General features: G+C 40.6%; 1 protein-coding gene and 2 long non-coding RNA genes across 16 annotated transcripts; 1 reads left to right on the top strand and 2 right to left on the bottom strand.

Annotated features, from left to right (window-relative positions):
* Positions 1-11,548: 11,548 nt before the first annotated feature.
* Positions 11,549-18,146, bottom strand: LOC108500300. The gene is made up of 3 exons (XR_001875817.1): positions 14,240-18,146; positions 12,846-12,975; positions 11,549-11,955 (listed from the first exon to the last, which is right to left on the bottom strand). It is a non-coding gene; the product is annotated as an uncharacterized LOC108500300 (long non-coding RNA).
* A 489-nt stretch (positions 18,147-18,635) lies between these two features.
* MBNL2 (muscleblind like splicing regulator 2) lies at positions 18,636-128,009 on the bottom strand. Of its 14 annotated transcripts, none has more exons than XM_017821045.1 (10): positions 127,908-128,009; positions 89,107-89,939; positions 53,198-53,362; positions 50,042-50,242; positions 48,585-48,848; positions 42,241-42,294; positions 41,404-41,557; positions 38,135-38,170; positions 36,638-36,732; positions 18,636-21,572 (listed from the first exon to the last, which is right to left on the bottom strand). In XM_017821045.1, the coding sequence occupies exons 2-10, from the start codon at positions 89,278-89,280 to the stop codon at positions 21,558-21,560; spliced, it is 1,158 nt and encodes a 385-aa protein (XP_017676534.1). In that variant the 5' UTR covers positions 89,281-89,939; positions 127,908-128,009; the 3' UTR covers positions 18,636-21,557. The 14 variants fall into 14 exon arrangements, with proteins under 14 accessions (XP_017676534.1, XP_017676531.1, XP_017676527.1 ...); XM_017821042.1 differs by lacking the exons at positions 36,638-36,732; positions 127,908-128,009 and adding exons at positions 94,909-94,996; positions 97,656-97,812; XM_017821038.1 differs by lacking the exon at positions 36,638-36,732.
* LOC108500301 lies at positions 103,111-114,885 on the top strand. Its single transcript, XR_001875818.1, has 3 exons — positions 103,111-105,375; positions 110,639-110,782; positions 113,355-114,885. It is a non-coding gene; the product is annotated as an uncharacterized LOC108500301 (long non-coding RNA).
* Positions 128,010-132,981: the final 4,972 nt, after the last annotated feature.

The raw sequence follows: 132,981 nt of genomic DNA, 5'->3' as shown, positions 1-132,981 counted from the left end.
TATTTTTTTCTTAACTGCAAAGCTTTAAAACAAATATATGTTAGTAGGATGCCCCTAGCTTAGGTCTGTCTAGAAGAAAGAAGATTATTTGCTGGCTTCTTGCAATGCCCGTGCAGTTAAAAACCACCAAAGCAAACTGGAAAGCACACACATCTGAGTGATTTAAGTATATTCAGTACCAAGGAGGTACACAGAATTTGTACAAGACCGTCAGAAACCCTTTGTAAACGCTGCAGAGCCTGGCCAGTCTAGTCAGAACTGAGTAATAGTTTCAATGAATAATCTAATTTCTGTTGGTGACTTGAGACCTTCAAGTAATAGAAATGAGCCTACAAGAACATGTAATAGCACAAAATGCAAGATACTGCATGTATGGATTAATAACTATTTGTAGTGTAAGTCCAGGAACCCTCCATCAGAGTAATGGGAAAATACCTGGGTTTATTAGTCAACAGTGAAAGGAAGCTGCCAGTTTAATGTGGTTGTGAAAAACAAATGTAACTGTGGTATCCATACAGTCAAGCTTCTGGATTACTGGTGAGACATTACTGTGTCCAATAATGATAAATCATGTCCAAGAAAGAGGAACTTGTACAGAAATACATCTGGGAGGGTTACTGGAAATGAACAAAGCTTATCTACAAGAGTATGCTGGGAGTATGTGTCTGATTAACCTGGGAAAAGCAAATGCAAGAGAGGGTTATGAGCAACCAGTAAGGCAGGGTGGAGTCAAGCTCAAGCGAGTAGGCATTTAAGTTAATGAACAACGTTGATAGAAGAGCACGGATCTAAACTGATTATAACCTAGACAGAAAATTAAGCCCTATCTCAGTGCAGTGAAGGTTTCGATGTTGTGAAGAACAGTGAAAGATGAACATATCTATCAGGCTTTAAAATGTATTGCATATCAGAATAGGAAGATTATGTACAATCACGCAAAATAGATTTAAGTGATCAATGCTGAAGGTAGGAGATTTGGGCTTACCTTCTTATTCATCCTAAGACTGGAACCTTCTGATATTTGGAGATTCTCAGAAAAAAAGCTGTCGGCTGCTGACTCATGATGAGGAGTGTAATTAGTGAGAAGGCAACAGTTCAGACAGAGGTAACAGGAATGCTACCACTGGAAAGTTTTACGCCAGGTGTTCAGTCTCATTGGTTTGATGGGCAGCAAAATGTTATTTCACTTAATAGGGTGTGCCGGGACCTCAGAAATTTACAAATTGGAAATACAGAGGAACGGTGTATATAGCATGGAGGATATAAAAGAAAAGGCAAGATGGTCAACTGGAGGAGGTTCTGGATGCCTTGAATGGATGGCTGTTACCAAGGATCTCACCATTCAGTTGTTAGGCTGAACATCTTGCTGTTGCTCTGTTTTTCTAGCCTTCATTTTTGGTTTTGAATCATCTGACGAGAACAACAACATTGAAAATTCAGCTAATAAATGTTGGAGGCTCAGCCTCAGCCCTAAGAACAAATACAGCATCAGTTATGTAGTTATTTATAGCGAGCTGGAGAATAGGGGGCCACTTAGGTGTTGCCAGTGATTCTTTTGTGCATGTTGCTTATACTTTTGCTATTCTTTACTGCAGAGTAGGAGAAAAAAAAAGTAGTAAATTTCAGGGAAAGAGAAACTTCCTGCCGTAAAAGATTGAATTGGGCAAAGCTTGGCAGGCAAGTATCTCAGCCCACAGCATGCTTTCCCAGCATGACTTCCTTTGTAGCTTCTCATAGGAGACTCAAGAGTCATCTAGTCCCTTTGTGCTGGACAGCTGGGTTTTTGCTGGCTTCCTAGGATTTAGGAACTACAGTTTTATTGCTCACTTTCTCAAGTCTTTTTATGTCTTATATTGAACTGTCTTATTTCAAACTTCAGCAGCCTGTGGCTAACCACACCATCTTATGATAGCCTGGAGTTTCTCAGTAAATATTAAATTTTTATCTTATGCAGCAACAAACACAATATTTCATATTTTTTTTGCTAGCTATTGTAGCCTCTGACTATACATTAGGGAAAGAGGAAAAAGGCCTTTAACACCTGTTTTCATTCCAAAGCCAGGGTTTGCTAATTCTTCACTACTAACAGTATCAGTCTCAAGATGTAAAGTGTAGCAATATGAAAAATGAGGGAATCCATAGCCCCCTTGCCCTGAGAACTGAAGCACAAGAGAATGTGTGAAATAAAGCTTGTCTGTTCTACAAACTGCTCTGGTGTATATTTTGTTTTCCATTGTCAAGTTTTCTTTTAAGTGCGTATTAGTAGAACAACATGATTTCCTGTCCTTGCTTACCATCGTGTCTTTACATTCAGACTGTCAGTGCAGTTCTGTCATCACATTGACTCCTAACCATGTGTCATTACAGTATTTAGGAAGCATCAAGGGTTGAGATTTTGCTTAGTCTTTAATATTTCTTGCTAACTTAATTATTTTATTAGTACTGTCCATGAAGTTGTTATCAAATTCAGGACACAACTAGCTGTAGTGAAATGTAGCTGACTTTGCTTACCCTAGCCTTAGCATTTTCAGGTGATCACACTGTTAATTTCCCTTTCATACTGGCAGTAATGTTGTCCCTTTTTTTTACCAACTGCAAAATTTGACGTGTTTAACATCTTTGTTCATGCTTTCTAAATCAGAGCAGAAAAAACCTGAGTGTACTTGTAAAGGGAAAGGAGGTTGGACCTCCTCCATCCTGTTTGGCAGCAGTCAGGTGACAACTCTGATCACCCAATAGCCCAACCAGGGGCAGTCAGTACCGTCACCAGCCTGGTGGAGGGTGCATGGTTTGGGATTTAACTTACCACGTTCAAAGTGCATGTTACAGAAGTAAGGTTTCATTAACTTCACTACTTGCAGGCCAGTTTGGGTTTGCTGGATTTTTTTGTTTTGTTCTTGAAGAAATCTAAGCACTTGTTTTTGAAGGTATAGTAGGTGTGCTTTAGTTTTGTGGTGATGAAGCCTTGTGTGAGCTCTGAGTGAGATGACTTCTGTGTCTGTGTCAAGCCTTACTGAAGTCAGAGGTGCTCTGTGAAAGATGAGGTAGCAGCTCTCCATAGATCTCGTTGTAAGATCAGAGTCAAAACTTGCAGTGATGAACTACAGTCATCAGCATTGGTTGGGGTTAACAGTTCCCTTTGTGCAGGGAGTTCCCATGTAGCTCAGCGCCCTAAGATGGTAAACTAGGGTGCACAGAGGCTGAGGCTCAGATCATCTATGAAGTGAAGCAAGCGTGATGGTCATCAGCGTTGTCATGCTTTAGTTCTGGTTTTGGGAAGTCAATTCACAAAGCTGAGGTAAATCTTGGCAAAATTGAGACTTTAGCACTTACATTTCCAGCAATCAAGCATACTGAGTGGGAATATCTTAAAACAGCTGATTGGAAATGTTCTGTGGGCAGCTTTTTTCTCCTCACTTTGTATTCCTTGTAGCCTTCACTTAAGCATATTGAGAGTCGGGGAGCCAAAATCTGAAGTGGTCTCTTGCACTTCCTGTGACTACATAGGGGAACCTTGCAAGGTTGCTGTGTTAGCTCCCCCAGTTGGCCCAGACCCACACCACTTTTCTCTCTCTTAAAGGTCTGCTGGGGTATTTCAGCTCACTGAATTTGTAGAAAGTGAATCCAGACTACAAATACAAATTGTTATATAATTGCTAGCTGCTGGGGGCTCAGCCATGAAAGAGGAATAGAGTTAACACCATCCTCAATCTGAAACAGTTTAACCTCCCACCTATTGATTTCCAAGAGACTGTTTTGTGTTGTGAAGGAAAACAAACTAGAATACATTCCAGCAGAATGAGATTCAATGAATGCGTTTTACCTTACAACTAGAGAGGACAACAAGTGTGAACACAATTACTGTGGCTCTACCAATAGATACTTATTAAATTGCTGTACCTGCCACTTTCAATTGTGTGCTCCAGTCCCCAGGGTTTGGGTTCTTCTGATTTTTACACTTTGAAAGAGACAGAGACAATAGGAATAGGCATACCAAAGTCTTCTCTCAGTCATAATTTAATTTTCTAACCAGAAAGGAGCATTAAGGTGGCTTCAGTCCCATGGGTTAATTTCAGAGGAGGGCCAGTTTGATAGGTCTGCAGATCCCCACAGCTTTCTCATTATTGATCTTTCCTGTCATTGCAGGTTAACTGTTCAAAGGAAGGGGATCACTTGTTAACGGGGAGGGCTGATGTTTTTATAACTATTTTATGCAGTCATATAGCCATCCCTGTTATGTAATAAGGTGGTTGTATTTACTTGAAGATGGTGGTTAAATTTAAAAAGAATAATTGCTCCTGGCCCCTCTTTTTATTAATAGTGAAAATTTGATTGAACCGTTCCCCAAAATGCCAAGAAATCTAAGTGAAAATAGTATGATTTAGCTTGTCACCTGATTTTTACTGTTTTCAGTGGAATTTTGGTGGACTTCTGCTGATGTATTATGGCATTTCACAACAAAGTTTTCCTTGCCTCCTGTAAAGCAAATAAGAAACCTTGATGGTGCTATAATTTTAAGGAAAACTTCCATTGCATATTTAAGTTTTGTAAGAAATAATCACCTGCCAGTAAAGTTAAGTTAAATAGCTGTTGTTCAGATGTAGGTTCAAAACAGGGGAAGTCAATTTCAGGATATAAAAAAAGCACAGCAAAATAAACTAAACCCAGGTAATTTATTATTCCATTTGACTCTTTCATTCTTTCTCCTTATGATGTTCAAAAATAGATCAATCTCAAGACTTAAGAGAAAGTGAAGACGATGATAACCTGTCTTGATTAAGGTACAAAAGTCTTGCAATATCTGTCACAAGTCTCGTAGCCATTTTTTTCTGAGTCAGACTTGAAATAAGTTTAAGTCATTTGTTTTAATAATCAGTGTATGAGTATCGGGGACTTGTATTTCGTAAGCATTAGATTTTGTAAGCATCAATAAAAAAATAATATTACAGTTACAATAATATTTTCTTTTTACATGGTTATTTTTAGCAAAATATTCAGAACTGAAATTCAAGATGCCTTAATTGCTGTGTTACACTGTAAAGTAAAATAAGATTTCCAATATGCTTTTTACATAAAGAGGGGCAGCTTTTAATCTTCATCTCATGTAATCAAATCATAACTTAGATGAGTTCAATTCACTACATGCACTGATAACTGAGTAGGTCATTTTGGTGCATGTCTGAACACATGGATTTGTCCTGATTGTTTGCATTTACATCATCTGTTGTAGGCAGTGAAGCTGGTTGCTCTGCCAAGTATCCAGATCAAAGGGTGAAAGACCCCTGAAGGGTCCCTGAAGAGAAGCAGGTGTTAAGGGAGTTGGCCACTACCTGGGGGATGTGAGAGCCCCCGAAAAAGACTCAGCAACCAGTTTGCCAGCAAATGCTGACCCTGTCTCCATACACAAAGAGGTGGATAACTGCACCCAGCTCAAGCATGGGCCCTCCCTCCCTCAGTGATTGCACAGAGAGGAGGTAATTTGGGGATGACATGGGTGTGGGGAGGCAGGTCTCACCTGTAGAGTAACTTGTCTCTTTCTACCTGAAGGTCTTTTGGAGTTTCCACTTCTAGGAGCTTATTGAGCCCAGCTTCTAGTTAGGGGAACAGGAAGTTTTAACTAAATGCTTAAGAACCATGAGTTTTATATATGATCTTTATCAACACAGAAGTTACTAACTGCTGGCCTTCAGAGATAAACATTAAAGGTCTGAAAGTCATTGTGTCCCAACACTGACTATTGGATTTGCCTTTTGGTCTTTAGATAGGGTTGCTTCTTTTTGCTGCTTCCTTACAGATTAAGTGTTTGGGTTTTTTGACAGAAGCCAGGAATCTCATGTTCTTGATTCCAGTATCTAGTGCTTTAAAATGACCCAATATCATAAATTTATGATAAAATCAGAAGTTTGGGCAACAGTGACTATGGATGGACTAAAAATAACTAATCATTCTAAAGGCTGAAGGAAAACTTCATGAAAGGGAAAACCAAAAGGAACTGAATCTGTGAGGTATATAAAGCTCTCATACTCTTCTTTAGGTCTTCAGTGCTGTACATGTGAGTACTGTGTTCCAGCAAACTTTCAGAGCTGTGTTATAGTGGGAGGCCTGTGCAAGCACGAGATATGCATATGCTGCTTTAAGAAACACAGCTCATTTGCTTGAGGAAAATAATAAAAAGAATTAGCTCCAGCCCCTCTTGGCATTTCCTCTTGGGGTTTCAGTGAGGGCTGATACAATCACAGATAGATGCTTGCAAAATAATTTGGGAGTAATCCATAACACACCAAACAAATCCATAATATTAGATTTTTCCAGAATTATTTTGGAACTTACACTGCACAGAGATGAACTTTATCAGGATAGCTTTTCTGGGACAGATTCCAACAAGATTTCCTCATGGATTTGGGATGAACATAGTGGGCATATTAGATGACTGATGAAAATGCTAGAACTACTGCATGACAATCTTCTCAAGACAGTGTCTGTGATTTTTTGTCTTTATTCTGGTTCTTCTGTCATCTTCCAAGTCAATTTTCTTTTCTCACACTTGAATCTCTTTTCCAGTTACTCAGCAATGGGGGAAAAATACACATTTTTTTTTTTATTTTTACTTAAAGAACGAGTTTGATGCAGCAGTGCAAGGGTGTTACCTCTTCATGGGTTTTGTTTGTTTGTTTGTTTTTCTTTCCATGGAATCACAGATTCATAGAATGGTTTTTGTTGGAAAGGACCTTAAAAATCATCTAGATTCAATCCCTCTGCCATGGGCAGGGATGCCACTCACTCGATCAGGTTGCTCAGGGTCTGTCCAGCCTGGCCTTGAATGCTTCCAGGGATGGGGCATCCGCAACTTCTGGGCAACACATTCCACTGCCTCACTATCCTCACAATAAAGAACTTCTTCCTAATATCTAACCAAAAATCTCTCCTCTTTTAGTTTAAAGCTGTTCCCCCTTATCCTATCACTGTAAGAGTGAGAAAAACCCCAACCTTTAGGTAAAAATTATGATGACTCAGCTTTTTCATGAGCTGGGACGTAATTCACCCCAACAACTACATCCCATCCTGGCAGCTGTTAGTAAAATATAATTGTTTAATAAAAAAGCCTAATAATATGTGTTGCAATATAACTTCCTTATATTTACTTCTACTTCCTAAAATTTGCATTGCTGTTTCATCAAATCCGCTCTTGTATCAAACCTAAAGATTGCTTACAAGTGAAAGTCTTGATTTGCATCCATGCAAAGGAGAGATCTTGAAAAAATCCCGGGTTGTGTTTACTGCTGTCTTTGGATGAGGATACAAGCATCCAAAGTAAATACAGAGGCCACAGAGACCTATGTTATCTCTGTGGGAGACTACCCAGAGTCTAATGACCTGGGGCCACAGGATCCAGACTCCCTGTGCTTGCTGCAAATATTCTGTTTTGGGACCTGAAGCAATGCAGTGGTGCTTGCACCATACTAAGGGAGTAAGCAGCTTTGTGGAGGTCGGTGCCATGTGGTCACAGTGCTCTTTGGTCAGGCTTCCTGCTGATCCTGGCCCCCATCAATGCTTCTCACACCAATTGGATGCAAGGACATCTGAAGGCAGGGGCAGTGTCTGCTGGAGGCTGCTCAGCTGATCCCTTGCTTTATGCCAGTCATTCATTTAAGTTAAAAACATTTTAATGAGCCATTCTCAGTAGTTTCAGCTGGGAGGGCATCAGATCATATGCAGGCAGCAGATAATCTGGACACCACATAAGTACCCATGGAGGAATCATGGAAATTGGTGGTCCAAAAGGAAATAAGACCTGCTTGGTGGATGACAGCTGGCAATAAATCACTGCAAATTTGAGCTGGGAGAGCATGGGGTAAGGGATATTTCTGCACAGTCCTGGTGTGGAGGGGTCTCCTGCAGTACCGTTCTGTGGCTCTTGGTCTTTGGTATCTAAATCATCTGTGAAGGTTGTTCAAGAGCTCCTAAGTCATTCAGATGTTTGAGAAATGTTATCCTGTATAGCTTTCTGGATGCAGTCTCTAATGGGCTACAGTAGGGCATCTGTGTCCCTCAAGGATTTTAAAAGTTGGAACAAAACCCAGAAAATAATCATTTAGGGCTCCAAAATAATTCTTCACAAGAAAAAATAGCTGCAGGTTAATGTGGGAGAAAGAGAAACCAAGCCAGTGGTAGGTCCAGATCAGCCATGAACAAAAGTGCTACGTATCAGGTGGTGATATATCCAGAACAGTGCTATACCTATTCATCTCCACTTTGGTGTAGGTATGGCTGCAGCTCATATTAGGGCTAACTGCACGTGTGGGGAGTGTGGCGATGCACCCTGGTGTGTCTGTGTTGTGTCCAGAGGGAATAAATGTGTGTCCCCCTGCTTTCTAGGGGGCTGTAGTCTGGGTAGTGGAGCTCCATCTCATATGAAGGTGGGGTGGGTGTGTGTGTGTGTTAGCTGTGGTTATTTGTGTAGCTATTGTGCTGGCATGCATCACGCCGGTTTAGAGAAAATACATTTCTATCAGGTAACATGTTTTTCCTTACACAGAGGGAGATATGAGCAGCAGAATTACCGGTCGCTGTGGCCCTGTAATGTCCTCTTAACCATACAAATCATCCACCACCTATCTAGTTAAGGACTGGCTTTTCATAAAGTACTCTTACAAGCAAAGTTTTGAAATTATTAAAAGTGTGCTGGTGTAGTATTTTAAAAAGTGATAATTTAATTTGCATATATTGTCTAAGTACTGTGTGTGTATATGTGTGTGTGTGTGTCTGTATTTAAGAACATATAAATGAAATTAAAAAACAAGAACAATCTTTGCTGCAACGTTTTCCACAGACTTGAAAGCCTTCAGCCAGTGTCTCAGCCCCTATAAATTGGCACGAACTCCAGTATCTTAAAGCTGTGCTAGTTTATGTGACCCAAGGAGATGACTTCCAGGATTTGTGGGACCACTGTGTAAATACCAGAGTCTTTAACCTGCCAGGGTCAAAATAAATAATGCTTTTGGTACAGTCCTGGCTCCATGCTTATATGTCACTGCTTGATTTAAGCAGCATCGTGTGAAGCAGCAGCAGTGGAGGGGGAGCCTTCAGCAGCTCTGCACTTCTCCCTAGCAAACCCGCCACCTGGGTTTTGCCATTTTTGTCTTGCAGATGAAGAAACTGATAAAGAGAGAAGCTGTCTCCTCACTGCATGCTAAAAAATGCACTTATTTTTTTGGTGGACAAAAGAGGCAGTGGCAGGGGCTTTTCAGTACTCAGTAGGGGGGCAAACACTTCTGGGGAATCTCTAGCATGACAAGAAAACTTTGTTTCTCCAAGCCCCTCACTTGCCTTTGGAGTGACACAGAAGGAGGCGGAGAAACACAGAACGGCAGCAACAATACAATGTTCATGTATTGTCTAAGTCCTCCAGAGGCTAAGCGTGAAGGGGTGAGGTGCTGCTCTTGCAGTGCTGCAGCCCGCCCGCTGTGCCCACACAGATGTTTCCTTAGGGTCAGGACAAACAAATAATCCCCACCAGCTCTACCTGTGCAATTGTGCCCATCTGCAATGGGTGGGTGGATGGACACACAGGGACAGAACTGAGCAGGCTAAATTGTTAGGAATGTAAATGCCTGAAGAATGGGCTTTATGTTTTCACCTGAGATAAAAGAGGCACTGATGAATCCAAACCTTGAGAGCTGAGAATTGGCAAAAGGTGCCAATCTGAGCTTTATCCAGAGGAAAACAGGCAGCAATCTGAGGTGCCTGGGATGTTCCTGGCAGCAGTAGCAGAGGCACAGAGCCGTTCCTCCCCGCAGCAGGTTTGCTGTACCAGCAGGCATATCTGCAGGCTGCTATCATTGTAAACCTCCAGCTATTTTCATTTCATCAAAACAAATATGAAGTTTGCTTCTAAACAGACTCTAAAAGAGTTTTGGGCTTTCTTTAACACGGGAAAGATGCAGTGAGCCAAGCCCTGTGTCCTGTGCCTGTGTAGGTAAGGCGTGTGGAGAGACACTGGGAAAGGCTGAGGAGCAATTGCTAGGGAGCTGGGTTGAAGCTGAGCGAACAGCTGGACGTGAGCCTGTGTCACCAGCATTAAGTTAGCAGGATGGCTGCAAGAATGAGGGCCTAAGGCACACAAATCCAGCCAGGTCTCTCTTCTGAAGGGGATGGAGCTTCGACAGCACTTTGGCTGTCAGTGACAGTAGCAGAGCAGGTGCCGTCAACAGCCAAGGAGAGCAGAAACAGGCAGGTGTGTTGCAGGCAAGCTTTGTCTAACCTCAGCTGCCTCCAAGATCTGTAAATGCCCTGTGGGAGCTAATCAGCCTCCCAAGCCCCCAGTCTTCTTAATTTTACTGATTCAAAAGAAGCCTCAGGCTCCTTAAGGAGCTGCAGCTGAGGAGACTCCCATGTAACTCAGCTGGCTGAACGGGCCCCGTAAAACCTACTCACTCCCCCAGGTACCCCCAAAGGATGTTTTCCAAGTGTGGTAGAAATAGACATTTCTATATTTCTGTCTTTGCATTTGCTCCAATTCCCCCATATTTTTAAAGGAGGAAACATGGCAGAAGGGGATGGCTACAGGGCAGTCAGCGCTCTCCACCAGAGATTTGGCAGCAGAAATCCCAACAAGGAGAAGCCAACAGAACTTACAGTAGAGACAACAGACTTTCCTTCTAGCTTCCCAGAGGGGCCCTGCTACTTCTGATGCCAAAGGTTAGGGGACTTCAGGTTTTATTTATTTACAGTGATCCTAATTTGCATGTGCAGGAACAGGATAGCTGGTGAGGCTGTTAAGTTTCTGCCACAGGGATGTGTTGGACTGCTCAGGATAAAGACACATCCCCCCAGCTGTGCCTCTGAGTCTTCTCCTCTGGGCCTTCCCATTGCCTGCAGCTCTGCCAGGAGGCTGTAGGATGTTCCTGTAGTAAATCTAGAAATCTGTCTGGTGGACAAAGCACCAGGCACCTGAGAAGACCTTCTATGGCTTGTTCACAGCCGACCTGTGGTGATTGCCACAGACAGGCAGACACCTTGGGATCCTGAAAAAAAAACTGTTTAAAAAGATGAGATGCTTTCATTTCTGACAACCAGAACACTTTTCACTGCAGAGCAGCTACCCACAGCTCCTGCAGAGCTCAGGCAGTCTCCATAAATCCACACACTAGCTTATCCTAATACCCTGCTCAAGTAACTCAGCCCGAGTCTACTCCTTGCAGCTGCGCATCCAGCTCCAGTAATAAATTTCTAATCCCAGTGAAATCCAGCTGATGCAGGTCTTGCTGCAGAGAGGCCCCACTACAAAGTCTGGGTGTTTCAATGGGCATCAGCCCCATTAATGTGAGCTTCTGACACCATAACGCTGCAACATGCATTTCTAGATAAAATTCACCTTGGGACGTATTTGCATTGCTGAGCAAGCTAAATCCAAGTTCTACAAATACCACATCTTATCAGGGCCATTTTCTTTATCAATCTTATTGCAAATTAACTTGATTCTATGGACTCCTGGAGCATGAAGCCACATCCAGCTAAGTCTTAGAAGCTGAAAACTAAAGGAGAGGCAGCTGTTTCTCTCTGCAGTATTCATGAGGTAATAATAGTAACAATAAGGGGAAGGACAATAGAGCAGTTTCATTGTGATATTTTTTAGAAAGTAAGGATTCCATTGAACATAAAATGATAATTGATTTTAGGCACTTTGATGGACTAATGTTTGATTCTAATGGAGTCATTTTCTGAGAAGAACAGAAAAAGCTGTGTCAAGAGGAAACAACCCTCACTTTGTATAGAGACATGTTGCTGAGTAGCACTGCTGGAGTCCTTTATTTAAACAGGAATGATTATATTGCACAGGAAACTTGGATTTGAAAGTGGTTCCTCTGATACATTCCTCTTCAGGAGTAATTATCTGCTGCATTCACCAAAGCCTGAAGGCTGGTCTCGTATGGCAGCAGATCATCTGCTTTATGGCTAAAATTAAAACAAAGGGAGAGGAAACAAACAAGAAAGGATGTAAAACTCCAAAGTGCCAGGTCTAAAAGAAAGTCCTTTCCACCAAGAAGTGGTGAATCACCTTTTAGAATGAACATCTGATGTAAATGGAGGTGAGAGGCAAATAAGAGGATAATTATACTGCACTTAGTTTCCACCAGCTGGCTCCTCACTGCATGATGTCCCCTTGCTGCTCTACACCTTCTGCTTTCCATTGGGTTTCCACCATACCCATGAGCTCTCATCAAAACCTTTCCTGTGGACAGCATTTACTGGGAGAGACTGGAAAATTTCTCTGGCCAAATAATTATAATCAGGGAGCTGCTTCTGCTGCTGAAGTGGGGATTTGTTTGCAGCCAGCCTGGATTGCAGCCAGCTCCGTCTCTCTTCTCCCTGACCATAAAATGTTGGACAGAGCAGGTGAGACATTGCTTGCATGAGAGTCAGATACTCTCCATGAAGGTTTAGACCACTCTACCTTCCATGCAAAACAAATCCATAATTAAACAATGCTTTAAATTCTTAGACTGTTGTGGTTTCCTGCTTTAGCAATGAAGTCCATCTGGTCATTCCTACTTTAAGTGACTCACATAGGCTTTCATAACCTTGCAAGGAACTTCTCTGTGTACTCAAGTGCAGCATGGCTCTTAATTTGGATCTAAGGGTCTCCTAAGAAAGACCAGCAGAATCAGGCCTCTGTCCACAAATTAGGACAGGATTGGCTAATGCTTTACTCATAAGTAGCAAGAGGACATTTTCCCCCTGAAGTTTCTTTAAACAGTAAAGGATTCATATTAATGTACATATGTAGTGGTGGGGAAAGGTATTTGATTACTGTAAAAGAGGTCACTTACAAATCATCTCCTCACCTTTCAGGCAGTGTGCTCAGTCTGTGATGGCAAGATAAATCAATTCATTGCACCTGTTAAAGCGCTGCAATGGTGCAAGGACCACGACGTGCTCCTCAACCATATGATGGTATAAAAGCCTATGTCATTTCTAGAATGAAAGGAAGAAAAGGGGAACAAGATGCTTTAAAAAAAGCAACCACTCAGACAAAAATAAAGGCAGAGAAGCTGGCAGGTGGCATGGGGTTCCCATGATGCATATATGCTTAGAAGAGAAGCTCGGGGGAAAGACAGAGCAAGAAAGATCTGGAGGCAGGAATGTGAATGCATGGCACCTTGCTGTGTGCCCCAGCTTGATGGAGGGCTCACATTAGGCATTTCCATAGGGAGCAGGGCTGGAAAGGCTTCAGAAGAGGGAATCCTGCCTAGAAGTTGAATGTTGTTGTCCTCCAGCAAAGCCTCAGTCACGCTCTCTCTCCATTTGCTTATACAGGAAGCCTGCGGCTGAATGCAAAAGGCCTGAATTTTGTGTGGTAGTAGCATATTTCTGTTCTGCCTGCACACAGAAAAGGATGCTCAGAAGAAAACTACTGTCACTGTTCAGGCAATCCATACTGTGCTACATCTGACAGAGTGGCTGCAAGTAAGAAAGGCCAAGTTGGCTGACAATTGGATTTAATTTGGTTTCATTTGCTTTATAGGCTCTCTGTATAGAATCATAGAATGGCTTGGGCTGGAAGGGATCTTTAAAGGTCATGTAGTTCAAACCCCTTCCATGGGCAGGGACATCTTCAACTTGACTAGGTTGCTCAGAGCCCTGTTCAACCTGGCCTTGAATGTTTCCAGAGATGGGGCATCTACAACTTCTCTAGGCAACCTGTTCCAGTTTTTTGTTACCCTCACTGTAAAAACTTCTGTTTTATATCTAATATAAATCTACCCTCTTTTAGTTTAAGACCATTACACCTTGGTCTTTAGTTTAAGACCATTGGAAGAGGCCCTGCTAATATGTCTGTCCCCATCTTTCTTATGGGCCTCCTTTAGGTACTGAAAGGCTGCTAGGAGGTCTCCCTGGAGCCTTCTCTTCTCCAGCTGAACAGCCCCAACTCTCTTAGCCTGTCTTCACAGGAGAGGTGCTCCAGCCCTCTGATGATCTTCGTGGCCCTCCCTTGGACTCATTCCAACAGGTCCACATCCTTCTTTTGTTGGGGACCCCAGAGTGATCAATCCAACAAATAAGTTGGGGAGAAAAACAACAAACAAAAGGCGCCCTACATACCTGCAACTCCAAATAAAACTGGATTTGAGTAAGTCCAGCCTCTCCCATGATTGAGTTAAAAGGAAATAAAATAAAAAGTCCACGGGCCACAGCAGGATTTTCCAGCATGCTTCTACTGCTGCCCATAAGCACTTACCATGGATTCCGAGATGACAGATGAGGAACAGACAGTACCATCAACCCAGGGACTTACTCCAGTGATTGATCTTAGGAAGTTCAGACCCTTGAAGGACAGCACTGATTTTCTATGAGAAGAGTTCAACTTCATTTATTTCCTCTAGAACGAGTATAAAGTAATCACTTTTAAGGTCAATAGAAAGGCAAAATGCTTTCTATCCCATCCTGTAGTTAGAAAGTCTACTGAGATCTGCTTAAGGCTGACCACTTTTTTTCCATGTGAATCCTCATTTACTTGTACTTGCTTATGTAGCTTGTCCTTTGAGCACATTTGACTTAAGGACACAAAATGGGACTCTTGCCTTTCATCATTTATCTTAAACCTAGAAATGAACATGTAGGCTCTACCTAACGCCTGTTCAGGGACAGCTTGTTATCAAGACTCAGAGAAATTAAACCAACCTAGCTAAATTGAATAGACTAAGGTACAGTCATTTCACATGTTAAACAGAACAATTTATTTGCATACAGGGACAGTCTATCCCATTGCAACTGCATTCAACCTAAGTTATACTGACAACATCACACCTTCATTGGCATAATAATTGAATTAAGCCCATGTGAAGGTTAAGCCTGAAGAAATACTGCATGCTAAAGTGTTACCATATTTCTTCATTTCTCCCTACAACATGGTAACAGATAACAGTTTGAATTCCTGTTGTCAATTTGCACAAGTTTCTCAAGAATTCTATGAACTCTTTTAATTTTACTTCCATGAGCACAGGGGCACATTAGGTGACATGAAAAAAAATTCTGAGTATATGGTAGGAGAGAAAAAGCTTAAATATGCAAGCTGAACGTACTCCAAATATCTACAGAGAAAAGCAGGGTTTTTAACTACTAGATCATCTAAGCCAGTCTCATGATTCTATGATTTCTTGTGCATGACAGTGTTTTAAAATCTATCAGAACCATTGTTTTTTGTGAAAACAGGTGGGATTCGTTGACTGAACCCATCTAAAGTGTTGTAGAGTATCTGAGACACATGCATGGGGCTGGCAGTCTTGGGTTAACATACCCATACAGACCTGTGTTGCTCCATAGCAGCAGCTCTAGCCAAGTGGGTACTCTGCAGTGTCTGATTTGGGACTTGACACCTACAGAGAGAAAGCTGGATCCCACCCTAACAGCTTTCCAAGTGTGAAAAACTTGCTCGCTCGCAGTCCCGAGCTGTGCTGTCAGCTACCAACTTTAGTATCTCTGAATGTGCTCCACTGGCATTCAGTGGGATGGCTACAACCGTAAAATAAGGAAGTAAAAGCACTTCCTCCATTTTACCCCTGTATGAAAAAGAGAGGCAGTCATGGCAAATGCAAACACAGCTCCAGGCAAAGACATGCACCTGCACGACCAGCCCTTAGGGGCTTGTTCCTACAAGGTGAACCTCACACTGCTGTGGTCACCCTCGTCACCACCGCATCTATTTGGTCTGGTGACCCTCTGAGGAACCACCCACCATGCAGGCCACACCCTGACTGTTTTGTGACAATTAAGACTAAGGAGGACACTCACCAGAATTTGTTTTCCTTAAAAGTAGTATCCAAATCCAGCTCTTTGAAGATGAGAGGAGCAGGGCGTCTTTCCTGTAGTGATTTTCCTAAATCATAAAGCCAAGTGTCTTTTCCTCACATTGTAAGAAGCTGTGGTGGAAAATAATGCAACTGCAACCCAGCATTGTATAAGCAGCTCACACTGATATCTTCCTTTCACATTTCCTAGTGTTGAGTTTTTTCCCTGCTACAGCAGAAGGTATTTTCATGTAATGAAACGTGTCATTTATTTTGTACAATTTCTATGGTTTCTATAATTACAGAATTAGAAGAATAACAATTTATAAGACATTTCCATAATTTATTCATTCACAGATATATTCCGTACCTATTTGCTCAGTACATTACATACCAGCAATAGTAACTGCTTTAATGCAACAGCCGAGATGATTTTGCTCTCACATACTCCCACTCCAGCAATAAACATCATCTTGACCCATGAAAAAGCCTCCAGAACTGTAAATTACAGGACATTAAAAAGGCAGGCTACTGGACAATAGGCTTGGCTAGAGAACTGACTGCAGGCATAAAGAGCATGGTATGCTCAGATGACCATATGATCAGATGCCAAGGAAGATTTTTAGCAATTCCAGACAAGGTATTTTTTTGGGTCCCATGAATTCATGTAATAAATGTTACTAGCAGAAGATTCAATGCCCACACTGTTGAGCAGCCTTGCCCTCAAGCATTTTTTTCTGTCATCACCCACAGTATAGAAATGTTGGGTTGTTTCTGGGCTCTCTTCTGGAGTGAAGCAACTCTTTCTGAAACAAAACCCAGGTGCTGTTTCGGTAACTTGCTCAAGATTCACTCCCAAAATGAAGCATGAACAAGACTCAACCAGTTTGGCTTCCTTTGCTTCCTTCCTCCCAGCAGGCTCCGATCCCTCAAATGTCACATCCCCTTTTGTTTCATGCTATTAATTCCAGTGGACTGCAAAAACACCCCAGACATCAGATTACTTCAGACTCTTGAACTGACAACCAAGAAAAACAGAAAATAATGTCTTATGGTCATGGCTCCACCACATGGGGCCAGGGGAGATGCAGGGCCAAGTGCTGTGAGTGTGGACCTGTCCAGTCTGCTCCAGTGACAGCTGATGTTGAGCAATGTGACACTGCTGCAGCCCTCGGCCTGGAGTGAGGAACTGCTCCCTGCAAGGGAGCAGCTTTTGGCACCAAAGCTCTGGCCACAGACTGTCCATGAGGACATGTGTGGCAGGGGTACAACCAAAGGTTTCAGAAGGCTTTTCTCTAGAAATATCTTGCTGCATTTTGGAAACCCTGACGTTATCTGAAGGGGGTATGCTCTGCACACGGAGAGGTACAGACTTTGCGGGTTTGGTGTGGCTCCTGAAAGCTCGTGGCTCCCATGAGCACTTCTCCACTGCCAAAGAAGTGCCAAAGTTGACAAGAAACAAAACAGCTTTTAGACAAGAAAACTGACATATCCTGACCCTTCTTGGCAGCTGACAACTGTCCAGGGTGGGGTTTAACATAAGAAAGCATGAATAGACAGGCTTCCCGCTCCTGAGTCATTAGGAGTTGAATTTTAATCATTTGCTGCTTCTACTCTACAATGCCCTTGCAGCCCTCTAATGCTCCAGTCCTTCCTTGTCCCTGCAAGTCATCCTGTTTCTCCTCTCCATCCCACACGCTCGTTCTCAGCAGGCTTCTGGCTCAGTACGTCTGTGATACATCCAAATAAATGGGTTGACCTGGTGGTTTTCCACATCACTTGTGACCTTGGACTCCTTTCCAACCAGTCTCATGCTTATGAAATGTAGGTAACTTTATGACACAAACTCTTGTTGATTCTGTTGAATTGTATTTCCTTTCTCTAAAGCATTTAAAAAAATACACAAGAGAAGGCAGTGTAAAGAAATCACAGAGCTGCAAGCCAGAGGTTTTAATCCCTCCTCTGTCACTAGCTTGCCATGTGATCTCTGCCCTTGGGCACACAACTCCTCTGTGATGCTGCTCTCTCCTGAGGAACTAGCAGGTAACAGGGGATTATTTGTTGGTGTAATACTCTCCAAGATGTAGGAAAGAAGATGCAGAGGATGTGGCGCCAAAAAAATCCCCCAGTAGTGAGGCAAGTGTGAGCCACACCGGTGAGATAACCACTGCCTGCCTGCACCCCAGCACTAGCCCGTGGGCAGAAAGGGCACAAAACGACTGTCTGAGGCTGAAGCCGTGCAGCATGGCATCCTTGGCACACCATCTCTGGCAGGATAAGGGTATATGCTCCTTCATGCAGCATCTGCATGTGTCCTGAACCCAGGGACTACACTTAAGGATTTGTTACTTGAACACGCTATTAATAATATAATGGCCAGTCTTCGCGAGCAAAGATTTGGGAAAGGTCATTAACCCTTTGAGCCTGCGCAGTGGATTTTTTAGGTGAGACACAGCGTGCGCTGAACTGAGCCCACCCTTTAATCCTGAGGTTCATCTGCCGGGGCCGAGCAAGCTTGGACAGTGGCAGTGAGGGTCTCAGAACGTAGGTTTGTTTAGAGTGACCTTCTCTTAGATGGATTGCCTTACAAGGCTGACGAGGGCGAGCTCCATCTGCCCGGGGGGCTGGGAATCGAACCCGGGTCGCAGCGGTGAGAGTCCTGCACCCTAACCACTAGACCACCAGGGGCCCCTACACGCTATTAGGGAAAAACTAAAATACAATAGAATAAAATAAAAATTATATACTTTTGTAAAAACTCCTCCACTTTCTTTTGGCTGTTTTTTGTTACCCCAGGCGCCTCTTCCCAGAGCCGCACCACAAGAAAGGATTGCCCTGGGTCCGCTCTCATTTTAAAATGCTTCTTTTTATTTCAGTGGTTGTACATTGGGTGAATGAATTTAACGTCACAACAGAAATAAAATGGCTATTTAACAGACCACTAGTAATTATATATGCTGAAAAAGAGCGAATGAAGGGGTTTCTTTTAACTATTACCGAAATATTCATTGTACATGTCATCAATTATGCCGGATGAGAGAGGCAAACAAAAAGGTATTTTGGTGAGGTGTTGTATCCTTTGAAGAAAATAAACACTGAGACATCTCAAGTTACTTGAAACCATGTCTCAGCTACAGTATTCACTGTCTCCGTGTTGGCCCATCTCATGGTTCTTTTAGGGGGTTATATTTGTTGTATTTTTTTTAATTAAACAAAGCATTTAAAATTTAATAATTTTCATTAGACTTTTTTTTTAAAATATAAACAAAGTTTTGGCAAATAATATTTATACAGAAAAATAGTTTTAGATCTTCCCAAATTTTGAAATAGTCTATAAAATTACTTTATAAATAAATAAAATGCAGAATCTGTTGTACACGTATTTGCACATCTCTGTAATTGCCTCCTTACTGTTAGCATAGGTTTGTACTTGTACAGTTTTCAGGAATATTACAAAGTCATAAAGTCGGAAAGTGGATCTCTTATTAAAAATACATTTTCTCTTTTGTCTGTCAGTTTATCTGGATGAAAGACCTGATGTATCTGAAGCTTCGTCATCCATGGGCAAAAAATATTGGATTAATTGTAAAAAACATAGATTAACAGTTATTTTGAAACATAAAAAGTTCACACAAAATGATGTCTTGAAGAGTTATCTACATAAAATATTTAAACAACATGGATAATTTACCATTTAGTATTATACAATAAGCTACCCAAATGCCTAAATTAACTATTATAAAAAAATAAAAACAACTTTGACAGATATAGGCAAGTTGCAGTGTCAACTACCTAGTTATAAGGACTGAGAAAGTCTACAAATATTAGTGTTTTAATAGTATATAATGGTGATACCTTAACTGCTAAAGTAACAAGTTAAGATACATTATTTTTCCACAAATTAGAACTAACGCAACGTTACAAGCACTATGTTAATTTTACAACCGAATTATGATTATTTTTTTTCTTTCGGATGATCAAATCTCCAGCTTTATATATAAATAGATAGTAATTAAGATATCGGACAAACAAGATTTAGCCTGGAAAATAATTTCCTAGACAAATAATAATATGGTTAGTGCCTTCAGTCGTTCAGAACAGGCAGTGCTGCCAAAGTTTAAAATAGTTTACAATCAATCTGAAGAGGTTAAGTTAAAATACTGCAATCACTAATAATGTCCACATAGAAAACTTATGCTGCAAACAATTATACATAATATCCACTTATAACAGCTGTCTTGTTTTTTAAACAATAATTTAAAAACTATGTCATTTATGTGATACATGTGCAACATATAAAATGTGAAATATGAAATATTTGGTACAATAGTGCTTGAAACAAATCTCAAATCAAACAAATGAAAGTTTAATTATACATATATAATTACCTTGTAAATCAACAAAGTATTTAAAAAAGTAAACAACATTAAAATCTGCTTCATCCATATATATGTATGTATGTATATATAACATGTATATAATTGTATTAAAGATATCTTCATACTTTTGTGACATAAAATATGTTTTTAAAGAAAAACAATTAGAAGAACTATTTTTTCTCCACTCTAATCTGGTTACAATCTTATAATCCAATTAAAAAAATGCAAATACAGTAATGATTTATTAAACTGAATCTCATTCTACATTCTTAGTGTTCAGTTAATAGCCTAGATTAAAGTCACCTATGAAGTTTCAGTGACTCAACTGAAATGTAATTAAATTAGAGTATCATACAATCTCATCTACAGCCTTCTTTTTCACCTTTTCTTTTGTTAGTTTGGTCTTGTTTTGTTTTGCTTGATTTTACACTTCTAGAAGTTACTTCTTAACAGCTTGGATCTTTTTGGTAACCTGACTATGAGTTTCAAAGATTATTCATGTCCAGTGAGATTTGACTGTTGGCATCAGGCTCACTTTCATCAAGTCTGATGTGACAAAATTTAGGCACTTCTGCAAAGTCTCTTTTAAAAACATTATAAATATACTTGTAAAATAATATTCTCAAGACTTTGTTCTTTTGGGGATTGAAAGGGGTATGAAGGTTCATACTGTGCAAATTTTTTTAAATTTTCTTCTGCTATTCTGCTATGATTCAAATGCAACTTCTCCATACAAGTCAAACACCAACCATGTGCATCTAAAGAATTTGTGCTTTCCTTTGGACTTCTTGCTAAAAATATCAGATTGACAGGATGATGTGCAGGACACTGGGCTGCGTTTCACTTCCTCTGTCTTGGAATCAACTCACCAGGGGAGCAAAACCAAGATTTTTTTTTTAACTGAGAAGAAAATCCGCAATCATAGTTTGGGTGAAAATTAAACCTGCAACTGGGGTAAGTTTTTAGCCAATACAATGCAATTATTGCTGAGCTCGAAAGATTCATAAGCACTGAATCTCATGAGACAAACTTATCTGGACCATTTCCGTTAGTTGTAGTTATGGAGAAAAGACAATATTTGCAAGAATTAAACTATGCTTAGAAAACCTTTAAAACTAAATGTTACCCTTTATGTCTTGAAACATCACAGCTGGTATCAGGTAGTTAACTATTTTAGGTTGGAGTATAGTAAGCATACCATATTTAATATTCATATATGACATAGCAGCACTAGCTTTTTTGAGTTTTTGATTTGTCCATAAGAACAAATTCTTGACTTAGCATGCAGTTTGTGGCAACTCTAGAGAGGAGGAGACAGGGTAGTATGTACAGTAGCCGTGCTTGGCCGTCCGCAGGGAGGCTTCGTGACACTCTGTTCCGCTCCTGCTGGCTATTTCAGGATTATCTGTTAAGAGAAAGGAAAGCGTGATCGCGCTTTTAGGGGACACGGGGAGTGCAGTTTGCCCAGATGGCCAGTGTTGGACTAACTAAGCTCAGGTGCAGCTCACACAGGACAGCATCCTCTATTCTCATGCTGCCTGGGAGGCGCTTGCATTTCACAAACCTAGTCATCTTCCCCTGCACATTGGTCCGCACGTGCGTAAGAACATGCAGAGGGGGCATTTTATGTGTCAAAATACCGGAGGCAGTGCTGAAGCCACAAAAGAAGGGCCTGGCCATAGGCAGGGTATGCATCATCAGCACCCTGGCTATCAGTGGAGGTGGAAGCAGCCCTGTGCCTCCCAAAGAAGCTCAGAAGTGCACCATTGCCCGGGGCAATTCTCCAACTCCTACCATGCTCCCAGAAAGACAGAAAATGACTGGCAAAACAGTGGAGGCAGGGCCCCTCACCACTAACAAGCAAAAAGATCTCAGAATCATAGAATCAACCGGGTTGGAAAAGACCTCTGAGATCATAGAGTCCAACCCTTGATCCAACACCACCCTGTCAACTAGATCATGGCACTAAGTGCCACATCTCTTCTTAAATACGTCCACGGATGGTGACTCCACCACCTCCCTGGGCAGCCCATTCCAATGTCTAGATGTACTAGACTAGATGTTTTCACAAAGCTAAAGTGTCTTTTCAATGCATTTTTAGCAGTTGCTTATTTCCTAAAAAAATTATCTTCAGATCAGAGAACTTGAGAGGTTTTCTCACACTTCCTTATGCCAGAGAATCCAGGGGATGACCATAATGGTACTTCTATTTGCCTAACTAGTCACTAACCTTGCCGCTTTACCTCCATGGTGTCACAAACAGAGAGTGGAGCAACCATTTTACAGGTGTAAATTCTTGTGTTTCCAACATTGTGAAGGTTCAATGCATGATGGGCCCAGCAACCAACTCCACTTGCTCACAGTATTGGAAAATCATCCAGATTTCCATCACCTGCCTGGAATGTCTGTCAGTGAAAGTGATATCAAAAGCCAGCGGTGTGATATTTTATCACACCATTGCTAACTTGTGCTCCAGACTTAAGCACAAGTCAAGAAATTAAGAGTGTATTGCCTGCTCTTACTGTTTAATTTGGCACTCGATGCATTTTTAAGCTGTATTTGTAGGTGGTATGCAAAGCAGTCATGACAGTACTTTGACCTACTTGTGCATTACAAAGCTAGATCACTGCTTAATGCAATATTTATATTAAAAGGGGGGAAAATAAAAAGGTGTTTTGAAAGTAACTTCAGCAACATACTACCTCTGACATACAGACCTCCAAAAAGAAACAGGTTTGCCTCTGTGCAAGGCACTCGTTCTAGTCCCCTGCCCAGTCAACCTCCCTACACCTCACAACTCCACTGCCTTGCTCTCTGTACACAACTGCTGTCTCTCTGACCCTGCTGAACTTGCCAGCATGCCAAAAAGCCATCTTTGATTACCATCAGCACTGAAAATCTGGTGACACGCGAGGACCCATTGTAATGACACGGTACAAACACCTGCTGCTCCAAAGGGCTTAACATCTAAATACATCATTCACACAACAAGGACATATATTTTTAATGAACTTCCACCCATTGTAAGCTTGTTAGCTTATCGCCTATCTTCTGTTTCCTATTGAAATAACAAAGAAATACCTTCGCTCAAATAATAAAGCCCTGTCTGTGGTAACTCTTGTCCAGCTCCAGCACGGTGGTTTGACAGTACGTACAAGGAACGCAGCCGTGCTGAAAATAAGAAGTGACCAAGATTTTCAGGACTGATATTTTTAGCATGTTACAACCCAACATGTCAATGTAATTAATAAAGCAGCTTTAGCTATACTGGGTTAGCCATAATCACACAAGTGTATTTAAAGGTTCCTAAGGTCTCATTTAATGGGACATAACCTGAAACCTACTCAGTGTAAAAAGCCCCAGAATTTCAGACACTGCAGCTGACTACACTGTCTGCCAACTTTTGAGGGGATAAACTTGCATTTTCCTATAGCTTTTCTTCTCCCTATACAGGGAGACAGATAACTGCCCCTTATCCCAAGACTTCTTTGGTCAAATAGTCCCACAAGACTGATGTTCCCAATTCCCCCAAAATCTGTGACAGAGAATGCAGAGGGCCTAATCTCAAGCTGTTTCATGGGAAAATGGCAGGACTATTCCTGGCACTGTGATTAACCCAAGTGCCACTCACCCTGCTGTGTGCAAGGCAAGACAGAGGGGTCCTGGGCAGTGTGAAAGAGCAGGGATCCCTTCTCTTCCCTGCCCTGGTGAGTGGCAGTGGCAAAGCCCAGGATAGGGACTTCACTGCTTTGTCCCTATTTCTGCTGTTTCTCTCCTCCTGTCAAAACTCAGGAAACAGCAAAGATGATGTAAACACTTTCCTTTTGTGTGCGAGCATGTCCTGTTTATGGGTTGTAGGTGCCAGAGAAGCAGCTGGAGCCCTCACTGCCATGCTTCTCCCCCTGCCAGCGGCTACAGATCTGGCTTGTTCCCACCACATAGTCCTCGACAGGGGATGTAACTAGGGCATGTTGCACCCGACTATTTCTAGTACACGTAGGAGTCCTCCTAGGAAAAAAGCCTCAAGTCTCTCCTTCAGAACAAGCTTCTCCAGTGCAGTCACAGAACTGAGGAGCTACATTACTTTTTTAACCTTAGCCACAAAGTGTAAAACATCTCCCATAGTCTTTAATTATATGTTCACACCCTACTTCTTAAAAGATATCACAACTCTGCCATAGCTACATACACAGGCATCAGCTTCTGCAACTGTGTCTGACAGAGAAACATAAAATGCTAAACTACTTTACATGAAAACACATTGGAACCTCTTCTGTTTAATCTACAAACAAAGTAATAAACTGTGATGGAAGACAGAGGCTATCTAAGTCTGCATCGCTGCTAATTGCTGCATCACTTGCATGCTGAAAAAGAAGAAGCTGTAAAGAATTATACCAGTGAAGGAACATGCCTGCAAACACTTACTACAGAGTCTGCATTCCCTCGTTACTTGTAAGTAGGTTCAACCATCTTCATGTTCACTATGCTTTGAAGAATTACATCTCAAATGTATGTATGTCATATTTGCCATACTATTATATCATTATACTCCACAGCAACGGGATATAATGTATTGACACTTTTACCATAGTATATATAAGCATAAACCCCTAAAAAACAAGACTATACAATGAGTGTGCATTGTTCCACGTACAAAGGTCTACAGGTCAAGCATGGGAAAGCATTTTCTCATGCTCTGTAAGATCCACAGGTGTGGATACAGACGTGCCAGAAAACATACCTTCTGCTGCTGCACTGAGATCTCTAATAAGAACACTATTTCCAGCATAAGCAGAATGGCCTGGCTCTTACAGTCTGCAGCAGTAATGCACAGAAGATTTAATAACAGGAAATGGCATTTTTTGGAGGTAATCACAGATATAGGGTACCTTCTCTGTTGCCTTCTTGCTTGGTACCTGTTTAAAGTGGCAGAAAGCTGGCTACCCTTTAGACTAAAATTACTAAAATTGTGCCAGTGATAGTTACCAGACCTCACTGAAACTAGTAACACATAGAGTGAACCTAAATTTCTGCAAGCCACCAAGAAGCATTTGCTCTTCCAAGTTTTCCATCTCTTTAGAGGTGGCATTTTCAGCTCCTAAATGCCAAGACTTTCTTTTCTTGTCTACCAGAGCATGGCTCTTTTAAACCTTTACCTTCAGGACATCTGAGGGATCACACTGGTCATTAAGCCCCCTGTGCAACACAGAAAATCCCTAAATCCAGATAGGATTGCTCCTAAGGATGGTAACAATTCTGCAGTGTCATCCAGGGGAATGACAACCAAGAGAGATGTTACTGCCAATGGTTTCAGCTTCTCACTGACTACCAGCACATGGTAGTCAGCAGACAAATCTATGTCAGCTTGGGATTTCCTCAGATGCACCAAAGGTGGCTGTGATCAGTCATTGACTCAAGACTTAAAAAGTAAAATTGAGAGTCTGTTAAATTAAGGTGGAAATTCCACCTTTGTAAACTCTTTTTGATGCCCGGGTTACTGCTTTATTTTATAACAGTTCATTGAATTAACCAAATTACTGAGAATCATGACTAGGTACTAGGAATTTCAAGAACAGTGTTTGGCTTGAGATTTTCTGCTTTGAAGCTACAATTCACAAAGCTTTATTCTCTCTGAGTTAAATTCATTTTCCAGTTCCAGATTTATTATACAACGATGAATACAGAAAATTTACCATTCTGCATGAATCACTGTGCATGAACTCTTGTTCAACTAAAGACCTGTCACAGTGGATCAGCCAGAAAACATGACTTTGCATCTACCTCTGACACATTTCTCTTTCAGAAGTTTTGAAATTATTACTCTAAATCACACTGTGCTCTATAAGCCTTAATATATTTTAAGGGGCATTAAGATTGTATTTGACCTCTGCATTGCAAAGCACTTATCCCTCCAAAAATACATAGTAAACATTTTGGACTGCTCAGCCTTCCATTTTAAAAGCAGTGTAGTAGTAATAGGAGTTTCTTGTAGACAAGATTCATCTCAGATGATTTCAGACATGAATGCCTCAGCTGGTCACCCATTTTACATCTTCCTAGCCTACCTCAGCCAATTGATTTTAGCATGAGACAGATTATCAGCTCCTGGTGCCATTTTCCCCTCCACCGAATGTAAGAGTTTGTGGTGAACAGTTCACACTGAGGTATTTAACTTTTGGACACCTGCATCGGGACAGATGAATCCTTCCACAGTGACATTTTCTGTTCTCATGTTTTTCACACAAGTAGCAGACTGGTCAGATATATCTGGGGTATACATTAAAAACAACAGATATTTTCAGACAGCCGCCTCATATCAGGCTGCCTCATAACTTCTCCTGCTTTCTAAAAATAAATCTAACACCAAGTATTTCTTCCCTGTGACATGGAACCGAAGACTATTTATATTTCCCCATGCCTTTGGGAAATGCTTCCAGCTCTTTATTTTTCATTTACTCTTGGAATGTTCTTTTGTGGTATGTGCTCTGTTTCTTCAAAATAAATTAGGATGGCTTGGTTTTTTGTTTTGTTTTTTAAATTAGAAGTGAAAAAAGATGAGTAAATGTTCAGAGACTTACTGAGAGTAATCTCTATTGTATCGGTTATGCCTGGTCATACTTAATTTTTACTTAGCTTTACAGATGGCCTTTATCAGCTCCTTTTCCCATAGCTTCTGCAGCAGCATCTCCATGGAGCACCATCCCAAACGTTCCAATCCCTCACCTCAGGACTCCCACTGACACTCTCCCAAAGGATAGGTTTTGTCCCTGTCCTCGACTGGCTAACAGCTGAGCTGGCTCCAACTCTCACTCTCATTAAATGCAGTCTGGCTTCTTTCCTTTGCTCTTGATGGCCATAAACTTCATTCTCATTTCCAGTATATTATCATTTAATGTATATGTGCTTTGTTTCTCTCACTAACCATGGTCCTCTACCCATCCACGGGTGAAGGAGGTTTTATCTTATTGTTTCTCAATTAAACCAATGCAACCCCAATATATTGGTCTACTTTGCTCATCAATAAGGTGACCTCTGATTTGTATATAAAGGGCAAGATGCCTCGACCACAGATGACCTCTTTGGTTGCCTGCCCATACAGTGCCTAACATGGGGGGCATCAGGTGTTTCTTGAGGGTTGAAGGTCCTTTTTGCTTGGCTTTCTCATAGCCCATACCCTCACATGGTAATTCTGGTATCCTGCTCCATCCTCTCTTTTCTTCCCTAAATCTGAGAGTGCCCAGTTCTGCCTGTCCCATATGCTGATAATAAGCCTCTGGAAAAGGCTGGTGGTCAGATGTCCATGCTGAAGTGGACACATCTGCTAGCACATTTTCATTCCATCAGGTACAAGCTGTTGGCCATCAGGGTGTCATAAAGCTGACAAAGACCTTGTCTGAATCCCAACTCTTCATGATGATCTAAAAAAAAGATCAAGGCAATTATGGGGATTCCAAAGAGCTCAAGGGTTCAGCAGCATCATTCTTCTCATTTATTATTCACCAAGTCCTGAAAGAGAGTCTAAAGCCACTTGTGCTGCCAATCCCTTAGCTCACTTATGAGCTTCAGTAGGTATTTACTCAAGTAATAATGTATAATATTTAAGTTCAACTTAATACGTATTTACTTACTCTGGAGAAACAGGATTAGTTGTTTTAAAAATGAAAGCAATCTGGCTTTATTTATTCTTCTTTAAAGTAATAAATAATGCAGTGCTAAAAATTGATCATAACATACTCTAATATATTCTATCAAAATCTATTTTTAAATAATTGCACAGGCAGCAGATAGACTACATAGAAATGAGAAAACCACTGCTATATTATTCTGGGAGCACCCATACAGTGACTGTTTTGAACAGCTACTCAATTTTACCTTTCAACAGGTCCAAGCTACTGCAATCATCTGTGTTTTGCACTTCCTACTTTTAGGCCATTTTCCTTCTCTTCTTGAATTTTAGAAACTTCCAGAAAAGGCTTATGCAGAGGAACTAAGAGCACAAATGAGTGAAAGGCCAAGCACAAGTTGTGAAAGTGCCCATATTCCTCTTGGAGGGGTGAAAGTGCCCATATTCCTCTTGGAGGGGTGTTACTTCTCTGACCCTGCATTTTCCTAGGCATCCTCACCTAGCTTTTTTTTCCTTTTAACGAAACCTGCTTTGCATTTTCCTCTTACACACCGTGAATGCCCAAATCATGCAAGATGAGGCTTCCACTACAGTATCCCTTTTAGGCAAATGTACCACTGCACACAGAGCGTGGGTAGCACTTCTGCAGGTTCCATTGCAGTTACCACCATCCTGAAAGTTCTCCTCTCCCAAAACCTGGCATTCCAGTTCAGACTTCCTTCCAAGCAAGAAACAGACCACTGCAACATCTGGAACTTAACTCAAACACAGAAAGGTACCCAATTTATGTTCATCAAGGTTACTTATCAGACACCCTGCTTATAACACTTGTGTCAGTTTTATAAAACTCACTATATTTATAACTTCTCCAAGGAAATCTTAACCTTCATGACTTTTGACTACTTATCACTTCCTTAATTTTCTTCTATCTGAATGCTCTCACATAAACAGATATACATGTTAGTGTGTGTCATGGAAGATAATACTGCATAAAAAATGAAGTCAGGTAAGTTAACAAATTTCTGCCTTCAGCTGAAAGTCACGACAGATACAACCAACCAACCAACAAATAAATAAATATATAGATGTTTCTCCTGTGGTTACATGGGCAGCCTCCTGCACACTCAAAGCCAAAGACTGGCATTTCTGGTAGGAAATAAATCATACACTGAGATAAAAATATGATCTTTGTTTGATTCAAGGGAAAATAACTGGAGAAACTAGAGATGTGCAGATGCAATTATTTCAGTGAACAGAATCCCAAACAAGTACATCTGGAGCTTTGCACTGCTCTGTGTTGTTAAAATTTTATGATGGAAAAACACAGACTCACATGAGCTGTGTGTATGCACCATGAAACAAACTCAAATGCCTACAAAATTAGATGACCTTAGAAAAATTTTCCTATGTTTAAATAATAAATATATGCCCCAAAAGACTTCTACTCCACTTGTCAAATTATCATTTATTGAATAACTGAAAGCAAGAAAACAAAAGGAAGTTATCATATCAATCATCAACACTTTTTTTTTTAAATTTCAATGATATGAAAGCTAGAAGTCTAGAACAGGAAAGGGAAATCTGTTTTGAATTTTTTTTATATTAAACAAAGAAGTGTTTGCCTTTGCTTACTGCTGATGTTGTGTGACACTGCCATCTAGCAGGCCATCAGAAGAAGTTAGGTCTTAATCCTACACTAGGGAGAGAGGTATGATGGGAGAATTTCTAAAAACAAATCAGAGATTTTTTCCATTTCTTCCAACTGGCTTCTTGCATATAAGCACGTGATCTAAAATTCTGTATGCAAGCCCACAGAAGTCTGCAACATCTACAGAGAAACAACACAGTATCAGAGACCAAAAACTATTATTAAAAGTAAAGCAAAGACTTGGTTGAAGTTAGCATGAGACTAAAATACAGTTCCTTTGCATTTTCCAGGGTAATCTTTTGGCTTTGCTTCCTTTCTACCTTACAGTTTAAGAAAATAAAGTTTTCTTGTGGGCTTTAAGATTGGAAACTCTCTCTTGAGTCTGCAAACTGTTAATTCTGCAAGTTACAGCTACTTACCTGTAACTCGGTGTCAGACAAGATAACTTGATGGAATTGAGGCTTGTGATTCCTGGTTGTCTAGCATGAAAGAGGCAGCAAGCAGTTTAAGTTTGGTTTCTCCATCTTGGTACAGGTACAAGGTAAGATGTCCAGTACTGCATTCCACATGCCAAGGCACCATAGATGGGCTTCCTAGGCCCAATTCTGCCACAGGCTGGCTCCCTGCAAGCATTCCCTCAGAAAATGTGTCTCAGAAAGGAACCTGTTCCTCTGTCTCCTTTTTTGGACTTTTTAACGTCAGATTCAAATCATCCTTTCTGTTGTTTGAACAAAATTTTCTAAAGAAGTTCAAACCATGACAGAAATATTTATCTTGAGATTTTATGAAATTTTTAGACCAAAACTTTCAGTCATAAAAAGACAAAAATTCTTTAGATTCTTTAGTATTCTCAGCAGAAGCGCTTTCCTACCTGTTGCCCCATTCTCTCAGAAACTGCAATTAAAGATTTTCAAACCACTAATAAGAATTTTGTATAGGCTCTTATTTGTAAAGTTTTTACATTTGTTTTCCTTTCCCACCTTCCTTTTCAAAAGCTTGCTTTCAAAGGACAAAAAAAATCCATTTGCTACTATTTACCAGATTTTTCAATTTGTTTTCTCAGTATGTTGCTACTCTTCTCTCCATTTACAAGTACAGCAGGTTTCCATGAGAAACAAAGGGAACAGTGAGTAAAAGCCTGTCAGCAGTGCTATGGACAACCCTCTGCCCCGCCAGAAGGCCTCCCAGGGTTAGAGAGGTAGACTGGAGAGGAAGCCCTTTTGTGGAACACCAGGCAATATTTGCAAGAGGGAGCAACTGGTACTTCTGCTTTACACAGAAGGAGAGATCCACTTGAGTAGGGGCCAACATTTCAGCCCAAGAAGAATCTGCCTCCCTTGGGAGTGGTGCTGCCTTTGCAGGTACCTTGGCAAGGAGAGGTGTTCTGTTGCTGCACGTGCTGGCTCTGCTCCCTCCCGAGGGAGTCACCCACATACAGTACCTCAAATTGCAAAAATTTGGGATGTTGGTATTTTACAATATGTTAACTAGTTTTTGCTGGGGCAAATATTTTAATTTTCCTTTTCTCAAACATAACTATTTTTATTTTTGCTTCATTGTGTTCTAACAGATTTTGACAAAACTGAAGGCTACTGAATAATTTCATAATTAATATCTGCATAATTGCCACCTAATTCAGTGAGAATGCTGATGCATAATTTAAAACAGCTGTGCCAGATAATCACAAGCCTTAGCATGAGACAGCCTGTTGATCTTATATTTCTTTTCAGACACAGCTTATGAATGTTTCACTCTTCTATTGGATCTCTCCTTTAATTTTTCCTTCCTGGTAAAAGTTCATAATACCTGTTGTCACTAAATAACATCTTTCAGCAGCATTCTCTGTAATGCTATTTTAATGCTGTCAGTCTCTGGTCCATTTTCATTGCTACAGAATATAAAGCCACGTACTGTTCTGAACTGATGTAATGTGAGCAAGACTCACATCATTTGGAATCATTTGGAATTTTGTAATTGTCATCTAATAACCAGGAACTAAGCAAGCACCAACTGAGCTTGAGGACACAGATTAGGACACAGAAACACTGCTGTCTTAACCCCCTGTGACACTCAATGAGGTAATAAAACCTAGTCAGTAAGCCAACAAAGCCCGCAGATCCCTTCATGTGATCACCCAACGCACGCTCAGGTCATCTGCTCACCAGGGTTTTAGTACCATTTTGGCTAAGGTCTCCTGCCTGTCATCCAGCTGCCAGTTCAGAAGTAAGTGTGCATATTTGCCTGTAGGTCCTGTATTGCATCTGCCAAGCTTGTGAAAATGTCTTGGATAACCTAGACATCCCAGGTTATCTTAGGATAATCTTAAACGTCACTAGACACATGTTTAGGCAACTGAACCAAGCCCTGTGAGACTTCTGAAGGACAAGCCAGACTACTTTCTAGACTTCATCTGACTGGGCCAATAAACTTCACAGTCTACAATGAGTACTTAAACTTGTATCTTGCATGTAGACACCGACACTCAGACACCAACACTTAAGTGTCTTAATTCTGGGCTAAGTCCTAACGTTTTAATTCTTGCAGGACTCACCAAGGCATACATATAAATGAAACAGTAGTAAGGCTTTCTACTTAGAAATTTAAAGCCCTCCCAAGCAGGTGTTGCCATTATTTAAAATTGAACTTCAACCCCAAAATTCAGAATAACACCTCTCTCAAATAATGTTAGGATAAATCATCCTCTGTTAAACCATCTTTGGTGCGCAGGGTAGAGAAGTCACATCTTTCTGCATTTGCATTAACATGAACATCCCCTCCAAGTGGGCTCTACTTAATCTTTCCCTAAATTTCTAATCCTGTACTTGCTTACAAAGCAAATAGTAAAACAAGAAGAGAAACAAACTTCCAAATAATTTTCCTTAAGATCTATGTCTTTTCTATCATCCTGAAATTACAGCACTGTACATTCTTAGCCCAAAATCATCAATAAACACTACTCTTTCCCTCTACAACTACCTGAATGGAGGGTACAGCAAGGTGGAGGTTGGTCTCTTCTCCCAAGTAACAAGTGATAGGATGACAGAAAATGGCCTCAAGTTGCACCAGGGAAGGCTTAGACTCGATATTAGACAGTTTCTTCATGGAAAGGGTTGTCAAAATACTGGAACAGGCTGTCCAAAGCAATGGTGGATTCACCATTCCTGGAGGTATTTAAAAATGTGCTGCACTTTGGGACATGGTTTAGTGGTGGACTTGGCAGTCCTGGGTTAACTGTGGATTCTGCGATCTTAGAGGTCTTTTCCAACATAAATGATTCTGTGATTCTACCTGTGGGAGAAGCTGAGCAGGTAACAGTTTCTTTGCTTGCTGGAGTATTGCTAGTCCACTAGCTACAGAAGTAACAATTAAAAGCTTTGGTAAAGTTCTTTGTAGTATATATTTACACATAAAGACCATATTAATATTTAAATAAGACTTTCACATAACTCTGTCCACATGCATGCACTAGAGGGAGCTAGGACCAAACCCTCCATATACATGCCCTAACACTGCTTCTCATGATCATTTCACACTACTTGGAACTTTGCTCCTAGAAAATGCTGTCAGCATCCCAAAACACCTGAACATAAGGTCATTAAGGATCTACCTCTGAAGCGCATTTAAGCAGCTGAGGTTTCAAGCCCCATTCTGAAGGGAATGGCTGGAGCAACTGTGAAGGGGGGAAGAAGGAAAAGGGGAAGGGCCTCTCACCTCTGACCAGACATGCTCCTGGACTCCTCACGTACCTTTGGAAGCCCACCTGCCTTTCACTGAAGAGCTGAAGTCCACCCTCTCCATATCCTCTCACCACAGCCCGGCAGATAAAAGTAAGCGGGGACACTCCCTTAAGGGGTGTCCTCACACAGTGAACAGCATGACCACCAGCGCCTATATTAACATAGTCAGTTTTTAATCAGGCTTCGTAAAACAGGGTTTGCAGCATTTTTGCTGCATCCGGTTTCCACTGCACTGAGCCAAAGCGATGCTCTTCCCCTCTGAAGTACACTGCAAGAAAATTATTTTGGTTTTAAAACCTACCCTTTGTAAGTCAGGAAAAGCAAGGGATTCCTCCCAATTTTCCATGTATTCTTAACTGATGTCACTCTGTACTGATGTACTACAGTATAGCCTTTAATCCTACACAGTCTCCTCACGTGCCTTTTACCATACATTGAACACACAATGCCCAGAGCTGCTGGCCAAGCATGACTGACTGTGCATGTGTCAATGCAGATACATTTTGAGCTGCTACTTGTGTTATTTTCTGAAAGAAAGGACATACAGAAGACATGAGACAGAGTTCTTTTTTTTTTCAAAATACAAGCTGACAGCACATACTAAATAATTTACTGGACCAACAGAGTTTTTAGGCTTTTCCAGCCATTAGCTGACTCTAACTTTTGGGATGTCGACTTTTCCTTTCCACTGGTGCTTCAAGGACACCAGGATCATCACAATCCAAGGAAGACCAGACATTTTTCCCCATGTCAAAATACTAAGCCAAATTATACTAAGCTAAATGATTAAGCCCTGCTACAACCTTCTTTTCATGCCTAGCATTGTGAGTAGAAGTTGTGGGAGCTGAAATGGGACAGGCTGAAGTCTTCAGGTTCTAAAATGAAATACTTGGGAGTACCATACCAGAGGACACAAAGAACGTTATGATCATGAACAAAGTCATCTTAATTACCAAGTTAATAACCTGCTCCTGTTGTGCTTCTTGGGCTAAAAAAATACTGAGAGTTAGGACTACAGAGTTACTGTGGGACCTTTCCTAGTGTTGTAGGTTTGTCTCCAATCTTAGGAGGTTGTAAATAAACAGAAAACTTGGGAGTTTTGTCTCTTATAAAGCAGAAGTAACTACTAACTACTTACCCTAGTTTGAAATACATCGTTTTTCTACAGTAGCTTTTAAAGACTCGCAATGACTAACACAAAAACAAGACTGAGAAAAAAAGACAGCGACGGCACGTGCTACAGAAGCCAATGAGAACAGCTGCCAGAGTGGGACTCATCTCCTCCACAGGCAGCAGTGCAGAGCTTTGGTAACATACACACACTCCTTCCACAAGCAAGAGAAAGAGGCATGACCCTTCAGGGCAATTTTACCCTGCCCTCATATGGACTTCTAGAAAAGCAGAGGAACTGAATGCCAAACTTCCAAATGGCTGAAGTTAAACAAGTGAAAACCCATCCTCCTGTTAAACCATCCATTAATTTCAGCATGGAGTTGTATGTATACGCGCACACAAATATATACCACTAAATAAATAAAACCAGACAGTTTCTATATAGCTGCTGTTTAAAATGTTCGAATCCCCCAACGCAAACAAAATCTGCACTGGGAAAGGAGGGGCTCTGCCTGCCATCCTGCTAGATGAGAAATTCCATTAAGGCACACCTATGTCTTTGTGGCACTAGTTACTTGTATGAAAGTGTTCCTATTAACTAAAAAAAAAGACTGCTTACTGGTCCTTTTGTAGCCATACATACATTCTACCTTCAGCCACAGTTGGCCCCTCTGGCACTCAGGAGTGTGGGTGGTGGACCTGCCCCAGCTGCATTTCTGTGCTGGAGAGGGTCCCTAGCTGAAACCCTCCCCAAACCATCCCATTTTCTCATAGTCCCTTGGCATTTTCAAGCCCCTTTGTCACCACTTTGGGACCACAAAACTACACTGGATACCACCAAAAACTGTTCTGCTGCAGACACTGTTCTGGAAAGGACCATGAAATACACCATTTGCCTGCTGCACTTTCTAGCATTTTTTACAAGCTAGCTCTCAGAAAAGTACACACAAAACAACAACACTTTTGGTGAAAACGCTAGAAGCACAAATGCCACAATGTTGGCAAATGAACTTTAAAAAAAAAAAAAAAAGAGAAAACGTACTGGTTTGTGTTTCTTCAAGGAAGTAGGGTGTATTTCAGAGGTAGTATATTTTTCATAAATTATTATAAATAAACTCTTGCAGCAACTTCTATTTTTCCACAGGATACTCAAATAGTTTTGGGAATGACAGTAAAAAAAAATAAACCTGCTGGTATAACATTATTAAGCAAAACATTTTCACTGATTTCTTTCTAAGCCCTTGGCAAGTGGAGGGGAATGAATCAACAGGTGAGAATATCCACTGGGTCTGCAACAGCTTATTGGTCTGTCCAGGAGCAACACAAGGAAAGGTGATGGGGACACAGCCCTTTGCTTTCTCTTGGTGAGCAAATGTGCTTGCTTCCTCTTCAATCTGACCTCTCAGAACCTGAGGGAAAACACCTCTCAGGTGGAAGTGCTGGAGTATGGTTCCAAAGCAACGGAAAAGCCAGAGCGACCCAACAGCTGTGCAAATCCTTCCCCTGAGAGATGCCAGGTGCATTAGGGTGGAAATCTCTACAGCCCCAACAGAGGAGTCAAAGCTATGCACTATGGGCTCCAACAGACATGTCTTCCGTGGGAATCAGGTCATACAGGAGGAGGGGGAAACCGTACCAAAATGAAAACTTTCATTAACATAAACTGCAGAAGAAGAGGAGAAAGTATCATCTTTCCTAGCCTGCCTCAGCCAATAACCCTCAGGGTTCTTTCTAATAACATCCTTCCTTGGGGAAATATAATTACCAAGTTAAAGATACACTTTCAAACAGAAAGCAAGCATAGTCATAAATATCTTGAGTGCTGTTTAGATCACTAGCATTTATAGAAAACATTCAATTTTTTTCTTTTGATTTTTTTCCAGCTGCCTTGTCCTGGTTGTCATTTTTGACAGCTTCCATGCTTACAAATTAGTCACTTCCACACACCTCATGGAGAAGGCTACATGAACACACCTGAATGTTTGAAATCTGTGATGATCTTCCTTTTGAACTTAGGTGTTAATAATAAACTTTTGTAAGTAGTCCAGTACTACGGTGATTCTAACTCCAGCTGGGTTAATTACACAATAATTAGGTACAAACATCGCAACACAAAACACAGCTACATCATTATTTGCAACAAATGTTAACTCTAAATAAGTGCAACCTGTCCCACAAACACTTGCTATAAACGACTTAAAAATAAACGAAAATTTGATGGGGTAAACACAGAAATAAAAAAAAATTCTCCGGGAGAATTTTTTTTGTTAAAAAAAAATTAAAATAAAAATCTCAGCACTCATTTAGAGTTCAGGATCTTGTGAAAGAAAGCTTTAAAAGGAGCAAACCTGATTTGCTGTGGCTGTTGCGGCGAAGGGAACACTTGTTGCAGGAGTTGTTGCTGCAGAGACAGTGGCGGCCGTAGCGTTGTGCATCATGGGTACTTTCAGGAGGGGAACCATGGAAGCAATGAACAGGAGGGTGCAGCATTATGGTAAGAGAAGTGGTATTTTTGGCATGGTGAATATCAAGAGCGGCAAGCCATCGTCATGGGTTAAACCGGCAGATGGCATGCAATCACAGTGCAAAGCGAGAAAGCGTGGCGGAGAAATAAAAAAAAGGGGAAAATAGCTTATTACAAGTACAATTAAAGGAAGGTTGTCAACACAATCAGCGATTCCCAGAAAAAAAAGAGTAAGGACCACTGAAAATGTGACTGTTGTCTCTAAGAAGAAGATTACTTGCACAAATGAGGTCTTTACCAAAATAGCCCGTTACCTGCGTATTGTTACGTGGGTTATTTGTTTTACCCCAGTACAGATATAAATCACTTCAAAATAAAATTCTACTACAAAAAGGCACAGTGGTTTGAACTGGGAAGAAAACTGATCAATGTTTATCTTAATTTTTAAACACAATTAAAAATTAATTATTTTCATGTAACTTCATTTTGAAGTAAGCCAGATACTCGCTGTCTTCCTTTATAATCCAATTTACGCATTTTTTCCTACTAGCACTGCATAACTGTTTGACTTTATCAGAGTTAAATTACCATCTGCTTTGAGGCAAAAATCAGGAGAGGGATGATGATAATTTTCCTGATATAAATACTACTTTGTTTGATCTAAAAAAGCAAGATCGATTTTGTGAAAGTCACTGCTTTTGCTCATTTTAAGAATGAATTTTAATCAGCATCTTCATGGGGGAATTATTAACTTGATGTTTTAAGGCTTGATATTTTAACCATTTGATCTGAGTAGGCTCAAAAAAACCCCAAAGTAAAATCACTGGGATAGGGCTATAGCCTCTTAGAGGCTGTTGCATTGGACTTCACCCTTGCATGCCCAAAATGTTAATTTCAAGCTGCAAATATATTTAAAGGAGGAGTGAGATTCAGATCACGAGTTTCAACAGAACCTCTGTGGATCAAAGTAAGCATTTCTGGGAAACGCTGATAAAACTTTCTAACACACAGCAAAGGAGAAATAGGCACACCACTATGAAACTTTAAAACACTGATGAAAATTTGCTGGCTTTTTCCAGTATTTTATGATTTTATAGTACTAGCCAATATAAAATATAAAGAGAAATAAAACTTTGAAAACTGAAAAGCAGACTGGAATTCATGGTATTATGCTTTTGCAGTGTAGTTGTTATAGCAGGTGATATCACGTCTAAACTGCAGCTTTCATCTACAAATCTAAACACTCTGCGAAGTCAACCAGAAGGACAAGCGAACCTTTAATTCTAGTCAGTGGCTAAATCTTGCCTAGGATTTTTGAAACAAGTGAATATACATCATATACAGTATGAAAAAGAGATCAATAAAGAAATTTGGAACCTACCAATACTGGTAGCGGGTGTCATGCACAAAACTGACCCTGCGTGTCATGCAATGATAGGTGAAAAAAGTGGATAAAGGGAAGAAACAGGTTAGCCGTTTAGAGTTAACATTCAAACTGAGATTCAAGCATAACCACAGAGAAGTAAGTTAGTTAAATGAAACTGTAAGGTCATTCATAGGTTTGCTTTAACACAAAAAGGTGATTGTGTTCTTACTAAAATCCTAAATATACAGTGTGATTTTTGGCATATTTCTGTGCATATTCAGGATACTTCATAAACTTTTTTACTTATTAATTTTATCGTTTCACATAGTACTTCTGTAGCAACAAGTTTTTGTTTATAGAAACATCTTTGATTAAAGGTCACGGTATTTGGGAATTTTAGAACTCACTGCATAATTCAGACAGCTCAATATAGCACAGATCAGCATTCACCAACTTTCTGACACGCATCAGAGAAAGAAGTTAAAATGAAATTAAGACAATATTATTCTGCAGGGGCTTTGCCAAATTTGTGTTTGATGTTAATGTACCCATTCTTAACACAACTGGAGGTGGAGCGGTGCTTCTGAAGAAAATAAACACTACTTTGACAATTCCCCAAGCTAAACACCTCAAAGTGTGTAACGTTGCAGCAGAAGGCTCCCAGTACACCTCAGAGTGTGGAAGCACTGCTTGCCTGGAATGCTTAACCTTTCTGGAAAAGACCAAATGGAAAAAAACATCAGCATATTCAGTACAGTACATACAGCAAGCTGGTGAAGTTATGCAGGGAAGGAGACTGGTCCCAGATACGTGCATATTTGACACAAAGCCGAATATGCTTCCTGTATTCCTGCTTAATTACTACCACAGCACCTTCCGGGACTCTGCAGTACTTGTGTAACTATGAATGACCTTACCCAAGAACAGTTCCCAGAGAATACACAAAGTTCCTCCTCTAGAGGCTATAGAAACACTAACAAACAGCAATGGAAAGAGAGAAAAGATCTCTTGTTTTTAAGATCGTTCACCAAACAATAAGGAGAAGGTGACAAAGCAATCAAACTGATGTAAAACAAACAAAGTGCAGAACTTTGGAGGTAAGCCATGCTAAGTCAAGCCCCACACTTTTTGTTAGGGGAGCCAGTGGTTAAGAAAGCAGAGGAGTTATATAAAACAATTAAGTTTTATATATATTCCAGCAGCAAAACTTGTTTTAAAATTTAATACACATACACACACACACACACACACACAAGGAACACGTTTGAAAATTATACCAGTTTAGAAAATACCACATAATCATTTAAAATGCAACAGATAATGTCATGCATTGCTCCTTAGACCTGGGTGGCATGACAGTCCTTACACCCGCCAAATCCAACCTTCCCAGGAAATGTGGGAATATCAGTGCAGCATCTTTAATGGAAAACTCATGACACCCACTCATATAGAGGGGGTTTCCCTTTCCTAACCTTGTCCCATACCCCATTTCTCTATCTAATATCCTTTCTAGGTGCTGATGGTGTTTGAGAAGACCAGGAGGTTCATCACTTTTGAGAAAGGTTTTCTACTCTGGGGCTTGGGCTCCATCTGCTATGTTACACTTCTGATTCTTTTTTTTTTTTTTCATGCACTTGTTTTGGGGCTTGCCAACAACCTGGCCTGTAAGGTTTACTTCCAAGATCCACACTTCTTACCATCAGAAATTTGTCAGATAAAACTATAATTACAACCATTAGCTGGAAAGGGGGACACACAATAAAAGTACAAAAAGTGAGCTATTTAAGGAAGCATGAAAACTACAAAAGTCTGGAAAATATCCAAATGCTCTTTCACTGAAAAAGGTTTAAACTACTGTATTTTCCATAGTTAATTTGAAGTCCTTGGCAATTGCAAATAATAGCAATAAGCCCCAAAAGGGAGTGCTTAAGAAGGAAAAACACCTATTGTGCTGCAAATTCTCAGGGTTTCAATGTAAAATAAATTTGTGGAAATTTCGGCATGTTTGTAAGCACAGGGCAGTCTTCCATTCATGTCCAAATAGGCAGTCTCACGTTTTTTTTTTTTTTCCCCAAACACTCCCATAAATGTCAATGTGTTTTCTGCCACAGATATTCTAGTGCACCAATGTGCTAAAAATACAGCATGCTATAACTTACTATTACAAATACGGGGGCAGGCTCCAAGGTTGTTACTGAGGCCTTATAGAAAAATTCCATGAAGTCAAAGCCATCTGTGTTTGCTTTTTATCTTTAAAAACATATGGGAATGCTGATAGATTGGGAAATCATCATGTGTTGTGTTTCATTCCTTGTTTTACCGACATTCTTTCTATAAACTAAAATAACATTGCTGAAATGTCAAACGCATTTGTAAACACGTAGTTTTAAATCATTCTGGAAGTTCACACTGGATAACATTCTGATACTAAAATATATTATTAGTCAATTATGAATGAAATTGCAGAATTCCTTAGGCAGGATATTTACCTTTGGGAAGTTTGGAGTGGGGGTGACTGACATAATTTAAAGGGTTATGTTGTTACTGTTTACACAAGCACCTAGCACATTCCTTTTCTCACAGTGTTAAAGAGAAGCTCTGCCACCAGCCATGGTGCTCTGATTTTTACAGAGTTACGAGCACTGAAATGTAAATTGCATTCACTCATCTTCAGATCATCCTTATGAGGAAGTGTAACCCCAGCTATGAGCTGCAAATGCTAGGAAAAGTTCTGGTGGTGTTCCAAAATGAGAACCACAAAAATGCATCTGATGCCTCAAAGCCCTTTTAGTGCAGTTACAGGAAGCGATGTGTTTTGCCAGTATTGACTGGAAGGTTATGGCTGGTGTTCCCCTTCTCAGGGTGCTCGTGTGCAGCTGGGGCAATCCCCACGGCTGCACAACAGCAGCCAAGGGAGCAGGAGGATGCTGTGGCATCTCTGGAGTGTGATGCTTTCCCCAGCGTTTTGTTAGCAGAACTTTGCCCTCTTGTCATCTAGGTGAGTGCTGGCAGATACGAGTCAAAATCCAGCCAATTTAAGGTAGGCAAAAAAGGGGCAAACTCTGGACAATGATGAGCAAGGCTGTGAATGTGCAAAAATGCAGCTTAACGGCATGCTGAAGTTTCTCCTTGAATTGTCATCCTGTGCAAGAAGAATTAAAATTACATGTAATTTTAATCTGTGCAGACTTCACCTCAAGTGGGGCAGGGAGCAGTTAAGTGCAACTGCCTGACTTGGAGCTACCTAAGGAACACAATATTGGTTCAATGTGGGTACAACATACCTGTTGGGATAAACGCTGCATGTTGCTGCAACTGAGCATTGGCAAGAGCCTGTTGATAGTGCAAGACACTGGGATTGAAAACGGCACTGGCACCATTGCTTTTTTCAAGTGCTTGTCTCTTTGGTAAAGGGTGAAGAACACCAGGAGGAAAGGCCTGTAAATAAGAAAGTTAGTTAAAATGACGCCATTTTTAAGACGTTGTCTGTAACATATATACAAATATGAAAACTTAGTATTTTTTAAAGCGGCTAAAGATGCCTTGCCATGCATATTAACTCAAAGCACAGCAATGTAAAATGAGTGAAATTTTGTTATTGATAGCAAAAGCATGGTACTATTAACCTAAAACTGTAGCAGCACAACTACTGAAAAGAAACGTTTGCTTTAAAGCAACGAAAATGGCATTGCCTTTAAGTAGGTTTTCAAATATTACAGGGAGAAAAAACCACTTGTGTTTCATTGCCAAGTATTTTCTTTTTTTTTTTTAATTTAAATATCATTTCCTATTATTATACAGATTAATGGATTACGTTACACGTTTTTAATTACAAAAGCAGTTTTATCTCAATTCAACTTTTCATGAGAGATTTAAAAAAGATGAAACTGTGTTAGGAACCAAACTAAATAGTCTGCGGTTTATTACGTATGAGAATGAGATGGATAAATAGAGCTTCCGGTAAATTAACGAGTATGTGAAATCATTTCCGGTTGATGTTCGAAAAGTAAAGCGATACAAATTTCATTAGTTGCTTCTCTGAAGGAAAAAAAAAAACCAAAAACCAAAAACAAACAAAAAAAAAAGCTACATGCAAAGCAAAAGGTGAAAGGTCAAAGTACCAGGTCTACAGTTGCTTCGAGAGGTCGCTTCATTGCTTTGGCAGTCGACTGAGTCTTTTAATAACAGGCAGCGAGCACATGATGGCAGTGGGCCAATGGGAGTCAAGCGAATTAACATACAGGTAAACAGCAAGCAGAGGTGCATCATGGGAACGGCATTGCATTTGTGGATAGGTGAGAAGGAAAAAAATATTCTGAATGCAATATACAACATACAAAACACTAGGCATGCACAACAACAAAAATGTCTTCTAAAGAAATGAATATTACATTTTGAATTAGTACCGAAGCAAAAATGCATCTACTATACCTTAGTTAAAAGCATATAAGAGAGTAAAATATAGATGTTTGAAATTCAGGAAAGTTGAGTAAAACAGCAGCTTGCAGACACTATTAAGCATCATATAAACACTTCACAGAGATGCAAAAAGTTTTAAGGATATGCCTATAGGAATTCCTGATAAGTTAGTTAAGTCACATTTCAAAGTGGCAAAATTGATTTGGGAGGCTACATTTTCAAATGTAAAGCACTAGTGAAAGTTGTAACGCATTATGAATGCTATTAACATCAGTGCTTACAAGCCAAAGGTATTTTAATTTAGACAAGTGAATCATTGAATGGATTTGGGATTCAAAATGAGAGAGGCTCTCCTTTGCCAACGTCTAGTTACACTAACTTATCATTAATTCCTTTTTTTTCCTCCTATAGCTGGGTCATTTTTGTAGATTTTTTTCCTTGTAACTTACCACATTACATTGAGAGGGAAAAAAAGGCTTTCAGAATTGAAAACCTACTTGAAAACACACTTTCTAAATTTTGCTACAATCTTCAGTACTAGCTTCAGGTCAGGAGTAGGGAGTAAAAATAATGCTCCCAGTTCATAAGTGAACATTAACCTAAGAGTTACGATATTAGTCCAGCATTATTAATTTTTTAAAAGAAAGTATCTAGGCATAGTACATAGGCATATACATTTATGTATATTTTCATAATAAGATCAAACTTATGGCTGATATGATGGCATTCTGTAAAAATCTCATGTAAAATATTACTTTCAAGTTTTATAACTTAAACAATTCTTAAAAACATTTAGAAAGGAAAGAAAAATTTATTTAGAAATCAAAATTTTTGCTTTTGTTTTTTAAACACAGGCTGGTATTTAGCTCTTTTTAGAATATACGGATTATGTCAACCTTGAAATCAGTTATGTGGAAATAGGGAACAAAAGTGGGGGGGAAAAAAAAGGACAAGGCACAAAATGCCTGCATAGAGCTTGTGGTCACAAGGTTAGCTAGTGTCAACAGGGTATTTTGCAGAATAGTCCTCATTTTGCTTATTCCTTGTTCCTGTCTCTGTTGCACGAGTCTTCTCAACACCATCTGCATCTCTCCTTTGGCACTTTTCTGGATTACATACCCTGATCTGTAGGATCTGCTCATCTGTCTGTGTCCAAGACCCAGACATAACAAGAAACACCTGGTACAAAATTAGGATCTGGACAGACTTCTGTCTAAGCAGGGCACCGTGCAGCCAAGGTTTGATACCTGCCACAGGTACCACTGAGAGGGCATCACTCTGCCTGTATGGGGCACAGCCTCAGATCCACTCTGCCTTCAGCACAGACCCAAGCCTACACAGAGGTGAAGCAGTACAACTGAATTCAGCATTATGCAATTATGAAGTCCACAAATTCAAATCAACATCACTAAGAGTAAAGCATTTCAGTTAATTACATTTATTATCCAAACGCAGATTTTATCTAATCTCACTTGTGAACTTATTATCTGTTTATTATCGCCTTTCTCCAATTCTTCTCCATGCTCTTCTTAACCTCATCTCCCTACTTTGAAGTTTTTTGCTGGCTCTCCCCTCAACTTTCACAGCAAGTTCAGTCTCACAGTTTTCTCAACCCAAAGGCTTTAACTTGATCTGTTTCTAAGCCTACTCATCAACCTCGTTTCCATATAGTCTCCCACTCTTTTCAGGCTTTCAAACTGCTCATTTTTCTCCCCTACAGTCATATTTTCTTTTATTTCATCCTGATAGTAAAATTTCCTTTGCCTCTTTCTGTTCCATCAGGTTATCTCCTTCTTAACATTTGATCTCCTACATAACTAACAACCAAAAAAATCAATAGCTACAGGCTGGAGAGAAGAGAAAAAGGCTATGGAAAGGAAATAAAGATAATAATAAAAATTATCAAAGATCCAAGGCATAGTATTTGTCTGCCATATGTCACGTTGGCAAATTATAATGTCTCCTGGAATACAAGTAAGATCCACACAGCAGTGGCCTCCACGGATATGCAAGGAGCTCCTGACTAAATTCAAACACAAGAAAGAAAGCACACAAGAGGTAGGAGCAGGGACAGATGGCTCAGGAGGAACTGGGACACAGCCTGAACATGCAGGGATATGTCAGAAGAGTCAAAGATCACCTGGAGTTGAATCTGGCAAGAGATGTGAAAGCCAACAAGAAGGGCTTCTCCAAGTGCATAAGCAACAAAAGGAAGACTAGAGAAAATGTGTTTCCACTGCTGAATGGGGCAGGCAACCTGGTGACACAGGACATTGAGAAGGCTGAGGTTCTGACAATCCTTTCCATCTCCATCTTTACTGGCAAGACTTGTCTTCAGGACAGTGGGAGACCAGTAGGAAAGTCTGAAGTGAAGATTTATCCCTGGAGGAGGATGATCAGGCTAGAGCACATATAAACAAGCCGGATGTACACAAATCCATAGGAACTAACAGAATGCACTAACAGATGGGTGCTGAGGGAGTTGGCCAATGTCACTGCGAAGTTACTCTTAATTATCTTTGAAAGATCCCACTGACTGGGGGAAGTTCCTGAAGACTGCAAGAAAGTAAATGGTACTCCTATCTTCAAAAAGAGCAGGAAGGAAGGTCTGAGGATTCACAGGTTGGTCAACCTCACCTCAGTCTCTGGGAAAGCAATCGAGCAAATCCTCCTGAAAACCATCTGCAAACATATGAAAGCCAAGATGGTGATGGGAAGTAGTCAGCATATATTTGTGAAAGGGAAATTGTGCTTAAAAGCCTTCTATGATGAGACTGGCTTGGTGGGTGAAGTGAGATCAATGGATGTTCTTTCTCTTGACTTCGAAAAGGTTTTCAACACCACTTCATCCTCATAGACAGCCATATTTAGTATGGGCTAAATGGGAAACAGGTGGACTTCCAGTGCTCTAAAACTCGGAGGAGTGGTTGATACAGAAGATAGATGTGCTGCCACATAGAGGGACCTAGAAAGTCTGGAGAAACGGGCACAGAGGAACTTCACTACGTTCAACAAAGAGAAATACCAAGTCTCATACCTGGGGAGGAACAGCCCCAAGCACCAATACACACTGTCGGTCACCAAGGTTTGGTAGAAAAGACCCTCAAGACCTTGGTGGACACCAAGACAGCAATGTGCCCTCACAGCAAAGACAGCTGACAGCATGCTGGGCTGCATTAGGAAGAGCACCACCAACAGGTGCAGAGAGGTGATCCCTCCCCTCTACTCAGCACTAGTGAGGCCACATATGGAGTGCTATGTCCAAGTCTGGGCACCCCAGCACAAGAAAGGTACAGACACACTAGAAAACAGTCCCATAAAGAGCCCAAAAAATGATGAAGGGACCTGGAGCACCTCTTATCTGGGGAAAGGCTGACAGAATAGAGACTTTTTAGCCTGGAGAAGAGAAGATACAAGGGGAAACCTCATCAATGTATACAAATAGCTGACAGCAGGGTAAAGATGGGGCGGGGAACAAATGTCGATACAAGAAATTCCATTTAAATGTAAGATTTTATATAAAGGAAGTATTTCTTTTTACTGGTAGTATGGAGCAGGTTGTCAGGAGAAGTTGTGGAGTCTCCATCCTTGGAGGTATTATTAAGCCAAACAGACATGTACTGGGCAATCTACTCTAGCTCACCCTGCTTGAGCAGGGGAAATGAGCTAGGTGATCTCCAGAGGTCCCTTCCAATACCAACTATGAATTCACATTTTTATTTAGGCTGTACAGTCTTCAGCGATGTTTTATGCTCTCTGAAGCACCATATGAATATTTGGAGTTCCACAAGCACAGTGACAGGTAACACTCTCTTCTAATGCATTTTCGCATTTAACCTATATGTGTACCTCTTTTACGGTGGCTTCCCCCTTTCTTTTTACATGACTAGGTGATCTAGTATATCTGAGTACAAATTTCTAACCCTTAGTGCACAGAAACACAGATAGTGCACGTTCTGAAAAGTGGTAGAATGCAGAACTCATTGACCTCCAACAGTCTTACCAGCTTTGCCTACAGCGCTCCAGGCCTATGCACAACTCTCACCTATAGAAGTACCTTGGGCTCCCCTGCGAAGGAAAACCTCTTGGACACAATTTCAACCTGTGAGCAACCTGCAAGTGAACCCTATAGGCAAGCATATGTATTTTTCCCTTTTGCTCTCTAGATCCAGCTGAGCATTCTTAGTCATTCTTGGGTGGCCTTGCAGTCATGTAAGGCCATTTCTACCGCTTTTTTGTTGCTATTGGCATTCTGGTGATTTTTCATTCACTCTATCTGATTATTTCAAGTCTATATTAAGCAAAAAATAGTTGAATTGCAAAGAATCTTGTCTGCTAGCCTAAATGTGCCATTAGAATATTTTGTACAAATTTTTCTGCAAAAAGTTACTCTGTTCTACTGCCTTCTCCAGTGACATTAGACTGCTAATATTTCAATTCTGTGTTTCCAATTATGCTTCATCTTGCTTTGAGGCTAATGCAACTCCAGTTAAGGCTTATTTAAAATCACAGAATATATATACAACCATTACTGAAGTGCAAAAAAACCCCATAATCCACTCATCTCTCTCCATTCTTCTTTAGTGTAGTGCCTAGAAATTACACAATCTCTAAATGAACAATAAATATTGCACAACAGAAGCTAATCAGAATACAAACCCAACCTTCTTTGCTTTAATTTCCAGATGGTATTCAATTTCTGCAAGCACAGGAAACTTTAACTAAAAATCATCCAATTTGAAACAGAGACTGTTAGAGTATTAGAGAAAAAAATATTAAAACTTAAGAAATATTATTCTGTTTGGTGGTTTATGTTCTTGCATAACTTACCCTTTGTCCCTCAAAAAAGTCTGGTCTTTGCTATTGGCTAAATACAATAGCTTGGGGTAGTTATATACTGTACTGTATTGTGTTTCTGGTAAGCGTTTTACCCAGAGAATAACTGTATTGTCTATAACTACTGTATGCACTGCCCACAAGTCCACAAACCACATCTGCTTAATTATTCGTCCACTGCCAGCAATGAGGACAACGATTCTTCGATTTGCTGCCAGCATTTTTGTCTCCCAATTCAGATCTTGCATGCTTGATTTTTTTTTAACTTTATCAATACCACTCCAAATTTATCAACTTTCCTGGTAGCAACTGTAAGAGGGATCCAATACTGGTAAATGGATGGGTTGACTTGTCTGAACAGTTTTAAGTAAGAGGTTAAAATATCGGAAAATAAAAGCCCTCAATCTGTTTTCTTCTGAGTGTAGCTACAATGTTTTTTCTTAATGATTTCCCTTTTGCTTTACTACTTTTAAACCCCATGATTCAAGTAACTGGCCCATGACAGTGGGAGAAGCAAGAAGTCTCTAGCCATGAGATTCATCTAACCAAAGTTCAAAAAGATACAGGCAACACTTTTTCGTCTTTTGGGATAGTTTTGTATCTGCAGAGGGCAGTTCTTTCTCATCCTCAGACAGGCACTAATGGTAGAATAGAGCAGTGTGCTGGTTTTTCTCCTCTCCCAAACAGTGAGACCACGGTGGCCAGCTATTTAACTGTCTGACTGCTAAGGTGGAGTGTGTTGAATCTCAGTGGAGGTTTCTGTTCTATTACTGATCTCCAAAGCAAATGCTCTCTCTTTCCTTTTCTTCCAAATTTCCACATGTATATCCGTCATCAAAGAGCTAAAACAGCATATGTGTCCCTGTTCTCCTGGGAACACTGAACCTTATCAGTTTTGTTTCTGTTTGGAGATACTAGGGGCAAATTTATATATAATCAAGGCAGAGAACAGAAGTGGTATAGAGTGTCATTTGCTTCACTGTCTTGAATAGAAATACAGCATTAAATTAAGGGCATAAAGAAAAAAAAGTGCTTCCTCCCATCAAGCAATAATAATAGTTTTAAAAATTCGTATCTTTTACCAAAATAAAAAAAAAAAAAGAAAAATTTTACCAAAAGAGGCAAAAGAGAAAAGAAAGTATAAGCAAATAGCATCAAATTCAAGCAAAATAGGCATCAAAAAAAGGCAGCCATATATGCCAGCACTTACCATCACAGTCGCAGCTGCCGCAGCTGCCTGGGCTGCCACTGCAGCCTGGTTGGCTTGGTGTTGCGCCGCTTTGATTTTGGCCTGCAAATGTGCAGGAGGGTGAAAATACTTGCATTTCTCCCTCATGCAACGACCTTTTATGTAATCCATACACACGGTTACGGTGTTGTCGTTTGTGTCAATCATTGTGCTGTCTGCTGGATGCGCAAAGCGGCAATCAGTCTCTCCACGTGCACAGTTTCCCCGCTGGAACTCCCTGCACACCTACGTGCAAAACAACACATGTTGCAGGGGTAGAGCTCCGTGTAAGATGAAAGGGCAAGGAGAGCCCCGTGCCCCCAAAAGACAGATCTGCCGCTTCCCCCAGATAGTTCAAGTTTTACAGAAAATTCAATTTATTAAACCCTTCATCTTCTGGTGGGAGAGGGAAATGTATCTATTTTACCCTTACGTTCTTGGCTCCTCGGGTAGCTCTGCAGTACAGTGGCTAAATGAACTTGACATGCAACAGAAGAATTCACAAGTGCCTTTCCTTTTTCTGGTTTAGAAAACAGCTGGAAAAGATACTTACTGAAGTAACTACCCCTGCAAAACTAGCTGGGAATGACAAAATATTTCATCCCTTTCTAACTACACTTTGTATTCTTGCAGGGTGACAGGTAGGGAAGGAGTTCCTCTTGCTGAAACTCAGGGAAGATACATGTCAGATGCACTGTATTTTTTATGGAGTCTGCAAACAGAATTGAGAGCCTTCTTAAAAATAATTTTCAAATATGAGGAGAATGAACTTCTTTTCCTAGGAAGAAATTTGCTGTAGAGACTAGTGCTTAGGGCTTAGACTAGGGGATTGGATTTTGGGGCTATCTCAAACCATGACAGACATTCATTTCTGCAAGTCATTTGGCCTTCTTATGTCCTTGGATCTCACAGATTCCACTGAGTCCAGCCATGCAGAGATCCATCAACACCTGGGACGCTCTGCACATAACTGGGGGCTTGTCCCTTCCACCTGCTGCAAGGTTGGTAACATTCAACATGTCTATTTGCAGCTGAAGCATGAAGGGCTACACCACTCCCCTAATATTGATCCATAAGGCTACAAAATTCCCTTACTATCAGTGCGGAAAAATCAAGACAGAATTAATACTGAAATAAAAAATATGCTTGTTAGATATTTCATCAAGGCATGTATACCTGAGGTATTTTGGAGGTAATGAACTTTAAAAAAGATGAAAATTCACGTTGATGTCTATTAAATTTAAGCAAATGTACTACCTTAAAAATAACAGTGTTTAATTACCACTGGCTACAAGTGCAGAAATCCTGCCTGGTTACAAATTTTTTTACCTGTAGCAACTAAATTTAAGACTAGATTTAAACCAACAGCTTTTCCCTCCAGGATCTTTCACACAGCCTAACAGAGGATGTATTTCTAGTCACAGTGGTGTCTACAGTACCTCCAGTTTATCAGTCCTGAGGAGCTTCTGGGTAGCAGTTGAACTGGGGACTGAAACCGGTGGACTTCCAGGAACAATGACAGGCGGTGTGGGTAGGATCTCAGTCGGGACTAAGCCAACTCCCGGTGTTACTGGCGTTAGGTAAGGAGCAAAGCTAATAGCCGTGTTCGTTCCTATTGTGGGACCCACTGGAAATGTGGGCTGCAAAAGGAAAACACAGACCAAGATGAAAAAAAAGGCCCTTAATCAATAGCTTACTAGTTGTCTTTTGCTTGTTCTTTCTGGCACTGATTCATTTTCTTAATGAAAAAATTTCAAACAGCTGGCAAAACACACAGCATACTCTTCTTTTAATCATGTAACACACTGGAGCAGCACACGAAGAACTGCCTTTTTAACACTATTATTGGAAAAGAGTCTCCTGATGCAAAGGAAGCCATACTTTTAACATGAATTTCCATGGAGGTCCAGCTTACATTGCAGGCTTATTTACACATCTAAATGTAGAAATAACATAGACTTTATTGCTTTTTCTCAATACCTGTTTTCCTTGGGAAAACAGGCTATTTTTCAAAGTACCAGATTTCATAGGTGAAGCGTTATTAACTATATTAAAGTCATATTTCTAATAAGAGTATACACAATGAGGTCTTTGGCATGTAACTCCCATCTGTTTGCATACTGTATTTTGCCACCTCCTGCAATAAGTTACTGTGGCTCATACATTTAAAAAACTCACCTTTGCAAATGTTTGTGTGCTCAGCTGTCACCAGTGGCAGGCAGAATAAATACTATAATCTCAGCTGGACACAATATTTAGAAAGGGATTATTCAGGCTTTGCTAGAGTTCATCATATGAAAAACTTTGATTGGAGGAAATGATATGGGTCTAAAAATCTTGTTTCATGCCTTCCTACAGTGAGTCAGTGAAGTCACGACCAGAAGAAAGAACACTTGTGTGATGCTAAAACGCAGCCCTGATGAGGCAGAATAGTGGGTTTGTTACCACCAGCTCCACAGGGGGTGGAGGCAGAACATCACCATGGTCAGATCACACTCAGACCTGGAAAGCGCTTTAGTTCTGCAGAGCTGATGTTTACCCCAGAGAATGAAGCTATAATTATAAATGAGAAAAAACCATGCAGAAAAACAGGACACATCTCAGATTAGCTTTGTCAGGAATTAAGTTTCCAAATAAGCCAGCAGCTAGAAACATAACAGCAAAATACTAAGACTTCAAACCAGTTTTTAACAAGGGAGGAGTGCCTTCTCATTTAGGTGGCCTGCACCACATACAATATGTAAAAATATGCAAGAGACAGCAAAGGAGCTAGAAGGGTGGGTTTTTTTTCTGTTTTGTTTTGGGTTTCAGTTTGTTTGGGGTTTCTTTTTTCCTTTGGAACCAATTACTAAATTGTAAGTGAAGGTAACTTAGTACAAAGATGTTTTGAGCATGCAGATTAGCCAGGATAAACAACTGTATGGAAATGGCATCTACCAGCCCTAGAGAGTTAAAAATGTATGATGCTCTGGTTTTATCAGTGATCAAAACTGCTTGATATCAAGCAATCCAGTTTATATGTCAAATGTGAGCTAAATTCTTAAGAGCGTAATAATGAACATTTATATGAAACAATGGCTCGACTATGTTGAGGACAATACGTGTTATGTGAAATACAAATAACAGCTTTGTATCAGATATAATTTTATGAATAAATCCACATGTCAAATAACTTCTATAGAATTTTCTTTCACTTTTTATCCATTTGGTCAAGGCTGAGTCATCTTAATCTGGCAATTTATGCAAGACAGAGAAATAAAACCTGGCATTTTTATCACAGCAATCAGTACAGAAGACATTACGTCAATGAAATTGTAAAGTTCAAATGACGAAACGGGCAAGAAGAAAAAAGTATAATTTTCCACTTCAATTTTTCTCATAATACTAAGCAGTGGAATCTATTGCTTCATCAAAACTTTTTTGGATGAAAACTCAAGCAGTAAAAACCCACAAAATATCAAAACACATTAGGCAAACATAACCAAGATACAATTTGATGAACATGTGAAATTCAAGGAGTCCTGACACCCAATTCCCAATCACACCTGACAGCAGATGCTTCAAGTACAAAAACACATTTGAAAAAGACATCTGGGGTGAGCTTCCTGTGACCAAATACAGACATCTGTTTCTGAAAGGCTTACACTTGACTTCTGCAGTAGCCCATGGAAAGACAAAGGCACTTAGAAAACCAAATGCAGATGTTTGAAAAAAGCCAAGCAAATGGTAATTAGGAGTGCCTATGTCTTTTGATAAACTATAAATGGACCTTGCAAGTCCAACACAGAAGTTGATGCCAACACTCCAGATGCCTCAAATTGGAAAAGAAATCCCACTCCAGTGGGATGCCTTACACTAGCCATTTAGATTGAAAAAACATCAGCAGCAGCCATGTGTGCAAAGTTTAATTCAGATTACGTGCCAAACCATGCTTTGGAAGTCTGCTACAGTGAGAAGCCCAACTGCAAGGGCAGCCCAGAGCAACTGATGCTGCTCATGTATGCAAGACTCTAGTTCCATGCCACCTTCTGGATTAGAAGTGTCCCAGGCAACATGAGCATCATCTTGAGACAAAATCACTGAGTTTGTGATGTGCACACACCACCAGTTCTCTGTTTATCCTGGGACACTTCAGACTCCAACAGAGTAAGAAAATGCTATCCAGAATGACATTAACTTTGGTTCCTGGTATTGGTACTAAATAATATTTAAAGCCATTCAAACCCATAGACTCCTGAGAAACCTGGCATTTCTACTCAAATGACTTACTAGCAAATTTTTGTTGTTATTCAAATTTTCACCTCCAGAAAGATTATAGGGAAAAGCCTTGCAAGCCTGTCATGAACTGAATGAAGGCGGAAAAGAGGAAAAAATTGCAAATTGTTTTGGGATAAAAGAAATATAAATTAAATCTACAGCAACACTCCATTTTATCTTCAAATGCAAATATAAATGCACATATCTCTAGCATCTCGGCAATTCCTTAAGTCAACAGACAGGGACTATTTTTATTGCTACTAGTTTAGAGAACTTTTGCAGGTCAATATAGTCTTCAACTTTACTTACCATTAACACCATCAGAGAAATACACTTACCACTGGCTGTAGCGGTGTCCCTGGAAACATGAACTGCATTTGCTGGGCAAGCATTGCTGCTGCAGTTTTTTGCTGGATTAAGTTGTTCCTGCCATTGATTTCCAGTTGAGTTTTTAAATGTGTTGGTGGATGAAGGTACTTGCAGTTCTCCCTTGTACAACGACCCTGGAAAAAGAAGTCACATTAATCGGCCTGCTGCTTTTGATGATAGTTTAATGCCTGCGAGCAAAATATGATACTATAAACTAAGCAAGAACTAATGAAACGCAGGGTGTGTCCCGTGAACTGTCCTGTAGCAGACTGGGAGGAGCGGATGGCCTTGAGCTCTGCCTCAGCCCACCACCTCTGATTGATCATTTAGGCTATAGCCACAGGAAAAAAACCCAAACAAAACAGAAAGGCTTTGAATCAGCATTTTCATTGTTAAGTACAGATCACTGCCATACAATTAATGCTCTGAGAATTATCCAGACTACCTGAACTGCCTTTCATAGCATCTTTGTTAGAGTATCTGGTGTTATTGTAACATAAAAGTTTTTTTATAAATTACATTACATTATGAATAACAAATTGAAACCTTCTTTTAGAGTAATGCAGCTTTTAAGTACATCATATTAAAAATAATTGTGTGTGTTCATGGCAGTAAGGATCTAAAGTGGCCACTCTGCTTGTCTTCCCTCATATGTTCACCCTTATTCCAGTTCACTGCCTTCTAGCCTCCTGTTTTTATTACATCAGTACAAGTTTGAACTATTTCCATTCAAGTATAAAAGAGGTAAAGCTGGTACTTTTACAGACTAAATTTAGAAGCAGTGCATGGAGCTAAATCTGAAGGTACACAGCAAAAGGAAAGCTCCCAATCAACATGAAAGCAGGAATTTTTAGACAGTAATGAGGTAATAAGAGACAACAAAAATATAAGTGGGCTGTCATCTCTGAGGTGGCTTGTGTTGGAGGAGATGGACAGCTCTACAAGCTGTGTATGCTTGACCACAAATGCAGGTAGAGTGGCATAAGACGCACTGATACATTTTCCCTCAGAAAAGTAAATTGCAGGGTGCATCGGGAGGTTTTGCAGCTGCAGGGCAGGACCTGCTGAGATCAGAAGCTCCTTGATGACAAGGCTCACAAACAATCACAGAATTTTAAGAGCTGTAACCAGAGGACCTAGAGCGTTAGTCAAAATGCATTTGATACACTCAACTTGTATAAGGTAAGTTTCCAAATTGAGATGTTTTTAAAAAATGCTTTTTAGACTTTCGATTCATTGGTATTAGGGCTTTACTATCCATAGCAAAGCAGGAATATCCTCCTATAGCCAAAAAAGCATCAAGATCCCTATACAAGAACATCACACAGCACAGACATACACTGGCTCTGTGTATGCATGCCCACACACATACAGCTACAGACCTTTCAGTAGGCTTTGAATATCCCCAAACAACAGTGTCACATTTTTTACTTAGACACCAAAACACTGCTGATTCTGCCTCTAATCTGCTATAAGGATGTAATAACTAGCTATACAGGAATGAGTTAAACATGTTCAGGAAGGTTCTCCTGCATTGAGGCTAACAGGAATGCAAACAGCTATTTCCACGCTATTTAACTATTGAGAACAGCCCTTTCCTGAACTGCCCCTGGCCACTGCTTGGGAGTATACCAAACAGCAGAGGCCAGAAAACATCAAGAAAGCTAAAAATTTAAGAAAAAACAATGGTCTCAATGCTCAGGAACAATGGTCTCAGTGCTGTTTTAACCTGCTAGTATAGATGCAGCCACTTTCAGGACATCACGCCTTTCCTTCTGTTGAGTAAATCACTAATGCTACCTGGTTTAATGAAGTCCACAAAAGGAATGTTATTCTGTCAGCTGACATGAGTAGAACCAGAAATAGTCATGATTTGATGGACACAAAAGAAGGCTGGCTCTTTCATTTGGCAGGACAAGGCCTTTGCCTTCATAATGTTAAACTCGGGAAGGCTCAGCGCAGGCAATGGCCATACGCTTCTGTGTTGGCTGATGAGGCTAACTGATTTAGACATTTTTAACTGAGACCTATTCTACCTTAATCTATTTTGTATATGAATGGTTCATACAGCAAATCTAAAAATTAAAACAGTAAAATCACATCAAACTACTGTACCTGATGGAAATATCTACCTGTCGAAACTAAAATGCTCCTTAAATGAGGATTGAGAACAACTCTCCACCACAGTGGCTTCTGAAGTACCTCAAACCTGAAGAGTGCCTCCAGTCTTACCTCTGAAAGCACACAACTACTGTATACCACCACTTCAAGATCTGCAAAGCAACTCACAATGCACAAAAGATTGGTTATTTCTGAAAACTTTCTAAATAATCCGACCATACAAAACTGCAGTGTCCTCTCTAACCTTATTCAAGTCTGTGCCTCGTTTACTAGCTTTTTGAGCTCCCAGTTAGCAATGAACGTACGTACTATAAAAGAGCTGTGTGGTCCTGCTATGCTGCTATAGAAAGCCCTCTAAACAGATCAAGCCTTGTTGAAATTAAATGACCCAAAATAAACTGCAGTGGAATGAGCACTGAAAATAGTGAGGAGATTAATCCAGCCCTCACTATCAAAATTAAATAAATTCTGAGATCAGCTTTTACTTTTTGGACCTACAATGGTAGCAGGAAAATGCCTATAAGCGTTTTCATTCCTTTTTTCCCAAATGCTTCATGTCCCAACTACTAATCACTGCACAAACAAAAATTCAAACTTGTAGTATTATTTCAATCAAATGGGATCCTGATTTTTTTTTGTTTATTAGAAAGTCAAATATGAAGTCCAATGGACATGTCAGCACATATCAACCAAACAGCAGCACTGTACACAACACACAGGTATATTCAACACATTGGTTGGGTCAATATCAATAAGAGTCCACTTCGGATTATTGCAAAAAACTACTATGCTAGTAGGCCACATGATCACAGATACAGAGACAAAGCTGAGTACTTTAACTTTAGGGTGCATCAATATCAAGCCTCTGGAGAGAGGTTCATCCCAGCTCTTAAAACTACTGCAGTTTAAGAGCTGCTCCGCAGACATTGAGTCCCTCTGGCACACGATGGCACAAACTCAGCAGGACAGGGCAGGTGGCAGGGAAAAATAATTGCTTCTTACAACTTTTCACCTGCTCCCAGATACAAGTTAGAGTCCTGAAACTGAGGGCACAGACAGATTGGTTTGAAACTGGGTCCCTAGAAACTCCTGTCATCCATGAAGTGAAGGTTATCAACAAGCACATCATAAGTGGTTGTGCACTTCCCATAGGAGTTCATGCGAAAAATTCACTTTCAGTGAGCTGCCTCCTTACCTGCAATGGATAGTAACAATGAACAGACATCAGATTAAATTCCGAGCAGTCTGTTACTCCCCTCATCCTGGAAGGATGGAACCTAACTCTGATCTTTCATTTCTCTGCCTTTGTCCTCTACAGCTAGCCTAATGCACGGCACTACATTTCAGTTGGGTAATGGAAAGTTTTAGCAAAAAAATTACTTTTCTACTGCTAATTATCCAGACTGGAAACATGTTGTGGCTCGTGTTGGGCTGTGCCACAGGCTTCATTCCAGTGAAGCAGTGGGAAAGGGAAAGGGTGCATCAAGGATCTGGGGACTCAAAGGGCTTCAGTGCCCATTACCTGGGCATGGCAAGGAGAAGCTCTGCTTCTGCCAGGGCAATGGTCTTGGGAGCTGCTACCTGACTGGCTTAATTTCAAAAACACATCCCTTCACAAGCCATGTCACACCACTAACTTTTTTTTTTAAATCAATAAGTTTTTCTATTAAGAACAATAGATAGTTTGTCTAAGATCAATCGCACAAGACAGCCCACAGACTAGAGTATATTAAAAAGCTAGGTACGTGCTTTGAATTTTAAGATAAGCAAAATGAGGTAAGTTTAGAAGTAACACCCCATAACTTTGCATATTAACATACTACGAACCCATTTCCTGTCTACAAGTTGTACAGCCATGTCTCTGTCTTGAATATTTTATAAATACACAGCTTTCTTCAGTATTTTACTATTGCTCTAATAGTAACAACAATAATAATAATTCATCCAGGCCTGGGAATTCCTTATGCCTAATAATGAGTTAGCTTTTACTTACCAAAATTACCTTTATCTTTCATAAAAATGTTTGAATAGAAAAAAAAAAGGCAAAACAATGTTTCTTTCATTTCTTAAGCCACGAATCAATTAAAGCATTCATAATGATTTCACTCAGGTACTGATTTCAGGCAATATATTGATGCTATTAGCGGGCAATAATACAGCATGCCTCCCCTACCTCACAGCATGACCTAACATCTGACACAGGACATCCCATCACCTTTAAAAGACAGGTTATCTGATGAGAGGTAGAAACAGGAAGGCCTGCTGCCTTGCCGATGTTTGTCTCTTGTTCTGAACCTCGCTCCCCAGGGTGCTTCCAGCTCCCTCTACCCACCTCTGTTCTCCAAAAACTCCCAGCTTTCTACAGTACCCCAACTCCATCCTTCCTTCTCCCCCAGAACACCCTCCCACCCCTCCTAACTATAGACCAGGAAACAACTCATACGATAAATATAACTCACTTGAGACTTGCATGTCCTGAAGAGCCAGCCAAGATGTGAATGCGGCTGGCAGACCACACTTGGGTGTGGCTTAGTGCCCGCTCCAGCCTTTTCCTTAATAGGGTAGTACTTTGGATCTCTCTCTTGTACCCAGACACTGATTTTTGCATAACCAGTAAGAACCTTAAGATATGTCTTTGAGATGTCTGCTTCTAGCAACTTTGCTTGAAATTGGCTAGGATGTTCAAAAGTTATTAGGGTGAGAGGATGATGCTGGCAAAAATACAGATAGTGCAATTATGCAAAACCTGTTTCCTTAAGAAAACAAGCTAAAATTAACAAATGTAGATGAAATTGTATGATCTCTCAGGATTAAATATGCAGTCTAATGGGGGGGGAGGAAAGTATATGACTTCCAAGACATGAATGGTTTTAGAAGGCATCTGAGTAACCGGTTATACAAAGGAAAAAGGGTTTTCTGGTTTCCAGCTAGACATTCTAAGATCCAAACATTTGCTGGAATTAGAAAAGACACACGCATACACAAATTTTTAAAAAGTAAAAATCACCTGATGCCACAACTACCTCTCCTACTGGAAAAAAATATTGCAATTTTCTGCATTATGCTGCATCAGCAAACTTGCACATGCCTGTAAAGATCAGAACACATTTTAATAAACTTGCAACTGTGGGCATGCTGCTTAGCTAGACATCACCTGCTTGGTGTTGATATTAGATACCTGAACATATTACATACTGTTCAAACCTCGGCAGAGCAAGAGCTAGCACAGGCTGCTGTCCGGGGTGGTGGCGGCATATGGCAAGAATAGCCACAGAGACAGCAATGTCAGCAGCTGTGGAGGTACCTAAGCTGTAAATACTTCTCTGGAAGAGTTTCTGAAAAGAGCAAAAGCTGTTTCTTCTCCTTTGGGATTCATCCAGAGCAGTCCCTCAGCAAATGCTGGTTGGCAACGTGTGTGGCCTCACTCAATCTATTTAACAATTTCACCATTGCATAAATCAGGAACTTCTCAATTCCAATAATCCTGTGCTCCCTGAGGCTAAAAACAGACCCAGTCAATGGGATGGCAGGTATTTTGAGATACTTAAGCTTCTGTTCCTGTGCATTGACAGCCACACTAACTCTACCACCCCAAAACTTCCCGTTCAAAAGTTATTTTTCAAATGCAGAAATACCAAAAAGGGAAAAAAAAACAAACAAACAAACAAAAAAAACAAACTAAGGAAAACACTGACTGTGTATTCATATGCAGAGAGGGATGATTCCTCTTGTTCTACAGGACATGCATGTATACATTACCCTATATATTTTAGTACATGAGAGCTCAATCATTAGCAGCACTTTCATCATTCACGGAAAACCCTAAGACTTCAGTTTGGACTGAGTTAAAAAGTATTTTCCATCTAACATCACAACCCATGAATTCAATTTTCCTATGCAGGTCAATGTGCTTCCTAACTTCTCTCAGAAAGCAAAAAACCAGACATCACAGCTCCATTAAAGTATTGCCTTTGTACTTCCTGTGAATATGCGCCATCTCACACAATCTGTAGGACTACACATGCTTCTAGAGTTATGCATATGTGCAAAGACTTAGGGGATTTAGTTAAGCCTTAAGAATGACTAGTCATAGATTTAAAAAAATGTAACTTAGCACTTTATTTCTTCCTTAAGGCATAACAAAAACTTTCAAATTTTTTTAAAATTTTGCATAATTTCACATCTAGAGTATGCTGACTTGCAAATAGGCATGCTTATCAAAACATAATTCCTCTAGACTAAGCAGAATTGTATCTAATTTTATAGAAAGAAACATAGATCAGAGTAAGACCTCTTATCTTGAAAATGAGACATGTTTGAACTATTTGTGAAATCCAAAAATAATTTCAAAAGGACCAAACTGTACTAGTAATAGAAACATTGAGCTTTTGATGGAGAGTTCGAATACCTCAGAATTCACTATTTGCCATACATCTTATAAACACAAAGACCTGAAGGAAAAAATGTACTTCATAAAAACACAAGCATCTCTTATATTACATTTGAAATAGTTCAGCTCTTGGATCTGTTTTCCTGGAAAAAGACACAAACAAAAGTCACCAACAAAAACAACTTAAAAACTTTGCTGAGAATTTAGTTCTGTATTTCCAAGGCCACCTTGCAAGTCCACCCACTGAAGTTAGTGAGCTTGCATACATATTTATACGCACCTACACACTTCCGTTTCAAGAAAAGTAGAAGGCAAATTCACTTTCTAAAGCAGAAATGAAAAAGAAGGCAAAAAACTCTCAGGTGACTTCAGTCTGATTCTGTTTCCAGTAAGCTAAGAAAACCCATTAGCTACTCTTTTAATGACTTCAATTTTTTTTGCAAGAAACTGAAAGCTGGTAAAATAAAAATGAATCATTTTATTCATAAAGTTAGAGAACAAGAACTGCCTGTAACTGACAGAAAAAAATAGAAAAATATTGAACAAAAATGGAAGTATTACAAAAAGATGGAATGTCTAAATGATATAAGAGTCTTACCACTGAAGACTTAATAGAAGATATTTATTTAAATGGAAAAAGACAAAATGTTCTACTGAAGAGCACATTTGCAATGCACAAAGAGCTCTGAGTCTCTCAAGATGCTCTTTCAAACAAATGTTGAGCATAGCTATAGAGAATGGTTTAATAATTTGCCTTGGAATATCAAGGGGAGTGTACTCAATATTAAATTGCTCAGAAGAGAAAGAACTCAAGCAGATATTGCAGATGCCAAAAAAAAAAGACATTTATGAAATTGTAAGTCGTTTGACGAACATCCTTGAGATTATCCTAACAAATAAGAAAAGAAAATTCAGACAGAGAAAGAACAGTTTAAACTAATATCAATTTATTTTATTTCTGTGTTTACTGCCTTGAAAATAATTTGAGAATAATAGGGCAATAAAGATTATTTCTTCCTCAATTATGTAGCTCCTTTTATTTTTCTTTTCCCATTTTCCCCACATACTGGCACTCAAAATCAACCAGTTATTTTTATCTTAGCTTCAAGTTTGTCTACCAGCATTGATCAGTAGTACATCACAAGCAACTATGGACAACCCTTGAAACAAATCTTTACTCTAATGCACACAGACAATTTTCATGGAACAAGAGGCAGCCGACACGTAGTATAGGAGAAAAACCCTATGGAATGAACATAAATAAAGCAGAGGGAAACACGACTTTGTGTAGATAAAATTCCTGAAATGTCTGATTTCTATTACATGGGTGGTGAGACTCGTCACAGGGTGTAGGGCTCCAACAAACACACAGCTCCTCCTGTGGGAGGACTAGATGCAGCCAAGCATGGGACTCAAGATGGGTTTCAATAGCAGAACAGTGATCTAAGCCCTCCAACTCTGCCCAGTCAGAGAAGTCAATGCATTCACGGATTCCTGCATTACAGAAAAAATGTCTAAAACCTTTATAGAGTCTCACAATACAGCATTACACACAGTTAACTGACGGCTGGGCAGCTTTAATGCACCTGCTCATCTCAAGGATTGAGTGTTTTCGTGGAAGACAGATGACAGCTGTGTAAAATTGCAGGTGGGACCACACTGTAAGTCAAGGTGACACAGATTTCTGCTGGTAAACAACATACTCCACCATTAAATTTAACTGAAATATAAAAGAAGATAAGACCTTGGGAAGAGGCAATTTTCTTCAAATTTTCTCAATATCTCCAGAGCAGACAAAAATAACCATTCCAGAAGTAATGCCAGTAAAGTTGTTTGACTGCAGGTCAGCTGGCAAGAGAAAAGGCAACAGCAGTGCAGCATAATGGCAAAAGACTGAACAAGAAGATGGGCAGGGTGTGGCACCACTTCCTGACCTACCTCTTTCCTCATCTCCTTTACAAATCCCATAAAAAGCCATCAAGTATTCTGACTTTAATGCAAGCTTGCCCATATGAATAGGACTGAGATTAAACTCCTTTGGTTTGGAAACACCACTTTGCAGTGAAAAGGTAAGCAAAGATAACTTCAGAACTGACAGTCAAGCCCTGAGACACCTCTTGGTGGCCTGTAAAGGAAAATCACTGTGGCTCAGCACATAGAATATATGCTCTAATGTCCATATCACATGTTCTCTACCATAAGCAGGTTAGAAAAGAAAGAGTGAGTAATGAGAGGTCTTTGCTGCAGGGGTGTCCGTGAGCCCAAAGGGTGAACAGCCCAGCAAGGACCAGGCAACAGGGTGGTATGCTGGGAATGGTCCCCTCAATGACACACCAGAATGCTTCAGGAAAAGACATAACATCAGCTGTATGTCTTCAAAAAAGAGCAGGAGACATGCCTTAGCAGTGAGGAGCCTGGTTGACTGGATCAGAAAGAAAGCGAGAGGAGAGTGCTGCAAAACTGGCTACATAAGCTTCCTACTGAAATTCACCTGGCCAAGGGAGCCTTGAGAAGATGTTTCATTTGAGAGTTGCAGTGAATTAAAGGAGATTTGGAAAAGACCCATTATTTGGAAGAGTCCCATCATATGGAAAAGGTCATCAGCACGATGCAGCAAGTCCATTATGTACCATGGGACCCCACTGGTGTACTACAGAGAAGGGCAGACCTAACACACCTTGAACAAGTCACCTTGGACACCAGTGTGTCACAGCCCGCAGGTCTTGAGCTGGATGTCCAGCAGCTATGAACCACTATGGGGGTGACCTGATGTGCCACTCAGAGTTCCTCTGCCGCTTCTCATGGGGATGCTTTCATCCTGGCCAGGCCGCTCTGCACCCGTCTGTGTTCTGGGGCTCCCAGTCCAGCTGGGGCTTCCTGGGCCTCTTCCCTGTTGCAGATTTCACACTTTCTTGGTCAATCGTCTTGTCAACAAAAGGAAAAAGGAAGGGCCAAGTTAAATACATAAATCATCGAGGACACCTTACATAACTGCAGAGGTGAAAAGTACACAATCTTGTCCCTCTGCAGAGGAGGAGTGTTTATCCACTCTCAGCAGCAGCGCTGGAACCGCAGCTGCGTTATTAATAAATCATCGGCTTTGCTCCCGGGACTAGCCAGCAAGGGCTGGAGTTTGACACCAGCTCTCAGCTGACTGGAAAGTTGCTGAAAACAAACAGAAACTTCTCGGTGTTTTAGAAACACCATGTATTTGGAATTGCACTAAAAAGCAGGAATTACAGAAAAAACTCCTAAAAATTAATAGATATGCATTTTCAAGGAAGAATCACACATAAAATCCCCCTTACTTTATATAACTCCTGAGAAGCAGCAAACAAATTATTGAGATGAAAAGATGCCATATCACTATGGGGCTGCTTACAGAGAACAACCAACTGTGCCTGACCTGAAAACCAAAGGGTAAACAGGTCATCTTTCCCCACCTTTTCTGTATCCAGAGCATGCTCTTCCTCTTCTGGGAATTGGTTTCTTAACATCAGTGAAAAAATTTAGTTTATAACTTTTTTTTGCAGAGTAACACACCTTGAATTTTCCTCTTCAGGGAACAGGGAAACCAGCACTATCAGCAAGAGGGGCAGTGAGACCCCTGCCCTCAAGCAGCAGGACATAAGAGTTACCAGTGAGAAATACTCACAAAATCAACAAACTAAGTCAGGTTAAAAAAAAAGGGAGGGAGAAGAGTGGAAAAGGTCCAGAAATTCAAGGAAGAGGAATGAATGAAGCCCTGGCATCCCAGTAAGCCAAAAAAACCCTTTTCTTTTTGCTGAAGGGCTATCCATCCCCTTCCACCTGGTATTAGGAAGCTTCCAGAAGATCTAGCAAAAATACTAGAAATATAATGCAGTTACATTTATCTCAAATGGTAGCTTATGGAATTAGGCAAATAAGTCAGTTTATGAGAAAAGATAAGATACATTAGGATGTCTTATTACCTTCCCTAAATGACATATTCATTCCAAAACTAGAATATGGGATTGTGGTCTTGAGAGTGCTTATACCTTCTCAAAACTGTGTTGAAGGAGCAGAAAATTATTATCTTCCTTAAGACAGATTCTGTGCTGACTAAATAAAATTCTGGGTTAATTTTAAATTAAAATACTTCCTCTAGGTTTTCCAAGCCATATATCCACTTTTGGGGGAACTCACACACTAGACTCCCTACCATTTATTATACTGCAATGAAATTGTCAGTGTATTCCAATCCATGGTACCTGTTTTTATCAGTGTCATGAGTAGATGCAGTGATACCAACCTCAATGATATGACCACTATCTACTATTTTTCTACTAATCTACTATTTTACACAGCCTTCTTTCCCAGACAGCAAATAGGCAGTCACATGGTATTTCTTTTAACGCTGACAGTCAGTTGGTAATAATACTCTAACACATGTTGATCTATCTCCTGGCCTGAATGCAAGCTACTCACTCCCTTCTGAGCCTATGCATAGGGCTGGTTCTACAGGATCACATTACAAATGGCTCCATTAAAATTATTAGTGGATTTATTAATGGATTTATTAATGGATTTGTTCTTGTGATACTAGACAGCATTATTCCCACTCTGCACAGAATAAAAGGAGACCAAGTATGGTTAAAGGAACCAGTTTTGTGACTTGTTTTTCCTTTCCCCTAAAGTTTCTACAGGAGACCGGCAGGCTCCCCTGCAACAGTGACAAACAGATAGCTTTGAGTGTCTGTCTCTTGGAAGTTTTTACAGGTTTGGCACCACACTCATTTGTTTCTCAGGAGAAACTAACTCAGGGTCTGACATACTGTTCTCCAAACAGGAACCAAAGTACCACATAATTTATGACTTTCCTTTGTGGGTAAAGTGTTTTCACTGCCTGCACCTTATCTGAGCAGCAGTTACAAGACAGAGATTCCCATCAAACATCTTTTTGTCAAATGCTTCCTTTTGTTTGGGTGCCAAGGGGGAAGAAGCAGGATGCGGTCAGAAGCCAAACGTACAGCCGAGGTTTCCATCCCCGCTTTTTATGCCAAATGGCAACAATGATGCAGTGAGAAACTCTAGGAGAAAATTATACAACCTTCTCCCTCTCTGCTCCAGAGGACAAATGGAGAGTCCAGAAGTGCTGAGAACTTTCCTCTCTGGAGCAGGAAGGAGAAGAAGATCACAAACAGCAAGGCCTCTAAACTGCATGCAGACTTTGAGAAAGTACCCAGCCAATCACCTGGCCTGGCAGCATGGCTGAACTATGTCTTTATCATTCCCAGGAGAACCATTCATCACAGCTACATTGCAGGACTTTGGTTTAAATATGCTTCATAAATGTCACAAGACTGAAGAACATATTAAACTAAAACTCTACAAACCAAAACAAAGTTTTATGGAAGAAAAAAATGCATAATGAGCTCATGCTTTTCACAAGAGTGATGCTTTCACAGCCAGGAACCATTAAGTATTTGCTTTTATTTTATATTTTTATTTGTCTGATATGCACATCATCAAGTGATTACAATTGCCGTGGCATGTCAAATTCAACTTAAAGGATATACAGGTTAAAATGCAGTACGCTCAGAAATGCTAATTGTAATTGAAACCATCTTGATTCAGATTTTTCAAAAAGCCTGGACAGTCTGGAAAAGAAGTATTTAAATGGCCAATTCAGTGGTTTTTTTCCCCATCCTGCTGCATTTCAGTGAAGAAAATTTGTGATGCATGAGTATCATTCATCAAGAGAAATAGTCAAAATATGAGATCACTAACCAGAAACTAGACAAGGTTTAGTCAACTCCCTTGTTTAATCACTGGGGATTCAGAGTCTGGATGGAGAGAGGGCAGGAGGAAGTTCAGACAATTCTACGAATTTAACACTAACATAAGAAAAACATTTTAAAACATGATAACCATTTTAATCAGCCTGTAGTAGCTAGCATAATTCATCATGGGTTTCAAGTACAGAACAGAGAGGCACTCTCAAACAAAAGTGACTGCATGAAGGCTGGCATATGTAGCACTAAAAGCTATATTGCCATTTCAGCAAGACAAAGACTAGAACTAGGGTTTTTTGTTAAATTTAATCTAAAATCATGCCCAAAAGATACAGTCCCTGATTCTGTAGTATCATGTAAGTTATCATTAACCTCCTACTATCCATTCACAAGGCAACCCACAAAGTATCACTCTTCAGGCTATTAAATCCCTATGCTATACTACTTAGTAAATAAACAAAGCAATGAAAGCCAAAAAAAAGATCTATTTTCAAAGATATTTTCATGTCTTCAGGCCAGTCTTGGGGCACACGAGCTGCTCTGTAGGGTAAGTATCAGCATACCAAAAAACACAGTATGGCAACATAAAACTCATTAGGGATCCTCTAGAAGATCTGTGAGCCAGAGGGAGCATTTTCATACAAGGGCAAAGCTCTGACCCAAGGCACTGCTGAATAGAGCGCAAGCACACAGGTAAACGACACAGGAATCTGGAAGGGCTGTGCTTATTTCCCCTCATTGGTAGGCAAGCCACAGCTACAGGATATACAGATTATATATATAGGAAGACAACATAGAAACAGTTATATTTTTATAAGAGTACCTTTATACCTCTAAAAATAGGGCCTCTGACACAGAGATTGCTTTGGAAAGGAGTTAAACGTGAATGCAACCCAAGCACATCATTATTAGCCTTACAATTATTGAGTTCCGTTTGCTTTTGTAGATTTTTAGATACCTTAAAAGCAGACTGGTTAGAAGCATCTTGCCCTTCTACTGAAGATTTTGTGGAATATAGTAAATAATCTCAATCTTCCTTGACAAGTAACTTCTGTAGGAAGGAATAAACTGCCAATGGGGAAAATGTCTTTTAATTAATTTTAAAATTGACATTAAGATTACAGAAGCACTGTTAACATTTTTAAAGAAAATTTCTCCTCCAGTAGGTGTCACCAGGCTTTTTATTTATTTTACTTTACCATCCCACATTGAAAGCCCAACCTTTCGTCAGCAAGTGTTTATCCAAACTCCTCTCAGCAATGGTAGTTCCAGTCTTAAAGTTTCAGTGAATAGAAAATTACAAATTAGCTTTAAATGCCAACTCTGCTTTAAGAAGAAAAAACACAGTGAATTTTAAAGGTATGAAGGCCTCAATAAAGGGTTCATCATATGTACAGCCATCCACCATACTGCAGATCATGCTTTATTAGTTTTCCCATGCTCTAATCCTGAGAACAATGAAATAGAGAAACAACTAAGAATGGGGACGCATGACTGAAGGACTCCCTTGGTTGGCTGTATTTAACAAATAAAATGTTCAGTTTTAACTAGCAAAAAGAACATTTGATTAGCATATCATAGAAACTAAAGAAAAGGTAAGAGCTATGAAAAACCTTTTCAAACATCAAAGAGAAATGAAACAAGCTTATAAATAGAGTTGCCTGCAAGCAAACAATTTCTGGAATGTAATGGGGAAAGCAAGGGAGAATCCCACAACAAAGGAGATTGCAAAAGCCAACCCAGTTTAACAAGTGGAATTACCAGTTAGGAGACTACAGCAAAACAATGCAAAAACATCAGCGAGTCTGATACAAAGAACTTTTCTCAGCATTTAATAAAAACGCCAACATGAAGGCCAATCACTAGGTAATTAAATATGGCTCTTTGGAAATGCAAAGCCTTACACAAAACTTGTTAACTTCTCATGGAGTACTAGAATTAATGAGGAACAGAAGCTCTCCTGGAGTAAAGCTGAACAATTTCAGACACATCTGATCACGCTGGAAAATGTTAAACTATTTGAGTACTAGACAACAATTTATATATCAAACAGCTGTCTGCCAATTTATCATGTACTTCTTGCAGACACACAAAGACTTGATAACCTATAAAGATCTCAAAAACATGAGTCTAATGCTTAAATCTACCTTTTATGCATGCTATTAAAAACAAACTCACACATACACACTAGACCCTAGATGTACAGTGAAGTATTTTTCAGATCTCTGACTGCAGCTAAGCGGACAATGACAACCCTGCTATGGCAGAAACATGTTAGTTACCACTGCTCTCCAACACCATTAGAAACCCCACAAACCCCCTAAGGTTGTAAAAGACTACAGGTAATTGAGCATTTGCCAGTCTGGGAATGAGATTTAGTGAAATTTCTCCATGGCCCAAGCAGGTTTGATCCAAGTGGCAAGTTGGTAGAATCCCTCAGCTGTTTGACACCGCACAGATATTCAATGCTCCCACTCCCTCTTCTCACAAGACAGAGGGATTATCCAGGATGGCTCTGAGTAGCTGCACCTGGAGGTGTGGGCTAGCCGGTGCTGTCTGCAAACTAATGCCCATCTCTGAGGAACCAGCAAAAAAGCCAGCAAAGAACCCTATCCAACCTAACCCAACCTCCCTCACCTTAGCACTGGCAGATCCCACAAGACGCAGGGTGAGCCAGCCTGAACTTCTGTGTTCAGATAATTAGCTACACATAAGCACCTATTTAATGGTCTTCAGATAAACATCATCTTCTGTTTAGAAAGGTAATTTATATACAAAACAAACTGCATCCGGTCTTGTCTTCTTATCATGTTCATGAACAGATCAAGGGCTAACACTGATATTCCTACGTCTCCTTATCTGCCCTATAGTTCAGAAAAAATAAATTCATAATCCAGAAGTTTAATTTTTTCTTTGTTTAAACCTAAAATAAAAATACATGTAGGCGTTCCTTAAAATGAAAGTGCTTCAAGGACAGTAGAGTCAGATAAAAATATATTGCCTGTTGGCTAGTTCACCATCACCGGAGAAGTGAAAACTGCTATTCCAAGTACCACAGCCAGGAAGTATTTAGGACAGACATTCAGCCAACTTCAACTAACTCCTGAGCAACAAGTCAACAAAGCCCAGTATCTGTAAATGCTCTGACAATTTATAACATTAAAAAAGGGTGAAGGTTTACAAAACTTCTAGCTCTTTTTGAAAAAATATAAAAGAACATAGAGGTAGAAGGTGAAGGCATCAAACAATAAAACTTCAGTAAGTGAAAAACTAACCTCGTGGAAAATAATTAAATCAGATGATAATATACTGCATTACAAAATCAATTATGATGATAAAATGGGTAAAAGTACAGTGAAAATAAAGTAAACATCTAACTTTGATGTCCAAATGTAGAAATTGGTTGAAAATCTATGAACACAAACCCTCATATCAAGAAAACTTTCATATTTACATATGGCCATGTAAACAGGTAAAATTAATAGCTAGGAATCCTAAAAGATTCCTAAGTTTCTCAAGCTATCATTATAAGACCATTTTCATCAGTTCAGTGTCACTAATAACAGTATTTCTATGATTCTCTGCCACATTTGGGCTCTCTGCAGCATACCACAACCTGTTATTGAGTTCAGTGGTATATGAATTTGGAATACCAAAAGAATGAACACTACAAGGCAACAGAGCTCACATTTCTCTGTCTACTTCTTAATAACCAAACAACAATAAAAACACCCACTATTTTTTTATTATATTTAAGGATCAAAATTAATATTAAACCAGAAGTTTCAAAAAGAAGATGTGAAAGGTTCTAGCTGTGGGACCTTAATGTTTTGCTAAACTATTTAATAAAACATTTACCACCTACAATTTTGATATGGTATTATGGAATCTGGACACCTCCCCACGCTCAGTTCTCTCCTATTCCCCTTCCTGAGCAGTGGCAACAACAGCTATCAAGGCTGGTGCAGATTTTGTTCCCCTCTGGGACCCTTTATTTCCCTCCAGAACGCAATCTGGGGTAGCTCCTCTCTTTCCCTGCTGTTGCGGTCTCCAGCTCTTCTCAAACATCCAGACTTTCTGCAAGTTGCACACTTCATTGCAACACACGCTCATTGCTTCTGTACTCAACAGAAGGTTACAATTAGGAACACTTCAGTAATTACTTAGATGAGCTGTTGTACACCTCTGAATTTGTCTTCATATTCTCAAGAGCAAACCACAGACTCTGCTTCTCAAGAGCCACTGCAGCTGCATACAAGTAAATAAATAAAAGTCACTTTTTTGATGAATGATTCAGCATTTAAGAAAATAAAACAGCTGTACTGCGTTAGAGCAAGGTCCATCTAGCCCAGTATCCTGTTTCCAAAAGCAGTCAGCAGCAGATGCCTAGGGAGTAGTATAAGAACAAGAAAACTATTTAATGGTATATATTGAAAATATTTTTCACATATCCTTGACGGAAAACAGAGATGGAATTTTGACAGAAGAGAGGAAAAAAGCAAAAGAAAACAGAGTCCAACACACACACACACATTACAAAAGCATGAAACATTCCTTTCAAAATAAAAAGAGAAATGAGAGGAAGATAAATCTTATAGATTTCCATTTTTCTTTCTTTTTTTCTAAAGAAGCCCTCAGGAGCAAGAAAAAGAACAGAAACTCACTTGCTGTTCACAGAAACAGTGTAGGTACATACTGATGCACACCACTGGTCAGATAATTTTGAAGAACACTTGACTATGAGTGTCAATGGCTTTTCTCCTGTGAAAGGGTCCTTAAAGAAATGTACAGGTAGGAATTCATGTTGTGATACCATAGCTGAGAGCTCCCAAAGTATTTAAACTAATGGATTTATAAATACAGCTTCAAAAAGTATATACCTCAGTCAGAAGGAAAGCCTGTTGCACTTTAATTTCCCAGGTAGGGGAAATACCATTGAGGTACTGTACTGGAAACAGGCAAAACAGACTGCACTTAAAAAAGTACAGAAAGTGTGGGAACAGTGAAGTGCTCCATGAAATCAGCTGGAGGTTTACGACTAGTTGGACATGGGATCAGTTGCAGGAAAAGTCATCCATTGGGACATTGGCTCAGATGTCACAGGTGCAGAAACAATTGCTTTGATTACACTGTTAAGCTTCATATCTCTGGGACACCAGATCCGTGTTTCTCAGAAGCTTCAGACGAGCTAATGAAAAGTGGTGATGACTCTTGCTTACTTGGGAATAGGAAGAGAGAAGCATCAGGGTATGACAGCAGATGATGAACTGGAAATTGGAGAATGAAAACTATCACGAAAGAACAGAGTATTTCTAGCCAGTGACATGAACCCCATACATCAATGCAGACACAGATCGGAAGGTGTTCGGCTATAATCTGGAGATGGAACTGGCCACAGCAGAAGAGAACATCATGGATGCTTTATCAACTACTGATTGACAGTGGAGATACAGGTGTGACAAACCATGGAAAAGGCAATTACAGCCTCAAGAATGTATCAAATAAGGATTGCCTACTAAAGGCAAGGTGCTGTGGCAAGGCCTCTTCCTCTCCTGTGGTAACTCGCTACTTGCAATGCTACACGTGTTTCTGGTCACCAGTGTCCAAATAAGTTGGATCTGACCAGAAGCAGGCATGGGCAAGGGCTGCCAAGGTGACACAAGGAGAGGAAAGCCTGTCTAACAAAAAGAGAAACTGAGATGGAGGGCTTTTTTGACTGAGTAAAACAAAGGCTAAGGAGGAGTATGACTGTTTCCAGTGAATGCCCCAGAAGAAGCTGTGGTTGCAGGAACGGGTGATGGGAAGCAGGAACGCGGTTGTATCAGCTGCAGAATAACAGTGGCATTCAGCTGAATGGAGGTGAATAAGTCCACACTGGAAATGAGAAGAATGCACATGAGAAGAGACGCTACAGTAAAGTCTTCTGATATAAGTAAAAAAATCCTCACGAAAAACCCCACATGTTTAGTATAGAGATCAGTAAATAACTTTAGCAAGGAGGTTACATGATTGCCTATGATAAAAATCAGTATGGAAATCCCTCAAACCTATCTTCTATTTCATGAATAAAATAGGCATAGATAAAACAGAATCACAGAATGACAGAACTGTGTTTGAAGGGAATTGGGTTTGGGTTGGAAGGGAACTCAAAGATCATCTAGTTCCAACACCCCCGTCATGGGCAGGGACACCTTCCACTAGACCAGGTTGCTCTAAGCCCCATCCAACCTGGCCTTGAACTCTTCCAGGGATGGAGTATCAACATCTTCTTTGGGCTACCTGTTCCATTGTCTCACTACCCTCAGGGTAAAGACTTTCTTCCTAATATCTCATCTAAACCTGCCCTCTTTCAGTTTGAAGCCATCACCCCTTGTCCTATCACTACAGGCCCTTGTAAATAGTCTCTCTTCCAGCTTTCTTTTAGGCTCCCTTTAGGCCACTCTAAGGTCTCCTTTGAGCCTTTTCCAGGCTGAACAATCCCAACTCTCTCAGCCTGTCTTAGGAGAGGCTCTTTGTGGCCCTCCTCTGGACTCACTCCAACAGGTCCATGTCTTTTTTATCTTGGGAAATCCAGAGCTGGAAGCAGTACTCCAGGTAGGGTTTCATGGTTGGCTTTCTGGGCTGCAAGCAAGTATTGCTGGGTCATGTTGAGCTTCTCATCAACCAACACCCTCAAGTCCTTCTCCTCAGGGCTGCTCTCAATCCATTTGCTGCCCAGCTTGTATCCGTGTGTGGCATTGCCCCAACTCAGGGGTAGGACCTTGCACTTGGCCTTGTTGAACTTCATGAGGTTCACACAGAGCCACCTCTCAAGCCTGTCAAGGTCCCTCTGGATGGCATCTCTTCCTTCCAGTGTGTTCTGCACGCACAGCTTGGTGTCACCTGCAAACTTGTTGAAGGGTGCATTTGATCCCACTGTCCATGTCACCAACAAAGATGTTAAACAACACTGATCACAATACCAACCCCTGAGGAATTCTACTTGTCCCCACTTGGACAGTGAGCCATTGACTGCAACTCTTTTTAGTGCGACCATCTAGCCAATTCCTTATTTACTAAGTAGTCCATCCATCAAATCCACGTCTCTCCAATTTAGAGACAAGGATGCCATGCAGAACAGTGTCAAATGCTTTGCAAGAGTCCAGGTAGATGACATCAACTGCTCTTCCCTTACCCACCAATGCTGTAACTCCATGGCAGAAGGTCACAAGATTCGTCAGTCATGATTTGCCTTTAGTGAAGCCAGATTGGCTTTCACCAATCACCTCCTTATTTTCCACTCATAGTTTCCAGGAGGCTCTGCTCCATGACCCTGCTGGGCACAGAAGTGAGACTGATTGGACTGTATTTCCCTGGGTCTTCTCTTCCTTTTTTCCCTTTTTAAAAATAGGGGTTATGGTTCCCCTTTTCCAGTCAGTGGCACCTTCACCAGACTGCCACTACTTCTCAAAATGATGGACAGTGGCTTACAAACTTGCCTGCCAGCTCCCTCAGGACCCACAGATGCATCTCATCAGGTTCACGGACTTATACATCTCATCAGGTTCCTTATATAGTCTTGAACCTGAGCTTCCGCATCAGTGGGTCTCCCAGTCCCTGCCTTTGCCTTCTGAGACTCTGGTGGTGTGGCTGGAGCACTCACCGGTGAAGACCGAGGCAAAAAAGTAACTGAAAGTCTTGCTCAATAGAGCACTAATAAGCAAAGCACTCGAGTGGGCTCAGGTGCCTCCAGTCTCAGTAAAGTGTAAAACAATGCAGAGCGACGCTTAAAGGAAAACCTTTGCTGAGCAGCACATATATATAAAAATAGATATGATATATATATCGTATATATGTCATAATTACTTAAAAAATAAAAAAAAAAATCAACCTCATTGGATTTTTGAGCCTCCAAGCTCACACTGAAGAGCTGCATTACAGGTAAAAATTAAAAAAGGTGAGGAAAGAGTGTATTCACATGTTGCCTTATATCTTTCAAGAGTCAGTTTTGATGACTAGAGAAAACCTCAACAGAAGAGCACACTTTCCCACTCAAAACTTAACAGAGAAGATTAGATAAAGTATCAGTAGATATTCTAGTGTGAAAACAAAACCACTGTGTGCTTGATAGATTTTGAGAATCTCTGGCACGCCTTATTTTTAAAAAAGCTGGAAATGAAGTCTCACTCCCTGTGGGAGGTAAACGTTAGTCTCTTCCAGTGAAAACTGGCACTTGTAACCTGCTCTCTGCAAAGCCCTCAGGGTAGCACCGCGCTGTGGGTGCGCTGTGAGGTGGCTAGGTCCCTTGCTCAAAGGGCTCTCATGCAATCTGCCTCCACTTTGGGGAGCCCAAATTAAACAACTGGGACAAAAGTTCAAAAGGGAGACCTGACTTTAGGTGCTACATTCAGGGGACCTAAATTAATGACTTGTTTTTCCCCTGAGCACTGGATTCCACTTCAACCACCAAGCTGCTCGAGGAAGACAAAGGTCCCTTCGTAATTTTGGGGATGGATCTCTTCTCTGAGCTGCAGAAGCAATCTACAGTGCACTCAATTCCTCTCAATTCTAATGCTTCACCCTACTCTGCCAGTTTTTTGGGTGTCAAGAACCCATGGGCAAATTGCCACTGCCCTGCAGGAGTGACTCCACATCCAAAGCACTCTGGGCCCACCCCTCTAGTTCACAGCATGTGTTAAATATTTCATGTGTGTATCTATATATATGTATGTGATCTATGCATTCATGGACTCTCAGGTGCATAAGCTGTGTCAGAGATGCAGCCTCTTCCAGATATTTTAAAATACTCTTTTTTTTTCTTATGAGTATTGACAGGCACACTCTGTATTTCCAAGGCACTCTATAAATATCTAAAAATATGACCCAAAGAAGGGTTTGTGAGTACAAAAGTTGGTTTGTTTTTTCCCCAGCTATGATAGCAGGTCTAATAGAAAGTATTGTCTCTCCCTGCTAACCTTGAATGGCTTAGTAATTTCCCTTCCTTCTGAAAGAAAAAGAGAGTATAAGTTAAAAAAAAAAACCACAAAAAACCAGTTACATCCCTTTCACAAAGGGGAAAACAAAGGAATAGCAATGGTTGTTAAGAAATTTGCTTCAAATAACACAGCACATCATGTCAAAAGCCACCATTTAAAAAAACATCTTCCAGTACCCAAGGTTATCTATGACGCAAGCGGTTACTATGACTTGTAGACTGAAGAATTACTATTACAGCTCAAAACAGGCAGATTCAGGTATTTTGCGAGAGAGGTGTGCTTAAATATTATATTGATATCTTCTGATTTACCATTCACAAATTTTAAGACTGGTTTGAGAGAAAGCCATAGTCATCGTAGATTATAACTAAGATTTACAAATACTGTAAATTTTACATAAATTTTTAAGGGGTTGGTTCTGCATCGTCAGACAAATGCAGCCTTATAGACAAAATAGAGAAAAATATCACCTTTAGGAAATAGAAATTAAATAAAATTTAAGGACACCTTCTCCACGTTCTTTGTGGAAGGGAAAGCATGTTAAAGTTGCTGTATTTATATTGCTAAATTATGGTTATCTATTTAAACTGGAGTTTTAATTGGACACAGTGTCCACATAAGAAATGCAGAGTCAAAAAAAATCAAACTAAATTTTAATAATGATCCTGCAGATACTATATCAAAAAGCTTCAGCCTCTGTTCAAAATCACTTGAGGGCTTTTTTAATTTTTCTTTGTCTGTATTTGCATGGTAAATTTTTTTCCATATGATAATGCTGTTCTCCAAGTCAGTCTAAATTAAACAGCCAAACCAGAGAACATGCAATACCATCTAACCACGCTCATAACAACTCTGGTATTCCCATGCTCTCCGTACCTGTTGGGTTTTTTATCATACCAGAAAACAATGAGTTAGAGAGAAGCTTACTTCATGTTACATGCAACACCAGCACATTTGTCCGCAGCTTTCCTCTTTCTATGTGTCTGCTTTATTCTAGGAAATGTCTGAAAACCCAGCACACTTTTCCAAACTGTGTTGTACTCTCTGTGGTTTCCTCCCAGTGTCTGCAGAGATGCAGGGTACCAGTGTTTACTACCTCACCAGTGTCACGCTCTCTTCTTTTGGGCTGCACTACTCGCATATCATTTCAAGTGATAAAGCCATCTGAGATCACAAGGATGCTGGGATCAACAAAACTTGTTAGGTATATCAGTTAATTAACTTCTGTTGAACAGAAACAAAATCAATTTGCCACCATTTCTTTATGGTCTCTAAAAATGCTGCACAACTTACTGCACCACTTTTTAATTTGATATTTCCACATCTATAGCAATAGGTTAACCAACTAAATAGAATTTGGCCATGTATACAGATATGTTATGAATTAATTAACTTTCACTTGCTACTTAATTAGCCCGTGATAACATTTCTCATTTCATATTAAATCTTCCTTGCTACTTTCACATCCATGATTCTCTCAAGCTTGGCTGAGATGCACAGCTGCTTTATAGCAAATCAAAGCACACCAAGATACAGCTGACACAGATCACAGTGGATCTTTTTGCAACATCCAGGATGAAAGGTAAATAACTAATTAGAAAGAACAGCCGTATTCAATTACCTAATAATAAACTGCCTCGCTCATTAAACACATTATATATATTGTAACAGCTGGCAGACTGAAATATCTGATAAAGGAAAACCTGCTTATAGCACTGTTGGTGCTTTAGGGAAAGCTGGCTAAATGTTTTTTTTTTTATAGTAGTACATGTTTAAAATACCTACACGCAGAACAGTGGAGAACTTAATTATACTGCAACAATGTCAAGTTTGGGTGAAGAAAGTAAAAGTGAATATCTCTTAGGCCAACCTTGAGTAATTTGAAAGACCATCTTACTCCTGCACTAGGACACAGAAAGAGCCTTGTGGGCTGCTGCCCCGAAAACAAAATGAGATGCCATGAGCTCAGGATAAAATGGCATATGGTTCTTACATAAAATGTAGTCACCTTTATTTCCAGGACAGTTTTTCTTTTTTTTTCTTCAAGTGGCTGCCTAAAGAAAAAAATGCCTCAAGAAACTAGCAGTAGAGATGGCAACTGCAAACCCCCTCCTTCCAGATGAGCTTTCACCACAGACTCTAGAGTGTTACACCTTCTCTTGCTCTATCTTACTGCCTGTGTGATTTCTGTGGTGCTTTCTAGACAACAGCCACAGCCAGCTTCAGTGAGGGGTGTCACCTTCTCCACCTATCATCCATCACCCTTTCACTGCATTGCACACCCATAAAAAATAAGACCTAAATCTGCATTTGTAATGGAAATTTCCTTCTCCCTGAAGAAAAAGAAGTCATGGTAAGTACCAACGACTCAGTAAGATAAATCTGCTATATGAAAAGATTGAATATGGAAAATATCATGAAAACTATGCTCAACAAGCAAGCAGAGGGTAAATGTAAGAGAATGGCTGTAGGCCACTCTGTGCCACACACATTAAATGTGTTGGGCATATCATTAAATATCACTAAATGGGTAGTGCTGCAAGCACTGACACAAATGAAGGCAGAGGCTTTACACGTTGGATTGCAAATCCCAAACCTCAGATTCCTTGTTGTTAACTGTATTTCAAGGATCGCTTCTTGCCTGCATTCTCTAAGATTCTCCTCCATTTGGGTGGGCTTATAGGACTCTCTCTCTTTCTCCACTCTAGTATTAGGTTACCTGTTTTTACAAAACTTGTAGGAACTTAATTATCCTTGAGACGATGATCTCTTTGTCAAATATGGTTGAAACTGGCCAGTGGGCTCAGAAGTTATCACGGAAGGAAGGATAGGGAAGCTGACTGACTGTGTAAGCCTCATTTCCTCAAGAATCCAGGCTAAAAACAATTATAGCCAGAAGGTTCAATTAAAGAAGGAGACTCGTAGATGTTTCCTGCACTTCAAACACAAACTGGTTCATGCATACTAATCAGTTAACACAGCTCTCACTGAAGGAATGAGAGTTTTGCAGCAAATTAATATTTATATTGATTTATACTGAGAACTGTGGCAGGCTAGAACTTCAACAGCATCAACATGTTCATCAAGAAGCACACAATCACTTTCATGCTAACACTGCAATTTACGGACACTTACAGTATCTCCACAGCTATATCTACACACCTTCAACTCTGCACATGCAAATCCCACGCCTCCATTTTTAGTAACACTAACATATATGGTATCACCAGTGCTTTGAAGCACACAGGTAAGGCAAAATGCATTTGAGGAACAGCCTGCATTTTCATGACATTCATTATTATCCACTACTTTAGGAAAATCACCATTGAGATTCTGTTTGAAAAGCAAATATTTTTCCCCCTTTTGAATCAGAAATCGACTACATGCGTATTTGATGGCACTTGACATATGTTCATATGTTCACATCCGCAAATAAAGTAATGGAGAATTATACATCAGGGGAACAGGATTTCTTTGTTGTAACTTCCATGTTTTTTCAAATGCATATTCTGGTTAATTTCTAGCTTTAAAATCTTCATGAAGCAGTAACGGTGGTGGCTGTTTAATTTAAATTTGCAAAAGGTTGCCCATCTTTTTATTTTTAAATAGGCTGAGTTCACTATCATAATGTTCCTGTGCCCAGAGAGATTTTCTTTTTTATCACAGATAGCAAAAAAGAGCCCAATTACATGGGTCACAGCTATTTCAAATCAATGAATTTGCATTAGCTGTTCATGTTACTAATGGTGAACTGTAAATCACATGCTGAAAATGTTCATCCCCTTCTTGATCTCCACAAGGGCATTCTTCTGCTACAGAAAATAGTTTTTTTCCCTGGGAAACCTATACTCCAGCTTTCCTCTTAGCTAGGTCATCACTGTGGCAAATGCACTGTCCACCTTTTTATTCAAAGCAGTTGATGTCAGGGTTTCCAGTTAGTAAAAGATCTAACACCACTTCTCAAGAAGGGCTTCACTGTTGCCACAGAGAAGTCAGCAGGACCATTTGGAGCACTCTGGGATATCCTGGACTGATGCATAGTGCCAGCAGACGTGACACACTCCTCTGACGTGTCACTGAAAAGCCATCAAGAGTAGTCTAGGGAATCTTAAATAGAATCAGATGCTTCTGACTGGGCAACTGAATGAAGCCCAAAGACTTATGTCCTATCCACAACAAATAAGTACATATTAATTTTAAAGTGATGGCCTAATCAACCAAGTGATCTTATGGAAAAAAAAAAAAAAGCATTATACGTCTCTTGACCTTCACACGTTATATCCAGCTTAAAAAGTTGGCTTTTATTCAGTGTTCTACTTGGCTGTGGCTGAAGGCTAGAGGCCTGTTTGAAAACAGCTAGAAGGGCTCGGTCTAGTGTCTGACATGCTCGATTTTATTTTTTGGCTCACGAGGAATCAACAGAGAAGGTCCCAGCAGCTCAGTTAGCTTTTGAATGACCACTGGACAGTTCTTACAGCCACTATGTATCTTTACAGGCGCCACCAGACATTTGGTAAGCTCCTCTCCTGACAACATCAGACGGTAAACGAACCCATTCAGTCAGACACATAGCTTCACTGTGGAGTGCTCAGGGCCCAAAATGAATTTCAAGCAACAGTAAATAAATAGGGTTTTTAGAAAGTTTAAAAGTTGCCTGGCCTATGGGACATGCAGATGAGGTGGCAGCAGCACATCTGAGGGGCTGCTAGCCCAGGCTATCCATGCAGCTACCATGACACTGCACACAACAGAACCCCTCACATTCAAGCCAAGAAGTCCTGTCAGCAAGCAAGGGCTGAGAACCTGTAATGCCTCATGAAAAAGGGTACATCAACACTGCAGCGACTGCACCAGGTCACCTGTCAGTCAGGAGCATGGCATTGCACAGTGCCATGCTGTGGAGCAATGCATGAGCTCCCAGGGTGACAGCTGTCCACAGGGAGCAGGATGGCTCCCTTGGGCCCTTGAACCACCAAGTGCACACAAGGGTGCTGCACCACAACTGCTATGTTCCTCATCTGTATTCATGCAGTTTTCCACTTATTCTCTACTTATTTGTTTTTACCGCTCAATGATTTGATCTTTTCAAGCACTGGGGCTATCTGACTTTTGAGGCACTGCTCACAACACCTTGCCATACAACTCATTAACAAAGCAGACAAGAAGACAGTTTCTTTTCACCATTCTTAACTTTTTCTTTATTGTGATCAAGACCTTGCAGAAATCTAATCCTGAGTGGCAGAGCATGCTCACAGCCACAAGGCAAACATCAATGTGGAAGAAAAGAGATGCTTATAATTTCCTCCTGCATTTCAGTTGTGGAGCTTGTACCTCACAGCAAGCTTTCAAAGATATGTTCTAACATCTCTAAAACCAGCTTTCCTTTTATTGCAATAGCTTTCCAATAAAGTCCCTCTCCTCAAAAATAAAGTGCCAGTCTTCATATGAGACAGAAGTTGGGAGAGGGGTACAGTCGTAAAACAGACTTGCAAATAAACTCCCCAGTCCTTGTTGTGTTGATTTTTAGATTTAAAATATCTTTCCAATGCTGGGGGTGACCTGGACTAATAGGAAGACAGGTCTTGTCTCTTCCAGGCTTTTCCATCAGGAAGCTCTCTGCATCTCAGAACAATCCTGTCTTTTGTATTTTACGATGCAGTCAAAGTATAACAGCTTGGGAAGAACAGCTGACGCCTGAGCTGAGAGAAAGCTACGCACACAGGGCCAAGGGAAAAAAGCGCCTGGAATGAAAGAGGAACCACCTGCCAGAAAAATAAAGGAGTAGGTGGGGAGACCTGGAGAGAGCAAGCCTGTGGGAACAGTGAGTGACCTGAGTTAATAGGGAGCGTGGAGGAGGAGTGGGCAGTGAGCAATTGCTCTTGTGCTCAAAATCCTAGTGATGGGATGAGTCAGAGACTCTGATTGAATTTTGCCTTCACTACACCCACAAACTGGTTATTATAAGGCTTAGGGGAGCATGGATTGGTGCAGCAACAAAAACTACACAGTGAATTGATGGGTATATGAAGCACCCTCAAGCGCCCAAAAATCTGAAGAACATCTGCCAAACACCATGCCCTTTCATATGAGATTTCCTGTGGCTCTAACTAATCTGTCTTGCTGCTCTTCTTCATGTAATTAAACTTAGACTGATAACCAAGAGGCAGCTGCATCTGACCTGAAGGGGTAGGCGGACTACACCAGAATGCTCTTTACAAGTCTCTTCTGGAAGCAGTAAGCTCCAAGAGTTAACTCAACCCAGCAAGACAACTGCCCAGGAACTACTAAATATTCCTTTAGTCTTTCAGGATAACATGATTCAGTGAACAAGAAGACAGATTTGTATTACCTCCTTCTGTGACTGTTCTTTAACTGCTTTTGCTTTCAACTGTTTCTGCTCCTGGTGCTCATCCTCCTCCCCAGGCCAGGGGCCAGGTGACCTGCTCAGCAGGAAGTGCTGGTAATGCCCACTCGCTCACACTGGGCAGCCCTAACAGGCCAGAGGAGGCACAGGCTGCCGTGACACATCTGCTCGTGAAAACTGTCTGCTCTGACCATCAAGAGGCTTTGCCACTGAACTTCACCGTGGGGAACTGGGGCTTCACATGAGTTCAGAGGATCTGGGTAACTCAGTGATCAGGTATCCAGCCAGATTCTCCTTTGAGAATGGAACTTAAGTTAGAGCAAGGTGTATAGTTTTGATATCTGGCAGGTTAGGTGGTGACAGGTGATACTAGTGACAGCCAGGAGAGCTTCATGTTCTTGGTGTTGCTGCTGAGAGACAAATGAGGAAACAAAACAGGGCCTTGAAGGAGACACCCAGCTTTTCTAACAGCTTTGTAATGAACTTCAGCTGGTTCAACTTCTCTGCTTTTTGTAGCTCCAGTTTGAGGACAGAGACATGGGCAGCAGGTCAGGACTTGCTCCTCTGAGCTGACTTGATGACTAGTGCCCCTCTACCACAGAACCCAGCCCTCGGCTCAGCCCTGGCAGTCCACAGGGGCTCTTGAAGCTTAAGTGTCACAGGCAGCTGGGATGAGCTGTGCCTTTGCTCTGAGACAGATGAGAAATGGCCCTTTCAGAAGAGAGACAAACCCTAGTGAGAAGCATGGTCCCCTCTGCAATGAGCAAACATCCACAGCCTTTTAAAAAAAATTTATTAAAAAAAAAAATTTAAAAAAAAAAAGCTAAACATCATGTAACACAACACCTGCCAATTTAAGACAAGCTTATGGATTTTGAAGTGTGTCAGCCCAGCAGTTCAGCTACTTGGTTTTTAATCTTACCTCCCTTTTAACCCTTCCAAGCCAGAAGAGCTGGCATGGAGACAGCTAGGTGAATAGACAGAAGGGAAACAAACAGGAAAGAGGAAGTGTTGTGCCTGCTGGGAGGACTACAGGGGAACACTCGAAAATAAAAATAAAGAGTTTTTTCAGAAAACAAACAAGAACAGGTGACTGAACACACAGAGAATACTAAAGAGTCCCTAAACTCAGAAATAAGGGAAGGGTCTTCAAAAAGAGATTGCCCCTTCTTAAACTTCCTTTATCTCAATTTATGCAAGATGGTGCTGCCTAAATTTGTAGTTTGTAGTTTTATCTTACATTTAATGCAGTTTTTCCCTTGCCTTTGAGTCAGTTCAAACAAGTTGCATGTCTGCATGATTGCCTGAACAGAGATAAAAACAGGGGCCTAGCTGTGATAGGACACAAGCCTGGATGTAACTCTCTCTTTTAAGCAGTTGCTCACAGTTGCACAAGTTGGGTTGAATAGGAGAAATAGAGTCTCAGGAAATAGGATGGCATAATTTCATGTAGCATCTGACACCTTGCACTTTATTCTGCGCCCAAAAATTGCCATAGCCTGAAAAAGCAGGGCCTTTGGGAATCATACCTGTCCTGGGAACAGTCCTTTCACAAAGCAGATTTAAAACAATAAGCCTTCTCTCACGAGGCTTCCTTTGATCTCACTGTCTCCTCCAGAGAGGTGTCAGTTGGAAAAAGCCACCCAGATTCATCCTTAGGACAACGCACAGGAGATTCTCTTCTGCTTTTCCAGTGCAAGAACTGGGGGCATCCATGAGACAAGGAAGTTTGGAAAGAACAACAGAAGTTGGTTTCCACGTGGTACATAATGAAGTTGTGGAAGTCCTTGCTGTGACATGCTGTGGGTTTTGGAGGTGTACATGGTTCAAAAAAAAAAAGCAGGACAAATCCAGTGGAAAGATGGTCACTATTAGGTACAATGCCTATAGTACCTATTAGGTATAATATCATGTCTGGACAGCACACCACGAGGAGCCAGTAGAACACTTCAGGAAGCTATTGCATGTTTACAGACCACATCCGAGAACTCCACTACTGGCCATTACTGGTCACTGGTCTAAATGGGGCTTAGGACTGCCACAGGGTGGCCACTGATATTCTGAATACAGATGGAGCCTACAGAGTTAACTCTCAGTCATCTAAAAATGGCCTTGGTTAACACTTTCTCTTCATGCCCACACCTTGCAGCAACTCAGACACATGAAAACTTCTGCCAAGTAGTGTTCTCAGACTACCTGGAATTTATTGGACTTTTTACAAGAAAAAACAGAGGTGGGTGAAAAAGAAAGTTTTTGCTCTGCAAGAAGAGTGAGATCAGGATTCTGCATCCTCCACTGGAAGGTTTCACCCCACAACTTCCATATTCCCAGACCCCACAGCTATTGAAAAGGGCAGCCTATATTCTGCTGAAACTGGGTCACTGTGCAGCAAAGCAGGCAAAATTCATGGGCCCAGAAGGTATAAGCCGCTCTGTTGCCCAAGAGAAATCACTTTGCCCATTTCGGTCATTCTTTCCCACCAGCTGTAGGCACAGTACTTGAGCTCACCTTGTCTTTGAACAGTGTCACACCACATAACCAGGTGATGGGCACAAATTCAGCCAGCTAGGACACTATAAACACCCATTTAAATACTTTCTAGTATAGACAAAACTAGCCAATCCCCTTTCCATGCTCATCTATAGTCTGTCCAGAATGCCTTACCTGCCAAATACAAGCAGGTATTATCTACTTTCAAGTGTGAGATGATCCTGAGTCCCTGACATTTGTAAAACATTTAGACCCACAAAAGGAATCACAGAAGGCAAATGAATACCTGCTCTGAGCTCACTCTTGTACAAACAGCCTGCTACTTTACAAAGACTTTTCCCCCCCTTTTTCTAAATAAAGCTGAGGCCATCTTAAATAGATTATTTTTAGTTCCAGATATTTCAGCAAAGTGGATATTCCTAAAATTTCTTTTTTTTTCCCTGTAATCCTTTTAACTTGGTAAGCAGGTCTCTGTGTACGGCTTTCAAATACTTTTTATTTTGCACTGCCAAATGAGACCAGATAAGCATAGTCTTAAAAGGCTTTCATGAAAATGCAAATGAACAGTTCACAGTAGTCCGCTGGCTCAATAAACAGAAGAGTTTAGACACTAGCAAATAGCTAAGAAAAATACAGAAAAAGTTACCTGTAGCCCTAAAGAAGCTTTCGCTTCCTTGTTACCACCATAAAACTTGCAACAACAGTATCTTCAAGATACCTTCTCTGTTATCTGTATTAGCTTACACAACATATTCTTCTAGTAGACAACCTGCAGAAAGGTTATAAATCTGAGTCAAGAAATAACACCAGGACTGAAAATCCAGACTTGCCTACAAACACAAGACTTAACTCCCAGCAAAATGCACATGACCATATGTTCTTATCTGCCAAGCTTTTCCCCTTTCCCCCTCCTAAACATCACCATTAATTTTAATGTTTTTTCTTTTTAAAATTCTGATTCAAATACAGCAAAGTGTTGCATGGTCTTGTCCGCACACATATGTTATATATTAGTATTCCTGTGAAAGGATTTTGTTCTTTACTACTAGCAGGACAAGAAAGCCTTGAAAACAGGTTTGCTTATAGTGTCCAACTTGGAGGGATCTAAATGTTATACATTAAGTGTTATATATCCATGTTCTTCACTTTTAAATTAAGCTACTTGAACCCAGGCAGAAGTATAAAAATATAAATGAAGCAGTTCCTGAAATTAAAACTTTCCTGTTAGACAGGTCACTTGACCAACCCTTTCAAAGGCATCAAAAGGGGAGCCTGTAAGGGCTCCAAAAAGGTTTCAGGAGGGTTTAAGGCAGCAGACAAGGCTCTGGCTCTGGCAGTGCTTCCTCAGCACCCGGTATCTTCCCATTCACTATCAGAGCTCTGGGCCTTGCCATGAAAGTTCCCCTTCATTCACCTCAAGCACAGTCAACCGGATTAGCCCGGAGACACTTTCATCCTCACATTAAGCTCTGCAAGGTCACTTGCCCGGTACAGTTTTGGGTGTGCCTGTGTGGCCACACTGGCTGGCCAAGTCACGTGGGGTTTCTGCTGGACAGAGCCCCGTTGCTGGAGGCGATGTTGTGGCCAGCTAACAGGCAGGCATCTGTCCGACTGCTGCATCCATCATCCACCGGGGGCACAGGGATGATCCACCTGCACTCACCCCAAAAATGCCCTGCTCGGAACAGACTAGACTCCGTCTTTCACCAAAGAGGGAGAAACAAACACTGAGCTGCATCTCAGAAGCCTATGCAGCAGAACCTGGCTTGAAACCAGAAAGTTTCTGGCCTGAATCTGACCCAGGCTCATTAGTCTTTAGCTATTTCTGTCTAGCCTGGAGCACCTCACAGATGAAGGATATTCAGAGCCCAGACAGTCTTCAATGGAATTTTGGATGCTTAAAACTGTAATCAGTCCAACGGGTTGCTGTTGCAACTTTTGCTGTGTTAAAAGTCAAGTATTGCAAGGACAGGTATTGGGAGCCAAAAATCCTGTCTCAGTTAAAAACAAACAAGGTCTGTTAAATTCTGTTGACCTTTTACTTGGAACCACTGGACCTACAAATATGCTTCTTTAATATAGGAAAACTTGGATTCTGATGCAATTGTGTTACTCCAGAAGCCCAGCCTAGGGCCACAGTACTGTCACCAGCAGAAGTGACTCAGTGCTCTGCTAGTGCCACACAGTCCTTCTCCCTGCTGCAGCAACTACAGCAACAACTTAGGTTCCCAACCTGGGGCACTACACAATCACAAAGGCAGCAGTGAGAGCACAAAGGAGGATACGGCACAGCATAGAGGCAGGTGTCCCTGGCTGGGATTATATCCTTCAGTCTCGCAGTCAGCTTTTGCTAGCTTAGAAAAATCCTAAGGCTGTGGGCAAGTCAGTGTGAAGATGCTTCTGGTCACACAGTCACAGGATAGTTAAAATAGTTCTCTGAATGTCATCTGGTCTATCCCCCTGCTCAAGCAGATCACCTAGAGAAAACTGTCCAAGGACCATATTCCAGACAGTTTTTGAGTATGGCCAAGGATGGAGAACCTACAACCTCTCTGGGCAGCCTGTGCCAGTGCTTGGTGCGCAGTGACAAATTGTTCCCTGATGGTCGGAGGGAGCCTCCTGTGTTTCAGTTTGTGCCCATCACCTCTTGTCCTGTCACTGGGCACCACCGGACAGAACCTGGCTCTGGCCTCTTTGCACCCTCCCTGCAGGTATTTATATACATTGATGGGAGCCTCCTGAGCTTTCCCCAGGCTGAACAGTCCCAGTTCTATCAGCCTTTCGTCATGGGAGGGATGCTTCAGCCTCTTCACCATCTTAGTGACTCTTCACTGGACTCTCTCCTGTAGCTTCATACTGGTGCTCTGGCAGCCTAATCCAGCTGGCAGATAATGATACCATGCTCCCTTGTCTGCTCTGGAAATCTGGAAAGAAGATGGTATGCAGGGGAGCATATGTCCCTACCCAAAACAGGAGTTCTTTTGATCAATCAGCATGTAAAGAAGATTCTGTCTCAGAGTGCTGTATCTTGTGTTTGACTGACTTCTTAGGGAGCAGCTGTTAACTATCAGGCACCACCTAAATGTAAAATAACTCCATCAGAGACTAAAAAAATTTTCTGTCTTCCCTGGGTAGATGTTTATTCAAAAAGACTCAACATACTCGCTATAATTTATTTTTACAGCAGGGACACCAAATCAAGACAGTTAAAAGGCTAAGTCTCCAATGCTCTAGATGCTATGTAAATAAATGCTAAATAATTGTGGTTCAATGTTCAGCAAGAAAAACAGCTCTTGGTTTTTTTAAAATTAAATTCTGATTTTATCTAAAATTCTAGACGATTCTGATTGTTTATTTACATGAAAAGGTATCCCGCTTGTTAAGTGCCAAAGCCTTACTCTGAAACTGTATGATTAACACCAGTATTTCCAAAACCTACGCATCAAATAGGTTTATTTGACTAATGACCTAAGTCCCTCAACCAGCGATACACAAACTGAGCTAACCAGGCACATTCTTGCTGTACATACAAACACTCTTCCAAATAACTGAGATAATGGCTGTGAGAGCACCAGTCAGTACAGCCCAGAGCCATGCACTCCCAGTGATCCCTGACAGCTTCCTGTGTACTGCAGGGTCAGGTGACACACCAAAACGAACAGCTCCCACTCATGCTTAGAAGCAAGGAGCTGCAGGTGAAAGCTCTGTCATCCCATTATCGGATCTCCCTATGCGGGCAGCAGGGTTTGTGGGAAGAAACCTGTACCTCCACCTCTGCTGTTTCAAACCACAATTTGGCTTCTTGGTATAATCCCATCTTTACCACCAATTTAGCCCATTAAACCCAACTAGAAGACACAAGACAGAAGGCACAGGTCCATGCTCCCTTCTGCCAGCTGGGAAGAGGGTGATGATGGGCAGCAGGACAGAGCAGCACCACTTCAGCCACCAGAGCTGGGCTAGAGTGGGCTGGCCCCTCAGGGCAGATGTCCTCCCACACCAGGACAAAACATGGCTGTTTGCTTTAACTACATTTTTTACATGGTTTTGGACTTCTCTGCACTGAGCAATGATGCTGGTTGTCAGTAAGTTATCCACTGTGATCCCTCAGGATTTCTCTTCATGGTATTATTAGCTTAAGTCTGACTCCAGTTTTTATTCGCAGGCAATAACCCTCCCTGAACAAAAGTCTCCAAGTTTAATAGCTGGCACTTCCACTGTGAGTGTCAGTGCTACCAGGGACAGCAATGCTGTCCTTGGGCATCAAGGACAGGTGCATCACTGCTTCAATCAGGATGATGCAGTGGCAGCAGATCCACCTTCCTGCCAGTCCAGGGATAATCGAGCCCTGCTACCTGTGTCCAGCCTCCCAACCCATCCCTGAGTCTTTATAATAGATAAAAATAGTACACAAAAAAACCTTCTACTGACCTGCTTATTTTTTGTAAAAGTGGAGTATTGTCCACTTGCTGCAGATGCTAGTCTGCCTGTTTAAAAAAAAATTATCCCACTGGCAGACAACCAATATATGAGAACATCTACAAAGAAGCTGCTACAGTTTATCGGCAGTAATCCATGGATTAAGGTCATTAATAGCACTCGATGACATACTGCCATGACTGCAAAGGTGCTCTTCTGGCTTACAGGACATACAGAACATAACCCCCTCACAAACATTTCCCCTGAGATACTTTCTTCTAAATCTTCAAAAGAAGAGAAGAAATGAGAAAAAGCAGAAGGAAGATATCTAGCACAGTATCTTGCACTGTGTTAAAAAAAATAGTTATAATGAAAATAAACAACCCTGAATTTTCTTCTCTTTCACACTGATGTTTTCACAATAAGAGTTCTTATTAACTGAAATTTTGATCCTCAGAGCTAAATTTAAAAAGCAAGCCAAGACATTCTCCCATGCCCAGAAGATAAAGCCACAACTAAAACTTTCAAAATAAAATCTGTAATGCTCAATTCTGCTCTTTAATTATTTATATGAAATAAGCTCTTTCTTTCTGTTGACACAAGAACACAAATGTATCGTCATCAAAAACACTGTGTACTCCTCAAATCCCATGGGGTCGTTAATCTTCTTTTATGCAGTACATGAAGTATTTTCACAGAATCTTTAAAACAGTTTTCCAAAGTGTGCCTGATGTTACTAGGAAATCAGAAGAAGCTGATGACCTAACAACATAATTGCTAAATATCCTCCAAAGTAGAGAATCCCTTCACTCTGTTCTAAACTTATGCTCCTATCTGCACTACCCATACATGTAATTACCAATGCTATTAATTTATCTGAGTCTCCAAAACCAAAGGTAAACAATCAGTTGTGTCAAAATTGAAGTAATAGACTTTTCTTATTTCTGTTGATCTAAATGAAAGAATCTGCACTCTTTACACATGATTTGTTTCATTAGGACTCTGGGAATGGCCTAGTACTGTGCCACTGTGTATTTTCATTTGCCATGAAACAATTATAATCCATAAAATGTACTCAGGAGAATACAATAGTCCTACCAGCTGGAAGCAATCCTGTATTCCACAGTCATATGCAATTTCTGTAAACAACACAGTGACACTTGAAAAAAGAAATCCTTAGAAAGAAATCTTAAAAACTTAAATAAACAAACATTATGACAGACAACATTTGTTTTAATATATATCTTACCAAGAACAAGCCACTTTCTGATTAACCTGGTTTAGTTGTAACTCATCATTTCACATTTTACTTTCAGTACGATGTAGCAGCATTTTTACTACACATGCAGTTTCTTTTCCTTACCTTTAAGGAATCAAAGCAGGCAATAACTCTTCCATTTTCAACCTGGCAACTTTTAGGGGGGTGTGCAAATTTGCATTCTTCATCAGAGCGTGAACAAGTTCCCCTCTGAAACTGCCTGCACACTTCTAACGTCAGCCATTTTGTGTCTCTTACTGGAGTAACATTCAAAGCCATGATGGAAAGTTGATTTTGAACTTGTAGGCTGCTGTCAAGTGAATTATGCTGAGGAAATTTCCAAAACAAATGAAGGAGAGAGGGGAAAAAAAAGAAAAATCAGAAAAAAAACCCTTCAATTCCAATTGAAAAGAAAGTTTAAAAAATGCAAAACAAAACAGTAGGGAACGATTAATGATGTCCAACACACACAAAGCAGAATAAGCAGAGAAAGTTTATCAGCAAGCAGTCACTCATCAATCATTAAGTCCCACTTGTAGACTTTTGGCTGGGCAAATGCATGCTCAGTTGCATTTCTATCTGTAAAACACGTGGGTTTGTTGATTGTAATCACGGATGCACCAGTTTTAAGCCAAGGTCCATCAATGCAACGGCACTCCTTGATAGAATAGCAGTTCTCTGACGGTTGCTTGCCAGTATTGATTGCACGAGAAAAGCAATGCAGTCATTTGTTCATGTCCCAGGAATAATAATAATTCTTCTTTTTCTGCTTTCAGTTTCCCATCAACTAATTGGCAAATGGAGACAGCTGAGGTATCTTCCACCACGTGTAAGGTGAAGGCAATGTCTGGCTGGCAAAGACAGGATTTTGAGAACACGGGCGTAGCAGTCCTCGCTCATAGAAGTGACTTGGCAAAGGCACTTTTTAAGTCACTGACCTGACAAAACAAATACAGCATCAGTTCACGTGCAACTCATTCAAATCAACATTACGAAACCTATCGTCCCTTTTTATCAGATTATAAACATACAGCCAATGCTCACTTGTATTTCTTCGGAAAAAAAAAAAATCATCCTCCTTCATGAAGTTACATGAGACTAGGGAAAAACCAGTTGAAACATGTACTGCAGTAGTATTCTAGGCAGGAATCCAAAAGTTGGGAATGATTTAAATAGATGAATGTGGCAGACACAATAATTAGGCACGCTGGTTGTGAAACAATTCAATCTAAAGTGTTTAGTCTCCAAAACAATATACAAGAACCTGTTTCCATGAATTTATCACTTGGCCCTTTAAATTGTGTTACTACATTATAAGTTGTTACTCATTATTTGTTCTTCCTTAGAAATGAGGATAGTAGCATTCTGTTCAGATTTTTTTGTCTCTCCCTCTATTCCTCAAGGGAAAAAAAACAAAACAAAAAACTGTCATTCAAAAATTACAGGGAAAAAAAACTTCCATATTCAGACAATAGAGTTAGTTTCCCTGTTAATCTAGAGGCTGTTTCATAAAGGCTTCATGAAAAGGCTCAACACTGTCATCATCCTCTAATGAGTCCTTTCTAATATGAAGCAGTCTTTATCTAAATATTCCTTTAATTTACTTTTGTGTAGCTCTACAGATACATCATTCAGCATCAAAACTCAAGACGTAAATATGGCACTTAAGCTATTTGGGTATTTCATAGATAAACAGATCTGAAAATCAAAGAGTTAGATATTATAAATATTTTTAATCACTAACTCTATTTTATATGCAGACAGTAAAGCCATGGACATGGTGTTTCCTTCTATTCAGCTTCAAAGGAACACAACTTCTACTTTGCAGATACCAGCCAGAAACATTTGATAGATTATTTCTGAGCAAGAAAAAAGAAAGGGGGACAGACTGGAATAAGAGAGATTTTAAAATGAATCAATAAAAATAGCTCTAAAAACACTGTCAGCTTTTCCGTGCCAGAACAATTACCATTCTGTGCTTGGATTCATCTGTCTTAATTGAAGTCAGTATTGCTAGTAGTGTGAGTAAGAATTACTCACATACAGTTTCAGGATCAGATCCCAGTTCTGACTTTTAGGTCTTAACATTAAAAGGCTTTTCTATTATTAACCAATGCTACCAGAAAGGGTTTTACTATGTGACCAATACTTACACCAAAATTTGCTACTGCTAGCATGAATAAAGGAAATGCAATGCTAATTGCTCAGAAATTCAGTTTCAAGTCCAATGTGCAATAAGATGGGTCTGGATGACACTCAGCTAGCTTCACCCAATCATAAAGTATAACGAGGTGTAAAAGAATTAGTACAATTTTAAATAATTCTATGCAATTATCATACAGTACATGAATTAAAAATTCCTCAAATTAAATATTCCATCAATGTTGTGCAACAGCATCGATGAAGAGTAAGATTAAGCTGAAAGCATACAAAGAGGTGAGAAAATACTTCTAACTGATGAAAAGGAAAGAGAGGAGGAAAACCAAAGAGAGCCTCTCCACAAGAGCTTGTTGAGCTGATAGCTTGTTGGGCTGATGATTTAGCTGGCTAAATGTAAAAGAGAAAATACTCTCCCTGGAGCCACACATTCCAATTCAGAAATGTCAGTAATGGTTTTCAGTAACAGATGCAGGAGATAGACTGAAAGTTTGGAAGAAGGGTAAATGTTATACAGCACACTGCTGAAAGTCACAAGTAGTAATACACTGCAGGGCTGCATACCACTAAAATTGACAAAGTTGTTTCTCAAGTAGTAGGTGTTAAGACTGAAAAAAACCAGACATCGCACATGGCAGCAAAGCAAATAGCACACAATATAGAAATTGCAGTAGGCATGGCTTAAAAAAAAAAAATGTGCACAGCAGGATCACATAGGAGATTCATGAGACTGCAGCAAGAATTCATACCAAAAAGCATTTGAGGGTGGAGGGTAGAAGAGTGAAATACAGTGTCATCCTATTTCTTATCTTCTTGCTATATTAAGATCTTCTAAAGAAAAGGAAGTACAAAAAAGTCGTCTCAAAAATTCACTTCTTGTCAAACATAACAGCACTATCTGATTTCTCAAGAGTCATCAAGTGCTTCAGGAGTTTCTACTGGTGTCAGAACTGAGGCCCTTCTGAAGAAAGCCATGCCTTCAGCAGGAGGCAAGTGCAAACACGATCAGATTAGAATAATTTGGAGTGCTTCATCCCTACCATTCACATGACCTACGGGTTCTTGACCACATCCTAAGCAGCTGGCATACCTCCTCTGCCCATCACCTGCACCAGGAGGGTGAAGGAAGAGATGACACCTTGAAAGTTTGAACATGAGGGAAGCAAAACAAGGAGAAGGGAGAAAAAAGACGTTTGGGAAATAAAATTATGGAAGGAGCCAAGGAAAGTAAAATTCAACATACGAGGAAAGCACTCAAGAAAAGGAAAAAAATGGGAGAGGAAGGTAGGAAAAGGAAATAGCTGGAAGAGAAAGGAAGGGAGAGATTTCATAGGAAATGAGTAAAAAAGAAAATGGGTATGGAAGCAAGATGGAGGAAGGATGTGAACACTGGGGGAGAGCAGAGCAAGAAGGAATTTCAAAAGGAAAGCAGAAGAGATTGTGGTTACAGGAAAAAATCCAGTAGTTTGGGTAAACAGAGAAGTAAATGAGGGGAACTAAAATGAGATGTACATAAGAAAATACAATAATAATAATCCTCAATAAAATGGTCACAGGCCATTACTAAGATCAAAGCTCATCCTGTTGCAAAACCCACCCACCCCGGTGAACACCAGGGCCTCCAGCAAATGCAAACTCTGCTCTTCCTTCCACTGCTTCTATTTATGTCCCAACATATCACCCAAAGTTAGCGGGCCTGCTAAAACCAATGGAACTTCACCAGCCTAGAGCCCTCGGTACCAACACCGCTCCCTATCCAGGCAGATGGTTTGCTCTTTTGTTTGTTTGTGGGGTTTATTTAGTTGTTCTGTTGCTACTATCATTAACATCCCAACTCAAGCCCTGGAGCTAAACGAACTAGCAAAACTGACACACTGACAACTGAGATACAAAATGTTCTTACTGAAGCTGAAGAAAGTACTCAACATAAGTATAAAAGAACAAATATTGTTTGGGTTTTTTACAACTATTACTGTTTATTTTCAGTCTCTCACACATCTGGATTAATGGAATTGCTCCAGAATACACACTTATGAATGCAGTTTTTTGTATGCTAAATTAAATAAATTCATGGACATGTATTTGTAAAAACTATTTAGCTTTAGATCCCTCTTTTCAGATAAGCATTACTTCCCTTTTGCGGAAAGCTAGCAAGGCATAGAATGTTATAAAAAGGCGTAGACAGTTAAAAAAAAGTCCTTTAAATTATTAAACTAGACAAAGCACACAGACACAAGGAGCCCCCAGAAAAAGTTCTCGTTCTGAGGAACATGAGGCAGCCAGTATCTTTAAGAATTGCAAACGAGCACAAAGCCTTGCTCTATTACAATCCAGCTGAATCTCTCAGCTGGAAAATAGGAGCTCTTGCTATCTACAACATATGGGGTGCTCTGGTACAGCAGTTTTACTTATCCGATAGGTTACGTGGCAATGGATTATGTAGTATCTGCCTAATGGAGAAGCTGAGACTTCCTGGACATGTTTTATTCATGCTTCAGTAGATAACATGTAGTAATGAGTAAAGATCTCATCTTCAAAAAGTCAACTCTGCAGGTGATGACTTCCAGTCAAAGAGCAGAGTCCTCTACGTGGTCCCACCACAGATATCTAGCGGAACCACTAAGTTAACTCAAAAGGTGTTAAGTTTTACACTTTTTGAGATTTAAGCACTCTATTATTATTCATCACATTAAAATCGTCGTAAGAGGTGCCAACACTGGGGCTCAATTTGTTGCTCCTACTGTCAAATTTTGTCAACATGATCCATGTATTTTTTCTATAAATACACCAGAAACTCAAGAATTAAAAAGTTAGAAAATCCTCAGTTGTACCTAAGAGGGACTATACAGTTTGAAGTATATAAACTCTTCTTTCCAAGCAAGCCAGAAGAGATGTGCTAAATAGACTTAGCTTTAGAAGTCTGATCATTTACAATGCTCTGTTTTAAAAATAAGGAAATAAATAGGAAAAACAAACAAACAAACAAAAAAACAACCCAAACCCAAAAAAACTCACTATGCTGTGGAACCAAAGTGTTCCATGTCCTTTGTGTCACTAGCAAGGCAGAAACCTGACAGATTGCTGCCCAAATCACCCTTCAGCAGAAACCATGCACCAGGATTCCATGTAAAATTTTAAGGTCTGGCTGGAAGCTGCAAGCAGCAGAAAACAGGCTCTCTACCCTTAGATAGGGTTAGCCATAAGCATTACTGCTTCCATGCTCCACAATGTAAGCTCATGAACCAACAATATCTTAACTACATAGTACTTTAAGTCAGATTCTCATGATGTCCCTTTTTGTTCAGGAGATAAACTGATCCATAAGAAACAATACCTTCAATTTAGCCACTCCCTTCAGCTTGGACTTACTAGTTTTGAGTCAGTGATTTTTTCCTGGGTCAGGTGATGTAGGACAAAACACAACCATCTCCAGATGCCCTAGGACATCCAAAACCAAGGATTAACCAATGTGCCTCTTCCTCCAGGCGCATCTTCAGACTACTGACAAGCATTGTTCCTTCAAAAAGCTGTTGCTCCTTCAGTGATTGACCATACTTGCAAAGGAAACTTGCTTTGCATTTCACTATGCTTATAGACAAAACACAATGGAAAGATTCTTTGCATAAGTTTAACATGTAGGAGTCCTTCTATAACCAGATCAAGTTAAGATATAGATATTTGAAGACTGACATTTACTAAACCCCCACTCTTAAGGCAAGGAAAAGGCATCCAAATCCCACTAAGTCATACCTTGTGTTTGCAGCTGCACAGTGGACTCCACTTTCAAAGCACTCAGGACACAGCCATATATTTAGGAGACACTGGCACATGCTTTAATCTAAAAGATGATGGGACTTTGCTTCAGTTTTTCAACTAAACCTCATTTTTACACTCCTAAATGTCTTCCCCCCCCCCTTGTTTGTGCTTTAAATAGCATTCCAAACTTTAAATTCCAATTTAAAGCTATTTAAATAGCTTTAAATAGCCTTCAAACAGAAGAGAAGCTGCACACCAAAGGACAGCCACAACCCCATGAGTACACTCCACTGTCGCTTTAAATTCCAACTACCTGCCATCTCCTTGACTCTACTATGCAGTTTTCTCTTGCCCTCCCTCAGACCCCCTGCAGAGAAAAGCAAGTTTAATCCCAGGCTAAAGCTGGATCCATTATGATCTGCCTCATCAGGTGCAGAATAAAGCCAATACAGCAGCATAAAGCACCATGCATCACATGTGATAGCCAGCTCAACAGAGACATGGCCACTTGCTCATGCCCCACACCTGAAGGAGTAAAGAGCAGAGCAGGCATGACAGGACACCCTCCTTGTGGTTGGCCTGACTCTGCTTTGCAAGCTCCTTTAACTAGAATGCTGTATTCCATGGGACATGTTCCCTGTACCTGGAAAGCAGGGCTGGCTCTCAGGCATCATATGCTAATTTAAGCCTCACTGTGCCCCACTAGCCAATACAGAGAGGATCTTGCATCAAAATATGCTAACATAAATAAAATAACAAAGAAAGTAATTTTACAGACAAATGTGACAGCTGGCATGCTTGTTAATCATTAAATAAATTACAACTTAAAGAAAGAACATGCAAGAGATTTTTGTGTGGTGGATAGGCTTTTCTCATTCCATCAGCTTTCCAGAATAGGAAACAGGACCAAAAGTGATGCAATAGCACAGAGGTATCATTTATCAGTGAGTACAATTATTACGTCAGCTTTGTGTTCTTCTCTTTAAACCAATTTCTAATATTCATATTTTTTATATGTACCCTAATACCAGCTATCTAGTAAGACTGGACAATGTACAGTAGAGTACAGTAGTGTCTTTGCATAGTTCTGTAAAAAGACAGCATTAAAACCAGAATCAGGCTTCTGGCTCTTCTCCGAACTGTTATGAAGTTACAAAAAATAATATTCCCTAAATTCAAGAAACAAGAGAAAATAGGAGAGATTTCCATGAAACATCATCCATTCCTTTAAGGCAAATATGAATGGAAAAACTTTCTGTCAACATAACATTTGTAAGAAAAAACATTCAACTATAGTAGAGCATGATGAATGTACTTTCTTCCATAAATTTCAAATGAAACTTATGAACATTTCTTTAATCACTTTCAGAGGTTTTTCCACTTTAAGATGTTAAGCAGTTTCCATCTGGCATCAAGCAAACTAGCATTACTCAAACAAGGAAGAAGCTAGAACTGCCCTATCAGAGAAAAGCAGCCCACTGGTTTGATCAGATGGCTAGGAGCCAAAAATACTAAAATTCTAATCCTGGTTCATGCATTAATTCGACCTGAACCCAACTGAAGTCAAAAGTGTCCTGACTTACAAAAGAACCATTATTTATTTTATTTGCTTGACCTGGAGATTAACTATTGCAACATCTCTCTTTGCCTGTTATATAACCAGAGATGAATACTTGTGAACTGTGATTCAAATATATACTTTACTCACAGACGATCCTAACTACCTTAGTTAAGCTGACAAAAGTCCGTGGACAAACTAGAAAACACCAGTCTGTTTTATTTAAACTGAGCATGACCTTCAAATCAGTTTTGCTAAATGAGCCATATTTTCCTTGTTGAGATCACTAATGTGCCAGGTTCAGGCTTTTTAGTATGTCCCACGCTATTTACAGTATGGCAATGAGCTTCTTGTTAAAACCTGCCGGTTCACTTTGAAGCTGGATTTACAATATAATAACACTAATGTCCTTTGTCCCCGGGGAAGCAGGTGAGGAGGAAGGTGACTGTGAAACAACAGACACAGCCCAGGACCTTTTCAGCAACCCACTATACTACTTTGCTAATGGACCATGAAATATTTCTGCTGAACTTTAGGTCTGTAGATGACTGGAGCCCACAAGAGGTATTTCTAACATCAAAGTGCTTCAAAGTCATGATGAAAAAACTAATGCTTATTATGCTTCTGTTAAAATGCAATTGCAGAAAACATTTTTTCTTCTTCTAGCAAACTTCTTTTTTTGTTTGTTTTTTACAATGATCTTCATCCTATTCCACTTTATCTTCTCCTCCTCTCTTGGTTTGTACCTTCTTTCACAATCTGTAACTTAAGAACTTTCTGTTTTTAAGTTCAGATTACCCTGATTTTATCCTCTAGGTGTATGAATTTCATAAACAGAATTCTGTTCCCACCTTGACAAAAGGGCAAAAGCAATTTCTGTTTCTGTGCCTCGGCAAGCAGAGTTAATCATCCCCGGCAGCAATGACGTTATCACTTGGCCTCTTGTGGACACAAATGTTTTGCTTTTGGCAGAGTGTAGCACATAATAGCTATTAATCAAACCCAATTCCCCAGGAAAGGGTACCCCAGTCCATTAAGAGCTTCTACCCACACTCAGCTGCAGACATGCATTGTATTTACTTTTTTTAGGACTATAAAATATTTATAGAAAAGTGTGCTTATGTACTGTGAAATTTTTATAGACTGACATAGAGGGAACGCATGATCAAATGACTGTTCTCACCTGCCAAAGGACCGATAACATGATGTTACACAGGAGCACAATTTAAAAGAACTCAGACTGTTGTCAATTTTCTATTTTCTCTACTCCAGTTTTGCACTAAGCCAAGAAGGCAGAACTCTTGCCGAAGTATTTGTTTATGTGACAAGCAGCATCTCTTTTGCACTGAAAGATAAGGATAAGTCTGAATAAACCAAGGACTCCATGTAAATTAAGACATATTGAAATCACAAGCTGCATGTGTTTTAAGACAGCCAACAGTATTATCAATAATATACTCCAATAAATTACTCAGCTCTAGGAAGTTGCATGGCACATCCAAACCAAGCTCCTGAGGCGAGGACAGCAAGAGCACTACCTAATGCTATTAACTCCGACTGCCTCTTAAGTGCTAAATCCATTCTGCTGAACAGATTCCCTGCATGGAATCTAAGCAGCATCACTGTTCTGAGATAAAATACCTGCATTTCTGTGTCCTTTTCTCCATTTGCATTTTACTTAAGAAGAGGATAACCAAATGCACAAGGATGACCTGAGCAGGTCAGTAAAAAAGTCCATCTTGCCCAAAACGCAGTCTGCAACTATGGCCGACACCAGATATTCACAGAAGAGTACAGAACCAAGGCAGGCAGAGCATGATAATTTCCATGAATTTTCTCCCAGCAACCTGTAACTGATATCTTTGTATTTAATAGGTCTCACTGGATTTTTCTTCCATGGATTTGCCCAATCCCTTTTTTAAATGCTGCTCTGTAAGAAATGTCCTTTATCATGTGCATGGCAAGTAGGATACCAAGAGGGAGGCTGACTGGTTCTCATAATTGTTGACAAAAGCCTAGAGTCTCAGGAGAGGAGTGCAGATATGGAGGGAAACATTTCAGGACTTCTTCGGAGATTCACAAAAATTTGAAAACCATAAATGGAGCTGGGGAATAAGGTTTCTGATTACAAAACCCCTTAAGAAAACCTGTGTTGTAACTGCTTTTTCATTACCTCTGAGTGCATTAACTACAAGAGAGAATGTTCCTTTTCCTTCCAGCAAAGGTGGAGCTTGGAGAAAAGCACTTTTGAAATCTACCACAAGAGGAAGAAAGACCAAGACCCCTTCTTCTGCACCCCAAGCTGCATCACCTAGGAACACTCCCAGAATCAATGCTTCCTTAGCGATATAACGGAGAAGCAAGAAAACCTGACTATGCCCAAAGGAGCCCAGAATGCACTCTTACATTCTGCCAAACCCAAAGCATTTAACAACTATCTCAAACACATTTCGGAAGGACCAACACATCACAACAGCAAAGTGCTTTCAGAAGGACAAAGAAAAAAGCTCAATAGTGTCTTTGGCACTCAGAGTTGCCCAAGCAAGCCTTCATCAGAGTCCCTTTTATCAAAAGGATTCAATTCCCCTTTCGCTCCATTAGTAGCATGCACACAACACACAACATCAGTTTTATTTACTTCCAAAAGTAAAGATATCCTTGTGAAGCAGAACATATGCAAGTGCTTTACTTCTTACATATCTCATGGGACATACTGCAAAGCCTGATTAAGCGCCTATGCCAGAATACTTTATATCTTACAGCAGTTAAAAAGAAAGAACAGCAACCTAACTTTAAAGTCACCTATAGAATAGCAGATAATTATCAAGTACCTTCAAAGCCAATTTAATTTTATATTTTTTTTCAATAATGTTTTTAGGCTAACATTCAGAGTGCAAATATTTTCTAAAACAGCAGCTGAAATCTCCCACTAAAAGCCATTTCTTCAAAGACTCTTCTCAGTCAAGAAGAAACCAGTAATGGGGTTTCTGGCATGGCCCTGAAGAAAAAAAGGTAGTACTTAACTGATCATTGCTCTCTTCTGAAGGTAGGTTGCCTTTTCGTGTTGTAAACAGACATGGCTTCCTGGCTGATTATCTTTGGTCCACCAAGGCAAATACAGAAAATATTTAATTAAGTTAAGATGACAGTGAAGATGACAGTAAGAGACCTTTTTTCCAAAATTCATGCTATTTATTTGTATGCAAACCACCCCCCCCAACCACAAAACACCACCACCAACAATAACAACAAAAACCACAGAAACCAAACAAACTCAGCATTTAAAACTTCAGAGGCTACCTGTGTTATATTTGACAATACACGATGCAAATTCATTCTCTCTGGAATAAAATAAATTTGCATTTAGTGAACCACTATTTCGTTGTCAAATAGCTATCACAAATTCAGAAAGCAAATGCATTTCCTCTAAAATTGTTTTTTCAACTGGTGGCAGAGAAGCAAAGAAGAGCTTTTTTCCAACTACTTGTAACTTCTGGTGAACTTCTGTTTTCCTGGAAATCTTGAATTCTTGTATTTAATCCTGAGGCAAATAAAGGAGTTGCAACTGGAAGGAACGCACAGTAACTGTGTGCAGATGTTGCTACCAGAGCAAACATTTTTTTCTGATCTCTAGGATGACGAATTTTGGGTTTGGTGTGCTGTACTGCTACTGACCTTCCTTTTTGCTTGAGCACCAATTAAGAAGCACTGACCCAATAAAAATGGGTCATATCGATCTGTTGTTTTGATTTGTGTAACATGTCTCCCTCAGTTCAAGAAGCTCATCAGCCACTGCCATTTGAAGAAAGTTACTTTTTAACTCAGTTTCATTTTAGAAAATAGCCTTTTTTTAATTTTTTAAGTAAAAGGAGAGAAAGTACTTAAACACAAAAAGGCTACAAAGACACAAACTCGGAAAGTTTATTAGCCTACAGTAAGGACATTGGATGAGTTCATAATCATTTTTCTGACATGTGCATAGTTCAGTTGTCTGCAACACTAAAGGGGGACATGAACTACATTCATATTTCTGGAAGGGAAAAAAAACCCAAACCAAACCACAATAAAAACCCTGCCAGTATCTTCGAAAAGCAACTGCAGTATACAGACTATTCCTTTTAATTTCTCTTAGCTTATAATTTGAAAAGGGAATGGATTCAGGCAGCCATACTAACTGGTTAGACGGAGTTAGTCCAGTACTTCTATGTCCCAGACCCAGCCATGTCCCTGCCTTAAATAAAAAATTTTCTCAATATTTAAATTACAGTGTCTCTATTTTAACTGAGGTATTTAATGTGAAAATAGAGCAGTAGGAAAAAAACTCTTTCCTACTTTCAACCAGGTGGTGTTGAAAACTTTTCCTGAAGGAAATTTCAGCATCTCAAGGCCTTCTCTGACTGAAAGGTAAAAATACTGGAGGGGGAAAGTAGAAGTATTTTAGCAACACTGAAAGAATTCCACCTCAACTCTTTATTTTCATATGGTTGAATCATTTTATTGTAACTTAAGTGTTATTATGGATAACCACACAGTTATTCAGGAATGAACCATAAATTGTGTTTCAACAGGAAAGTTGAAAAATCGAGTTCTTTCATCCCTTGACACAACGAATTGCAATGTTTTTGCAGTGAACACTGAACATGTTTCCCATAAATGTTTTGACAGAGCACTTTTTCAGACCTTTTTCTACTCTCTCTGCTTACCTCTAACTGCAGAGATTTCTTTCTCCTGCTGGGGACAGCAGCACTGCTAAGCACAGCCTGGCATTCACCAGCGCTTCCAAAGCAATGGAGACTCATCTGACACCGAGCACAAGCAACTGGCTTTTGGCAAGAGACAGCTTTCTGCTCACATTGCAGTGAAAAATTTGGACTGATTAAAATAAGTCTTGACATTTTTGTCCTTTTCAAAGGCTTAATTCATTTGTTGTAGTTCAAGCTTAGTCACAAAAGGATATTTAAAGCCGCACTTTATTTTGCACTTTACAACATGTATTGTTTTGCATAATTTCTGTGTTAAATCATAATTCGGGAGCTTCCTTTAACAATGTACAGATATCACCTTGATATACAACACTATTTTTAAAGACAATGTCAAATTTGCTGTGTTACAAGTAATAAATAGCAAAAAAGGAAAAAAAATTTAATTTGATCAAATAAGTAACATTAACAACACTACTCAGAGACAAAAAACTGTCCATGTATAAACGTAAGAAGTAGACTGCTGCTGTTATGCTTACACACATTTTTATTCCAAAAACAACTTTTCAAAAATGACTTAAATGTGTGGGTTGAATGTGCCTCATTTTAATGCAATATTTGTTTAGCTTGTAAATAAGAGATTTAGCATCTTCTAACCTTCAGCCTATGGACACACTGTGGCCCCTGACACTTGATAGGACTTTTTTCCATTTCATACAACATTTCCAGGACAAAGCAGGTGAGACATAAAATCAACAGAGCAGAAAATAAAAACCAAACCCAAATAAATAAATAAATTTTAACCCGCCCCCCCCCAAAAGTATGCCCTCCAGTAATCCTCTGCAACTCTACGGGTTGCAAAGTTTATATTACCAATATTTGGCTTTCACAGAAATACACACTTTATTACAATGCGTAGAGTCTAGAAATCCTGAAAACCTACTTGAGAGGCCCTTCTCCACATTTATCCCTCTGCCCATCACCTGAAACAGTAGTAACCATGGTACCACTTTATAGCAACTGAGCAGAACTGCTTGTCTGCTACCAAAAAAAAAAAAGGCACTGTTATACCCTGAAAATACAGAAAAGGGAGAGACAACAAAGACGCAGTGGTATTCTAGCTCTATGCTTTTAGGATTTCTTATAGAAAAAGTTCACTCAATTTACATAATGAAGAGTGGGTTTGGTTTTTTAAAATTTAATTATTATGGTTCTATAAAGCTGAATGGAAATCCACAATTAAGGTCCCAGGTTTTTTCACCAAACAAACAAGGTCCATCAGGAAAACAATCAAAGAACAATCCTGTTAATGCACAAGGCACAATGTAACCTAAATTTCTTAACTGTGGCACTGGAGTCAATACAGCCAAACAAACAAAAAATTTTAATCTTTTTAAATCAGAAATTTTAGTATTTTTAAATCAGAAAACTATAAACTTGCTCATCAGTCCTATTACAGGGCAATCATTCTACCTTCTAGTGAAGCAATTCAAAGATGAAAATCATCACATTCATCTTTCTGTAAAGTGAAAAGTATTGTTTCGGTGTGTGGTAGTTTGGTCTGGGCCTTCCTTGGTGACCAGTTTGTAACCAAGGAAGGGCCCAGATTTACCCAGTATTCCCTACGATTTTTACGTAAGCCAGACTATAAGAAGAAAGGAGGAGAGGCCTTCGCTCTCTTTCCTTCCAGCGGCTTGGAGGTGCAGGTTCCCTGCTGTTGAGTCTGCTGTGTTGGGGAGTGAGGTCTGGTTAGGCCTTGTCAACCTTGGGAGACAGAGGTTGCCGGCGATCGTTCCAGAGCGACTCTTGGTTGTCCCAAGGAGAGTAGTGAGATATTTCTTTGTTAACTCTTTTAGTTGCTAGATATTGGGCTACTAATCGGGATATATATATATATTGCTTTAGCTGTCTCTCTCGTTTTGGTTTTTCTTGGTTGTTTTTCTTTCTCTTCTCCCTGTGGTTTGGTGGGGGGGGCGACTTCTTGTGGTAAGGTTTGGAGACTTGGCAGGGAGCCAGCTTCAAACCATATCATGGCGATTGGAGACACAGAGGGATGAGATATCAAAGCAGAATATTACTACTAACTCTGTTTTAATTTTATTTCTATTTAAGAAAAAAGAAACAAACAAACCAAAATAACAACAACAAAAACCAAACCAAACCAAAAACCAAGAAAAAAACCCCAAACCACTAACCACCTTATATATGACAAGAATCCTCAAGTTTAAGGACCCACTACAGAACCCTACTGCAGCACAGCTACCTCTTGTCCATTTCACTGGAAGCCTGAAAACATCAAGTGCATTTCGTAAAACCTTGTCACCTACAAATGTGTTTACAGGCAACTGTCAATTTTTATTAAGGAGTACAGTTCTGACAATGGTAAGGAAAAGCTAGAAAACACAAATTCTAAAAGCTCAAAATTAAGCAAAATAAAAATAAATGAATCATCTCATCTTTGTAACCTGATGATTTTTGTGGAACTCAGCTACTGTAATGACATAGGTCTTATGGATGTTAAAAGAAATTTATTTTAAAAGGATAGCTAAAAGGGCTAAACATTTGCAGACAGTATGAAGACTGAAGTCAGAGCAAACATTCAGAGTCAACAAATTCTACAAAAGCCCCCAAATCCAACAAACTCACAAGATTAAATATGTTTTTACTTCTAATAATCTATTGTAATTTTCATAATTAAGTTTGCCAACAGCTTACCTTCTCTGCTTTGCAACATAACCATAAACAATAAGATAGTTTGCAGTTAACATAAAATTTTTGCCAAGTCATACCAGAAGCCGACTGGGAAGAGTTACAAAAGGATCTCATAATAATGAGTACATTGGATGGTAAAATGACATCAGTTTAACATAATGATAGGCAAAAATAATGCAGATGAGGGGAAAAACAGACGAGCAACGAATAGTATATACACAACACTAGGTTCAAACAAGACACTGCTACAGAGGAAAGATCATATGGACATTACAGGCAATTCAATGAAGACTTCTGCAAAATACTCAGCAGTTGATGGAATATAAAGCAAGCAAAACATTTGGCATTATCAAAGGAAAACAGAAAAGAATTACAGTACTGTGTATAGTCATGGAGCATGTAACTCTGGAATGATAAAAGAGTAAGAGAACAGCAATAGCACCATCAGCACTACAGAAAGGCTTACATATACAAAGAGGCAACAGTGAGGCTTTTGACAACAGAAAGAATATGAAATTCATACAGACTGATGACAAGGACCACTAGATTTTGACTAGGACACAGGGGCCACTCAGTGTTTTACCAGTGGGGAAGCCACACAAAAGACAGCTATCTCTGCATACAGCAAACCGCACGAGGGTGAAGTTAAATGGCAAGCGATGTGCTGAAGGTCAAAAACGTGAACAAGTTAAAAAATAACTTTTCGGCTTAAAAATCAGATTATTTAAATAGTCATCAGAATCAACACTGGCTACTATGGTCGAGAAGGAAAGGCCTCCTCAGTAAGCCTCTCACCCCTGGTGACTTGAGCCATGTGCCAGTCAAGGCACACGCTGCTGTCCTCAGCTTACCCTTCTGCCTTCTCCACCTCAGGATGGCAGCTCCTTACAAGCAGTGTAGTTCTGCAACCAAAGATGGCTACAGGTCCATAGGGACACGCTGATCCTCAAGCCCTCCTGTGAGAAACTCAACACTTTCATCTCCTGTTTCAAACAAACGGATTTCACAGGTGGCAGACTCATCCTATCTAGCTTCGAGCAGTTCAGTGCATCACTGGCGACCAAAAAGCATGATCTCCTTCACCGTCCTCATGCCATTAGGGAGACACGTACCTCCAGATGATGATATTCAGAACATGAAGGCACTGCTTTATCTCCTTGGGCCACCACGAAGCCATCTAGTCTGACCTAACTGGACGGACATATGCCACACTGCCACCCAAGGACTGGCAGGTAACACCAGCGACTGTGCCACCTGCTCTGCATTCCAGAGGAATGATTTACCAACTTGGGAAGGCAAACAAACTCTTGCAGAAACACATTTATTCTCAGGCCTTATTCCCTCGCCTTTTGGTTGTGTCCTCCTCTTCAAGAGACTGGGGAAAGAAGCTGGGACAGAACAAGAGTGGAAAACCAGAGAGATGAAAGGAACTGCAGCCCTAATGCCCCATGGAAGTGTCCAAAGACTTCCAGCTCCAAAGGCAAGGTCCAGGTGATGGATTCAGTTCCAAGTATTGCTCTCGAGCTTCTCCCCTAGAGATGGATGTTGTGGCTTCTTACCACTTAGGACCTTTTACAGCAAAGATTAAGCTGATGGTTTGTTCCCCGCTGGCGTCTCTACTTCAAAGAGCTGCTACTGTGGATACTAAAGCCTTTGAAAGTGGCCTCACTGCACAAAGTCCTGAGCATTAAATGAGGTCTTTAAAAAAAAGTGGTGGGGGGGAGGGAGAAGAGAAAGTGCACTGGCTTTATAAACACATCAGTGGGTCCACTTTCAAAGCTTTTCATGTCTTCTCTAATGTGGCAACGAAAATCTTGGGGTTTTTAGCCACGCTCCACCCCCCACCCTCCGTAAAATTAGGGCAATAAAAAACCTTGTCCCAGCGTTAGCAGAGGGGAACTAAAATACACAACAGAACTGTAAAAAAATACACATGAAGCAAAAAAGTTTTTAAACACAAACACTAGAACTCCAGGACAGTGGCGTGCCGTGCTGTCAGAGCATGTTCAGCATGCCAATAAGGACTGCAGCACTGCAATCCCCAGCACCACCAGCCCACGCACCGGCATCCTTCTCTGCAAAAGACTCTTGCCGGTGGGAGGAGGTGCGCCCCAGGCCCCACTGAGTTTTGGCTAACAGGGTGAGGTGATGAAGGTGGGAAAGCTGGTATTGGTCTCCTCATGGCAGACAGAGGCTGTAGCTGGGGATGTTGTACCACAGGTGAACACAGCCATCAGGGAAATCCCATATATGTTATCGCAGCCTTTTAAGTAAATAAGAGTGAGACAGCGCTGAAGTCCTGAATCATTAACTGGGTGCAGAGGTACACTCCTGCCAGTGCTGAGCCCCCCTGCCCCACCAGAGGCACAGCCAGAGGTGTCTGCTGACAAACCAGTACAGCTTTAAGCTTGAAAAATGCATATAACTGCTGATAACAGCACTGCAGACAGCCTGAAAAGTGGAAAGAAATACCAAAAAAAGATAAAAATGGACTAAAACTGGGCTTTGCTGTCCAACAAGGCATATACTTTCCCCATCTCGATTTCAGGAGGAGTGTACCACAGAGAGCTGCCGAAAGAGAGTGTCAAGGCACAAACCCGACATGCTGAAACCCTGCATTGAAAAATCATCCTTCTGAGTGCTTGAAAGTAATGGAAATCTTGCCACTTGGCAATTTTAGGTTAGTTTTAGGTTAGGTTCAAAACACTGCGCATAATACCTATAAAGTGCAAAAATCATGACAGATTCAGGAAATTAGAGGGTGGGGGGCTGCACCATTCAGTATATCTGAAGAATATACAACAGAGCATTTTGGTAAAAAAGCACCAACAACAATTAACTCCTCAGAAACTCAAGGAAAAATGTATTCAGTCCGGATAGGAGAGAATGCTAGAGGGTTAAAAAAAATTAAATTATTTGTTAGGCCTAGGTCTTAAAAGTGATGAAACACAAAAAACATACTGAAAAGCTGCCTTCAGAATTCCCACAAGAAACCCAAAACAAAACAAAAAAACCATCTCTAACCAAGTCCTAGCTCCCTCCTTCCATAAAACTACCAAGGGAAAACACTTCTGCATTTTTCCGTACTCGTACTTTCTAATTCTGCCTATAGTCAAAGGCACTGTACTCCCCGTAGGAGAGAAGATTTTACAGCACATGAACTTCCAGACTGACCTGGTCTCTATTTATGAGTTCAGCAATATGCAACACCCAAATCTTCCCAAAATGCTGTTTATCATCCACTCAGAAACTGATAAAAATAAATCATTGATCTAAATAGAAAAAATTAATAGACTCTGATATGAACCATCTGTTCCTATTTCTGGATCCATTTCTTTATGCAGCGATTGTACCACTAAATCCCTCCCACTGTCTTTATTAGCTATTGTTTCTGTCTTACAAAAATCACGAAGATGAAAAAACATTTTTATGAGTGTACATGTATTATGTATGCGCGTATGCATCTGTCAACATATATCTAGGTAGAAAAAGGGGGGGGGAGAAAAAAGAAATTAAAAAAAAAAGAAAAATAATAATAATTTAAAAAGAAGAGTGTAAACCTCTGTATTTATCAATTTGTTTACAGCTGAGCTCTTCTAACTGGCAAAGTTTCAGGTATCACAAGCCCCCCAGGTCTTTTCCCAGACCTAAGACTCCAGGAATCCTGCAAATCTTCTGCAGAAGCAGCAAGCTGCACACTGGCAGTTCTCAACAGCTTTAGTAATCATCAGTAGCACAGAGTCCCCTAAAAATTAGTATTTCTTTGTGTCAGTTACAAGGATGTTGCATTGAATCCCCTGTTAGGTATGCTCTTCAAATTTCACATCCCTGAAGTTTTCCTTTTTTAGCATGCTTGAAATATTGAACTAAGAACTTGACATTATTGGAGGGAGAGCTTGGTGTTTCAACGGCCTTATTACAAAAGAATAATAAAAAAATATGGAAACTAAAAAGTTGACAGATTCTAGAAAGGGGCTGCATAACTTCTTTCTCCTCATGTACTCTCTATTCCAAATACAGCCAAAAAGTTTTCTTCTAAAAGAAGACTTTTTAAAAAGAAGACTCCGTATATCAATAACCAACAACTGTCACTGCATTTGCTAATAATGTATAAGAAGATTAGTTTAATTAGTCAAGCAGTTAATACTGCTATTATTTGAACTAGTTTTCAGCACTGACACTCTCTTGAAATTAGTTTTATATTCCTCGGGCTATAGTTTCAGCCCGTTTACAGACCAGTTCCATAGCACTGGTTCACATTAGTTAACCATAACACATTGTATTAAATATATCAAATTAGCTTCCAAATCAAAGCTTTTAAAAAGAAAATACATACTAGTAAGTTTTAAAGCAAGTGATTTTATTCTTTTTTGCTATAATTTTGTAACAGCCATATGCATAAGAAAAGTGAAAAAATAATTTGGCTTAAAAAAAGGTGTTTCTTGCCTGGAAGAGGAAAAAAAAAATCCTCAAAGTCAGAAATTTCTAGTAACATTAGGAATCAAGGTATCACTTAATAGCTATCACATGAAATTTAAATCTTAGCAATGTGTCCAATGATTTAGAAAATTAAAACTGTATGCAAAATCATTAGTAAGAAATTCTAATTGAACACTAAGTCTTTTTCTCATCTCTCAATGCTGTAAAAACTGAATATTTTAGAGCTTTTACAAATAAACACAGTGCAGACTATTCCTAACATACTTGTGAGCAACACAGAAGATGAATTCACAGCAGAGGTGAGACCTGAGTGCCTGAAATCCCACGTAACATTAAGAGCCATTTTTCTTGCTTAGAAAAAAAAATAAATTGTAGCACACAATTATCTTACATTTCTGTAAAATATACACTTACAAATTAAGAACTTGATTTGACTTTATAAACACTCTATAGTCAAGCACTATACTTCAGGACCTGTAACTCATTAGAAAATTCTACCTTAGAAAAATGAACAGACTAATTCTAAACAAAGTAATTATTCCTTGAAAACAGACAGACTGCACACAGTAAGACGTTATCACACTAATAGCTCTGACGAAATCCACAGAGCAATTAAGCTAAATGAAAAGAGGTATCAGAATGTGGTCCAAAACACTTTTGACACCAACTATTTACATAATAAATGTAAATACAGAATGTTTACTGCTACCTCTACCCTCCAAGATGAAGGTTCACTTACCTATCCATGTAAAGTACTACTATATATACACCTTAATCAGGAAGTATTTTTTAAAATCCTTTTGTCACTTGATTGTCTGTCAGTAGTTTGACTCAAACTATTTGTCTGAGTGATGAATGCAAATTTGCACTTTGGTAGTCAGGCATAAAAAGAATAACTCTATATATTTTGATCTCCAAGGTATGAAAAACAGCCACTTAAACCATTTGAAAGTAAGAGACTGCCTCAAAAGAGGAGACTGAAAAGTTTTCTCTGAAAGCTTTGTGTGAAAATTGTTTTATTTTCAAAAATTGTTTGTTTGCCTCACATTTTATAGCTTGAAAAAGATTATTTGACTTGCTTCTAATTATTAGTCTTTGCTTCACAAGCTTAGCAGAGTGCACACAAACAACGCATTTAAGCATCAATAGTGATAGACTTATCCATATCCATATCCTATGGATTTATAATAACAACGCTCTGCATCCTGACATGTGTTCTCCTCGTTAGCAAAGCCTGAAATTCTCAGAAGAAATGAGGTTGATTTTATTTAGAAGATGTAGCATTCAAAAATGACCAGCTCATGAACTGAATACATGCCAACAACCTTGCTGCAGGTCTTCAGCAAGTACCTGGCCAGGGAGCAGGGAAATTGTATCAACCTCCTCTGAGCAAAGTCAGTTGTGAGGAGTCAGGAGGTGACATCGTCATTCTGAGCACTTGTCCTGTATTTCTCCTTGAAAAACAGGAAAGGTGATGGACAGTTGGTCTAGAAGGGCCTACTTAATGCAATACTTCTAAAACTAGTGTAACTCATCCCTAGGATAAAAGAAGTCTTGAAACTTTCCCAAAAATTACATCAATGAAAGGTTTTCTAGCCGGTAAAACATTCTTTTACCTAATTTCTCTTTAAGACTTTGATCTTTAGTCTTCCTCAGTTCATACACTTTTCTTTTTCCTACCAATGTCCTATTTGAATAAATACACCTATATGCAAGGTTCATGGCTATTACAGGAGAAATAAGATGACAACATTTTCTTGCTGTCTCACCAACTGTTACTCTTAGGAAAAAGAAAAAACTAAAAACTCTATTACATACTGTACATATAAATGATGCTTCTATAATCCAGCTGAAGTCAGCACGTTAATTCAGGTCTCTAACTGGGTGAAATCCTGAAAGGTATTGAGCACTATCAATGCATATGGCAGTCTGAGAAAGTTGAAGAGGCTTTATCACATCCCAGGATGAGGAAATGTTCTCAGATCCCTCCTGCAACACGATGGTAAAGTTTGCTTTCCATCTAACAAATAATAACAGCTAATAACTACGCTATTCTTCCAGAATTTCACAGACTTCTGCCTAAACATCTCTTCCTTCTCTCCAGAGCATTTAACATAAATCTTAACCATTCCTCCTTGAGGCTCCTCCCCTGCAAGAAAGTTGGTATGCCTTAGCACAGTGAAATCATTGCTCTAAAAGCCAGCCTGCTCATTAAATTATTCTGCTAGCTGTGTGTTCTCTCATTAAAAATGTATAAAGATCAGATAATTGCAGCACATATTATTAACCTTGTTTTCCTTCCTTTCATGTACAGGTTCTGTTTTGCTGCTAAGACAAAGACCTGGAAAGGACAGGGGAAACACTCAGCTAAACTACAATATGAAAAACTCTTCCAGCTTTCCTTCAAGACCACAAGGAATCACAGTGCAGTCAAAAATGCCCATACTTTTACAACAGGGTAAAATACTGTAATCTCGTTGTATGGCTCCTTCAAGTCTAAAACAGGCAGTCTTGGCTTTAGTTAAAGCCTCCAATAGGGAATTATTTAGATCAGCCAGTCTAATTCAGCTAAATCTTCAAACATAGCTGCTATAAACTTCACAGATTTCCAGGCTGACTCCTTCTCCTTCTTAAAGCTAGGCAGCACTTCCAGAAAACAACCCAGCTAAAAATCCAATTAGGGTAGCAGCATTTCTGAAACATACTGACCTATTTCTTTTTTTACTTGTGTTAATATGCATATACTCATGTTCTATTTCTGAAGAGAGCTATTTACACTGGAAATTAATACCCTTCGAAAACAAGTTACCATAAAGTCCACCTATTGCACCCAAACAGAATCTATTCACCAGAGTAGCACTGTTTCCCCGACTCCCCCAAGCAACACATACAGTATGCAGCATACTGCAGCAAACTCTTTAAACATTCGATAAAAGACAAGGATCCTCCTACCTTGTTTAGCCCTGTCTATTCGACACATTCCCAACGTCAACAGGAACATCTGATATAAACAAACAGCCATATCTTTCCCATCGCATCATGGTAACTAATTCTCACGTGAACGATCAGCCTGTAATATTTTTTTTTTTCCTCAGAAAGCCTTGTGCCTTATCTGGGGATTTTTCCTCAGATGATGAAGCAAAGACACAGCCTAAACTCTGTTGCTGAAAGACTGCAGCCCTTCCTTCTCACAGAGCCCTCCCAGCATATGGTAGCCAATCACACCCAGCTTCGTCAGCCCTACTGCTCTTAAACTGATCCTAAGGGGATGATTGACACAGCAACACAGCACTTCTAATGTGTAAAAACAATGCATCCATACCAATGAACCAGGAATTTCCCTCGCGCAGGGAAGGAGTTTTACTGGTGAGGTAAAGCGATACCTCCATGAAATAATATGGTGCAAAAACAAACAATTCCCTCCCCTCCACTGCAACAGCAGCTATACCTTTTCTTGCACAAGGATTTTCAATGCTTTTGCTAATTGTAAATGCATGCACAAACAATGTTTCTGAAACTGCAAAACTGCAGTGATGCTGTTTTGGCTGTAAAGGTGTGCACCATAATATATCAAACCATAATGTGCAGCCAAAACACACTCCAATTCACGCAGTAATATTCTCATTTTAATACTGCATAATCTTATGTGCAGCGCCTGCAATTAACTGCAATACAAGCGTAACATCTTACTGAATATTTCAGACCGGTTGTTGGGGACTGCAGGTATGGGATGCTTCTCAATGAAAACACCATCCAAATGATGCTGCTTTAATTCATATCAGCAGCAGACAATTTACATCAGCAGCATCTAAACTGCAGTTCGTGCAATTAGCTTGCAACTAATGTTCATTTGTATCAAGGTTCTGGCATAAGGACTATGATACCAGTTGCCATTTTCCAGTCAAGCTGTGGGCAACTCGACACACTTCATACACAAGGTCTGCTGTCAATCAGTTCTCCCACAAATTTTACTGACGTTTTAAAACACGAGAACAAAGCAGCCAAGGATTATTGAATAAGAGCTGCAATTAAGAAAAATACAGAAAGGAACTTAAAGCTGAAAGTCAGTCTTTATCCAGAAGGGGATAAAGATTGCAGTGCAACACTACTTTAGACAGCAATTTAGGCAATTCAAGCCATTACACAAAAAAATGTGTAAAACGTGTTTAAAATGCCACTAAAAGTTTAGAAATATGAATAGACAAGAGGAAAACAAAGCTCTCATTCACTGGCAGCTCTGTCCCAAGGCCCCATTGTTTCCTATGGACTATTTTGCATATTATAAACACAGCTTCCCAAAAATCCATTATTCCTCTATCCTGTAAGCAACAACTCTCCTTTGGGCTCCACCATCTCCCACCCAATTTGTGAAAACCCTCCCCTTCCAGGCATGGATGAAACATGCTCCTGCTGAGAAGACTCCTGCCAGCCAGCCCTTGTTTTCTATTCAATCACCCCCTCCATTCTGCTCTATTCTGCCCTATATAAAAAATCCCAAACAACACCCCTGCCCTCTGCCCCCCCCAAAAAAACCCCAAACACACAAATAGTTGATTCTAGTGGGTTCAAGAGACCCTGGGGACAAGGGTGGTAACTCCATCCGTTATTAAGATGGCTTGGTGCATCTTGTCAGGATTTTCCACATTCTTTTGACTTTGCCAAACTCGAGCTACCCTTGTTAAAATTTTCCATGCTGGACATCTGCTGCAGGATTTTTTTTACTTTTCTGCCAAAACACAGTTTGCCTATTTATGAGTTAGCCTAGACAAAACCATGTTCCTCTGCTATCCTTGTAACTTACTCACTGAGGAACTCTGGTTCCTCTGCCCATGTTGGGGCAGTCTTGAAATTTGGCAAAGAGCTGATCCCTTGCTTTTTTTGGGTTTGGGGTTTGATTTTTTTTTGTTAAAATCAAGGCTGCTTTTTTGCTATGCATATGCAAATATTTTCCTATTTGACAAAGCTTTAAAACCTGCAAGCATTCAGCTGACTCACAGCATCTTTTTGGGTTTTGTTTCTGACCTCTACAGTGCAAACCTCAGAAAATGTTCTGCAGTGAGTGTCCGTCTCCTTCAGCCATCCGTCCGCATGCGGCTGGAAAGGCACCAGCCCCACAGTGCGACTGAGCATGTAATGGGCTCAAGTTACAGGAGATTAGCAGGATTTCCCCTGTAACTGCTGCTCCCATCTGCCAGAGACCAGACATTGGAGCTGACAGCAGGAAGACAATCTCGCCTGTTGCTCTCATGACCCTTCGGCTGGTGCCCCAGGGACATGCATGAGACCAGCACACGGCAGAGGGGGTGTCAGAAAAGGCCGGTGGGCCAAAGCATGGCATGAAGCTGGGCAGAAGAGGGAGAGACAGCAATAAGAGGGAAAGGGAGGAGGAGACACAAGAGACAAGAGTCTGGAAATCCTGGATCTGGTCAAGTAGAAGGTTACAACACAGAAGAAGATGATGCCCAAACCAGAGAAGGGAGAGTAAGCAGCACAGGCACCACCAGCCACCAGGAGCCATCCATCCTCTCCACAGACCACATGCACATACCCCAACATGTGGTAAGATCTTCCGTGGTCTGTTAGTTTGCCTCTAAAGAGGGAGGAAACTTGCAAGTTACCTCAACCCCTAACCCCCCAAACCCAAGACAAGTCACTAACACAACCCCTCAAAAGGTGAGGGTTCAGCACTGCCTCCGCAATCCTATTTCAAGTGCCACTGCTTCACAGCGCATACACTGGTCTTCAACCACTGTAGAGCTTCAACTGCAGTCAAACGGCGTTGAGGTGCTCCCAGATACCATCCCTAGGACTCCTGAATCAAAACCACAAAACTAGCAGCCACACAGATCCTCGTTATTATGGGTTATTATGTTTTAGATCCTCTTATGCTAAAGGATCAGAAGCCCCTCAACTCAATAGGGAATGCCAAAAAAATATCACATCCCATTTGTGGACCTTTTAGCTAGGACTCATCAAAACGCTCAAGAGAAAATGTATGCTCTTTCTCAAAAATGGCACTCGAGTAGTGCCATAACAAGGCATGAATTCATGGACTAAAGAAAAAGGTATTTTTAAAAATAATTGCTCTGTACATTGAGCAGTTAATTGTTCCAAAGTGACTGATTCCAAATGGAGATATGCCCATGCGCCCATTCATTTTCCACATCGGTTACAAAGAAAAAGGCCAAAATTTCAATTTTCAAGCCGATTTATACAACCATATTATATATTTAATTGCAAAACAACATCATCTTGGAGAAGCTGAGAAATTCAGATGTCAAACTCAACAAAGAATAACAAACAAAGGTAAATTCCCAACTCAGAAAATGCCATCTGCTCTGCTTCACGTGCTCCTGTAATTAATGAATCAAGGGGAAAATGCTGCTAAAGGTGACTATTACGCACAATTTTCTGAATGATGTTGATATAACTTTTGGAGAAAAGGACAATTTTGGAAGTAATAAAGAGGAGGAGAACTGAAAAATGCAGAACCCACACAGTTGTTTTTCCTTCTTTACTCTTGAATCATAGTGATTAGGTCTAATTCCAGAAACAACAAAACTTGTCAATTTAAAGGGAGTTTTACAAGAAGTGTGGAACATATGTAACACTAACACTGAAGTCACCAAGCAATTTAAGTGACATTCAGTGTAACAGATAGATGATTTTGAGCCTTGCACAGATGACCTATGGCAACAGTGACATTTTGGTAAGTTCAGCAATGATAAAAAGAACTGCAAAACTATTTCCTGTGTCAGTAATAGACACTTCCTTTAGTAACTTCCCACAACTGTTACTATGAGCAAAATTCAGCCTTGGTAGCTATGGTCTGAATGACAGCATAAAGAAAAGTCAAAGCAGCTGCCAAGATTTTAAAACTAGGCACTCATGCATAATACCACTGATGCCAGCATTTGCAAAATACCTCAATCTCTGTATCAGAGCTGAAGTGATGGTAGAAATCACTATAGATTAAAAAAATTAAGATGAATGTGAAAATTCCAAGTTACTAACAGGAAACAAGTATGTTGTTCTGAAAGGGCTGGTCTGATTTTGGTTTTAAAAACAGGCTTATCAGAAGAACTTTAAGTCCAGCTTTTCAACTGTTTTAACTTCCTAGAACCCAGACATCCCAACATCTCCCTAATCTAGGAAAACTGGAGATTGTGCTCAGAAATTAAACCAGACTATTCTATTTTCATCATATATTCTGAAATATAAAATGAAAACACACCACAGAAGCAAGCAAATATTCAAGTTATATGTTAGGAATCAATCTCACCAAAATTAAGGTGGCTCCTGGAGGACTTCCAAATGCTCTCTCTCCTTCCGCCACTTGCACAAGGAATTTAAGCCATGTCTAAATTGTGAGATCCAAATACATGGGTTCAGGCACACATCCAGTCTGCACCCTGACTTTATTATAGTGGGACACCAATTCCCCATCAGGATGAAAACTAAGTACACGTGCACCATTCCTTCACAGGGTGGTTCTAGTTGGGAAGGGTGAAGAAGGCATCAGCCAGAGAAGAACTGCAGTACACTCCAACAAAACTTTTGTTGCTGAGTGTTTGAGACACATATACTGGGTGCCATGGAAAGCTGAGCTGCCTCTGGATTTTAGCCTTATGCATTTAGCTTGAAATATATTTGACCAAATATACACAACTACATTTTACTGAGTCACTTTACTCCCCCTCTCTCTTTATAGTCACTGAAGAGAAATAGGCATTTGTGGGCTGTGATTCATCCTATCCCAAAGCAGCTATTCTAAGAGATTCCATCATATCCTAAAAGCATCTGTGTTTCTCTACTGGTTACCTGAGATGGACACACTTAGGCTTCTTCTATTGTGTCCTTCATTAAACATGTAAGAGATAAAATCTTACTACAGAAGAACCTTTATTAGGAATATAAATATTTAGACACTTTAGTTACATGCACTCAATAGCCCTTTTGATTTTCAAATTAATTTCAAATAACTGAAGACATTATCCTATAGCTAAAGGACACCTCTATTTTGACAATGTACAGTTACAGCTTTGGTGTAAATCCTCAGCTTGCCATAAGCATGTTCCAGCTATGTTGCTATATAAGCTACATAAGCTTGTTCTCTAAGCTATGCTGAACATGTTCCAGGGCTTTTTTTTCCCCTGACTGAACATCAGTCCTTGCACTCACTCACACCTTCCTCCTCTGAATAACTGATTGACACCAAATTAACATAAGAGGAGTTGGACTGGGATTCTCCTCCTGATTTTCTTTTTCATTTTGCACGTGGACCTTTCTGAGGAGAGGAAAGGTCAGTAAAATAACCCGTAAGCTAGGTACTATAAACTAGCAAAATAATAAGCTAGGTAAAATAAATTGGCATTTAAATTGCCTTACTCTTAGAACACAGAATTGCACAAAAGCTTTTTCAGGAAAGTGATTCTATTATTTCTCCTGACAGATGTAAAAAAGGTGTTTGCAGTTTGCTTATCTGAAATACCAAAATGTTAAAACATAAAAATTTAAATTTCAGTCATCCAAACACAGATATCTAGTACCTCCTAGATACCCCAGGGAATTCCTGTTGGCCTCCAGTGGCCACTGCTGGAAGGACTGGGTTACTGGTATGTCTTATATCTGCCAGCCCTACGCAGATGTCCCAGATATAAAATTGTCTAGTGCCATTTCAGATGCCATATATTTAGGTACTTTTACCCATCCAAAAATGTAACTGTTTCCTCAGAAATATTCTTTTCAGAATAGATCTTCCCAAATCATCTAGCAGAGTGTAAAACATAAACAAGAGAAATCCTTTACCTTCAGCTGTTGAACTCTACTCAGAATCAGTTTTATAAATCACAAGGAATCATAGGGTAAAAGCACAAGCATCATTTAGCCAGCAACACATATCATAAATTCAAGATAAATCCTTCTCTTTGCTAACTGACTTCATGCCCCTCTAGTTTGTACAATATCTACCGCAACCAGGGAATTATCTGATGGAAGCCTCCCAAGCCTTTGACTTTGGCTGAAATAAACACTAAATGCTTAAGCCTTTATAAAAATGTATTTTGAAACCAAGTGGTTATGAAGAATATTTTTCAAATGTGTCAAATTAAGAAGAAAACACACGTTGTACCTTTAAGTCTTAAAAACTCAACTGGAAACAATATAAAGGTGTAAATCGTCACTACTCAGATGCATAAGTCATCTTTAGTAAGACTCCCATGTGTTGAGAAGTTCTTCTGTTGCTGATAAAAACATGCTCCTTCCTCCACAGATCCTTCCATGACTAATTTCCTCCACAGCCATTGTTCTGGCCTCAGATTTGGAGTAGTTCCTATTCAAACCCACAACAGGAGGAAACCATTTGATAAATCACCTTTTCATAAAACCTACTAACCTCAGCCACAAAGTGACGTGAGCATAGTAAAACCCTCTTGTGTTTCAAGGAGCATAGGTGGAGGATGCAAATATTAGACTTCTGCCCCTTATCTTGTGGATTTCCAACCTACTGGGAAGACACAGGAGCATGATTTGATTTGTCCTTCAGAATGTTCCTAAATGACCAAAATTAATACTTCACATAACTACATGAGAGATGTATTCCAATTAAGTTTTCTGCAGGTAAAACAAATATTTTTAAAATCTTCTATGAAGCTTCAGTTATCAACCTCAATTGTATTCGAAATCCTGCATGTAAATCCAGCAATGCCTCCAAATAATACATCTTCCAACCAGTGATGTAATGAGAATCTCTAATTATCCTTTAAATCCAGAAGCTCTATTTTATTATTCCATTATAAACCCAAAGGGAAAAAGATGCCACTGAAACTAAGCTACATTTTGAATTTTCCCATCTTCAATTAGCACAAAAATAATTCAACTCACTCTTTCTAATTCATTAAAATTACCCTATTGTTTTTGCACACTACTGCAATACAGATGTAAAACAACTCAACACTATTTAACAGGTGATGCTGCCTCCCATTTCCCTACAAGCTGCCACTTAACAGCCTGTCTGTAGGGTATATGCTCAGGGGCAAGTAGGAAAATCAGCAAGCAATCTCCACTGTAAGTAGAGAAAATAGGCTCCAGGAAACTTTACAGCAAACAAGACCCAACTGGATAATTTTTGTTTTTTAAAATCAGTAAGAGTAGGATTCAATCCCTCACCCCTTTACAGCAATTAATAACCTGCACATGTAAGAGCAGAGGACTCCATATAATTAACAAAGCATTACTTTGGCAAGAAGAGAAGGCCTGGACTATAAAAGTACAGGGTTTTATTTCTTTCTGTGAAGTATGGATGACAGGTAGGAGAAAGCTATGCCAAGTGAACTGTTGGCAAGCAAGTAGTCTTTTGGTTAGCAGGCAGCTCTGTTTTGTGAAGTCTGTGTGTGTGTTCATACAAGCCAGCTTTTCTTTAAACATCAGACTTACATGCATTCAGTCATGAGTTTTGCACCAAATTTCCATTTGTACCTCAAAACAGGTTGCTTTGTTTCAGCCTGCTCTCTTCACTACTGTGAAGTGTCAGAAATACTCTGTTGTATAATGCTTTTAAACACTACACGTGGATCTTTACCTAATTACTCTGCCACATAATACTACATACATGGACATGAATCTTCAGTTTCCCTAATGTCATGTAACAGAAACCAAGAAATAAGTAGCTGTACATACAAAGAGAAACAAGAATTGTTTTCACTCTGAAAAAAATAAGTAAACAAGTATGAGTAATGCAGGGCAAGAAACAAGGTCCTCTAGCAGAAGCACTGTGTGGGATAAAATGGCATCCAAAAGCATGACCTCTGAAGACAGCATGTTTCAAGTAGTGCACATTAATATTTAATCCCAGAAAAAATTAAGTAAATTACAGAAAGAATGCCTCAAAAATCAAAATGCATACAGGGCTTCATTCACCAGAGATTCAAAGATGGAAGGGAAAGTTTATTTGTAGGGAAATGCCTGTAAGGGGATAGCATCCAGCTTTCTAACACAGTGTACTTCATCTCTTCTGAATTTTTCTCTGACTCTCCTCTTCCTTGCTCTCAAAAAAAAAAAAGTGTTATAAATTGACAAAGCCATTCATTTGGCTATTCTCCCTCATACCAACTCTAATAACGATAAAATATGACCACTAATACATATTAGTGGAGCCAAAACAAGAATAGAAGGTATCCTATCTGCTACCTTTGGTTTACTTAAAGGTAGTACTAAGCAAAGGGGTCTGCAGAGAAAAAGTAAAAGATAAAGATTACACAGCTTTTTTGCTGTGGGGTATATAGTCTTATGAACTTAAGATCATAAGTAAAATTTCACTGCAGACCACCTGCCCTCTTGGCAATTGTAGTGCTACCTCATCCCCTGAAGCTATTTTCAGCTGACCCGTGGGTTTGCCTGTTTGGGCAGTATTAACCATCAGAGTTCTGCCCCTTCCCTCTGGGACAGGTGAGACCAAAAGAAACCCGTGGACAAAAACATTCTGCTGGTCCTCAGGTCATGAATACTTTGGTCAACAATACTAATCTCAGTATAGTTCACTGAATCATTATTGTATGAACTACATAAGCTGTATTGAGGACATGCAATTAAATTTACCACCAGGCATCTCACAGTAGCTGGTCAGCTCAATCCAAAGTCGTCTAAAAAATTCTTCACTTGAGCCAGTCTCCTTGAAACTTTGGTTGTAAGGAACCTCAGGGGGTTACCTAGTCCAGCCTCTGACTCAAGAGAAAACTATCATCAAGAGTGGCTTTGCCTTAGTGAGTTCTGAAAAGCTCAGAGGGCAGATACTTGGTTCTCTGGATGACCTGCTGCTGTGCTGCACTACTCTCCTAGTAACAAGATTTTCCTAACATCCAACCTGAATCTCCAAAGAAACAATTTGTTGTCAATGTCCCTTGCTGTCATCTGGCACTACTAAGTACAGTTTGGTCCTATTATCTTCATAATCATCCTCTAGTAGCTGTAAATAGCTACTGGACTGTCCCTTACCCTACTTTCAATCCAACTAAAGAAGCCTAACTCACTCAACCTAGACCCCTGTTCATAGAAGTAGCTCCTCACTAGATCTAGACATGGCAACAGGACTTCATCTGACCTAGAACTGCCTTTAACCTAGAACCTAGAAAGCTGTGACCATTTGCTCAATTCATAATGGATGAACTAGAGAGACTTCTAGCTTTCTCTTCCCTTTACTATTGGCAGCATGTATAAGGGACTATCACTCAGATGTTTTGCATTTACTTCTTTTGATTCCTCTTTGTACTGCTGACAGAAGGGATAGGTTAAAAGCTCTGGATCCTGTACAGAAATGTCCACAGAATTTTAGACCTTTCTATCTCAGTACTCTCAGATATTTTGCGTAGTGAATGCACCTCCATTTTACAAAGACATGCCAAGCCACCTAACAATAAAAAATGAAGTTACCTCTGCTTATCTATAAGAGTTCTTTATAGGTCCTTCAAAGAATCCAAAATTTCATGCAGATGCTTCTAATTGTAGCCATCTCCTAAGATTTCCTTTTGAGACAAGGTAACTTCCAAAGTACTGGCAGCTCAAAAAAACCCACAAAAACAAAACCAACAAACAACTCACCAACCAAAAAACCCGATATCTTTAAAGATATCCCGTTCATTCTGCTTCAGTCTATTATGCAGAAAGCAACATGAAACTAAGAAACCGCTTGCAGGAGTAAGCAAAGTGGAACTACAGCAGTTTCAAGTTATTCCCCCTGTATAGAAAATTCATCATCTCAATCCTAAAAGCCTTCTGCACAGTGCTGCACTGACTGACATTTTCCCCCATCCCAGTTTGTTTCCAGCAGCAAACTCCATCAGGAACTCAGCAGCAGCAGGGACAAACTCTAGCAGGTTTGGAACTGCTGGTATCACATAAGAAAAAACACTTCAGTCATCTTTGAAATTTGTAAAGAAAAATGATGTAAGCCTTTTAGAAAGCAAGAACGGCGCTGTAATAATCCTCCTGTCAGCCCCAAGGCCATCGACACAATTCAAATGACCAAACTGCTCTTCTGCTTCGTGAGGCAGGAGTACCGAGCTCCACCCATCTCTGGCCTCCAGTTATTGCCATACCATTAGTCAAGAGGCCTCTTTACAGCTCAGGAAGTGGATAGATTTTTCTTCTCCCTTCCTCTAATTCACAACAGCAAGGACGGGTTATTTAAAAAAAAAAAAAAAAAAAAAAGACTGACCAACACTACCTCCTTCTGACAGAATGTGCCTTAATCTTACCATTATGCCTTCATCCTTCCTGTCCACACTCACCACTGCTCCCATAGGAGGCATATCCAGTTCTAACTATTCCCAGGATTCAACAGCTTACACCTCCAAAAAGAATCACAACCCTCTTCTGTAGCACCCAGCAATGTGAATGACACAGCCCACTTCATCTGCCATGGTACAAAATGGAATGGGCTTTTCAAAGAATTACGAAAAGAACCAGTGAAATCAGATACTTTCTAATAGCTGCAAGTTGCAGCAGAAATACACTCCACCACAAACAGGAAGCAAAGAGCATAAAGCATTATGAAATTAAATGAACGAATTGAGTAACATAAGACATACCTCTAAACTGCCAACAGGCAATACAGAATCCCAAGAGTGAAATACCTGATGTACATTGCATCACCCAGAGATGTCTAGATGACATATATATCCCATGTCTTTTTTTCCCCCTTCTCAGAATACAGAGTCCAAAACCCAGGCACAAGCAGACAGAAGTAGTACTTAATTCACCTGTTTTGCAAACATTAAATCTAAGGTACCTATAGTAAGGAACTTTTATTAGATTTCATTAACCTGAAAAGCCAAAGCTAACAGTTATTCACTTAAAAACTACAATAAACAAACAGTTTGAGGAAGGCTAGCATTAATATCTTGCAATAGAAGGTAGTAAAATGTCCCAGAATTATCAATCTTGGGAATTTCAATGGATATATTGACAAGGCTGAACATGCTGAAGTCCCCCAAACTCACATTCTTCTGTTTTTTAATAAAATGCTAGTTTCCTCATAGTCCCCTTAGCACCTTCACAGGTCACATCTGGTCCCACCTGCAGAGCTGATCATATTTTTGACCTAATGCTTGACAGAGGAGTTGAACATTATGGATATCACAACACTATTGCAGTTATGGAAAGAGCAGCACCTGATTCAAGCAAGTGAAAGCATGACCAGTTTCCTAGGAACCAGAGAAAGCCTCAGCAGAGCAAAGAGTGAGAAACTCCAAAATCTTTTAGCACTTGCAAACAACAGCAGGGCAAGGGCCCACACATTAGTAGTGATCAAAACCACAGTCAACTCCTGACAACCACTACTGCAGTAAGACACCCCAAAATCACCCTGATGTTTTTGGTATCTCACTATACACACGAATAGGACAGAAATTCCCAAATAGAGAATGGCAGGTAAATGCTGAAATAACTATGCATTAAAGCCTATGATAGGGCCTTCCATGATCAGGGCCTATGATGTCCATACAGACATACTGGACAGCAAGTAAATACTCTACTTTGTGAAAACCTTGTGCTCACTTGGAAAGCCCCCTCAGGAAACAAAAACACGCCTCACCCATATCCACCAACAGCCAGCTTACACTGCTCAAGTCGAGTACATTTAGACATGGCAGCACCTTAAAACAGGGTGTCTTTTTTTTCTCTCTGAGACCTGTGAACCCAATCCATTAACAAAATGGAAGTCTTCTTTCTCCTTGAAAATGTGACAGTCTTACCATTGCTGAAGAAACTCACCATGGATATACTGTCCTGAGCAACCACTGGCTAGTGCCAAGTCCCCTGTTCATGAAAAAGATAAGTAATAAAGCCAACTGTTGGCGCACTTAAATAAGCGTAGTGCTATAGACCAGGGACATCAAACTTAAGAGAAGGAGGGATCTTCCCATACTACAAGTTATCTTCTATCAGAGGAGGTATGGGCTGATATACAGTCAACCTCCCAGACCTCCTTTTTGATACCATCAGGCATGAAATATTTGTCTCACACTAGGGAGGGGGGGACACCTCAAAAGGAACCACAAAAATATTATGAACAGTTTGGGTCCTTCCTGGATAAACTAAGGGCAATGGAGAAACAGGCAGCAGTGGGAAGCTGCTCCCCCATCACTTGATCCTTCCCCTGTAAAGACCTACAAAGCTCAATTTCTATATACACTGCATTCTAATATCAGTGTCAAACCATCAGGTGAATCAGCTAGAAACAGTCTCAAATTTTCCCAACGTGGAGACACAGCAGACCTATTTACCCTTCATTACAAACAGCTGCAGCACCATCCAAACAAGGAGGAGTAGGAGAAGTCAAACCTAAACCTGGAATTCAGTGGTGAGCAGAAGAAAACAGTCAAGAGTTTGCAGACAGACAGACCCTGGTTTTGTTGCTTTAAGATACATGATCCCAACGGGTCATAGGTCAGAAGTATTTCTGGACTTTACACTGACATTATACTTTCATAGTGAAATGCTACTCAATAACAGCATTGCTGCCTCAGCTCTATCTAGACAAAGAGTGATCTGCGTCCCCAGTGCACTGCAGGCAGCCCACGAAGCCTTCCAATCTCAGAAATCTGATTACTCCAGAATGTGTTATGTCCTTCCCCAGTAACACAGCTGCACACCATTATCCTCCCATCTTCCAGGCTGCATCTTCACGGTGCTCAAACACCTACCCACAATCTTACAGCTCTCTGTGGCCCCAGCCCTGGGCAGCAACAGGGCTACTTTGGGTTCCGCAGAGGAATGGTCTCTGACAGTCATGATCGCCACTAGTCACCCAATGTGAGCTAAAAACATTGGTGTGTAGCTGCAAGGCAAGAGAAACTGTTGCGTTCTTCAATAGTAAGATTTTTGAAGAGGTCTACTCCTCCTGTAGTTGATTGAGCCATACACTTTTATTCCAAAGTTAGTTGAGTGTTTTGATACTGTGTTTCTCCAAAGCCACAAGCGAATCAATTGTGTCAGACCCAGTTATCACAAATAATCCGACCACAATGATCAAGACAGCAAAACGCACAGGGGAAGTATCAGCAGCAGAAAAGAAAGAAATTGTTTTTGTTTTCAAAGGTTTATTCACCAGAAATGAGTGACTTGAAACTGAAAAGCATTTTGGATTAACACTCTGCCTGACTTTCACTTCAATGACATTTTAATGAACATTTTCTAAGTAGTTCTGCTTGCAAATGAACGTGGGAGAATACTGAAGTAAGGTAATGGAAGGGGAAAAAAATAATCCATCAGTCATTTTATCTCTTGGATGCCTCTAAGGAAACAAATAATAATTCATCGGGGGAAAAGTGATCCAGCAAAGATTCAATTGCTAAAAGACCTCTGGAAAGGAATAATAAGTAGACTGAAAAGTCTGAATTAAGATAGAGGGATGTCAAGAAAGATACAGTGTGATCTGGAAGCCAACTAGGTTACTTTGTAATTCTTCAAAGAGAAGGGAGCATGTTCACATCTGTCCTGAGTACTTCAGCCACAGAGAGCTAACAATAAACTGTCAGAAAAAAAAAATTACAGAAGAGTAATAAATGTGATTGTAGGACTGGCTGGAGCCATGTGAGTGAGATCTCTACCCTGATGACAGACAGCACAAAAATACCTTCTTTGATAACAAGTTTAATATGGTTCATGGTTCTTTATTTCTATTTTTATTGTCAAGTTGGACTAAATTCTGAAACCTTCCAGTAGAGTTACAGCAAGACCTGTGAGTGCCCATTAAAAGGGGGGTGAGGGGAGTGAAGGCAATATAAACAAGTAAACTGTTCATTCACCTTGCATGGCATGAGTTTCAGTGTGGACATGCCAAACCTAAAAATAAATTAGGCTCTATAATTTTACTCAGCAGCTTAAGGAGTAAAATAATCATGCAGTGTTACTGAGATTCCAAGAACTACCCATAAGATGCAAAAAATCTAACACCATCAGGCAGCAATGGGAATACCAATTTAATATGCTTTTTTTCCTTCCTAACATAAATTGTTAACAGAACTTTTTCCAGTGTCTTGTAACCAAGCTTTTAACCCAAGGAAAAGCAAGACTAAGAAGGTTCTCCACATGGCAGTCATGTGCCACTGGTGGCAGGATTCATGTACTACTTTTGCTATGGCAGGTATACCACAGTTTAAGAATTCCTAGGTTAGAAGAAAAGGTAGTTTGTTTAGTACTGCACACTACAATTCTAGACATTCTGCAACCAGCAGAGAAACTGCAGAGCATCTGGAGTATAAGAGATGGAAATTTCACCCACCAAGTGTTAGCAGCAAGTAGACTTTATTTTTAATCTTCTTATGACAACTGTTATTCTGTAAAAGCCAAATTTAAGAAAATGATGCTCAAATGAAGATTTCATCATCACAAACCCAAACATACCAATGCCAAAGATTTGAGATTTTGGCAGGTTTTCTGTGGACTAAAACCAGGCCATTTCTTCAGAGAGGGGGCCGTAAATAATAAAGGAGATAAGTTGCAGAGGGAAAGTATGTTGAAGTGACACATGTTATGTCATCCACCCACCTATCTGCACAATGCAGAAGTACCACTCCTGTGGTGACAGCAGGGATACCACAACAAAACAGCCCATCTCTTCAGCTGCAGGAAAACATTACTGTACAGGCATTGTGCTGCAGGTTACCTTGCACAGACAGACAAACACACCCTTACACTAGTGCAAAACACCACTGTGGCCCACTGCTATTCCAAATTTCACTCACGTGTAGATCAGCCATAGCATACGCCAGCCAGCAACTATGGCAAGTGCCAAAGACTGATGTGCCCCAACTGGGAGCTCCAGCCTGTGTCAGAAGTTCTGTTGCTATGATATCCAATTGAGCAACACTAGCTGGCACCCCACCACTACTTTTCTCTCACCACAGGGAGAGAAAAACTGCAGGGGTCTACCCAGGGGTTCGTGCACCCTCTAAAAATATGAGATTGATGCCACACAAAAGGGCCTTGTCCATAGCAAGAAAAATTACATGCCTTCCAGCAGCAGTATCAGCTATACTGGATGAATGCAAATAGTATTAATACCAAATACAAGTTACGAATTGACATATTTGATATAATTGATGCTGGAGCATCTTTTATTATTATTATTATTATTTATTTATTTTAAACATACTCAAAAACTGTATGAAAGATGTTTTCCTTGAGAGTAACTTTAGAGCATTTCCCAGAAGAGTTTAAATATGTATTTGGCCCTAAAGCCTACCACAGGTACCTTTTTCATTTGTGCAGTGTGGTATGTGCACGCACAAAGGGAAAATACAGGACAGATGGTTAAATCTATGCATATTTACCAAGGTACGAATACCATGTTAAAATCATACGTACTAGGCCAAGTCACATGTTTAAAATTAATTACACTTCCACTACTACCTACAAGTCCACACTGCTTTAAAAATCTACAAGTCTGAACAAGATACGTCAGTGTGACATGATCACTTAAGTATATTAATCCCACATGGATATCCTCTGCAGCTGAATTAAAGGCACACAAGTTGTTCCATGCTACCGTTCAAATACATATTCAGCCACGTTACTGCTGCCTGTTCTCCTTCCAGCAGAAATGCAAATATGCCCAAAAGAAACAGAAAGCAAAACATCTGGAAACAGAAGCCTATAGGCAATGTTCTCATAGCTCAGAAAATACGTGTGTACATTCTGTGTATATGTAGACAAATACACGGACGTACAAGGAATAAATATACCTTGTTTCCACGCAAAACTAGTAGTAAGAAAAACATTTCATTTCTGACAGTTTTTTCCCCCTGTCACACTCACCTTCACGGGTGACAATCCCGTGTCGTGCCCCCCCACAGACCCCCAGTCTGCCCAGCGCTATTCCCTTCTGTACGCAGAGAGCCCCCGGCCGCAGGGCTGGAGCGGGCGGGCATGGAGCGGGGAGGGAGGGTTTGGAGGAAGCCGCTGGGGCGGCCACGGCCCCACAGGGCCCTTTCCATTTCCCTTCCAGAAGTAACACAAAGTTATGACTCCCGCTCGCCGCTCTCCCCGCTCGCACCCCGTGCCAAATGCTGAGTTAACAAAACCATAAATCACCGCTGAACCAGACGCGACGGCCCGGCAGCAGCGCCCGCCGCCTCCCGCCCCGTCCCACGCCGCGGCGGCTCCCCTCGGAAAACGAAGGGGAGGCGAGCGGCGGGGGCAGGGGGCACCCGAGCTGCTGGGGGCTCGGGGCGCCTTCCAGCACCCTCGGCGGCGGGGTGGCGGCGGCAGGAGGGACCGAGGGACCAGGTGTGGCGGGACGGGCAGCGGCGGCAGCTCCCCGCGCAGGGAGGCGGCGCGGGCCGCCGCCGCCGCCGTCAAGGCTCCCCCGGGACCGGCGGCATCGCCGCCGCGGCTCCTCCGCGGGGCGCCGGGCACGACAAGGACCCGCCGCCACCGCCGCGCACCCGCCACGTCCCCGCGCGGCCCGGCCCCGCGGCGAGAGGACACGGGCTGTCCCCGCGCCCTGGCCCCGCAGCAGCCCGGGGGCAGGGCTGGGCTGGCGGCGGCGCGGGAGGACCTGGAGGCGGCGCGGGCGGTTGCCTTACCTCGGAGCGGGGCGCGGAGCAGGGGACACCCGGTTCTCCTACCCGGGCGGAGGCGGCTCCGCGCAGCGGCGGCTTGTCACCTCTCCCGCCGCGACCGCGACGGCGGCGGCTCCTCGCGTAGGGGCGGTCCGGCCCCTCCCTGCCGGGGCCGAGCGCCGCTCGCACCGCCCCGGGGCCGAGCCGGTCCCGCCCGCCGCAGCCCGTACCGTCCTGCTGCCTGCCGGGGCCGGAGCAGAAGCGGCAGCGCAAGGGCAGCACAGGAGCTGGAGCTCCGGGCCGGCGGGAGTGCGGGCCGGTCCCGCGGTGTTTTGCCTACTGAGCGTCTCCTCCGCAAAACAAGGAGGGCAGCGCCGGGCGGTGCTTCAGAGCAGCCAAAATCCTGGTTTTGCATCGTGTTGCTCGGCTTTCTTTTGCCTGCTGGAGCCATGGCGTGTCACCGTTATCGTGGACGGTTTTCTGGAGGATACAAACGCGAGGCTTGGCTCCCAGGGTTCATTCTTCACGCATTTTGGCCCGAAGTCGTGAGCAGTTTCTGACCCCGTGAAGTGTCGTTCAAAGGCAAAAAGGGCTCTCTTCCCTCACCCACAGCAGCTAGCGCAGGCCACGGGTACCCTTCTGGCCCCTTTCTCCCAGTCCCTGGAACATGGTTTGACACCTTTCCCTAAAAGCCATGGAATATTTCTCAGCCAGAAAGAGGAGCAGCTCCTCTGTTTCCCTGTTTTCCTCCAGCCGATCGAACTGTGCTTGTGCTCTTCTGCCAGATCAAGCTAAAGGTGGGGTTCAGAGGAGCTGTTGGAGCACTGACAGCTCCGGCCGTGGCCGTGTGTCCCTAGCGACCTCTGGCCCCCCACGATCTCAGCAAACCCCTGCCCTGCGGGCCTGAAAGGCTGGAACCTCATCTGACAAACCCTGCAATTCATTGCCAGGTCTGGACAGGCTCTCCAGAAAGCCAGGCAACATCCAGGGGTGAGACTACAGCTACCCCATCCTCAGTGGATCTTAACTGCTGCAGCATCCCAATGTAAGGGCAGCAGAGCAGAAAAGAAATCAAAAAGCAGCTGCACTTCAATTTCAACTAAATTCCTTTAGTCTGTCCCTGAGGTTTTCCACAAGAATCAGTAACTGAACATTCAGATTTTTGCTACTGAAAAATGTGTTACATTTTGAAAAAGAAACTGACCCTTTCAACTTAGTCACATACTTTTGGTGTTAGGAGGCTGAAAAAGAGACAAAAAGAAAATCCTTTTGTTTTTGTTTTTGTTTTTTTTTAAAGTAATGACCAGAGCGATGAATTAATATTTTAAGGCTAATTAGAAACCAGTTTTAACCAGTCTGTTCAAGGAGACCCCGTGGTTAAATATGTTTGAATATATCCAATGAGCAAAACTATGGTAATATTCCTCTACCTTGAAAGGGAAAATGGAATAAACACAAAGTCCAGCCAGAGCCTAGCTGAGGATGCCACCAGGTACAGTGAGCATCCTCTCCCTGTTGGTAGGAGGAGACAATGGCTTTGAAAGGGTTGGAAAATAAGAAAAAAAAATCTGCTACTGCTGGTCCAGCTTAACCCACTGCTGAAGATGGTAGTCCCTAGGTGACCGGGAGCAGCAACAGCAACACCTCTATCCATTCCTTCCCTCCTTTTGTACGATTTTGATCTTGGTGAATGGCAGTTCTGTGAAGGAAAATAAGTGGAGCAATGTCAAGTGACATGGGAAGAATATTGAGATGCTGCTTGCCACTGTAGGGAGAAAATTCATGCGGCCAAAGCTCAGCTGGAGTTGAAGCTGCCAGAAATGTGAGAGACAATAAAAAGAGTTTTTTCAAATACATTAATGGCAATAGGCAGTATAGAAATATAATTGGCCCATTACAGGATGAGGATGGTCACCTCACAAGCAGGAACAGAGACAAGGCAGAGGTGTTTAACGCTTTCCTTTCTTCTGTCTTCAACACAGATGATGGACCAAGGGGGTTTCAGTGCCCTCAGCTGGAGGACCGTGGCTGTGAGAATGATTAACTCCCAGTGGACCCTGAAATTGTGCAGGATCTGCTGCTCCGGCTGGATCCCTACAAATCTATAGGGCCTGATGTGATTCATCCCAGAATTCTCAAAGAGATGCTGATGTCATCACAAAATCTCTTATGATTTTTGAGAGGTCTTGGGAATCCAGAGAGATCCCAGCTGACTGGAAGCTGGTGAATGTTGTCCTGATTTTCAAGGAGGGGAAGAAGGAGAACCCTGGAAACTACAGGCCTGTCAGTCTCACTTAAGTGCCTGGTAAAGTTATGGAGAAGATTATTCTGGGAAGTATTGAAAAAGTCCTGAAAGACAATACAGTCATTGGTCACAGCCAGCACAGCTTCAGGAGAGGAAAGTCCTGCTTATCCAACCTGATTTCCTTTTATGACAAGGTAACCCACCTAGTTGATCAAGGGAAGCCAGTGGATGGAATCTTTTTGGATTTCAGTAAAGCTTTTGATACTTTCTCTCCCAAGATCCTTCTGGTTAAACTGTCCAGCACACAGCTGGATAAACACATCATATGGTGGATGAGCAGTTAGCTCACGGGTCGAGCACAGGGGGTAATAGTGAATGGGTGACATCAGACTGGTGACCTGTCACTAGTGGGGTTCCACAGGGCTCCATCTTAGGCCCTGTGCTCTTCAACATCTTCATAAATGAATTGGATGCAGGACTGGAAGATGACACAAAACTGGGAGGAGCTGTTGACTCCCTCGTAGGCAGGGAGACCCTGCAGAGAGACCTGGACAAATTAGAGGACTGGGCAATCACCAACCATATGAAGTTCAACAAGGGAAAGTTCCGGATTCTGCACCTGGGATGGGGCAACCCTGGATGTACATACAGTCTGGGGAATGAAGTGCTGGAAAGCAGTGCCACGGAAAGGGACCTGCGGGTCTTGGTTGAAGGCAAGTTGAATGTGAGTCAGCAGTGCCCTGGTAGCCAGGAGGGCCAACCATGTCCTGGGGGGCATCAGGCAAAGCATCGCCAACCAGTCAAGGGAGGGGATTGTCCCGCTCTGCTCTGCACTGGTGCAGCCTCACCTTGAATATTGTGTGCAGTTTTGGGCACTGCAATATAAGAAAGATATTAAGCTTTTAGAGAGTGTCCAAAGGAGGGCAATGAAGGTGGTGAAGGGCGTTGAGGGGAAGCTGTATGAGGAGTGGCTGAGGGCACTTGATCTGTTCAGCCTGGAGGAGGCTGAGGGGAGATCTCATTGCAGTTACAACTTCCTTGTGAGGGGAAGAGGAGGGGCAGGCACTGATCTCTTCTCTGTGGTGACCAGTGACAGGACCCAAGGAAGCAGCCTGAAGTTGTGTCAGGGAAGGTTTAGGCTGGACATTAGAAAAAGGTTCTTCATCCAACCAGAGGGTGGTTGGGCACTGGAACAGGCTCCCCAGGGCAGTGGTCACAGCACCAAGCCTGACAGAGTTCAAGAAGTGTTTGGACAATACTCTCAGGCACACAGAGTGTCTCTTGGGGATGGTCCTGTGCAGGACCAGGAGTTGGACTCGATGATCCGTGAGGGTCCATTCCAACTTGGCATATTCTGTGATTCTTTGAAGTGAGATTGTAAAACTTTTTTTCCTGGCACATTGGTTTTTTAGTCTTCATTAGATGAGAGAATGCAGAACTGAAGAAGTTGTTAAATATGCAAAAAGCCTCGATAGGATGTTCCGTCAATACAAGTTTTGTGCACAGCTGATGTCATAAAACACAGGATCTCCTGAGGCCTCCTATTAGGCACCTACTCACAGTGAAGCAGGATTAAATATATTTCAGGCCAAATCCAACATGAGCTTTTGTCTTGCTTTTAAAAACCTCAAGTGAAGTGCCTATTCTCTTCAGGCAACTTGGTGTGCCCATTGACAGTTTTTTAGCAAGCCCCTCTTTCTGCAAATTAACCTAAGTAAATTTTGTCTTCGTCTTTTTACTGTGGAGGACAACTGATGTTATCCTATTTGCAACGTTCTTTTACATGTATATTTAAAGCTATCATGAGGTTTATATTCCTTCAGACTTCTATTTTTGATTCAAATTGTCACATTTTCCCAAACTTCTATCATTCTTGTTCCTCTCCTCCAGTCATTTGAATGTAATGTCCACAATAGGATTCTGTGGACCAGCCAAGCCTCAACAGTAATGAAGAAAGTAGAATAATTAATGGTGACTTACATATAAATTTTTGCCAATAAATCCCTCAATGAGATTTGTGCTTTTTGTGATGGCAACTTCATGCTGACTCATTGAGTAGTGGGTCAGTGCCAGCAGCACCCTTTCTTCACCAGCTATTCCCCATGTGAAATTCTTGCCTTCCTGAGTGCTAGCCAGCACTTGCCCTCATCTTGTTCATTTTGCATACCAAATTGGGAGTATTTTTTAGTAGCAATAGTTTATCAATGTACATTCTGAAGTGGCTTATTGATATTAGCGCATGGATCATTAATTTTGCATTTTTCTCAAAAAATAATTTCTCAATCAGGTTAATGAGGCTTAGTCAATGCTATGCTACTTTGAAAGGTGCATCCTAGAAGACTGATGAGAAAGCAAGACAAAGTTAAATTCCATTAACTCTTTAATATTTGCATGGCTTTTTTTGTCTTATTTGTATTATTACTTTTTAAAAGAGTATACCACAAGGACTGAAGCTTTCTTACCATTTAAACAAGATGTATGAATAGAGCTATTCATATTTTACAAAATTGTATTTAGAAATTTTGCTGAATTTTGCTGAAACTTGATAGCTTATCTGTCAAATCTTTTAACAGACCATAAGATCCATTTTTCTAGCCTCCACTCCGCTCTCTGCTTTCCTGCTGCACCACCTGTACTTTAGGGGCTTGCCCTGAGGCCACCCACCAGCCACTCCCCTGCCTGGAGTCCAGGAGCATCCTACTAGCTAGCCTGCAGAAGGTGCTAGCACACATCCATTTTCCACCCACAGCCATTCCCCCACCAAGTGGTGCCCTCATGTGTCTCCACACATGAATTTCGAACATTGGGATTCCAGGAATTTGAGAAACCTGGTATACACAATCTCTATGCTCT

The sequence above is a fragment of the Lepidothrix coronata genome, unplaced genomic scaffold (assembly GCF_001604755.1).
Source record: "Lepidothrix coronata isolate B3197 unplaced genomic scaffold, Lepidothrix_coronata-1.0 Scaffold88, whole genome shotgun sequence".
Taxonomy (NCBI): Eukaryota; Metazoa; Chordata; class Aves; order Passeriformes; family Pipridae; genus Lepidothrix; species Lepidothrix coronata.
Note: the sequence above shows the minus strand (reverse complement) of the source record. Positions and strands in the feature narration are given on the sequence as shown.

Bases quoted from the DNA above. Each gene is read 5' to 3' on its own strand.
- MBNL2 (XM_017821038.1), bottom strand. From the start codon at position 89,280: ATGGCTTTGAATGTTACTCCAGTAAGAGACACAAAATGGCTGACGTTA. The intron at 38,171-41,403 runs GTATGTTGTACC...CATGACACGCAG, and splicing joins TGCAGCGTTTATCCCAACAG to GGTCAGTTTTGTGCATGACA. The intron at 21,573-38,134 runs GTAGGTTCCAAA...TTCTCTTAACAG, and splicing joins GACACCCGCTACCAGTATTG to ATAATCCTGAAATAGCCAGC.